Source organism: Colius striatus, chromosome 3 (assembly GCF_028858725.1).
Source record: "Colius striatus isolate bColStr4 chromosome 3, bColStr4.1.hap1, whole genome shotgun sequence".
Taxonomy (NCBI): Eukaryota; Metazoa; Chordata; class Aves; order Coliiformes; family Coliidae; genus Colius; species Colius striatus.
Genome location: NC_084761.1, coordinates 86007535 through 86151713, shown reverse-complemented (window position 1 = coordinate 86151713; position 144179 = coordinate 86007535). Strand labels below are relative to the sequence as shown.

General features: G+C 40.0%; 1 protein-coding gene across 1 annotated transcript; it reads right to left on the bottom strand.

Moving 5' to 3' along the window:
- Positions 1–33614: 33614 nt before the first annotated feature.
- MSX1 (msh homeobox 1) lies at positions 33615–36522 on the bottom strand. Its single transcript, XM_010200053.2, has 2 exons — positions 35996–36522; positions 33615–34581 (listed from the first exon to the last, which is right to left on the bottom strand). Exons 1-2 carry the CDS (start codon positions 36444–36446, stop codon positions 34151–34153), a joined length of 882 nt encoding a protein of 293 aa, XP_010198355.2. The 5' UTR covers positions 36447–36522; the 3' UTR covers positions 33615–34150.
- Between the last annotated feature and the right edge of the window lie 107657 nt (positions 36523–144179).

The following is a 144179-nucleotide window of genomic DNA, read 5'->3' as shown; positions in this document are numbered from 1 at the left end:
AGTTAATCGGATGACTAATTGGATGGCTAATTGATGAAGTATTTGTACATTCGGCTCTGTAGTGTGGAGATGGGAAGCTGGAGGACAGAGAACCAGTTATTATCGCTGTGTCAGACATCTCTCCTCTGGTATAATTCTGATTGCCTTGCATAGCTAGGTTATAATTACTTCAGATAGATACGTTTCTTCTGGTTTTCACTGATTTGTTACCAGCCTCACTTCTAGTTCTTGAACCCACCCCAGTATCTGAGTACCAGCTTTACCCATACAGTCCTCCTCCCTCCAGGTTTAATAAAACCTCTGCTTCTTCCAAACTAGTGCTGGAGACTCTGTCTGTATGTTGCCAAAGTTATTAACAATTTTTCTTTCCTTGTGAAATAACATTCTACAACAGTTTTTAGAATCTGAAAAGTAAAAATTAGATATAGGTTTCACTATTCTCTAATCTTGTGTGTACTCTTCTTGGACTTCTAATCTTAAAAGTATGCTAAACATAATATCTGTATTTTCAGACTTGTAGCAGACACGTCTCACCATTTCCAGACATAGCACACCATTTTCAAATGGAGGATTTTCTACAAATCTCTTGTTTGCTACAGAAAGTCTGCCTTGGATCTTCAAACTTGCTGCAGATAATGACAGTATTTCCTGCAGAAATCTCTCCTGACAATCCCTTATGAGCCTCTGTTTCATACTAAATCTTCTTGGTGTACACACTTTCCTGCAGTGGGTAATGTAGAACTGAGTTTGGAAACATGTCAGGAAATATGTCAGGTGAACACAGAAGACCAGTCCAAATCCCTTAAATTCTATTTCATCCTTCTAAAAGAACACACTTGGGTTGGAAAGAGAGATTCTCAAAAAAAGAAGAGAAGTTAAATGAGGAGTTCAATAGTACCACAGCTCACATTGGTGCAAAATGCTGACATGTCAGTGTCATCTGGGACAATCAGGCCACATTTGCCTGTATTGCCCTAACCATGCAGCACTGCAGTCTGCTAAAGCTCCCCTGACACAGTGCTAGTGTTAAGCAGAAGTTTCACCCTTATGTCCACCTTCAGCCACATGTTTTTGCATGGGATGCATGTTTTTGCACTGCTCTGATCATAAAAGAGTCCTTCCTTCCAGGATTACTTCAATTGAATCACAAGTTGATCTACTCGTGAACCAAAGCAAAGGAAAGAGAAGGAATAAATGGCTGGAGAGGAAGCAGGACTTCCCATCCAGTGGCACAGAAGCTGACTGTCTCTAAAGATGAAGGTATACTTTACATCAAAGAATTGTTATCAGTCTTCTTGGATGGAAAACAGATGTCATAAAAATACATTATTTAGTATCATGGCCTAATTTACCAGGAAGAAAAATCTAAACCAAATGTTCGAGTGAGTATCCCAGTGGAGGGCAGAGCCAGTGTTTACCACTGCAGAGAGATGATTGGCAATCACAAGCTTATTTTAAAATGTATGGAATTTTTTTCTGCCCTAAAATCTTTTTCATTGAAAATTAGGATTTAGGTTGAAAAATTTTAGATGGGGTTTCTGTTTGTCAGAGAATTATTTTTTCTATTGAAGAACCAAATACACAGAAATACTAAGATTTCAATCTGAGATAGTCACAGTGGTTCCCCAGAATTACCATCAGGTCAAGCTGGACCCATCCTCCTCTGTGGATCAAACAGAACTTCTGGTCTTTGTGTATCATGACACTTTTGTGAGAAGGGGTCATTTTGACAAAGTTGTATTCTCCTGCACTGAGGTGCATAGTGGAAAATGAACTCAAAGGATTCGTCCACAGTGAGTAGAGTAAGAAGAAACAATTATATTCAGTTTCCTAGGAGGTCTGAAGTATTCTAGTTTTCATTTAAGATAAAAAATATACTTCTCTGCATAAGAAGTTGGGTGAGTTTCATTTTTGTTAACATTCTCAGCAGAGAAACCTTTGTTCTCATAGCAGTTCTTCTGTACTTCTGAAAAAACAGGCAAAAATATGCAATGATATCAAAAGGATGCAAACAGCACTCCCAAATCTGACACAGTACAAGGCATTATTACTTTTTTAATCCATCAGAGATCATGATTAAGAATTCACTGGTTTCAAAAAAGACAATACTAATACCTCATGGAGCTAAGGTTCCACCTCATTATTGCTGAACTTAAGTTAATCCTACATAATATTTTGCTTGATTTTGGGGCAAAACAGTAACAGAAGGGAAGCAGTCAGGGGCACTGAGCAGGGCAGGGTTTTCCTGTTGCTTTGAGTTATTCAACCAAAAAGACATGCTGACCAATGGAACATGAAGAAGGATAAGTCAGGAAGGAAATGTCAAGGTAGAAGGTTTGTCCCTTACTATGAGACGAGGAATAGAAAAATGAGCTACGATTACAAACGTACTCTAGATTCAGTGGTCACTCACCTGCCTGGTCAAGTATTTTTTATAGAACCAGACATTTAAAAGCTTTCAACATCAATGCTTACCACTTTTTTTCAGAGATCTTTCTCTTCCTTTTTATCTCCATGTTTTGTCATGGGTCTGGGTGACAGAGAGGTGAGGAAATTAGGTTTTCATTCCCTCTCCTTGATGGGAATAGAAGTGAGGGGATTAAGAAGGTCTTTCACCTCCCCTTCATCCAGTTTGGCTAACAGAATTGTTCCACTAGTAAACTGGAGTGATTACAAACACACCCACTCGTTTTCAGATCATCTAACACGTTCATTAGGAAATCAAAGGTCTTTTCTAGCTGGGAAGAGAAGTCTTTACATTAAATACTAAAATAGAAGCACTCTGGCACTCTGCAACCCTCTATAACAGATCATTATGCAGAGGCAGACAGCCTTCCAAGTTTTCTAAAGCATAAGGCTAACAATGTTTTACTGAAGAAAAAAACAAATACAAAGTTCCTGAAACATCTAAATGGGTTCTGTCTTTTCCACAATAAAACATTTCACATATTTTAGAGCTATTTGAAGTTCTGTGACTTTTTTCCTGTGTGCAATGTGATACAATGTGACATTGTTTCTTTTGGGTTTTTTTTTCCAAATTAATCAGATATATGTTTTTTTTTTTCTTCTTCACAAGAGTCCAAGTCACTGTATCTCCACATTTGGGCCCATCTAGCTAAAGATGTTTGAATTTATCCTCTTCTTTTATTGAATTATACTGATGTTTTGGGTTTAGGTATCAACGCTTCTAAGTTAGAGTATGGGGTTACAAACATGCTACAGTTATAAACGCCAAATCCAGATATTGGCAAGTTACTGATTAAGCACACTGTGCATTTATATTGGCCCTATTTCACCTCTTCAAGCGTAATGGGATGGATTTGTCTTGGACTGTCTTGAACTTAAACATATGTTGTAGGAAGGGTCTAAATAACATGGTCAAAGAAAAAATGTAGATAACATGCAATAGGATACAGCACATGACAATACCACTGAGCTACAGCAGCTCCCATGATCCATTTGTTAACATATTTTGTGACTTAAAGTAGGACCAGATGATTGCAGTGCTGTTGGCACATACTGTGACAAGTCCTATTTCAGCTAACAAGATGCATCCAGCCAGAACAATTTTAGATTCTTGATACACCACTGATCAGTGAGACCTTAATCTCAAGATAGATCTCTTCACTATAAATGCACTATATACAAATATACCTGAACAGAACCAATCCCATAAGATAATAGGCACACTAATAATATTTCATGTGACCACACGTATATTTTTGCTATGGAAACTTGAGGGGCAATTTATGTTATTTCCTATCAGCACCTGGCTTTGCATATCCATGATCTCAGATTAATCCTCCTTCTGCTCACTCTCCTGTTCATCACTTTAAACCCTTTGCATATGGATGTATGACTCCATAGTTGCTTGGTTCCATGTGAAACATCCCTCTGATCTCTCAGGCTTCTGAGGTTTCAGACTTGGGAAGAATATTACTTTAGCAGCTGCTCCCATAAAATGACACGTGAGATCAAATTCGTAGACATCTGAGTCTTCCCCTACTTACTCATGAAAATACGAGAACAAAACCAGGCAGATGGATGAATTGCTATCAACTCAGCTGTTTCTTACCACCACAACAGGGGCAAAGAAATCGTGCCTAAAGGTACCTATGGGCATTGTAGGGCAAATCTACTAGGATAAACCATTCCCATGGTTGCTAGACTTTATGTTGAAGTGAGTGGATTTATGCTTTGTCTATGGTACCAATAACTCCTTTTTATGTCCTATTGCAAAGCTTTGTGCTGAGCAGCGTTTCAGACACCAAAGGAGTTACCATATCCCTTCAAAAGGCTACTGGAGGAAAAACAAGTAGCGTACACAATCTCCTTCTCCCTGATATGCTCATGTAAGCCTTGAGGTGTGAGTAGTATACACTTTTTTTTTTTCCCTCTTGGTCTGAGGTTAAGAATCTAACTCAGTGGGGACAGAGCTGTGGGAGTGCACAGTGCCAATTCATACAAACACCCAAGTTCATCTCTCTTCCATGGCAACTCAATGAGTGGGAAAGCAAAGAAAATGCCTTAGCTCATACTTAACTATAAACTGGTTTAGGAGTCATTTAAATTTATCCCTTTGAGTTTCATAGCAAGGACATAGCTAGAAAGTGTTTGCAGAAAATGGCTGCCTGTGGCCCCAGACTGACTGTTTATGGCTCTTTTTTTTTTTTTTTCTAGGTAGCAGCTCTATTCTGCCAACATCCCTCTCATTTTCTTCCAGGTTTTGATAAAAGATCTTTCCTTCTAGCCCAAGCTACATTTTTTCCAGAAAGTCAATGCTGGTAAGAAGGTGTCTGACTTCAATATTTCTTAACAGAATCAGCACTTCTACGTTTACAAGACCCCAAAGGAGAAAAGTCAGGCCTGCAATGAGGGAAAAGCTGCATTTAGTCAGATCAGCTGCTCTTGTAGACAGAATCTATAAGTAGAGCTGTGAAGTCTCACACATTGAGCATAGGATTTACCCCACTGGCTTCTCTGTGAGGTCTCTTGGGTTAGGGCTCTATCCACACAGTGCTCTGTCCCTCCTCTTTCCACTCTCAGTCGCACTGAGCAGAGCAGAGAAGAGCTGAAACCTGCTAACGAGCACTAATTGGCACAGGGTGATGAAGTGAGAAGGCTGAGGCCAGCATGGCTGCCAGGGGCCACATGTTCAAAGGAGCCACGGAGGAGACACGTTCCTCAGCTCCAGTCATGCACTATATCCTTTCCTCAGCACCTGCCCAAATAAAATCCCTTTCCATGATGCTATTCATAGGTCCATCCTAACACGTAGTCTAGTGCTCCAGTCAGATACTGCCCCACATCATTTGACTGATTTAACCCATCTGACTCATAGAAATGTTAAAAACCATGTCAGGGGCTACTTGTAGCTGTTTGTATCACTGATATAATTCTGATGCAAAAATCATTTACACCCAGGAGCATTTGGGTAAATGACTATTTGAGGCTCTTTGAGCACCGAAGCCTGAATTCACTATTTCTGGGGCCACAATACTGGCCCCGACACAGCAACCCCATCCTTTCACAAGGCAAGATGAGGTTTTGCTTTCCATCTCCATCTCTTGCATTGTGACTTCTCTCTTTCTCAGTCCATTGAATAAAGGTTTCCAAAGCTTTTACTGTTCATAAGCATGAAGACTTTTCTCTGATAAAATTAGGAAGATCTCTAATTTGAATGAGTTATATGTTGTGGCAGCAACTTGAAGCTAATGAATTACAGAACAGAGGTTGGCAGCAAAGGCCTTCCATAAGCTGTAGTGTGCCCAATTATACTAACAGGTTGGGTAGCAACGAGTGAATTATTCCAATGGAACATAAACCAGCATAATTGTTTTCCTGCAATTTTTATATCAAATATCAGTTGTTTTAAAAAACACATTTCTTCTGTCTTTACCATAGTCTCCTGTTGAGAAGAAGTTGGATCTGTCCTTGATCAGATTGTTGTACCTCCTGGAAAAAAAGGGCACATATTGCTTGTGGATAGATTAAGCTGTCTCTGTTTCCTCACAGTTTTTCCCCTATGACCTATCTTTAGGAAAGAAGCTAGGAAGGGCATTAACTTCCAATATGAGTAGGTTGCTACAAACCCTGAGCTCTTGGACTCATCTAGATTCTAAAACCCATAGCAGCAACACAGCCTATCGTGAGAAAAAAAAAGAGTTGCCTAATAGCACAGCTCCAGAGCTTCCCCACACAGAGGATCTGCAGTAACACCACCCCATGTCTGCACCAGGGATCATGTTGCACAGCTCTTTCAGTGAGTGTGTATAGGTTACTTTTTATGGTTGGAGGATTTTTTTTTTTGACACTGTTAATGCATACTACATGGCTTGACAAAAAAGAAAAAATCATGGTTGAGACCTGGCCTTTCACTGAGGCTCTTTACTCCAGCTCTGGCCAAGGCTAAGCAATCATTGTATATAAAACATAGCTTACAGCAGTTTTGACTTTTTACAGTGAGGATTTGAACCAGAGCAGCTTTATGATGCCTGATTTCTAATGATGGAGGTCCCCAGCAGAGACAGTCAAGGAAGAAAAATGAATTCACCAGCACTAATTTGTACTTGGATAACATTTAGGGTGCAATTTGAAATAAAAGTCACCAAGGAACACAGGGGTAAAAGGAGTCTTTCAGTTTGCCCTCTTCCAGAGGCAAGGGTTAGAAGGATATGACTGTTGTAGTGGAAAGACTTCCCACATTTCTCACTCCAGCAGCTTGTAAAAATAGTGGACTGGGGTTTATTTCATTTTATTTTATTTCATTTTATTTTATTTTATTTATTGCCTTATTTTCACAGAGTTTGCTGAGCACAGAGCCTTCAAGTGTTCCAGCAGTATGTGATCACTCAAAGAGACCAAGGACTGTGGTCCTTTAGGAGTCCCAGTGATGCAGTTCTGCAGGCCCAAACAGCTCCAGATCATGGCATCTGGCCATGATCTGATCCCTCTAAGCAGCAAGGCCTGACATGAGTAACACCTTCAGCAGCAGGAACACAGAGACCATGCTTGACCTCATCTTGGGACCATGCAGTGCCATGACCTGAGAAAAACACTGCAACACCCTGGGGTTTAGGGAAAATTTTTTCTCCCACATGTAGCAGGGTATTTCCCCACCACCACACTCTCTGTGTGCAACTTCCTTCTCTGGCACGGTAGGAGTTCACTCCAGCATAGAATGGGTGTTTGAGATCTGCAGTTCAGATCCAGGAGCAGAATTTTGTCTGTAATTTATAAGCATATACACAAAAGGAATATATAGACTCTTTTCCTAGTATCAGCATAGGCTTATGCATATCATTTCATTTGGATTGGGTTGGGTTTTCTGCACTTTAAAAATTGCCTTCCTCTCCTACTCAACAACACTGTTCCCACCCTTTTCTTTCTTTTAGTAAATTCAAATGTATGTGCACATGGTTGTGCAAATACATGTAGATGGAGCCTCTGTTCAACCTCACTGGGTTGTGTTGAGTTTCCCAAGCTGTGCTGTGCTGCTCCCAAACTGTGACTGGTAATCCAGTCACAGTCTCAGGAGATGGAGCACTCTTTCTCTTTACAGGAAAGTTACTTCTAAATAAGATTTCCTCCCTCATATGAGAATTGAGCTATTTCTATTACATTCCCTGCAGCACTAGAAGTATCAAGTGAGAAGTGATTTCAGGGATGATGAGAGTAGTAGTTACTGCTGTCTTCATCACACAACAACTTGTAAGAAGTCAAACAATTTTTAAGAGGTAAAACCATTTGACACTAACATCAAATTCAAGCAACATGCTTTTAAAAAGTCCTTAATAGGGAGGCGAAAGCCTTTTTGATTTTCAGTGCATTTTCCCATGTTCTATCATGTCCAAATCTTGGAGACACTGATCCGAATCTACCTTAGAGATATTTGAACACGGAGCTTAAGCAAGCGAAGTAGGTTACCAAGAAATGTAAGAGGTTTTTTACACATTGTTATAAATAATAACGAAAATTGCTATTATGCCTAGCAAACAAACTAGAAATAGAAACAAAACAGCCTATTTTTATAAAATATGGTAAATTGTGAGTTATGTTTTTTTCTATTTTTACTGCAATTAATTGTCTAAGAAGTATAATCTATATGCTTTGCTGTTGTTTTGGTACATTGCATTTTGTTAAACAAGATCTGGTGACTGAGACATGTCCTGCAAGAAACGTAGTGTGGGTAGATTGACCAATGCCATCTGCTTCCAGGACTGGAGGACTCCTAATTTGACTCCCAAAGAATGAAACATGGGCACAGAGAAATGAAGTTCAGCCACAGGACTGAGAGGTCAGTGGTGTAGGGACAACTTGTAAAAGAAAGACCCTGCAAGGGATGAAGTTTCAAGGGTTGAACATGGAAGATGGGGAAAAAAAGGCAGGGAAAAAACTCCAAGGGCAGAAATGAGTAAGAAGAAACATTAAGCAGCCAATTGTGGGAAACTGAGACACAAGAATCAATATACAAAGTATAATCGGAAGTGTATGGCACAAGAGCCTCCAAAAAGAGGCGGAGAGGCTTTACCAAGTTGTTTGTGCAAATGTTGGAAGAAATGTCTGACATTCTGAGCTAGTGTCACTTTCCATTTGTTGTGTATTCTGGACAGTTGAAAACTCCTTGAAGTATTCCAGTGTTTCATAGGAAAAGATTCTGGGCTTTTCCTTGGGGGTGGCAGAGGGAGGAGGAGTTCTTTTCATTTAGCATTTTTAGTATTCAAATTAGAAGACTTTCAGCATCCTGGGGTGAGACTCAAAAGCCTTTCCCTAGGAAGCCTGGGAGCATATCAGAAATCAATGGCATGGAGGATGGAAAAAGTTTCAAAAATGTGAGACTGGCAGGAAATACTGGCACATTGCTGTTTGATATTTACTTTCTTGGCATATAGTAGCTCTTTTAGCGCCAATGGAAAATCCTCTAGTGCCAAGCCACTCTCAGATAAATCTGCACACAAAATACACTTTGAATTGGCATGTAGCTTTTGAGATTAAGGTTTAATCCTTGCCAAAATATGTATTTTTGGATTCTAGCATCTCTTTTAAGTAAATTAGGCAAGTTCATGATACTAAAATGCTACACGTGACTGATTTGAGTTTGATGCATCTGAGCTCAACCAAACCAAATGAATGGGGAAGAATGAGGACACCTGTCACGGAAGGAAAACCAACCAAGACTCTGAATTATGTGCCCATTTTTGAACAGACATCAAAGACATCATAGCCTACAACCTAAATAAACTATACTTAGTCTCTAGGGATGATTGAGTCATACTATAAGAATGGAGGTGATCTTCATGTGAGTGGGGTTGAGGACATGCAAACAAGCCTTATATGTATTCTTGCTAATGGCTTTTATAACCATCTAGGCCTCCTTATTAAATCCATGCTTGTATTATACACTAGCCAAAGATGCAGGCTTTAAAGTTCAGTCTTCAACTGGACAGTCTGTACAATCTTGAAAGAAAAGAAAATCCACCTTACATTATTCCAGTGTTCATGGGTTTCAGCTTAGCCCATTGGCAACCCTATCCCCAAGCTGGCCAGTGACTGAGTGCAGGTTTGCTGTTGTCTCTCTCATTATTAAAGCATTGATGCACCAGAGTCTGAGATTGGCAGTGATCCCTGAAGCAGACTGGGAGCAATTCCTGAAGCTCCAGCTCATGCAGGGATTGAATGCAACTGCATTTCAATACTATAAAGAAGTCCATCTATATGGTAGTTGAATGGCTCTAGAAGATGTCATGGACATCTTGGACATGTACCGTGGCATGGTATATACATCACTATAAGCAGGACCATGGTCATTGAATTAGGTATGATGTAGATCAGGAGCCAAAGTCAGATAGCATGAAGAAAGATCTGCAGAGTAAGACAGTTCTAGATGTTAGACCCTTGAACTGGACCTTTGACACATCCTACCTTCACATTCATATGCATTATGCAGAACGTTTCTTAGGAAGGAAAGATTCCTTTCACCTTGTTTTTTTTCACAACTTTCCAAAACAGCCCACCTCTCTGCTGTTAGTCCCACAATGAGAACCTGTTGTCACCTTCAGCAAGCTGGAGAATGTCTCCCTTTGGTAGCCATTGAGTCAGCTGCGATTCCTGAAATTGCACTCTTTTTTTGTGATTATATGAAGATAATGCAGTCAAATGCAATGAAATTAAGGATATGAGAACAGAGATTAACTCAAGTAGTTCTGCTGTTATTGCTTTTACATAGAGTTTAATTAGTCTGTTTTTAAAAGGCACAAACTCAGCAGGAATCCAAGTTACTTGCATTTCATAATCCCATTATTACATCTCATCACAAAGGAACTATTTAAAATATCTCGTGCCCTAAAACAGTCTTTTTTGGCAACAGTAGAAAAAGAATCTTTAACTTCAGCTGTATTAGCTAAAACAAATCCTAGCTTTGCGAAAAAAATGTAGCTATGCAAAGTCTTGCAGAGGAGGGAAATAGAGTAATATTAAATTTTTACAAAATATGGTAGTCTATTAAATAAGGTGCAATAGACCTTGTTTATGACACTTCTCTCTTCTAGTGTTTCTTTGACTCCAAAGCACTTATGTCAGATTTGTACAGTGAACTTTAATAGTCTCTAGCCACTATTTTTAGATCTAACCAACTCACTGACAATATCAGACTCTAGATTATTCTGAGCGTCCCACTGTAAAATGGCTTGAAATCATGGATTTATGAAAACAGGAATACTAGCTGTCATTCCAGCTTTCCAGCATTTGGCTAATTCGCTTCTACCCTGTCAATAAAAATAGGTTGTTATTAACAGAGAAGGAACTCAAAAGAATTGCTTGAAGCCCATTTCTTAGATACACAATTTCTGGTATTCAAACGAATGAATAAAAATGTGTCAGGGAAAAAAACTTTGGTTTATATATTTTCAGATCAAAGATCTCATTATTTAAAGTACTGTCAGGTTGTCTTTCATCTTCAGAGTTGGCAAGCATAGGAAAACACTTTGGAAATAAAAGCAGCTTTCCAAAGTGTCATACTGGTTATGCATTCACAAGTCAGCTACTTGAGGGTCAGCTAAATGACAAACATCACAAATGCACTATGTGGTTTAACTGTCGTGCTTTGAGAGGCTGGACAATTGCCTTTTCTACATGTATTACAGAGACAGCCGTCTTACAAAAGGCCTACCCAGTAATAATATTTCCTAACCTATAAACTTAAGTTTATGTTAATTTCTTTTAGTGGTTGATAAAAACTGACATCAAGTTGCCATCTTTTTATCACATCACTTAATTCACAGGACATACGTTGACATGTTCTGTAATTCAGTCCATTCTTTTTCCCACTACTTCCCCATACTTTGACAGTGACAACAGTCCATGACCACCTAACTCCAGGGACCAAGAAAAATCATTGTAATAGATGGTTAAAAGCATTTTGCACATACAGGAACTTCTTCAAAGCTGTGAGATCTTCCCCAGTGTGTACTTTTCCAACATTAATGAGGCATTGAGTAATAAAAGAAATGCACATCAAATTGTAACTGATAAAGGACAATGATTTACTTCCACTGACTTTACTAGTTTTTCTCTCTCAGGAAAATATTTAGTGTATATTTTCATTAGTATGATATTCTCAGTAGAGCAGGGAAATTGAGACTATTTAATGTCTCTTGAAGGAATGCTTTCAACTGCTGAGAATAGAGGGGAAAAGCCATGGAAGCAATTTGCTACTGAATTTCTTCATAATTACAGGGTTACGACACATGCAAAAACAATGGGTCTCCTTTTGAAATTTTACATGGGTGAAAGGTGAAGACCAATCTGAATTGGGTCACTTGTTTACTCTGATTATGATGACATGCTTGGATATATAATAATCAAGAGAAGCCAAGAGCCACATTGATATAAATGAAAATTAACACACCCCAAATTGCAGAAAAGCCCAAGATGATTGAGACTCTCTCTTATTCAAAAATAGTTTCTGCAGATTCTGGTAGTAAAAAATTATAACGAAAAAAATACAGCCTTAATTATCACCAATTTTTTAATGTCCATATGTCTTATGCTCATATTAGGGTTCATAATGATAGCATATTGTCTATCTTGGAAATCTGGCAATAAGTTAATCTTTGATTGTATACAATAATTTAAGCTGAGTTAATGTTTGATGGTATAAGAATAAGGTTGTTGAAGAAGCCTTTACAGGGTGTGCAAGTGACTCCTTAATGCACTTATGTTCTTTACTACACACATATAGGACAATTTCGTCTGAAATAAGAATAAATTTTTATGGTGAATGAACTATCATGACCAGTTTAATATCCTGGACAGACCAAAGAGTGTCACAGAAGATGCCCACATATGGATTTCTTTTCAAATGTAAAAATGCTGATAGGATTTCCTCTTGTGAAGAAGGAGAATTATAAACCTTTGTGATATAATCACATGAAAATCATAAACCTTGTGAGCACTGTCCATAACAACTTTTTAATGTGTTTTTAGAGACCAAATATTAGCTTCAGCGTAACTTATTCACTGTAACTTCCACCACTTCCTCTCTTAGCACTCTAATCCTCCATATGTTACCTCTTGTCCAAACACCTCAACTAGATATACCCAACACATTTATCTAGAAATAAATGTGAAGGACAGAAGAACATACCCATTGTCTTAGTCAGATGGACACATTACTAAATCATTGGTTGAAAAACCTGCTTCTATGATGATAAACAAAACAGTGCCAGGGAACAAACTCTTTCATTAGACCGCCAGTTTTCCATGGTACTTAATTGTTAACGTGTTCTCTGTCCATTGTTGTGCCAGCTAACCTTCTCAGGTACAGTGTGAGGCGTAGATGGGACTCTTCCTAGTAGGTATTATGGGCAAAATACACCAGGTTTCCTACATCCTCCCCAGCAGACTTTGCCTCTTAACCACTCTTAAGACACTCTGTGGAAGTGCAACACATATACAGCTTTGTGCTGGAGAAATACTTCTCTAATGGCTGCAGCACATGATTTCAGGCACAGTAAACAGAAAAAAAAATTAAAATGAATACTTGTTTCACTACAAAATTAAATATTTGATCTTACATGGAGTATTATTATTTAAATATGCCCACCTGTTAAGGAATGTTCAAGCAATTGATTGCTACCATCCTCTGTCTGCGGTTTAAATCTCATCATTTTGATATTTTGAAGGCACTAGATATGAGTCTCCCATAAAATATCACAAGTCAGAAAGTTGTTCTGTTTCCTTTGGGAAGATAATCAACATTTATAGTTCCATAAACAAGAACAAAGCTTGGTTGCCTGGGTCTAAAATATATACTGACTTCATATGTTGATATTTTTAGGACATAGGTGGCTTAAATTCACTCTTCTGCTTTTTATTTGATAAAGCATATTCAAGTACAATAAGATAGAAAAGAAACCTATTAATGTTCTTATAGATTTAAATTGTAGGTATCTTCCTCCTTGGGATGAATAAGCAGAGTTTACCAGTTTTATAAAGTCAAGAATTGAAGTGTCCAAATACCCAATGGAGAAATGTCTCTGAATGCCTCTGAGAAGATTCTCTGCGTTTGAATTAATCCCATTGACTCTTTGAGACCCGCCTGGACATGTTCCTATGCGACTTGATCTAGGTGGACCTGCTTCTGCAGGGGATTTGGACTAGATGGTCTCTAAAGGTCCCTTCCAGCCCCTACCATTCTATGATTCTATGATTCAGTGAAGGTCAGTGAAAATTTATTAATGACACTAGAGATGGGTAAATTCAATGAGTGCTTCAGGGTTACATTGAGAGCTTGCAGCCAAACCTAGTGTTAAATGATTCTATGATTCTATGAAATCCAGACCTCTGGGAGCAAAATTATTTCAGTACAAGACCTTCTTCCTTTTTCATCAGCATGAAGACCAGAATCTACACTAAAAGACAATCAAGGTAACATCTATAATGATAATTAGAAGTAAGAATACATCTTGAGAACACCTTCTGGATGATCAAGTCAGATTGAGAAGTTATTGGTGTTACTGAACAGAAAAGAACACCATCTGAGGCTAGAAATCTGTTATGAATCAGTGAATTGGCATTTCCTTCTAGATTAAATATAATGGCAGTACGCCCAGTTTGTCATGGTGCACAAAATTATCTAATAGGCTTCTTTCACCTCTAATTTTTAAAAGCCAATTATCTACTTTAACAAGATGTGTTCTTTCTTTGACAAGAGCCGACAATAATGATGATGGACATATCCTTTTTGCTTACGAGGATTTTTTGTAATTTACATATATAACATTTTTCATGGCATTAACAATATTCAGAAATACATTGAAAAGGAAATTGAAGCAAGTCTAGATCTGTCTCTCATGTAAATATGTGGAGTGCAAATACACATAGGATGATTATTACGTGGTTTTTATCATAGTGGCCTTTAAGTCTTATTTCATGTGCTCTGAGGTTACTTTAAAAAGTCTGCTGTCTAAGAAGACAAACATTTCCTGAGAGATTTTCAGCCATTGGACTAACTACTCACCACCCCAAAAACCCTGCAGCTGTTCTAGCAGAAAATTTAAAGGCCAAGATATTAGAAATATTAGGAATGACAGTGCAATGATTGGATTTAAAATGTATTTGTTTACTTGTTAGGATTCATTACGTTCTCTAAAACATAGTTCTTAAAAACTGTTATAGGAACTCATTTAAGTACCAGCTCAAAAGGCAAAGAACTCAATTCTCTTTTTAATGCAAAATGTGTTTATTTTTCATCTTGTGACATAGAGTATGAATTGCAGTCTGAAGCACAAAGACTTAAACATCAAACCATAACAAAAATGGCACCTTTCCCAAGATATTGTTTCCTGTTTGTTATGATCCCAGTATTCCTTTCTCACAGCACTGCTTCTGTTTCTATGCACAGATGTCTGTATCAGTTATGGGGAAAAAGATTATGGTATAGAATCTTAGAACATTCCTGCTGCAATTTGCCTTATTTATACCTATACTCATCAGTCCTGCAATAGGATGATCAAACATCACGCAAAGAAATCCCTTTTTCCAGAAAACCCAGCCTAGCAGTAATTGTGGGTTTGCGGGAATAACTGTGTCACAAGAATTGACCTAATCAGAGCCTAAAGCAAGGAGCAAACATTCCTTTTGCCTACACGGTTCCGTCTCCTCCAGCTATTCTACACACACCCTTGCACAACTCAGAAGCAATAACGTGTCCTCCCAAAGGCAAATACTATTCATTCACAGACCCACAACTGTCAGTGTGGTGTTCACAACATGAGCAGGCAAAGACAGAAAAAGGAACCAGGAGGAGATCCTGGGAAGTGCTATATCACGAGGTTGAGAAGGTTTCTTGAAATGGGAAATTCATGTAAGGTTTCAGAGTTCAGAATTACATTGAAGTTACTGAAATACAAAGACAGTTTCTAAACTAGTAATGCCTTGAGATGATTTTGATAGTAACTTTTGCATTATGATATCAGTTATTTAGACTAAGACGTGCCCTTCTCAAGATGCAAATCATATGATGAAAACAGCAGATAAAATTAAGTTTTCCACGTTAGTCTGTTTGTGATTTTTGAGAACAGGCTTTCAACTAAGCCTGCCATTTGTCTCGCTAGATGTGAATAACATGATTAAAACTTCAAGGAGTCTATGCTCAGCCAGTATATATTTATGTACAAGACTTGAGGCTTTGGCCTAAACTATTCAAAAACCCATTTGTGTTTTAAAAATTCAAACAATTTTAATATTTTAATATTCCCCCTCGGGTTATTGAGAAAAATCAGATTTAATACTCACCAACCATCTGATTTATATAAATATCTTATAAACTTTAATACTGGTGCCTTTGCGCGCTTAAGAGCCACATGGGATATGAGAACAGGGAAAAATTGCACGGAAAGTCAGTGGGAAAAGATCTGGTTTCTTAGTTATAAAGCAATAAAGGGCATGCATTTAAAATTACATATTTTAATATTTCGCATAACCTATACTGGATGCTGCAGAAAATGAGTAGGTTGGTTGGGAGCTGTGCCTGTGCCTGTTGATCATAAGGAGTCCAGGTGGGGGGCCCTGCTCTCTGCTCAGGCGCTGTGTGGTCAGGCGTGCATGCTGAGGACTGAGGAAAAGTCACCCCCCTGAACTCTAACTCCGTGATTACTCCTGCTTTATTATTCATATCTCTCATTTACATGATCTATCATCAAGGAGGATAACTGGGCCATTGGTAAGATTGATGGCAGTGATGTCATTTGCTCTATGGCACTGGAAAGACATAATTTACTTGAATTCATCACCTGACCTGGGGACAGGGTTAATATGGAGAGAATGTATTGCACAAACTCCAGTTAAATCCCCAAAATAAGCTTTGAGTTGGGGAATGCAGGAGGGAAACAATGGGGGGAGATACAGGAGGAAGCAAAAAGTGGGGCAAGGTGAAAGCATGCCAAGCAGAACCCACTGGCAGATGTCCTGCATGTATCCCTGAAGATGTGATCATTCCTCATGCTCCCTTGGAGTCAGCAAGCTAGGAAGTGTCTAAAGGGCTTTTGGTCAAGCCCAAGGAGAGTCTCTGCAATGGACTGGGCACACAGAAGGAGGACGATGAGCTGACAGGAGAGCTTGCTGCTGGGGAGAGTGACACAGTGGGGACTGAGTAAGTAGCTCAAACCCATATCATCATTTGACATTATCTATTAGTATATCATTTTGTTTTATTTTATTGTAGAAGGGTCTTTTCTCTGGAGTAGACACTGTCATTTTATGCTACGTGAACTGTGGGGAAAATGCAGGGCCCTCTGCTGAAAGCTGCTATTGACCTAAGCGAAAAGGCAAACAGTAGCAAAATGCTGACGGCCAAAGATGTGATGGGAGACAAGTCCCACAGTGGTGGTTTGACCCATGCAAACTGCTGGCTACATTCAGACTCATACTGCACCCTGACATCACTTTGGAAACTAAATGCATTTAAAGCAAGCCAAAAGAAACTCACTCTTATCGCAGAACTAGCGTATCCCCAGACAGCACTGCGGCGATACAGCTCCTCTGGAGCCACGACACAGGAATCACTGGTGAAGCTTTGCTGTGATGACAAGCCCTCAGCTTGACTCTCCCTCTGGAGCACTCACGGCCAGAGAATCATGGAGAGCCGGGGAAGGGGAGGCCCACAGAAGGGCAGGAGTAAGGGGCAGCCTCTGCACCATGTTCTCTATCTCCTTCCACTCATCTAGAGCAATGCCACCACAGCCAGTGAGAACTGTTGGTGCTGTTGGGTGAGAGATGGTAGGCCCCTGGGTCTGCCAGCTCCAAGTGCACCTTCAAGTTGCAGTGTACCCAGAGCAGAGAGGCAGCTGTAGTAACCGCAGTGGTAGCCACTGCTAAAGAGGAAATGGACAAATCACCAACAATGAAAAAGGGCTCAAAAAGTCATTTAATTCACACTTTTCCCCATTCAAAGGCAGGATCAAATTAAAATCTACTCATGAGAGATACTTGCCTACCTGTCCTAAGGAATTTCAAATTATGGACAGTGTGCAGTTTCCTTAGTCATTTATTTCTGTCTTCAGTCTTTACCATTGGAACTTCCCTCCCACCCCTCCGTCAATATCCCACCTAAATTTAGCAATTTAAGCTCATTGTTTCTAATTTTACTCACAGCAGAAATGCTTTTTTTCCCTCTTCCTCACCGAGAAACCTTTGAGTCATTTGAGGCCTCTAGGACGTCTTCGAGAAACCTCTTCTACTTGAGACTAGGAATGGCAGGCAGATGGCAAATGACTTACAGAGAGGCTTAAGTATTGGTCTATTGCATCCAAGTCTGTAAATATAACACAGATATAACATCAGGATAGTCCATCAGGCAGAAGGCCATCTACCCATGCTTGGGTACTAAGAACAATGGTTTTAATGGTAAAATTGAGCAAATGGTAAAAATGAAAAATGTGCTACACAAATGACCTTAATCTACTTTATAGAAGTTGTCTGTTTATTGTTAGTGGAATAGTGATGTATGATCTGTGACTTCTTAACTCAAGCAATAATGTGAATATATTTACCATTTTCATCTTCAATAGCAGTCAGTGATCATTGAATCAAGAGAATCTATTTCAATCTGAACGGCATACCTGGGCATTATGATCATTACTCATCTATCTCAGCTCATCCCCAAATAAAATGGAAATTTATATCAAATTTATTAATAAGCATTTGTAAGGAAAAATACAGCAAAACAACTATAGCATTTTCCATTTTCTCTTGCTTCTAACCATTTTACCCATGCTTTAGTGTCCTTCTTTCATGGTCAATTTCAACTTTCTCTTTAACTCTTATGAACACTCCAAATATATTTTAAAATGACATGGGACAGACTAAAGAACTTGTGCTATATGTACTTTCCCAGACCAACAGTTAAAGAGACAGAGGATGGTGATGCTTATTTCTGAAAGCTATTGCTCCATGTTCACCTTTGTATGTGCCCACTTCGCTAGAGCCAGACTTGAGGAAGAGAGAGGAGGTGATTAACAAAATTGCTAAGCCTTTTGCCCCAAAAGAAAATGTCTAGATGATTCTCAAAAGTGGACAAAATGTTAATTCATTATAGCTTCTTAGGATCTTGGATGTGGTTGGTTATGCCATGCAGAGACCTATATTCTGGCCCACTAACTGAATCGTTAAATCAAGGCTTCCTATACAAGCAGTAGAGAAATATAGAGAAATATACCCTCCAGAGAGTAGCATGAAAATCACTCACTAATTACCCGTTGGCTTAATTGAGGAATTAAAGGCAATTTTATTCCTAACTTTGTCACTTCAGCTATGACAAAGCTCTAATTATGTAGGCTTAAGAGAGGAATTTAAGGAATATGATCCTTTACAGACACCATTGAGGCCCTTACTCTACATACAATGATACCAGCAATCTTTTCTTGCATATCTTGTTTCAATTCCTGGCCATAGCTTTACTGTACTGACTCAAATTGCAGCCTACCAGTTGCACTGATAGGCTCTACCACATATTAATGAACCAATACAAAAATCCAACACTTCTATAGCAGTGCTGACATTTTGAGCAGCAGGAGCAGAAAAACAATTATGAAGCAAAGGAAAATAGAAATCTTTTTTTAAAAAATCCCTCTTTCTAGAAGGAAATGGCCAGAGGAAATGCAGACAGATCAAATATGTAAGTAACAACACATTTTTATAGGTTGTTCATAGGTATAGCTGGGCCTAACAATCCACCTCCAAAGTCTGAGACTGATTTAGTACAAGCAGGAGATTTGTAAGTGAATATGGAGCTTTTCACAGCAAAGTCAACTTGGAAGTAGTCCTCATTGACAGTAACCCAAAGGCATTACCACCTAGCAATCAATTCAGTGACCAGTGCAAAATAAGTGGATGGTCTCAGCTCAGTTTCCAATTTTAAGGTGGCCACAGTGGGGAAATCTCTGATATAATTAACAACAATTGGCAGCTACATCTGTAAAGCCTTGGATGCTTCCCTGAGAGCTAGACAGGAATGGGAAGTGCACTTTCAATGGGGAGTTGAGATGGCCAACTTACACCCAGCTGACTGTGCAGTGTAGTCTTATAGCAGACTAACCAGTAATATCCACACAATTTATTTGCAGATACAAAATTTCAGATGTTACTACAATTTTAATTTCCAGTATTTATTTCTCAGCACCCTATGTGTCTGCACAGACTTTTTACTGAAAAAGGAAAACATCAGCTTTATGAAGAAATCCTCATCTTATGTTATTCTCACCACATAAGGGCAAAAAAGACCAAATTCAATTAGTTATCCAAAAGAAAACGCAGCACAGACTCTCCAATCTGACAGGGAATTTGGCTTGTAAGAACATTACCAAGATAACAAAAGTCTCATTGTTTTTGTGGCTGGGATACTGGTTGCTGCTGTAGAGGCAAACACTGCTTGGACAGCAGATGGTGTCCTGCCGTAACGCTGCACTGCGGCCGCCGCAGGAACCTTAAACCAGATGCTAAAATACCCTCCCCTTCCCATCTAATTACTTTAATTGGCCTTATAGACTACAGAATGAAAGTGATGGATCTGAACTAGGCTGCATTTAAAAGTTTCATGTGTCAAAAACAGTGACTTTGAAACGCAGGTCCCATTTCTGAGAGCGTTGTCTTGTATTCAGAGGAACTCTTGAAAAGCAGGATCATAGCACTCAGGTGCCTGAGTGATCCTTTTCAAATGCACCACGGGCAAACTAGTGTTAAGAATCCCTCTGGGAGCCAAGGGCATCAGATGCCTCACACTTAACTGTGCCTTTGAAAATTTTCTCTTTACAGCATATGTTATCTGCATGTGATAATGAGAAATAAAAACTCAGAGTTGTGCTGGTAAAGGCAACGCAAAAAATTATAAGCTCACATGGAACATAGTTTTTTCTTCTGTGTTGTATAACATCTTGTGTAGTGGACAGCTGGTCCCTGTTGGAGCTCTCACGTACCACTTACTACAGTCAAAAATCCATAGGTATTACATTTATTCCTGATAATGTACAGTTGCTGTGATACTAAATCTAAAAGCAATCATTTAATGCTTTCAGTCTGCATCCAAAGGCATTTTTTCCCTGCATGGTTGGTTTTTTTTCACTGGTCTTTGGGATCTGTAGAAGCTCCCACCACTTTGTGACTAATGAGGTGGACAGGATGGTGAACAGAAATCTGTTACATTAAGAAGCTGCAAGTCTGCTGATGCCACTGGACTTCAGAAAGGAGGTAGGCAAAAGTAAGAGATCCTTACAGGCTTGGAGCCATCAAAGTGTTGCACAGAAAGTGACTCATGACTAAGCCTAGTCTAAAAACATTGCTCCAGTGATTCTCCTTTCACATCACTGACCAAATCACAGCTGTGGCCACTGGGGGTCTGACGTATTTGCCAAGCAGGCTGGTGTGACTCAGCTCAGGGTTATCTAGAGTTTGCAAGTCTAGGTTGTACTTACTGTCATTGGGAGGGCAATATCTGTTGGGAACAGTTTTGTCATTGATACTGGGAGATGATGAAATCTTTGCATGCTGGAGCAGATAAGGATCACCTCGTACAGCCAAACCCAGACTGGGGCAGAAGAGTTGTAAACAGCATGATTCGTGCAATCATCACTGGAGCATTTTTTTCCTTTTCTTTTGTAAATTTCTACTGTCTGCCACATTCCTAAGAAAATAATTGTTCCTCTAGCCTCAAGTCATGAGAGTAGTCTCACAAATTTTGGCGAGGTTCTTCATATGAGAGAGCACTCTTGACCTCATCCCTCAGAGTAGTAGTTTAATAGCAGTCATACGAATGAGATACCTGATTTTCAGAAAATGCTTTTCTTTTCCTCCTCATCTCCATTATGACAGAGGATGCAGAGGTCATTGTTCTCAAAAAACTTTTACATAACCTCTCCAAGAGCAATCAAATGATGAAACCCGGAATCTGCAAATTGTGGTGATTTGTAGTGCTTTGATTTATAGCCCTGTTGGGTTCAGAGTGAATGATTTCTACAGAGACCAGTCCCTCTAATCGGAATTTTACAAGAAACGGATGTGCTAAAAGAAACAGAAAGCTAACAGGGCTTCTGGTTACATTTTCAGCCTGATTTATAGAGCTGTAAAACTCTCTGTATCAGGGAGCTGACACCAATTTCTAGAGAGCTGTGAACATTTGTTTTCATCTGATTTTCCTGCAGGGTTTCTAGGCCCACTTCATTCACAAAAGACCCCAGCAAAATCCATGTCAGATGTTACAGAGTATGGGATGCTGGTGTCACAAGAAATCTGGCAGAGAAAGGAGAACCAATTTTGTAGATAAGCAAAAATAAATTAGTCCTGGGAATGTCTATTTTGGGGATAGAAGTGTACCTTTAAGGATTCAGGAATGGACATGGAGCTGAGATGGAGCAGGCATTACCGGAGCTGAAATGGCTAAGGAAGGTCTGGTCCAGCATGGCAAGGGATGTTGTAAAACTTGAGAGCTGAAGGCAAGCAAATAAAGATGGAAAGCCATATTTGGGGCTGCAGCAGCCACACCACTGCAGCATGAACACAGGCAATGCATCTGCTAACAGAGGCAAATGCCACTGCTATGTGGACACATTCTGACAGTGAAGGAGCAAGACTGAGAAGAGGAACACCTGGAGAGAAAGAATGGGAAATGAACTGGGAGTAGGTGGTGCAGACTGATCAAGGCTGAAGCTTTGTTTAGTGCCCATGACACAGCATGGAGACAGGGTAAGTCTGGCCCAACCGGCAGAGGAGCATCTGGGAGCCTTAAGCAGTGAGAGAGTGGCTGATGTGCCATGGCCAGTCTCTCCTGGAGAGCCCACTGCAGAAGGGCACATGCACATAGAAGCAGAGCCTATGGCTGCCCATGACAGCAAAATTCCCCACGGAGAATCAAACCAAACCAGTACATCCACCAAGCTAAGTGTTATGCTCAAGGTGGAGGAGAGACAATGGAAAGGAGCAGGACAAGGCATGGGTCAAGCTCAAAGATCAGGAAAAGAGAGATGTGAGGAAGCTTGGGTCAAGAGTAGATCAGGGTCCTCCACTTGAAGAGTGAGTTGTGATTTGCAGTAAAATCTCCATCTGCCTGTGTGAGGATGCTAAATGATTTGACCTACAGTTAGGAAGAGCTCCATGGCTTGGATCTTGACAGTTCTGCTTCTTCTTATAGCTAGAAATTTGTAGAGATGTTTGGCTTGTATTTTCAGGAACAAAATGAAGATGATGTGACACACAGAACAAAATAATCTGAGGCCTCTTTGGAGAGGGTAAGCTGTTCCCTTACAGAAAACAAATCATGTCTTAGTCACAAGTTATTACACGTTCTTGAACCAGTATCACATCCAAGAGAACTGCAGGAGATTCTAGTGGAAAGAAAGTTGAAAATTACTTTTAACCAGCACATTTAAGCCTAGCAGATATTCAGATCTAAGGCCCTGATCATTCTATGTTCTAAGGACACTTAGGTTCCAGGACACTTAGCAAGGCTGCAGGCAAGCACTACCATATCCATTTGGCAAAAGTTTTAGGATCAAAGCCTGAGGTATTTATATGTTGGCTAACAGGCTAGCATAAAATAGCAGCTTCTGCTGACATAGCATTCAAGAAAATGTTCTTACCTTGTTATGTTGTTGAAGGAAACCCTATCGGTTACTTTATTATATCAAGTTATTAAATACTAAATATGTTATTTTATAAAGTGGATTAGTAGTGTGGCCATGTTATTTTGTTTCTAGAATATCAAATTAAAAAACAGTTATTAATTAATAAACCAAGGTGTATTTTATTGAACTAATAAGTACAGCTCTAAAAGTTTATTACCACTTTCCAAAGATTTACTTCCTTTATTTAAAAAAAAAAATGTATTGGTGTGTTAAATTAATTATAGAGATCAAACTTACATGGAAAGGCCCTGATCCAGCAAATACATATGCTTATGAGTAATTGAACTGCATGAGTAACTTCATAGAATTCAGTGGGTGAGAGAGAAGCTGTGATCCGTGGAGCTCCTAATGTGGGTAAAGTTATTCATGGGCACAACTGTTTGCAGGACTGGAGCCAAATATAACACATATACAAATTCCCATCTAGAAGAAAAGGCAAATGAATACATAGTAAAAAGCAGTTAAATGTTATTGAATGTTCTAACAACTTTATATTCAATAAGAAGTGCATGAACACAAATATAGGTTCAAAGATGCACAGGGCCTACTTGTAATTAACAGACGATATATGGAGAAGTAGAATGGAAAAGAAAAGTGAAGAAAACACGGTGTAATCTTCTTAGTGTCCAAGTTTCTCTCTAATGGAGTTGTTTCTTAGATGCAATAAGTATATATAGGAAATATGCAAAGAAATAGAAAATGAGATTGCACCCAACCACCATATTTGGACACCAAATGTAGGTTTCATGCTGTCTAAAGAGCACTTGTTTTGGTCTCTTGGGATGTTTGAAGCTGCTGAGATGACCAGAGTGAGATGTAGACACCTTTCAGGATTAAATTTTTAAAAGCCATGTGCCACACTCAGGACCCTGCCACAGAAACTACCTGTGCATTTTATATCAGATAACTACTATCTAGAACGTTAAGACACAGACATGTTTCTCCTGTTGCTTGTCCTTTCTGTGATCGCATTGTCTGTGTACCATGTGCTGCAGAAGGACATGGCACTCACTGAGCAAAACAGGACAGTGCTTCACACCAGGGCAGAGGAAGAGGACACTGCCCTGGGAGGTGGATATGTTGGCTTTGAACTTTTCAGAAGAGCATGAAGAGAAACTCTGTTTGCTCTGAGCTAGGCCGCTATATTCTGTTCCAACTGTAGTTTGTTAAAAGAGTGATGCTGGCTGACCTGCCTGATGCTTAATTCAGAACCTCCCAGGGACTGAGTGCAGGTTGGGTGCCTCCATATCCTCACTTTGTGCTGAGTCTCCTTGGAAGTGGGTTGTGCTTAATTTCTGACTTCTAGGAGATGTCCAGGTGTCCCTGCTCCAACAGAGGACCACTGACTGGTTCTAGATGGTTCTAAAGTGTGACAAATTGCTGTTTGAGATTTACACACCTGTAGCTTACCTGTGCTCCAGGACAAGCAGAATCCAAGTGACCAACAGCTCTCCTGCATGCTAAAACGCTTCAGCTAGGAGAGACTAGATAATTCCCTTTCTGGCCTGTCCTTCTTATTAAAATGTGTGAATACCTCATCCCCCCTGGGCTGGGCTGTGGAAGCATTAAGCACTCTGCAAGTTCTCCTGATGAGTTGCCAGTAGACAGTTTCCAAATGTTTGCGTTTCTGCACTTATTTTACCCCCATGAAATAAATGCTGCTGCCAGGCACAATACAATGCACCCAGTGTCTTCTGCAGCATTTTTGCTGCTGTTCACTGTAAACTGCATCTTTAGGGATGTGTTTCTACCTCTTCACCTTCCCGCTCCCCACCTGTACTTTGGCAGCCTCTAGAAGAAAGATGCTGTGATTGCGTTGGTCACCCACAAGATATGCACTCCAGTTCCACTGCATGCTACATGGCTCTTTGTCCATTGCTTTCATTTATTTTTCTCCAGAGCTGTTTCTCCAAGATCACTCTCCCCTCTGGATGTGCCAGCTGCCATATCTCCTGCTCATCTCCTGGAAGTACTTCTACTCTGAATGCTACCACAGGATGGTAGGAATATTACAAAAGGCGCAATTGTTTTGACAGGCCTTTCTTCCTGGTGCATGTTCGGGATGCACACTGCTGATAACTTGGACTTTTGTTCATATCCATAATAGATGAAGTATGAAAATACTTGCTTTCTGTTTATGCAGGAGGAAAAGAACGTGATTAAGCCTTATTTCCCACTTGCAATTAGCCTTAAAAGATCCTATTCATATCAACAGAGAGTTTTGCTAAAGGGCAAGTGTCAATCTTTTCTTGGTGGCATTGCTATAGCATAAGCTGCCATAGCTTTCTTACCACCCTTGCCTTGCAACCTCCATTTTGCCACTGCAACCATTAGCAGAGTCTTAGCTACAAATCTCATTGAGCAACTGATCCAGTAAATGTACAATGCTGTAAAACATTTTTGTGACACATAGCCAAGAGGGCCTTCTGTCACATAAGGGGAGAAATGAGGAATGGAGATATTGAGCAGATACGCCAGTATCACCTTGAAATGCCTCAAAATGTGAAGCCACATGATCAGGCATGATACAACCATTTCACAGGTTAATGAGCTGCTCCTCACGGACCTGAATGTGAGCATAGCCATGTAAGCAGTGGTCCTGCTGTCACTGAGTTGGTATTCAGGCTAAACACTGAGGGAGGATGCAGTGAGCTCCGTCTGAAGGAAGCAGTCAGTAGAGATAAGAGTTAATCATAGCTGAAAGAGAGAGGAGCTGTATTACATTCTACTATATCCAAAATAGTGCTCCTTCTGGTTTTTTTCCCTGCTTTGTGCAAGGATTGCCTTGCTTTTTTTTGAATGTGAGCTAACTTTGCTTATCAGTACCCAAAAAGCAAGTCCCTGCAGGGTCCCCTCTGACGAATGCTGCCAGCTAGTCATGCCCTTTTCTCTGCTCTGAATGTGGCAATTAGAGAGATGCAATTTTCCAGTAGTGCTTGACAGCCTACATCAAAGGCACAGAAACTGTTTCTGGACATTGAAAAGATAAAATTCTAATACTAACTGATGCCTCTTTCAGCTTTTATTGCAGTTCAATGTAAACAGATGCTGCTGGTTTTGAAACTATATGTTCAGATTTGTCAGAGTATATATATTGCAGCAGTGATATCTACTGTAGCAAATGCTGAAAGTTACCATCGTGTGTATGCACTTGATTCAATCATCTCTATGACATTAGCTGTATGTGTGCTTACACATTCACAGATGTCTGTCTTTACATGTACATGCATACAAACACAAACACATGCATATGAATTAAATGGAAACTGTAACCCAATCTTAACCAGGGTTTTAAATTAGTCATAATACATACACACACTTACAAACACTAGGCTATATTTAACTTTCACATAAGCAGTGCAGAACTATTATCTGCTGTGGAGCTCTACAGTTTATGAGTCAGGCCCAAAGCCTGTTAGTTAGCTGGTGGAAAGATGCCACTAACTTTATTGGGCTTTGGACCAGACCTGAAGCCAACGGTTAATTGTCTCGTATAATGTAACTTTCCCTTCCAGCAAACTTAGAAATAAACTTAGATTCTAACTCCAACAACTCACTATAATTTTTTCCAAACAAATTTTTTATGGAATGGAAATGCCCATTCTCGTTCTGGGCATTTTTCAATGCTTTTGCGTTTCTTTGTTTTGAAAAATGATTCAGTCACGTTAAACATTATGCAAGCTTGAAAAAGATCACAGTCTCCAACTATCCAAAGTGAAATTCCCACCCATACACAGCTCAGAAATAAATGTCATTAGGAACTTCAAACTTGGCTGGTATTAAAGCCATCTTTGAGAAAGGGAAAACAATTCACATTTGAAGAAATTCAGCCTAGTGTTTTAGAAAGTAAAAATAGTTTAGGATTACATGTCCATCTCAGCTTTCTCATTTTATTATATGCCCTCTACAACTTTCTATTTTCTTTCCAAGTTTTTTGACTTGGATTGATTTTGAGTATGTACTTGAAAGATACAATTATTCAGAGGGAAAATTAACATGGCTGCACCAAGCTTCTTGAATTAAAGAGAGAGCTGTCTAATCTGCATTTGAACACCAAGCTAATAAGGCTGTTAAATTCATCCTAGTTTAGGTATCACAGCCACAGAAAAGTAGTTATAAGATATTTCCATTTTAAGGAATTATTCTTGAAGAGTCTTCTGCTAAAGATGCTAACAGTCCCCCTTTGAATAGTATCTAAATTAAAAATCTGAATTAAAAGTTCATGCCTAATCTTTCTGCATGTAGATATTAGATTTGTAGTTAATATCTAGGTTGTCTACAAAAAGGATATGCCTGAAGTATTTTAGCTGTGCCTATCACTGAAGAAAGTTTGCATTTGGATTGCTGTTTATATCGATTCAGTTGTTATCTGATACAATCAGTGTAGCAGAGACATTATGCTCCCTTCTGGCGCTACAGGCTCTCTGCTGCTGGGGGAGTCTCTCAGAGTACTCGAGTTTGGGTTCCCAGCTAAACAGCAACAGGGAACATATTTGTTCAGTTACCTACAGTCTCTGCATGGTCAGGTAAAGTGCCTCAGAGGTGACAATCAATTCAAGACAATTAATGCCTAAAGTGTTAAAGTGCTTTAAAAAACACTGACTCTATTTGTTCCAGTCTCACATATATTGTACTTTGCAACCCTGCTTTTTCTTTTGTTTTATAAATAGAATTTAGTGTGTATTGTTTATGTAGCCTCCTACCCAAAGAGAAGATTGACATTGTCACAGAAAGAAAACTCTTTAGTTAGGCTGATAACATCTACCACATCCCACTGTCTCTTCTTGTGGTATACCACGGACTGCTTTCACAGTAAGTCCAAAGCTCATTACAAGGTTTTGAAAAGCATTTACAGATTTCACTGAGTAGAGTGTGAGAAGCAGATGCTCCCCAGGACTAATGAACACAAGCTTGTCATAATGTGAGGGCAGGTCTCAGAGCCCCAGAAAAATCTCTGACAGTCCTTTGCTGATGTAAATGGAAACAGGTCCACTGGCTTACATCTAAATGCATTTACAGTGTCAGACAATCACCTCTTGAGTTCTAAAGAATCCCATCCTTACTTCTGTGTTTGTGTTAGCTGATATTTGCATAATAATGCCCAATGCACACAAAACATCGCATCAAAAGCAAGTTGTTCCTTGCCTCCAGCTTGTCTTTTGGAAATAATTCTCTTTCCCTCCATTCCCCGAGCTTCACAGTTAACACAACTTTGTCATGCTTTGCTACCAGAGCTCTTTCCCTCCCACTGCCACTTCCTTTCTCTCTGGCATTCGAAGGGAGCCTGAGTCATAGTGAAACCTCTAAATGCCACCTCCTCTGGGTGCTCTTTCTACCTCTACATCAGGCAACGACAGTGATGGTCAAAGCATCTTAAATGTGTTTATTGTTGTACATATTGGTACCTCTTCAAGGCACATCGAGTGCACTTCCCACTCTGCCTTGTGTTTGATATGTAATGCCTACAACAAAAGTGTTTCTCGGTTTCACTGAAAAAAAAAAAGCATTTTGTTTAGACTGCATCTTTTTATGCCTTGGTTCCCGGATTTCAGTCCTGCCTGATGATAATCACTCTGACCCCATCACCCTATTGTTTGCCCCAGCTTCGATGGGAGTTGGCCATAGATACAGAATCCCTGTTAGATTTTGAACATTGCTCCTACAAAACTCCCTCCCCAGTTTGTTATACAGCTCACTCACAAGGCCTGAGTCTGTACTATTTAATTGTGTAGCTCTGATCATTGTGTGACTGTACACAAGAGGTTTGCGTCTCTTCCACCGGGCTAAGTGAAAAGAAATGCTGAGTGTTGTTTACACCGTCATGGGAGTCAGTCGTTGGCTGAGGGGACCCGGTCCCATGCCAGGTTGCAGCACAGAGGTGAGTTGCTTGCAGGGACTCACCTCCCTGGGAGGAGTTTTGCTCCATGCTGCGGTGGGGTCCTCAGCTGCAGCCACTTCCCGACATGAAAAGGACAGCTTTGCACGGTGGATTTATTGCACGTTCCTGGTCACACGAGGGAGACTGTGTCCAGGTATCTGCCTCTTTTGCTCTCCCTTTAATCACTGCAGGGTGGGAACCGGATCCAGTCTGGAGCAATAAAAGATCTCTGAGATGAAGAAGTACAATGGAGTGGAGTTAATGTCAACCGGTTTACTGTTGTAAGCAAATCACTACCACATCTCTCTGTGCAGCATGTTACAATTTACTACTCCTAGTTAAATGAGTCAGAGCTGTTGCTTCTGGTTCTGCCTCCAGCTTCTCCTGCCGAAGAGCTGGACAGACAATGGGTCCGTGTTGTAGAGGGGCCTCGGGCTGGCCCCAAGGAGCTGTGTGTTGCAATGCCCATTATCGCAATGCCTCATTTTTAGGCGCCCTGCTGCGGAACAGATTGCTCAGGCCAGGGACAGACACCGCTGTGCTTCACACAAGGTGTAGCGAGAGTTAAAAGCTAATGAAAGGAAATTTCAGGAATCTGCATATTCCTTGAGTTAGAATATACACATATTCTATGTGAGTACACATATATATATACACACACACACAATATATATACAGCATTGTGATAGGCGTGAAGGTGTCTCTTTCTGCTACAAACTCCCACAACAGTTAAGTGCCCAAGGCACATCAGGCTGCTTTTATGGAAAACCCGGGAGGGAGAGAAACACCTCATCGCATCCAACAACACTCCTTGGGTACAGCGTATTTTATCTCAAGCAGTGCAAGACTTACTTGCCAGTCACCACTCTGCTGGATTTCATTTGGATGGCCCTACATCCCTGAGGAGTGCCCTGGCCATGAGGCTTTTCAAGCAGCTGCTCTCTTCCACTCTCTGGACACCTCAGTATCTAATATAAAATTCATTGTCTCCGTGGGAGAGATGAGAAGCAATAATCTTAAAGTTTTTAATTAAGTTGGTGATTGGGATTTTCACTTTACGTACAAAATAGTTTAATTCAGCTATTTATCAAAAATCTAGCAGTAACAAGGAGTTAGTGCTAAGTAATCTATTTCTCCATGAAGGTGTCCAGCCACTTTGTTCAACAGATCTTTCACTTCCCAGAGCTTTAGGAAGATGTGATGTGATTTGGGAAACTTGATGCAAAAGATGAACCTGGATTTACACGTAGGAATACTACTGAGAGGCAAGCTCATCCCTCCCCTTTGCCTGGCCTTTACAGTGGGTTAGTTAGGCAGTTTCATTGCTTTGCCTCCGATTCCTGGAGGCTGTGTTCCCAGACGCAATCCCTAGCTGCAGGAGGCTGCGGCTGCTGCCCCAGTTCACTTGCTCACTTTAGCCTGCCCTCAAATTTGAAAACAGGCTTTTAGCTCCTAACTTGAGCACTACTGAAAATGTTAGAGAAAACCTTCAATGGGCCACCGATTAGTGTTATGTGTTAACGAGAGAGAATTCGGAAAGAAAACCTGAAAATACCAGTAATTCAGAGCAGGCAACAAATCCACGGTTTAACCAAAGATTTGCCCAGCAGGTTTCCCCGGTAGCCTTCTTCTCTGGAGCTAAAATTGAAGGAGAGCCTTTCCTGACTCTTTAACTGCTAAGACCCCCGCTGCCTAGCTCTCTACCCCAGCCCGAAGCCGGGCTAGAGACGGGGCCGGGCGCGATGCAGCGGCGCTTGTGAGCTCGCACGCCTGCGAGCCCGGGGGGCTGCCTTCGTGCACCCGTAACGGAGCCGTTCCCCTCGGTGATGGGAATAAAAGGAGAAAAATTGCTTCCCTTTTACTTCGTGTATTTCTGTGGGGGGGGTGCTCCCTCTCCGTGCGTTGGCTACTGTGTGCTTTTTTTTTTCCTCCCTTCCGTGGAAAGTGTCGCGCCAAGGGGCTGCCGCTTTCCCAAGCAAAGGATCGCCGGGCAGCCCTGTCTGCCAGTCCGTTGCGGTACGGGGATGTGCTCGGGGCCCCTCTGCTTTCTCTCATATGTCTGCCGAAGTTTTCTACGAGTGTGTGTGGAGACATGCACAGAGCGGGGAGGCGGGGGAGGGAGAGGGGTACAGGGGAGGGGTGGCGGGGGAGAGGGGAGTTATTAGGAAACTTTGCTTTGGCTACTCTCTATCCTTGGGGCTGCGTGGCGCCAGCACCCTCAAGTTGAAAGGAAAACAGCCATTCTCACTTCCAACTGCCCACTGAGATCCTTAAGGCGACAAAGACACAAAAGTGAGTTTTATTTGCTGGTAAGCCAGAGGCAAGAAAAAAGAAAAGCCAATTCCCCCTTAAAAAGAGCCGACAAATCCTTTTTGCTCTTTTGTGTGAGCTTTTCCTATTCACATGGAGCGTTCATCCGTGTGATTCCCAACTTATTGTCATTACTTAGTTATTAATTGTTCTCATCTGGGTTTAATTGAGCAACCAAGGACTTTAGCCCAAGGGTCAGGGGGAAAACTTAAAGTAAAGACGTGTTCAATAGGAATCCTGTGCTTCGAATATCCATCCCGAGCTGACATAATGTAAAAAAAAAAACAAAAAAACACCCTCACAACACCCCCCCCCCCAAAAAAAAAAACAAACCACCACAGACAAAGCGGAGAGATGAAAGGGTCCTTTAGCCCCGCGCCGCAGCGCCCAAAGGTGCCGGCGGAGGGAGCGGAGCCTGAGGGAGCCAGCTCAAAGCGGTTCTTGCTGTTTAGCATGTCTCTCGGTATTTTAAGGGCTTCTTTACAGGATAAACCTAGCCTCCTGCGCGATTAGATCTTTCCCCCCAGACCCGCGGTCTAATCGCGCAGAGGCGAAGTTTATCTCCAGCCTTTTTCTGCCAGACGCACAATGTGGGAAAGAAGCCGGCACCGCGCTCTCCCGGTCCGGCGCGGAGTTGGGCGCGGGGGTCAGGATCACAGACGCTGCCAGTCGCACAGAGAAAAGAAATCATCGGAAAAGAAAGACAGACCAACACAAACAACAAAAAAGCGCACAAAAATACCAAACCAACAAAAAAAATCAAACAAATAATAAAAAAAAAAAACCACAAAAAAACCCCTCATCGAAACCTACAAAAAACCCAAACCACAAAAGCCCCAAACTCACTCCAGCCCAGAGAGGACTGGGCGGCTAGAGCGGAGCAAGAGATGAGAGGAGGAGGATTAGAGCAGCAAGCTGTGGAGAAAGTGACTGGGTTCAGGTATGTTGTTTCGTTGAGTTATTGAAAGCGTCGTTGATGTTTAGATGATAAAAGTCCCGCCTCGCCCCCAGCTACAGTCTCGCTGGAGCCACAGTGCCTGCAGAAGATTGCCTAGCCTCATTACAGCAATTATTTTCCTTCTAACTTTGCTTCAGACTTAACGTTTTCAAATTGCTGGAAATGAAAGCAGAGTGAAAAAAAAAAGACCGAAAAATATAAAGAGTCCCAATTCTGAGCGCCCATTCCTCGACGGCAAAGATAAAGTAAAATATTTTAACATAAACAAATACATAAGTAAATGAAAAGGGGAAACTAATGTTCTCCCTTACCCGAGCGAACCGCAAAATGCAATGGGGCAGAGCGGGACACTGCAGGGCCGGGGCTGGGAGCGGCGGGGGACGTGCGTGGTGGCGGCAGGCGCGGAGCGGCGTGGCCCGGGCTCCGCCGCCCTCCTCCGCAGGGTCCTCAGCCGTCGCCGACGGTTTCCACAGGGCCGCGGCTATCGGGATGAGTTTCCAGCGGGTCCGGCCGCTGAGGGCTGCGGGGAGCGCGGAGCCACGGGGATGGGCAGGGGACGGTGCCGAGTCGTCCCGACCGTCAGTGCCGTGGATCCCACCGGCTGCCTGCCGCGGCCCCACGGCCCATCCCTACCCTGACACCCCCGACCCTATAATCCGACCTCTCGGCTCTGGCGCTGCCTCTACTCCACTCTTAGTGCGCGTTTTGCTCTTCTTCCGCACCATCTCCTCTCCGCTACCCCAATCCCCGCAGTGCTCCTTTCCCCTAAGTAAGGCCGGCTGCGGAAAGGAGCTGCATGGGAAGCCCTTGGTCAGTCTCTAAGCTCAGCTCCGAGGTAGAGGACAAGTCATACTGTCCCCCAAGCCTTCGGCAGCCGTCAGAGATTGCAGCTGGGAGGTTGCTGGCAAAGGTCACTGTCAAGGAACGGCTTTGCTCCAGCCCAGAGCTGGGAAAAGATGACAAGGCTGTGCCAAGCCTGCAGCTCTGCTCCTCCGGGAGCTGCTGGGGATACCAGGCACCTGCACCCTCGGGGGAAGGGATGTACTGGGAGATGTTGTTGAGAACTAAGGGAGGGAGGGCAATGAAGAAACTGCAGACAGCAGGGAGGATGAAGCAGCTCTGGGACACACAGTGAAAAATGAAAACGTAGCTGAGGCCTCACTGAGGCCAAAATCTCCTGGGGAGGAGGAAAACTGGCTGGTACAGTCAGTCCCTCTCTCCCATCTGCCTGACACACAGATAAATTTAGTCTTCTGTAAACTCTAGCAGGGCAAGGAGCAAACAAACTGCAGCAACAGTAGCTTAAAATTAATTTATTTAACAAATATAGCTATAATATAAATGATAATAAAATTTCAAATATACAGTATATTACATAGTACACAAAGCCCCTTCTCCAAAGGAGCTGGTGGAGGAATAAACACAGGTAACAGACAGTGCTGCTACACATGGACAGGAAAGGCTGCCCTACACTTTTGCTTCTTGACCTCCGCTTCCAGAAAGGAAGAGAAACATCACATCTTGCAGCCCCCTCTTCGCCATTTCTCTTCCACAGTTCTTTCCCCCATGGCAGGGAGCTGTCCTAGGCTGCCAGCCGGACCTGGGAAAGAGGGACAGTGCCAGGAAGGAGCTGGGGCAGGTCTGCCAGCTGGAGAACCAAACAGGACTGCTGAGAAGAGTAAGCAGTGGCTGAGCAGAGCCAGACTGGAGAAGTCTCTGTCACAGGGCCCATGGGAGAAAGTCCACAGCGAGCAGCCAGAGGATCAGGGAGGGAGTGCGTGCAGAGCCGGCAGGAGCAGACAGCTGTCAGGCTGGGCTCCGTGGAGCTCAGCTCTATGTGAGGTGGTACATGCTGTATCCCACGTGTGCTGTGTACAGTCCCACAGGAGCTACAGGCAGCCCTGCCCGCTGGAAAGGGCTGGAGGCACCGTACAGAGAGGCACCCGCCACAGCCGGGCCGCCCAGCGGGAAGGAGATGCCAAAAGCAGCAGGCGGGAGCATGGGCTTGGCTGCCATCTTCAGCTTCTCCAGCTCGGCCTCCTGGAGTCGCTTGGCCTTGGCGCGGCGGTTCTGGAACCAGATCTTCACCTGGGTCTCGGTGAGGCTGAGCGAGCTGGAGAACTCTGCGCGCTCAGCGATGGACAGGTACTGCTTCTGACGAAACTTCCTCTCGAGGGCCAGCAGCTGAGCCGTGGTGAAGGGCGTCCGAGGCTTCCTGTTCGTCTTGTGCTTGCGCAGGGTGCAGGCTGGGGGGCTCAGCCGTCCTGCGCCAACGAGCACCCAGAGGAGAAGGGGAAGCAGAGAGAGACCTGGGTTAGCAGTGCCCAAACCCGCATGCCCTGCCGAGCCCTCACCTTGCCGCAGTTGTGGTGGGGAGAAAGGGTACTTTCGTACGGTCCCAGCTAAAAGTGAAGTGGCCCAAAGACTCCAGGGCTGCCCACCGGGGCATATTTCAAACTGAAGTCTCCCATTACAGTCAAAAAAATGGGTGCTTTGCTAAGGAATTAGTTTTTTCAAGACACTCTGGCCCAAAGTTACTCACAGTACTTCATAGCAAGAACTTTCCTGACTCCATGGAAAAAAACTCGACAAAAGACATGTTGCCCACATACTCCTGCCTTCACAGCTCCTGGCTCGTACAGAGAAGACCCTCCAAAAAATATCTGTCCTGTCCTTTTTATTGGATTAAGGAAAATAAAAAAGACAAAACAAAACGGACTGGCTTCTCAGGCTCACACCCTCTTCATTAGTCCCCTGGGAACCGGATTAAGCATGTAATTAATCATGAGCTTTGAATTCACACTCAGCCTCTATCTACCCCTCTTCACCCGTCTGCTCCTCTCCTCTTATTTAACATTTCTAAGGGTCCTCAAGCTCGATCTGTCCCAGGTTTACTTAACTTCTACTTTGCAATTTAAATAAATTAAACCACTTCGGTACCCTACACAAGTCCTGTCTGGAAACTTGCCTTTATCCAAGGGAGAGAGAACAGCTCTGTTTACAGCTCTACTAAGAGTACCCCAAACACTTGAGAGAGCCTCAGCCCATACTCGTCCCTTTCCATGGGAGTCTGGACTCATCAGGTCAGCCGTTGAAGAGGATTAACGAGCTTCTCTGATCTCAGCCCTCCCGCTGCTATTTTTTATTTTAAGATCCCTCTGTAGAAAAGCAGGAAAATATCAGTGACTGCAGCTTCTCAGAGTTGGGAGATGCACCATTTGAGAAACCTATAGAGTCCCGAGGCTGGAGGCTGGGAGCCCGGTCTGTGCGGAGCCTTATTGACACCGTTGGAGCCGCTTTCAGAAAAAATATTGCCGAGGCCGAGTTAGGCTTTGCATGGCAGTTCGAGGCCCTGGTTAAGCCGGGCTGCTTTTTCTTGCCCCCACCCCGTTAACATTTGGCAGAAGATCTGGCACCGGTGAGGCCACCCTGCCTTCGCAGCCATCCTCCGGCTTCGCGCACACTTGATCCGGTTCACTATTTTGAAAAGGCCAAGGCGGCCAAGCTCAGAGTGTGAACGGCATGGAAAAACGTGCCAGGAAGGGCCGGGCAGGGCTAAAGTGAGAGGAAATCCCCGTCAGCCTCCGCAGTGTTGCCCCCGCTGCGCCCCACCCCGCGAGAAGGGCGCAGACAGCCCGGGGGAAGCTCACGGCCCGCCCGCTCCCGGATGCTACTTACTCGGGGGAGGCGGTGAGAACCGCGGGCTTTGCATCCAGGGGCTCCGCTCCTGCTTCTCGGGGCTTTCCGCCTTCACGAGCGTGTCTTCGGGCAGCTTGACGAGCCCTCCGACGGAGAAGTGCCCGCCGAGGGGCAGCGGGGACGCGGGCGCCTCCGCCGTCAGCGCGCCCAGGCGGGGGCTGAGGCTGGCGCGGGCGGCCGCCCCGGAGCCCGGAGGGGGCCCGGCGCCCTCGGGGCCCTCCCTGGCGCCCGGCTTCCTGTGGTCGGCCATGAGCGCCTCCACGCTGAACGGCAAGAGGGACGGGGAAACCTTGGGCTTGTCGCTCTCCTCCTCCCCGCCCATCGCCGCCACGACGGGGAGGCCGCCACCGGGCTTGCTGAAGGCGGATGCGGGCAGCTCGTCGCTGCGGATCCCGGTGGGCGCGGCGGTCATATCCACAGCCGGGGCCATGCAGAGGCGGCCCGACGTCGCCACCGCAGCGCCGGGCGGGAGTCAGCGCCGCCGCTCATGGGGCCTGGGCTGTTCGTCGGGCGCGGGCAGCCGTCGGCGCGCTCCAACGCCGCGGCGGCCGGCGCAGCCTGATAAAGCGGCGCGGCGGAAGGCGCCGCCCAACCAGCGCGCGGGAGGCGGGGCGGCGGCGCCCCATTGGCTGCGGCGCGGCGGTGGCGGCGCCCCCCGGGAGCGGGCGGGCGCGGGGGCCGAGTCGGGCTCGCCGTCGGGGCGTCCCGCCCCGCCCCGCTGCGCGCCCCGGCCCGGCCTGGCCGCGCTCCGCGCCCCAGCACGCTTCGCGGGCCGGCCTGAGGAAGGTCGGGGCTGCCGGAGCAGCGCTGCGCAGTGGGGACAGGCCTGGGGACGGGAAGGCTTAAAAACAGGGGGAAAACTGTATTAACGTCGGAGAAAAGCCGTCCTTTCTGTCTGCGAAGCGCGAGCAAGTGGACCCAAGCAGTTTTCTTTTGCAAGACCAACAAATATCGAGCCGTCCTGAGTGTGACTCGCGTGTCGCACAGTCTTGAAAAAGAGGTTTAGGAGGAATTTGATTGGTTTGTAGCTTGGCTATTTTGGTTTTAATTATTTTTAATTTTTCTTAAATAAACGCCGGCCGTGCGATGTTTTCGACGTGTCTGAGGAGATCCACGCTTATATACACACACAGACATAAATTGTGCTGCATTTCCCGGCACAGGCGTGTGCGTGTCTCCACACAATGAAAGGTTCGTTCACGTAAAAAGGAAGATACAAGCCTCAGACCCATTAAAGTCCCGGCTGTTTTGTTTTGTAAATTCGTTTTACGATCGCTTATCCCCGCGCCCAGGACGGATGTGCAGTAAAACTCGGCTGCTCTCTAATACCGGGATTGGCCACTCGCTGAGAAAAGTTTATTGATGGCTGCGGGGCTCTAATCTCCTCGGAACACAAGAGGCTCTTGGAGTCGTTTAAGGGCAATTATCTAAACGGGGAGAGACAGTGAATTCCCTTTGCTTTTAGCTGGACCCGATAAAGATGGTAGATTAGGAGCGTATAGATTTTGAAATGCATTGATATAATAGACATTCTATTAACCGATAAGCAGCAGGATCGGATTGAAGGGAACTGTCCCGCATGCAGATACACACACGCGTCTTACGCATGCATGCAAGCCCTTGCAATGTGTTTACTGTGGATACTGTCCTTCACGTACACATTCATACCCCCCTCCCCCACCCCCTGCACACATTGTGCTGTGCTCATATAGGATCCCTCTACGTGAAGATGATTTGTAGGTGACTTGCGAGCTACTTCCGTGAGCTCCTGTACCTTGGGGTGACCGTACATCGCACAAATCTATTCGCCGACGTACACCTTCAATAGATTCACCCAATTCCCCTCCTGGTTCGTGCCGTCCTGGTGAACGCTCCTGCCAGGCGGGGAGCGGCGGTTCCGCCGCCCGGCCCGGCTCCGCGCCCAGCCGATGCTGGTGCCGCTGCCGGTGCCCGCAGCCTGCCTCGCGCCCCGTCGGGCCGGAGGCCGGGCCGGATCGGATCGGGCCGGGAGTGAGGGCGACGGGAGCGGGGAGTGCTCGGAAAAGCGGCTGCATTGCTAATTGCGAGAATAAACAATCTGTCACGATTAGTCAGTGCCTCTAATAGGCAGACAAGTGATGTTGTTTTTAGGCGCCAGCAGCGGTCTGATCAAAGGCTTAGGCTGGAGGGGGACCATTGAGGACGTTAACCCGCATCAAGGGAGCAAGGCGCCTTAGCCCTGGGACATCGGCACATTCAGCCTGACAAAATTAGTTTGCTCTACCAATCACATGACATTTTCCCAAAGTCCGGTACTTGACGAGAAGATGCACCCCCACCCCACCCCCTCACTCAAAACAATATCTATGCATCGTGTTTCACACTGTCCCCTCCACCCGATCCTACAGGTAGGATCTTTTTTTTTGTTTCTTTTTTTATTCTTTTTTTTCCCCCATCACAAACTCACCCACGCAAAATACAAAAAGTGACTTGTTTATTAGAGCTCCAGGCAGCCTCTGGGCTGCTTTCGATCTTATTGTTTTAATGGAAATACGAACAAAAAATAGAGCTGCTGTATTTCTTTCCCCTCACTGTTCTTTTGCAGAATGAACACCGAGATGTTGCCGAGGGTGAAGGAGATGAGTGTGCGTCCCATACTGAGAGTGAGACCCCTCTCTCATTGAGAGCTGACAGAATAAGATAATTAGCTCTTTATTTATCTCCCAGCAATGAACGCTTTGTGTTTACGTTTCTGTCATACTCGGTGGCATTTTAATCACTGTACCATAGCGAGAACTTGACTTTAATTCGCATGCTGGCAAAGCTCTTGGGCTGAAAAAGAGGAGCCGGTAAAGTTTTTTTTCGTTTCTTTGTGCCTTTCTTTCCTTTAATTGTTAATGAAATCTACGTTAGGAATGGAGAAATCAAATTTACGAAACGAAATCTGCCCCGAGATGTTTGTCATTGTTTAGCAGGAAATTTTAGTATCCAAACTGTTCTTCCCTTGCTCTCTGCGCTCTAGTGACCAAAACACCACAGGATTTTAGAAACTTTTCTTTGTGATATTGATTCCATTGCGCTGATACTCAGACGTGGCTTTTAAATGACTTTCTGTTATTTTCCTGCCTGGTCTGTAAAGAGAACCGAAGTGAAAGGGCAGGGGTGAGGGGGTGAGGAGGAATAGGTGACTTTATTGGTTCTTGTTCCAGTCCAGTGTTTTTATTGGGAACCGTGGCGCGTCCCTGAAGGCACTTGTGCTAGATAACAATATTGGGCAATTAGCATCCTCAACAGTCCCGTTTCAATATAACGAATGTGCTAGGCAAAGCCATTACCCATAGTATTTTATTTCGGTGAGAATATAACAACAAGGGCTGGGAGGAGTGCGTGGGGGATGGGAAGGGAAAACAGGAGGCAGCGCTAAGCCAATTCAAGGCATTGTCTGCCTTTTGTAAACGTTATCTTTGACTTAAAGACAGAGCTCAAAAAGGCGAGAGGTGTTGTTGTCTCCTAAGAGCCTTGTTTCTATTCCCCCCAAGACACCAGATCTTAGGAGTCCTAGACAGCCCCTTTTGGGACCGGCGGCTCCGGGGCAGCTCTGCCGCGCCGGGCATCGCGTGCGCGCTCCCTGCGCGCTCCCTCCGCGCCCTTCAGCCAGCCTTGCTCCAGCCCTCAGTGGCACATTCCTGTGAGGCCAAGAGTCAGATCTATAGCCGGTGGTAAGAAATGTCCTGCGGGCTTTACAAGCCCTCAAAGCCCTTCAAGTCTCAACCCTTCCTCCTCCCGCCGCTGCTCCTGCTCTGCCGAGGGTCGGAAAACGCGAAAAGACTTCAGTCCTTTTCTTGTTTCTTTTCTTCCCGCCCCCCCCTTTTCCCTCCTCTCCCTCTTCTCTTTTCCCTAACTGCTCGGATTAAACATAACCTGAACTACTTTTAAGGCACCAGGCATCTGGGCTGAACCTCGGGAGGTTACCAGGAGTGTTGATTTGATGGCCAAACTCCAGCCGCCGAGGCGTCCCTGGCTCTTTGAGGGCCGGAGGATCTGGGCTGAAAGGAAGACACTATTTCAAGCGGCCCAAATTAATTTGATCACGACATTATGATGCACTTGGAAAAGATGAAAGAAAAGGCTGGCCGTCTCCTCCAAGATCTCTATAATTATAGATAATATATCCTATTTCAAAGCAATTAGCTCAATCAGGCGTAACGAGGCACTTTGCTGCCAGGGAGTAACAATGCCTTACGGTTATTTAAGCTTCAAGATGTCAAGCAGACTTCGAGACTCTCTGCTCTGCCCAAAAGGGAACTTGGCTGTCTTGGTGAAAGCCCCATGGCTAAGGCAGTGGTTTTCCTTCAGTAACAACACATCTATTTATTTTTTTAAAGTTATTTTTTTCCAAGTTCTTGAAAAGGTCCCGTCTCTCTTGGGGGAAAAGCACTGCTCTCCCAGGCGTCTTTGGGGCCGGCGTCTGTGTGCCGTCATCTCTGCTCCTGCCCGCCAGCACCGACCTGCTTCTCCTCGCCTGCTCACTCCGTGATGCTTTCCGAGCCTTCTCCCTGCTCGGCTAGCTCCGTGCCTTTCTTTTCTTCCTTTTTTCATGGGTCATTCCGACCATTCCTCATAGGGAGTTGCAGGAGAAGCCGTTGACGGGGCTTATGTGCGCGGCTCCCAGCCTCGACACAGATTTCCCTGCAGAGACAGCCGCCTCTTTCCAACCCCGAAAGATTTACTTTGCCCTCGCTTCATTTTTTTTTTGCCTGAAATGCTTGCAGATGGCAAAGGTCCCGAGAGCAAAGAGAGCATCCGACCGCCGGCTGCAGAAAGAGCGAGCCGGCGGGTTTATGTGCCTGCCCGTGTGTGGAGAGGGCTCTGCGATAACATCTAGAAGGGGAACAGGGTCTCAGGTGCCGAGATCACCTCGCCCTGACCCACATATACAGAAGGGATGCCCAGAGCGAGCTGTCCCCCCGTGTCCAGGGGCCGTGGGTGCAGGTTTAGGCCAAAAGGCAGGAAAACACCTTTTCCCCTTTCCCTGGTGCGGCTGCAAGCCGACGCCCAGAGCTACCTCTCCTGTTTCCCGGCCCGCAGCCGCGCCGGGACCCGGGCTGCCCGGGGGTCACCGTCGCTGCGCCGGGGCACGAACACCTCGGAACGGCACGACCTGGTAAGGCCCGGCCCGGCATGGCAAGAGGACAGACCATGGAAGTAAAGTCACACTCGAATTAAACGCTGTCGTAGGAAAAAGAATAACTGTACCATTAACCTGTCAGATTTCCTTCCAGGGATTTTTATTGCCGGGGGTAACCGAAGCAGAGATTAGGGGGAGGGGTAGTAAAAAAAAAAAACCACCCAAACTAGAAAAGCGCATCTCCCGATGGGTTTGTCGTTTGAATTGGACAGTTCAAGGGAAACAGGAGGCCAGGGGCATGAATGCGAACTAAACCAAGTTTAATCACCCCTCCTTCTTCTCCCCATGTGCAAAATGGAAACCTTATTACATGATTCACAGTGAATCACTAGATTGAATGCGATCATTATGAGTAAATGATAGTCGAGGCTCCGCTGGTCTTTTCTTTCCTAGAGGCAAAACTATAAAATATGAAGGGTATAAATGATCTTCTCTCTGCGCTCTCATAAAGGATATTCATTCAAAGACGCACTCTTGTTTCTCTCCCAGCTCCTTTGGTCCCCTTGAATTCCACAAAGATCAAGGTAGATTATAGCGAGTCCCGGTTTATTTTTCTTCACGTGCCTGTTTATTGGTGAAAAGTCACGAAATTTTATATGTCCCAAATTCTTTAACATGAGAAAATACTTTGTGGTTGAAGGAATCCACATTAGTACCACCAAGGCATCCGGGATGCTCGGAGCAAGTTCATTATCATGCTATTTTACGGCATTTCCATGTTTACTCCTCATTTCTCAGGAGCCTTTCACATATCGTTGCATAAGAAAAGGGTTTCACCAGCTCCAGTTATGAGATTTGCTAGATTTTTTACAGGCGGAGCCAGTTTACAAAAGTCGTATTGTTTGACTGTGGTCTGGGTTTCCATTTGGGGTTATTATTGTATTTCCAGTATCCTTCTAATCATTTGCTCACAAGGACACGGGTTTGGGGTTTTTTCCCTTGTGTTTTGAAGAAGATGAAATACTCCAAGCTTGCAAGACCATTGGAATAGTTCCCCCCCTCCGTCCTGCCCCTCCCTTCTTTGCCTATTGTGTAAAGCTATTCCTTACATCTCTAAATTGTTGAGAACCAAAGGGTTATGATGGAAAGGATGGTAAGAAAATATAGAGAGCAAAAGAAAAGCATGTCATCACGTTTTAAAAAAACCTTGCAAGCTGCAAAAGTCTCAATCAAAGTCTGTTCCCAATAGAGAGGTCCAGGCAATTGGGGGCGGGGGGGTGGGGGGGAATCAAACACAAAGCAAATCCACTATTCAGAAGGAAATATGTTTCAGCGAGATAATAATCAACTCCTGAGGAAAGTGTATAAAAGGAAAAATCGAGGGAAAGCAAACGTCTCTGTGCAGCAGGGCTGTGTCTGTGAAGAAGGGTTTCTCCTCCAGCTGCTCCCACCAGCTGCACAGCTGGAAGAGGGTTGGGAACCACAGTCCTGCTGCAGACAGCGGCTCAACCTGTGGGCACTGGAGTCGAACTTGGCAGGCCTTCTCTTTCCAGCACCCCTTTTTGGAACTTCCTACTGTTGTCCAACAGCTTCTCAAGGCAAGACTGCCTTCCATAATTTTTAATTTGCATCTGTAAAAATTGAGTCCCCAAAATATCCCCCTAAACTCACAACAAACAGGACTCGAGCAAATACTTATTTTCTTCCTCGGTTAAGATGGTTCAATAGCAATTGCCTTAATCAAAAACCTGCCAGTTATGAAAACATATATTTCTGTGTATACATATAGAAAGGTTTTAATTTTCCTGTGCAAAGGAAAGCTACAGTTGAACAGCAGAACAACTGGCATTAGGTATCTTCCAGATGCTATCTATGGAAAACCAAAACAACACCACACTCCTGCAGCTATCAAAGCCATCCACAAGTATTTCAAACGTCCTGATGATATGTAACTTCTTGATTAGAAACTCCAGAGCCTTATTATTTTGGTGATGGGATCTCACCACATCCTTTTACTGAGTGGCAGACGATGGCTAGATCTGATACTGGGAATTACATCATTCTAATAAATCAGTGCAACTAAATAATTTCTCTGCTAGAGGAGGAGGTGAAAAAATCCCAAATATTTTGTAGGGAAACTGAATTTGTTTCTTAAAAAACTTATGTTCCTCTCAGACTTTCCATCAACTGCAAGCATAGACATAATCTAAAATGTTCCTGGCTTGCCTGCTGCTGGACTCATTAGCTTTTGGAACAGAAGAGATAACATTTCTAGACATCGGTCAGCCTCGCGCTGCCTTCATGTTATTCCCTGCATATGTGGTTTTGACATTATTTATGTAGCAAGTGTGGGCTGTCTATTGGTGTTGGGTCACTTTGCTTTTCAACAGCTGTTTGGGGTTTTTTTATGTCACTCAAAGTACAACTTATTTCAGCCTTTCAAACAGTATCAGGCTGCTGTCCATCTCCCTCCTTCCACATCAACAGCGTGGACCATGCTGCAGAGCAGGATGTGGTCCTGCCATCAGGTCTCAGTACTGCTTTGGGATGGTACCAGGTTCTGTCTGCTAATGGTCCTATTATACTTGGGATAAATTTGGGTCAATTTGAGTTTTGCTTCTGGGACAACCTAAAAGATAGCAACAAAATGTTCCTACTTTCTTTCTTTTTTCTTTGAAATCACAGGAAAGATAGTGAGCTAAAGGTGCCACATTGATAACACAGAGACTCAAAGCAGAGGCTCTGATATCAGGCAAAGCAGCGGTGCATTCAGCACATAGAGTTATCTCCCTTAAGTTTGCTGATGGTCATTTCACTTCTTTTCCACAGAAGTGTTCCATCAAAGACCAGCCCTCACTACTTGCTACTGCAGCTACAAGGCCAGGCAGCAGGTGACATCTGCACACTGACACACACACACTTCATGTCCTGACTCCCACACTGTGGTCACTGGCACCAGGATGTGGAGGCAAATCACCACCTGCTTCACCCAGCAGTACCTGTTTATAGGGAAAAATCCTGTGCAGTAGCCTCACAAGTAAATTCAGGTTCCCTTCACTTGCCAACACAAGTAGCTAAATGCCAGTGAAGTATAAAAGTAGTGACAGAAATATAACTGCCAGGGGAGTGTACATGGAGCTGACAAGTGAGAGGAGCAGTAGGTTCACTGACAGCAACAGGGAATGCCTCTATTCCTGCTGGGATTTTGAAAAATAAGGAGAGAGAGGGAATGAGAAGGAAAAAAAAGGAGAATGGAGCACGATGAGCATCTTGGAAAGTCACCGGAAACTTGTACTTAGGAGTAAATCTGACTTCTTGTGATCCCTTTCAGCAAGGCTGGCTAGGAGCCAGCCAGGTCCCCTGGAGCCCTCCTGGCCTTTTTGTCTGGAGCCTGGGAATCTGTCTAGAGCACAAGGTTGGGGGGACCAGGCTTGGGTTTACAGCATGGATTGGCTTAGGCAGTGGCCATGTAAGGAAGTGAGTTTGCAGTCTTCAGACCTTTGGGAGTTCTGCACTGCAGCCAATGGGTGAGCAGGGAAGCTTCTCCCCAACTTTAAGGGCAAGATGAATGAGGGCAAGCTGGAGGGAGATGAGAGGAGATAGAATAAGAGCAGGCTGTCTGTCCTCAGGCCTGAGAAACAATAGCAAAGGGGATAGGATGGAGGGGATGGAAAAGAGCTCTCTGACCCTTACCCCACCAGCTGGGGTGAGTTGTCCCAGGATACCCCATCTTCTCCAAGGTATTCTTGCAAAAGCAAACACCAAATAAAATGAAAAATTACTAGCAAACAGAATAAAAACAATCTCAAAGCTTTAAATGGAGCCATGGTGCATTACATTTCCCTTGCCCCTCTAGTCCTGCCTTCCCTCAAACCTTTCTGGGGTGATGAAAGCGTGGGCTCTTAAAGCTCTCTGTCAGATCCAGAGAGAGTAATTTGCATCTTCCCAAAACTTATGGGTTTTCACAACTAATTGAGCCCTTTCCAAAGATTTTTTTTTTTCCCTTACTCTTTCATTTTTCTACCCTTTTTGTATATTCCCCCTTGCCCCCCATTATGACCTTTAAGGAAAAAATTCAATTTATTTGGCTACTTTGCAGACAAAATCTAAAGCCTGCCTTAATTTGTAGTTTACTAGCCCTCTGATGTGAGACTACATAGAGAGTCCCTATCTGATCAAACGACCGGTACCTTGACACAGCCCAATTATGTGAAAATATATCCTTGCTTATCATTTCCAGCATCATGCAAGCAGAAACTGAAGTCGCTCTCTGTCTGTTTGATTTTCCTGTTCTGACACACTTGTTTAAACAGGCACCGTGAGACTTTTCTGTAATCTTACTCGGAGGAGTTCAAAAAGTGTTTTCACCTTGAAAGCCCTGTGCTGAGCAGAGGTGGCCACCCTCAGCCTGCTCTTGGCTGAGTGAGGTGAGTAAGGGGTGAGGGGGATATATCTCCAACAGTTGAGCTCAGCCAAATGCCCGTGAAACATACCTACAGACAGATTTCCTTCCTGCAGCTCTGCTTGACCCTGGTGCCGAGCTGGTACCCTCCCAGCTGCACAGAAATCCTTTTCTCATCCCAGGCTCACTGAATCCCCCTTCCTTGCCCAGCCTCACAGCCTCTCTCCACCTGGTGCTCTTGCATCTGCTTTACTAGTCCAATTCCACGGCCAGTCTCTTCCTGTGCTGGCCCTGCTGCACCCCCTTTCTGGCTCCTGCTGCAACTTTCTTCTAAGTCCAGCCCTGCTGCATTTCCCTTCCCAACCTGGCTCTGCTTCATCCCCCTTCTTATTCAGGCTCCACTGCATTTACCTTCCCAACCCTTCTTGACCCTGTAAGTTCTGGTCACCTCAGAAGTGATATCCACTAGACAAGGAAGTCATTAAAGCAGCCAGTCCTCAAATGCTCATCATCCAGCCCATGTTTACAGCACATTGGACAGCCAAGCAAAAGCTGTCTTGGAGATCTGCAATCCCAGTTTTCCCCATTGAGACCTCCACTGCAAGGCCATACATTTCCAGGGAGAGGAGGGATGGTTTGAGGTCTTACCCCACTAGTCCCCTTGCTTTTCTTCACAACCCTGGTGTGTCTGACTCAGAGCACCAACTACATCCCAGCACAAAGGGGCCATCTGAATCCACCCAATAGAGCAAAGGGTACCACCTCTCCCTGCTGTTCTAGCCTGGGCCAGTATAAACCTATCTAGCTGATAAAGGACGGTAGGATCAGTAGGCACTGTGTTCATTTTTCCTAAAACAGCTATGTGGACTGCAAGGGGCAAAAGCAAAACCATTTGCCAGCTTAAGGTGAGATACAGAAGACAGACTAGCTGTAGAAATCAGTAGAAAAGGAGACCAATCAAAATAACATGCTATTCCAATCACTTATCTGAAATGCAGTGATCCAAGCCCCTTGCAGACCAGGACAGTGACTTCCCTTCCCTTTCCTGCCTCAGGTTTCAGATGGGTCCCTGAGAGCCTGTAAAGGACTTTTTCAGCTTTCTGACAATTTCATGAGAGTAGGTCTCACTAAAATCCACAGAAACACTGAAAGTGGAGTATAAAAAATAGGCTTTAGGAATTTAAAGTACTCTCTTTCTTTCTTTTTCTAAGAATCTGCAATAATTTTACCTTTAGGGGCTAGACAAAATTGCTAAAGCATATGTAGAACTGGTAAGACATGGAGAAAACAAAATTAAGTACAATAAACAGTCACTGCTTTTGAAAGATGATATTTTCTACTAATTTTTTACCTTTTTTAACCCATTTTAACCTCACAGCCACAAAGATGAAACAAACTCTTTTCCTGCATTAAAACTATGATTATCAATTCAGTTTAATACAGAAGATGTCCTCCTTTTCTTTTGATCTGTTTTTATTTGTATTTTGTGTCATGCTTTGGAAGACTGATATAAAGTGCTAAGTCTTCCTTGCTGCTTCTCTGTTATTCCTTAAACCATGTCTGAAAGGAACTAATATATGAACATTTAAAGTGTTCAGTCTTTTAGTTATCAGTGCTATCAGTTTACTGGGTTGCATAGAAAAGGATGAAGTTGTGAACATGCTGAAGCAGGCTGAGGAGGCAGAAATACTAATAACAGAATCAGTTGGAGGCTTCTCCAGATGCAAGGATTTAGGAACCAGCTGGGATGCAACCTTCTGCTTGACATTGTAAGGGCAGCATGTTAAATATTAGCTTTTCCAGGTCTTTTTATGGGAGTTGGTGAAACCATGCTACTCAGTTACTGAAGTATGAAATACAAACCAAACCAATTCAAAGCAAAAATTATCCTGCAGGGTGCAATATTTAAACACAGAGTGCTCTGAGTTCCTACCCAGATCAGTGGGAACCAAACAACTGAGAGTACTCACAACTCTCTCCATCTGGAGCCAAAGGCTTGTTCCAAACCAGATCCCAGCTCAGTTTAAAAGAGGGTCGAGCTGGCAAAGGGCCAGGGCTCAAGGGCTGCTCTTGATTTGCATATAAGAGACCAGCCTGCAGACGATGCTATCTTGCAGAAGGCAGTGAAACCATGCAATGGTCAGGCTTGATCACAGAGTCTCGGTCGCATTGCTTGAAATGGAGGATTTCACTCTGTGAGTTGCAGTCTCCAAATCTATCATCACCCTGAGAAGTTTCTGGGTTCATTTATAACGTCTAAGGACTGATGGGAACATTAGATTGCTTAATGTGACTTCCTATATACATTACAGACCATTTAATTTCATCCAGTTACAACCGTATTGAGTTCAAAACAGTATGTGCTTGGATAAAAGATAGCTTCCAAAAAGGTAGCTGTTCTTAAGCTGGAAATACTAAAACATGAAGAAGTCATCACTGAAATGCAGAGATTGTTTTAGTAGTTAATTACCCGTGCAGTAAGAAGCTTGTTTTAGCTCCAGTGTAACTTTCCATTCTCAGTTTCTGGATGTTGTTCCCTGTGACCATCCCCACTAAATTAAGTGATGCATGATTTTTCTTCCTGTAAGGAGCTGAAAACCTCTTTCAGGCTTCCTTTTAGGACATGTAATCACCTGGAGATGTTTCTCCAGTTGTCTGCCCTCTCTAGACCCATCTGTGTAGGTCTTGTTGACATTCACACCAATGTTGTTGTATTTTTCATAAAATATAGACATGAGACCTGGGTTTGCTATTACAGTGTGAACCTCACATGGACAATGTTCAATGATGCTGTTTGAACCTGTTCCTACCCCATGCTTATGCTCTCTATGTCTCAACATCAGTAAACTTCAGGTCTATTACTGAGCAGTGCACTGCACTTATGAATTATTTAGCTATTCTTACGGTTTACTCAAGAGGTGGGCTTGCAGGGCTTCCTGCAGCCCTTTCCGTGGCTTGAGAGGTGGAGAAGCATGCTAGTTCTCCTCAGATGGGCCTTTCCTCTGCCCTTGACACCAGCCTTGAAGGGGAGCACCTTGAAGCCACATCCGCCACATTTGGTTATGGAATCACTTTTGCTCCTTCTATATGTCTAAAAAAAGGCACAGAATGCACCATAGCTGGTAGATATATGAAAGGACTTTTTCTTTGTAGATGTCTGAGTTAAAGTCAACAGGTTATCTATTATGCTCTGTTTCACATTCTGCACTGATTTATCCAGCACTTTTCCTCCTTCTTTTAACATGTCTGTGCAGTTTGTGTGCTTAGTGTACCTGACAACTGGGTTGTCAGTAATCATTAAATAGGTTGCAATACCAGAGATTCTGATTAAAATTCACACAACATGCAATACACGTAGTATCCACTTCTGTGGAAACATATGTATATTTAGCACAGGCCTCATCTGCTTTTTGTTTTATTTTGTCCATCCTTCCAGCATTTGAGACCACCAGCTTGCTTGGAGGCATATGTCCTGGGGCAGCAGTGGACCACGTTCTTGCCCTGTCTCCACAGTCTCCCTTTCTGGGTGCTTGGTCCCAGACAGGCACAAAGAAGCCATGATGGGATGCTGCAAACACACATGCTGCCATACCCCAGGGTCAGGGTGAGTGTGCAGTATGGAAACAGAACTGGGGTTTGGTGCCTGAAATCTGGAATTGATTGCCCTTCCTGATGGTCCTTGTTTCTTTTCATCTCAGAAAGCAATCTGAAGAAGGACCAGGAGAAAAGGTGAGGACTCCCTGGGGGGAAGAGGATGGCCATAACCAGCAGTAGCAGACCCTGGCTTCCAATGTCATGGGGAAAGTCTTGTTAATTTTTTCTCCTTGATGTGGTCAGAAATCTGTCAAACATGGACTGTCACAACAGCCAGATGCGCTGACAGCAGCATGGGCAAAAATGAGCACATACTTAGCTTCACTGAGATTTTACTCATTTCAATGGGCAGGTACATCACTGAAAGAATAGGCTAGAATCAGTGAAAGGCAGTAGCTTCTACTCTGGAGTATGTAGTGAAAGGTAAACTCAGGGATTTACTCACTTCATCCTGGAATACAAACAGGCAGTTCCCTATTTTTTTGTTTTGTTTGTTTAGCTTGGTTTGTTTTATTTCACTTTCTGTCATACCATTCCTACCATTCTTAGATTGAAAGAGGTAAATGGACCTTAACACAGGATTCAGTTTTGGGGTATAAAAATCTTTTTTCTAAGTACTGAAGTCCATTGATCCCTACAAGAGGCTTGTTTTGGTCCTGTTCACTGTGATAGCAAAACCTCTCTGAAATTAGTAAATGCCAGCCTGGAGCAAAAATCAGCTCAGAACAGAGGAAATCATTTTATCTGAGTGGTAGTTGATATGGGCTTCAGTAACAGTTAAAGTAAAAATATGGTAACACTTAAGAGTTCAACAACAAACAAGAGCAAGTCATTGACTTGTTGCAGTTAATGTAGCCCCCTTGAAGTCTACAAGAGGAGTGCATGGGAGCTAAGAATCTGGTTCTCTATCCTATGGGCAGCCTTGGATCAGATAACACAGATGTGTTAGATTAAGGACAGAACCTTACAAAATAAAACACTGGCTGCACCGGGAAACTCCTTTTAAAAAATCCATTCATTAAAACATTAAAAAACCAACAAGGAAAAACGCACAAGGCAGAGCAGAGAGGTAAGTAAAAAAAAAAAAGTTGATGTATTCCTCTAGATTTACACTCCTTAGACTTTTTTTTTTTGGTCTCATGCACCCAACTGGTTTAAGGGTCTATTCTCTTTGTGGTACATGCATGCACATAACTACCATTGATGTGGAGTCTCCAGGTGATTGGATGTGCATTCCACATAAGGCATGGTGTCAAGTATATGATCCCCACACAAAAGAGCTGCCTGAGAACCACTCTTTGGGATTTTTTTCTTTTTTTTTTTAGATTCCTTTGCTCCACATCTAGATTTTAGCAGATCAGAGTGCCTAACCAAGCAGTGTAACTACCACTGCTACTCTTTCCTCAGCTTTGATCTATGTATATTTGGGGGGAGGGAAGCTGATGGAAAGAAAGTTTGCAAATACGGATGCAGTCTTGCAAAATGCCGAATATTTCATCATAGAATCCTAGGAAAGAGGTAAAGGGACTGAGAATTTTTAGCAAATCAAAAGATGTATATTTTTTGAAGTACTCGGAATCTTTTCACTTCATTCTATCATCTTTAGTTAAACGGTTTTAGGTCTATAATGTGAGTCATTCTGGCTGCCAGGTCTACAGAAAGACTGCTCTCCACTGGATACAGCAAAAATGGCTATATAGGCAATTGCAATTAGTACAAGACACAGAGGTTTAGTAAAAATAGCAGATGGACATAACTATGCCCAGCAGCTCATTTCATGTAGGTGTCACAACACTGTAAGCCAGGATGCACCAAAGCTTGCTTTAAGGGTGGCCTGGAACTTTCTTTTCTGGTTTGGTGTGTCTCTCCATGGGAAATGCAATTATTTGAGGGGGCAAGTGGTAGGATTTTTGTGCAGCAAAATTATTAGGGAGCTATTCAGATAAATCTTAAACCCAGTGTTTCATGTTTTCAATGTTAGACTTTCCTATGTTTCAGAGAGAAAAATCAATTATCTTAATTGCTCCAGATTTCATTTTTCTTGCTCACATACATGCACACACACACACACACATTCCACATCTCAAGTGTGAGGCAGTTTGAATTCTGATAGGAAAACTTCTAAACTAGTGTTAATGTCACTATGTCAGCAAAATCATCCAATTTTAAACCAAAGGAAAGTTTAGCCTTTTTGGAGGAGCTTGTATGTATAAGTTGTTTCAAATTATCCCAGCTTGCCTTGCTGTTTGCACCTCTTCTGCTTTCTCAAATGTTCTATTTGAACAGAGAAGCAGGGTGGCTAGAAGGAGGGATGAAGAGTTTGGAGAAAATTGGGGTGCAGGATTTGCACAGGATGGGCTGAGCAGAACTTTTGAAAGAAAAAATGAGGGGTTTAATACAGGTGAATTGTAGGTTTGGTTCCATGAGGGAAGAGGAAAAGGGAAATGTAGATTGCATAGATTTATTTTTTTATACAGAAACTGATCTGGAAAAAATTGCACATATGGTAATAGTCCTCCGGGTAGATGTAGCTGCTGTCTGAAGGACTTTTTCACTTAAAAATGTACACCTGGATCAGTCAAAATCAAATGCTATCAAATTTGCTTCATTATTTGAAGCCAAACTCCTCTATAATTCAGAAGATATCAGATTTTTTTTGTAATATAGAATATGACTTTTAGTTTAACACTGATTGCTCTTTTATAATGTGAAAAATTGAAAACACAATCTCAATTTGTGTTTTAATAAATTGCAGATTTAAATCTTTTCTGTATGCCAAGAGAAATTTTAAATTACCATTTCTCCTTCTCTGAATTTTTGCAGGCAAAACATCGACCATTTTCACAACAGCCTAGACGCTTCCTCCCGCAGCCTAACTTCCATTTCTGCACATATCTTTCATCATTCAAATAATTTAGGGACACAATGTGTTGTTGCCATCTCTATAAGAAAATCCCAAACACATGCCATTAAGGTGGTTGCTCTACTACAGATCACACGGACACTGGTTTCAGATGCTGACACAGAAAACATACTTCAAAGCCACTGTTTACTACCTCACCCCATACCTTAAGAGGTCTTAGAAAGGCAAAACTGCAAGCTGTGTTATCCATAAACACTGGCAGAGGTCGAGGGGCTCCTCTGTCTGTGGGGGATGAAGGTGTTGAGATGTGGCTGTGGGAGGGGACCAGGAGATGGCAAAGACTGGGAAGAGGAAATGCTGAGAGGAAAGTAGAGAGAGCTGAATTACCAAAACCTTTATTACCGTCACCTCCATCTCCTGTTGCAGGATAGCCCTGCAGTGGGGTAAGCTTAATACAAGCAAATAAAGAAGCAAAGAGAGAAAAACCATTTGTAGATTCTGATCTAGCTATGTAATGATTTAAAGAATGCATGTGGATATGAGGTACAGCATTTCTGTAAATATATTTCAAGTTGTAACTTTCCTATGTAAAGCACTAGCACAGTACCTCCTCAGCCTGAGGACCAGTTTCCTTTACACAGATTACTGTCATGACTTTAATAATCCAACAAAGGTACATCTATATTGTATATTGCAGTTCTGAGACTCTTTTTTACTGACACAAAGCCCTATCACACACTCACAGAAGGATCAGTAACAGATATTATTTCACAGATGCAAGTGCAGTGTAGAAGGATCTATCTCTACATATCCCTAAGGACTACATTTTGCTTTTATTGTTTCAGTTTATCAAAACCAGAAAATACACAGAAATGACATTTCAATTAGCCAAGGAATTTTTTATTTGCTGGTGTGAGTTGCACCCACACTGAGGCAACATTAGCCATTTTAAAAAACAAACATCTAATTTTAAAAATCAGAAGTATCATCAGAAATATTTTACCGAGAGGAAAATAAATTCAAAATAACATCTTTCTGTTTAGTTTTAATACAAACCACTATTTTTTTTTTAAATGCAAAGACATGCTACAGCAATAGTGAATGTTTTAGATCACCATTGTCTTACATCCATACTGGTAACTTCTTTCTCTGCTTGCTTCCTTTTTCTATCCTGACAGTGCAGACAGATGAAAAACTGTAGGTATGCAAGTCAGTGGCAGGGCCCTGACTGTGGTGGGGAATGAGTCAAGCTCGTGAAGCAGTTTAACAAATGTTAAGAGATTTGTCCAATGTATCTCTGTGCAAGTGTATCTACAGTTGTGAGGCTTGGAAAATAGACACTATTTTGCCTTTCAATTGCCCTGAAGGTGGAAGGAGATGAGCTTTTCCATGTGAAACGAGATATACCTATTTTGCTGCAAATCAGTGTAGAGGGGAAGAATCCAGACATAAATAATCTGTCAGCCCAGTTGCCTGGTATGAATTCAGACAAATATGGTTAACCAAACATGGATACTTCAGAGGGTGTTCTTGTGGTTACTCCAACTGCTTTCATTATACTTTTATATTAACAGTGTCTGCTCACCATGTGCAATAAAACAATTTCTGAGGCTCAGCCTCAGAACATGGGGCTCATTCACTGTCTTGGATAATAGCATTGCTTGTTTGCACTGTTCTTATTGAACTTTCTAAATATATGTCATTTTCCCTTTCATTCTAGGAGTGATTGTACATTGCAGCAATTACAGACAAACCCTTCCAGACAGTTTGAAGACCAAAACTTTCTTTGTATGGAAGTCCAAAGGCAATTATTGGCATTACAGTTCAAGAGGAGCATTCCATCTCCCTGATGCAACAGCAGTAGCTTTCTGTGGCATTTTAAATAAAGCAATTTGCCCTGTAGGAGACTAATGCATGCAGAGCTGTGATGAAAAAAAAAATAAATCATACAGCTACTCTGAAAGAAATAGTAACCTCCTCTTCAAAAAGATACAAAACTCATTCTGGCACTGTTTTAACCAAAAAAACACCAAGCATCTTTAACCTTTGCCTTTCCCTCCTTGACATTTCATTTATTGCTTCAAGATTGAGACTCCATAAAGACACAGGCGTGCTAATTATCAGTCAAATAGTTGTGTTTTAACCAAAAACAGTTGATAAAAATGGAATATGACAGTGCTTTCATAACACATGCCAGAATATAGAAGTCAATTCAAGCCAAGTTTTTGTTCTCATAGCAGTTCCCATTTGGAGAAAAGAAGGAAATTGGTAGAACTGAAGCTAGGAATATAAAGACTTGACCTCAAAAGGTCTGATATATTTTCCTATTTTGGGAAGTCATAAATGTTAAGCAAATAATAAAAAACATATTATTCCCTCCCTTCAGATATGCTATTGAAGGTATTTAAAGAATTATTTTATTCATCTAACATAACTGCATATTATTTGTCTAGCTCCGAAACCTGTGTAACAACAGGTGTGATCACACATTCTTAGACTTGAATATCTCAGAAAAAGTTGGAATATTTCTTCAATCAACATTTTTCCAGCACTTCGACATCCTCAGGTTAGAAGCATTAGGGACTTGATCATAGAATCATAGAATTGTAGGGTTGGAAGGGACCTTCAGAGATCATCTAGTCCAACCCCCTGCAGAAGCAGGTTCACCTAGATCAGGTTGTATAGGAACATGTCCAGCTGAGTCTTGAAGACCTTAGAGACTCTACATCCTCCCTGTACAGTCTGTTTCAGTACTCCCTCACTCTCACAGTAAAATAGTTTTTTCTTATGTTTAAATTGAACTTTTTGTGTTCCAGTTTCATCCAAAAAGCTGGATCTAAACCTTGATCTTAAAAGCTTAGCTGCTCACCCCAAATGTTTTTACATCAGTCGAGAAATAGTCTGGAATAACAATCATGAGAAAATGAAGAGGACACTATTCTTAAAGCAATAAATGTTCAGTATGTAATTGTCAGGTGACAGTAAAAACAAACATGTATTCAGGATAATGTATATAATCAAAATAAATGGATCAACCATTACAGCAGCTCATTGGCATCTGTAAATGGAATCGTAATAATTTTTTTTTCTTGATAAATTTCTACTCGAGAAGACAGAGAAAGCTCTGACCAGAATGGAAAAGAATTGCTTTAACAACTGTATTATAGTAATGAAAAGTAACAATAGCTGATTTCACCAGCCGTCGCACTGATTGCTTTTTTGAATGGTGACTGTTACAAGGTTTGCTAAATAGACAACACCAATTTTTCTGAGATGGATCCAGGTTTACTAGGATAGGCCCAGAACACGGGGAAATTTCCCCTTTTTAAGAACAAATTAAGCCACTTAATTTCCCCTGCCATCACAGTGAATGCTGGTCTAAATTTGATGGAAAAGCTGAACTAGGCAAACAGGATAGTTAGAGGGGAAGGAAAGGTAGAAAAGACTGGCCAGTCTGAAGGAAAGGAAACCTTCAAGCATCAAGTGGTAAAGCAAAGAGCAGCCTTTCCATAAACCTTTGGCATGCAAAACCACAGGCTTGCTTATACTGCATGGATGCACTGAAAATGGAAAATTATTTGAGGATGATTTATTAAAGTTGGGTGATTATTCATTTGGGATTTCGTGTGTCACATGTACAATGGAAGGGATCAGTTTGTGCCATCAGTCTGAGCCTCACATGAAGCTTGATTATACACAGCATCAGCTGACTGGCAAACCAATTCCACCAGTTGCATGGACAGATTAAACTGATTAGCAGTGAACACTGATAAAGTACTCTTCAACTAGTCCCCCAGAACTGCACTGTGAAAACCTTTCATCATCTACTGTTGAGCTTTTTGTATATGGTCTGAGTTTAGATACAATGGTGAATCTTCAGAAAGCAAAAGAGTAGTCAAAGAAAAAGTTTTACTGAAGTTGGAAGAAACAGCCTGGCTATTGTTTATCCTTTAACCACACAAATATCTTGTGGCAATTATGCCTTTTAAAACTGTAGCTCTGTCTCCTTACATCTGAACTACTCTGTAATAACAAATAACAAACAAAAAAAACCTCACAACAAAATGTCAGCTTTCATTTGGAGTTGAGAGGAATTATAACACTGAGCCATAAAGTAATAAAATCGGTGAATCAGACAGAAACTCTCTCATTGTGTGTGTTAGTCCAAGCTGCTCGCACCATGGTTCTATGTATCTGGTGAGGACCTTTCACAGTAGCGCAGTAAACACTCTGTAGTATGTCCCTGCCCATGGCACAGGGCTTGGATTAGATGGTCTTTAAAGGTCCCTTCCAACCCAAACCATTCTGATTCTATGACAAAAAGTCACAGAATGGTTTGGGTTGGAAGGGACCTTAAAGATCATATAGTCCACCTTCCACTAGACCAGGTTGCTGTAAGTCCCATCCAACCTGCCCTTGAACACTTCCAGGGATGAGGAATCCACAGTGTCTCTGGGCAGCCTGTTCCAGTGTCTCATCACAGGGAAGAACTTCTTCCTTATATCTAATCTAAATCTACCCCCTTTCAGCTTAAAAACATTACGTCTTGTCTTATCACTACATATCCTTGTTAAAAGCCCCTCTCTGGCTTTCTTGTAGGCCCCTTTAGGTACCGAAAAGCTATTATAAAGTCTCTCTGAAGACTTCTCTTCTCCAGAGTGAACAAACCCAACTCCCCAAGCCTCTGACCATCTTTGCAGCCTCCTCTGGACTCACTGCAACAGGCCTATGTCCTTCTTCTATTGGGGGCCCCAGAGCTGGATGCTGGTGGGGTCCTACAAGAACAGAGTAGAGGGAATCACCTCCTTTGATCTGCTGGTCACTCTTTTGATGTAGCCCAGGACACAGTTGGCTCTCTGAGCTGCAAAACCACATTGCCAAGTCGTTATTTAGATTCTCATCAGCCATCAACCCCAAGTCCTTCTCTGCACAGCTGCTCTCAATCTCCATCAAATCTGTATTTGTGCTTTGGATTGCCATGACCTGTGTGACAGACCTTGCACTTGATCATGTTGAACTTCATGCAGTTCACATGGGTCCACCTCTCAAGCCTGTCAAGATCCTTTTGGATGGCATATCCCATCTCTCCTGTGCATTGACCACACAGGTCAGTGTCATCAGCAAACTTGCTGAGGCTACACTCAATCCCACTGTTCATGTTACTGACAAAGACGTAAAAAAACCTGGTCCCAGTACCAACCCCTGAAGAGCACTATACCCTCCACTGCTCTCCACTTGGACATCAAGTAGTTTTCATTTTCAGAAGTGTGGAAATACATCAGATCCCACACTCAAAAGCAACTTGTTTGAAGAACATGAGCAAAAAGGGAGGAAAATTGCTACCAAACAACTTCCGCCAAAGAAGTCAGTCATGCCTTTTTCCATCCTGAACACTTTAAAAAAATGCAAAGAACTGAAATATGTGGGGTTTGAGACCATTTTGCAACATAATTAAAAATAGGTCAGGAGGAAAACAAAAGCTTACTCTGTTCAACACATGATCATAATTAATCAGCAAGAATAGAGCCTGACTCCTTAATAGCTGTGTGGGAATTATCCTCCTTTCTGGGAGCAGACTCGCAGATGTTAACAGAACAGCTCCCGATGTTTACGGGTTTGCTGCCCTGAGAAATGGTTGCAAGATCCAGTCTTCTGTGGTTTAACATGATCCATCAGCTGATCGCTTGTTCTGCTGAAAGGCAGATCATTGACACCATTACAATTTCATCCGTTGCCTCAAAGCCAATTTCCCTGCATATAAGCACTTCATTCAGAGCATTGAAAAAATACGTTAGCGAAACAATATAGCGTACTGTACAACAAGGATTTTTCCTGCACTGTAACTACAGCTCACCAGGCAAAAAACACTTCTTTTTATTCTAGTTCCCCAGGGTGCTACATGGAGACACCAATCCTGAGACGGATTAACTGTGGCGCTTTCATCAAGAGGAACTTGTCTTCACTCTGACTTTGGAATAGAAAGGACGTGCTATTACCCTTCGACTTTGAATGAGAAAAGCTTTCTACCTACATTCCTCACTGCTTCCAGAGTTCAGCTCATAGGGATTAGAATTTGCTAGATATAAGATAAGCCCCTTTCAAAATATGCATTTAGGGAAAGACAGAGAGCGCTTTTAGGTATCTTTACTGGATGTTTATTTGTCCTAAAAATAGAGCTAAATCAGAGTTAAAGGATGAGCAGAACATTAATTCTTCACATGAGATACATGGGAGTAGTCAGGGAAAAAGTCTCTTCTTTTGCCCCTCTCTCTGTGTGGCTTTTATATAAGATTTGCTGTTTGCTATTCAAACCCATCTTTTTTCCCTAATTCATAGATTAATTTTGGGAGTACTTTGATCTATACTAATATGAATAAAGTTTCCGGCAGCAGGTGCTTAATATCTCCTGATCATCATGATTTCTGTAAAGTATTTCAATACTCAGCCCTGCTGCAGTGTGTGGAAAGCGTCAGTAACTACCTGTCTCATGCCAGCATTCCAGCTCTACACAGGAATAAGTGAGTATTTGGGCCAATGGCTTCAAAGGAGGCTGCAAGTGCTAAATATTGAGTCAGAACTAGTATCACATAATGATTTTGTAACTATCAGGTTTGTGAACTCTGCATGAGATCAGAGAAGAGAAGCAAGGCTCTTTGTGGGTTTGATTTGGATTTCATCTATATTTGTTTTAAACCCTGAACTGATTTTAGTTGATTTCACTGCCAGTGAATAAGTCAGCACTACAAAACATCGTGCACAGAATCCTTGCCCTAGGCAAGGTCGAACAAAGCCTAGTTGGTTGGCTTTCAAACTAGTGTAATTGGTCACAGAAACACTGGCCTGTATGTGAAATAAATAGCAGGCTGATTTGAGAAAGTATATTGTTTACCATAGGCAATATTGCTTCTGAAACTGATGATTTCGGTTTAAACAAAACAGGCTTTTTAGTAAGTCAGCAGTGTGTGGAGGACAGTCAGACAGTGGCTTTGCTTGTGCTGTTGCATGAGTTAGGTAAGCTGGCCCTCTGATGCTCCTGCTGCTCATCCCACATGGGAAGGACAGTGGCTCACCATGGGAAGGGCCATCCCATGAGCCAGGCTATTCTCAATGATGTCCAATGATAGAACAAGGGACAATGGGTACAAGCTGGAACATGAGAGGTTCCAAAGAACTATAAGGAAAAGCTTCACTGTGAGGGTGCTGGAGCACTGGAACAGGCTGCCCAGATGGGTTGTGGAGTCTCCTTCTCTGGAGACATTCAAAAGCCACCTGGATGAGTTCCTGTGTGACCTACTCTAGGTGGTCCTGCTCTGGCAGGGGTGTTGGACTAGATAATCTTTTGAGGTCTCTTCCAATCCTTAAGATTCTGTGATTCTGTGAAATAGGTGGTCCATTTTGGCACAGGAACACTCTTCACACATTGCAGCTCCTCCCGACGTCTGATGGTGACAGACCAAATGCCTCAAATGCTACAGGAGAGCAAAACTAAAGCATTATACCAATGTTCTGAGTCTTTGCAAAAGAAGGGAATCTGTGCCAATACTATATGACACCGTCAGTAGGCAGTACCTTCACTTTTTAAATAATCCCCATAATTTATATTTTACACAGTGGGATGTGTACCGGTAGGGAACAGCAGGCAGACACCTAACATTTTATCACCTTCCATGTGCTGCCCACCCTGCTGTTGGGGAAAAGGCTTGTGCAGCTCTACCAGGAAGAGATTTAGAGTAGCTGGCCTAGGAGAGAGAGATCCCACAGGATAAGGGGGTATTTTTCATCCTGGTGTTAACCAGCCTGCTTCTCCCCTTGCCTGCAAGGCTGGTGGAGCACGCCCATGCATGGGAGAGTGGGAGCTAGAAATGCTTAGATGGGGAAGAAAGAGAGCACAAGAGGTGGATGGCTTTCCTAAGTGTTGATACAAATGCTTATCAGATGACAGCGTCAGTCCCACAAGCGTATCTCCAGTGGTACAAAGCACTCAGGGCAGAAGCTGTTGGCTCACTTACCTCACTGTCCCGCAGCCACCCAAGCACAGCTCTCTGTGACTGTCTGACCAACCGGATCAGGGAATCGATCTGTTCAGAAAAAAAAATATATTAAAACACCCTGCAAAAAGCAATATGTTTGTGTTTCCAGCCAGGATCACTTCTCCCATCTGTTAGCCACACAGCTGCAGAAACAGCTGCTCCAGCACAGCAGCGTCGGGGCTGCCTGGGAGTGAGGGCTGCATGGGCTGGTGCACGCAGCACTGCCAGAAAGGGGCAGCCCCTGCCTGAGTCACCACCACACAGAGGTCTCCCGTGAGGGCACTTCAGGCGGCCATGGGTATTTGGCTGTCCTGCTGTCCCCTGCACATGGAAGGTGAAGGATGAGGAGCCTGGCTGTGGATAGAAGACGGCTGCTCTGTCTTATCAGGAAGCACGGCTGCTTATGTTGGTTTTCTCCCCTGTTCTCCTCTCTCCCTATCTCTGGTCTGGTCTCTGGCTCAGAGTGAGGAGGATGTTCATTCTGGGTAACAGCCAGGAGCAATGTGCACAGCTCCAGCTCTGGAATTGAGGGAGAATACAGTTAAAAAGTTCCAGCTGAAATTTGAGGAACATCTTGGATGGAGGAAGAGTTGGAAATTGTAACCAAAGTCTGGTTTTCTAAGAAAAATAAAAGTCCTTGAGATCATTAATAATTTTCCCGTCCCAGGTGAACGTGGCTTTTGTGCATGCCAGAACCACTGGATGGTGGCTGGGGTGTTTCTTCAACAACTAGTTGAGAAGATAGTCAAGTACTGAGTTATTTGTGTCACTACACTATGAATATGGAGCAGTTGCTTGATTAACTCATCACCTAATCGATTCAGTATTTGAACCTGGACAAAAGCAAATCAAAGCTAAAGGTACAATTTAGATCACAATAACCACTGGCAGACTAACACAGTGTTGTCAATCTAAAGCATGGGGAGGTCAGTCAGCAAGGATTTCTTCATGTGAAGTTCATGAGATACTGTGTCTGAAGCTTTAAGTTGCACCTGTGTCATATTACTTCATATTTATTAGGAGTGTTCAAAATAAAACAAGATTGAGTTTCCCATGCCATCTATCAATAGTAATATGAGGTTTAAAAAAACTTCAAGGTACAAACACCAAGTTTGCAAGTGTGTCAGTCAGGGAAAGAAAAAAACAGTTCCATTTTCAGATGCTGAATACTGGAACTTATGTTTTTGACAATCTTTTTCTTTCTTTCATAAATCTTTCTTCACATGTCTAAAGATGAAGAACTCCACAGAGAGATATTTATCAGTTTTACTCAAGTAGTACAAATTCCCTTACCAAAGTTGTAACTTTATATACATTCAAGTATGTAAAAGCTATACTACTACGAGAATAATATATCTCGTAATTTAAATAGTAAGATTCCTGAAGGCACCGTGTACCAGAATTGCTGACAGGTTCGGTATGATCATAGAATCACAGAATGGTAGGGGTTGGAAGGGACCTTTAGAGATCATCTAGTCCAACCCTCCTGCAGAAGCAGGTTCACCTAGATCAGGTCACACAGGAACACACCCATGTTTTTTCCTTGTGTTTAAATGGAACTTTTTGTGTTCCAGCTTCTTTCCATTACCCCTTATCCTGTCATTAGATACAACAGAAAAAAGGGATGTCCCAGCCTCCTGACACCCACCATTTAGATACTTATAAATATTAATGAGATCCTCCCTCAGTCTCCTCTTCTCTAGACTAAACAGCCCCAGTTGCCACAGCCTTTCCTTGTAAAGAAGATGTTCCAATCCTCTGGTCATCTTGGTGGCCCTGCACTGGACTCTCTCCAGAAGCTCCCTGTCCTTCTTGAGCTGAGAAGCCCAGAACTGGACACAGGACTCCAGATGAGGCCTCACTAAGGCAGAGTAGAGGGGAAGAAGAACCCCTCTCGATCTGACGTATCCCAGGATGCCATTGTCCTTCTTTGCCAAGAGGGTACATTGCTGGCAAAGCAATTTACTTTTAGTTCAGTTTACTTTTTTTCATTGTTGTTATATTATTTCTGCCCAAGAGCATTTTATTAGTAACATAATGACTAAAAACAAGGGACTCAAACAGACTTTGACACAAATTGCGTATGTTTGTGCATATGTGGGTATATGCATGCACTAAAAATAGTGGCTTAATTTTTCCTATATCCAGAAAGCAATTCTGAATATACAGCTTTATGTAGCAATTTTAAAGGGTATTATCCCTATAAGACTATGCATTCAACCAAGCAAGGAGTAAAATGTCACATTTTTTCTGCAAAGGAAATTTTCTGTCTTCAGTCATCTCATTGAGATTTTCACTAGTCCAACGAGAAATACGTTTGAATAATTGACAAGATAATTAATACAAAATCAGTTGCTGTTTAACAGAACATTTCTTTGAATTGTATTACTACTGTTATTAAACATTTACATTGTGGCGCCATGTACAGAACATAACAATAAAGAACCAGCACCCACAGATAATTTTTCCCTGCATTACAGTTTTGGGCCTTTATTAACTGTATGAGTAGAAATAACATTATATTAAGTCCAATTGCCAAGTAGAGGATATTAGAATAAATATATAAGTTATCCCATTGTTTGAATATGTTCCCAAATGTCATTTCTCTCATGCATAACTCTGGATCATTGACACCTTCCTTTCATTGTTTTGGAGAGGATCATTTCATTTGGTCTGTGCTGACACTATTTTTACAACAAAAAAATGAAAGCTTGCTCTAGAAACTGGACTTTTTCTTAAACTCTCCAACTAGTTACCTAAGTGGATTATTTTCAGATAATCCTAAACAATTTAAAGGAACAAATGTATTTAAGAATCATTTATTTGTTTATTCTTCCATTTATCCAAGGCAACAAACTCTAAATTAAAACCATTTCTAAAGTAGCATACTTAAGAGTTTCATTGTGATAGCCAGAAAACTACTTGCAATATATCTAGAAAATCAGTTGTCTAAAATGTGAAATAAAAAGTATAGAAGCATATCTGTGACTCACAATACATAATTTTCTCGATAACGATATAGATTTTACAAGAGTATGCTTTGGGGTTTTTTGGGGTTTGATTTTTTTTTGTCTAGTAATTCAGGATGCAGAAACATTGCAATAACAAAATGGAAATCCTTGGAGCCAATTTATCTGCTCGGAAGCCTACACGTCTTAAAACATGGGCATGGCAGAGCATCAAGGGGAACTTGTTTACTTTCTCAACTGGAAATTCATTGAACTGTGTCTGAAGAGTCAGGAATAAATCCAGTCTTTTAAATGCACAGGTGCATAACTGAGATCATTCACTTTACAACAGCAGAATGAAGATGAGAATCTGGCCCTGGAGCCAGCAGGAATGCCATATGATATCTGAATAGTAATTTTCTCTGTATGTGCCACAGTAATGCCTCAGACTTGACCTTTGGCTTTGTTGTCACCAAGTATTATCATATGTATAATTTGACCTTTCTCAGTTGTATGAATGCTTGGCCTTGAACTCCATCTAACCTTCTAGGAGCTGTAAAGATAATTTCTATACATTTGCAATAGGGTCTCTGATTTGACCTATGACTCAAATGAACAATAATTTCTTAATATTCCCCTTCCTCCTAAGACTATTTCCCATAATAGTATAATAATAAGGCAATAAAATGTCCTTCAATGTGAACTCTAGTTATTCTAAATTTTGAAGGTCTGGGCTTCAGGGCATTCACAGTTCATTACATTTCTGTGTTGTCAAAAGATACTATCAGGACATCAAAAGTTTCTAGAATTTAAATCAAAATGAATGAAAAGACAAAAGTGACATTATTTACTTGTGTCTATATGCAGAGAAAATTAGATTCTATAATAAGCTTTATTTAGAGACAGTAAAATAAAAGTGTATTTTCAATAGCAGAAAATCATTATTAATCTTGCCATTTTTATTTAGCAATTTCAAAGCAGAAAAGTAAGAAGTATGTAAAAAACACTAAAGTTCTGCCTTTTGAAGAAAAAAATCACGTGTTCTATCATTATGCAACAAAACAGTCAGTAAATAATCAAACATCACAGTATTCTGCAGAAAAAAAAATGGTAATTGTGATCTTTATTTATTTTGAGATGTCGTATTGATTTTTTGAAATGTCAAAACACAAGAAAAATTCAAACTATTAGGAGTGTGCAAAGGAGTTGTGAGTGTTTTTAAAATGAATTCAGCCTGGTGTCATACAGTATGTGTGATACATAAGCACCTTTTTCAGCTGTGTGAGACTGCAAGATCATCCTTCCAAATACATTATTTACCTTCAGCACCTAAAGCTGTATTTCAAGCCAAATTTCCCTCAGAAATGGGTCATTACATTTGGTGACTGGACCCAGTACAGAAGTTTTCACTTTCCATGCCAAAACTTGAATGCATTCAAACACTGACTGAAAATAGGAAGCTCTGATTTAAAGGTGAATAATTCAGGAACTTGATCCTGTACAAGTAGAACATAAACCATACATAATTAGATTGCAAACTCACAGGTAAGATACATACTACAGCCAATAAAGAGTGTCCAAAATCAGTAAACAGCAGCTGAAAAAACAGCTGCTAGCCATTGCTCAGATTTTGCTGATGTGAAGGCAGAGTAGAGTTTTGGGAAGGATGAAGTGACTTTGGCAAAGCGAACTGCAACCAGGATACTTATGAAAGGGGATGTGCAGCGATAGACCTGCACACACTTTAGTGCCACAACCTGGATCAACAGTCCTCTTAACCATCCACAAAACCTATTGCTACATCTGCTATGTTGATTTTTTCATGCACTCTTGCAGAGGGGTTTTTTTAATCTTTTTTTTTTTTCTTGAAACCATATCTCTTGGAAATTACTTTGCATGGCTTTTACTCTCTACAGCTATTCAAGCTAAGGCTCTTTTGTGAAAATGAGTCTTTTCTACTTGGAGCTGAAGTGTCCTTATTACTGGTAGTAATGCTATGACATGATCAATGCAGTTCTCCTCCTTATACAAATTGCTCCTTCCAAGCTATCTGTCTTGCTATCTTGGTTTTTTTCCATACTGCAAAGGCTGATGACACAAGACTAGCTCAGACACATCACTTGAGATTAATCAGAAGCTTCAGAGTACAGAGAACAATACGAGAAAGAATGGCCAAATTATTAGTAGCATATGCAAATGGAGATTCAATTCAAAACCTTTACACTGCTCTACTCTTTTGCTTTCAATTAGAGAGTTTTATATTCCAATCTTGGTGGCAAGGCCACCCTCTGTGGTCACTTGGAGGTCAGACACCATAGGACAGAACAGAGGGTTGAAATCTGAATGAGGAAGGTGCCTGTAGCTAATCAGATCCCTCCTAAATATAAAGCATTTAGTTGGCAACAAGTAAATACTTTGGGTTCTTTAAGATTAGGGAGATATAGTATGACTGGCCAAAAATAACACAATGTTCAGAGAAGTCTGGCTCCGAAGTGTATCTCTATCTTGAATAAGCAGATCAAGAATCACTTATTCTAAAACGTTTTCCCAACAAGAGTGAGCTTTGAACGTTTGCCTTGCTACAGATGTACTGGTCAAGAGAAACTAAAAGAACAAAACTTCAAGGACTGAAGCTTTTAAATTCATGTTTTGTCAGCCCAGGTCTTCTAGAAAAATGCAAAATTGACACTGTTCTCCCATCTAAGCACTGAGACTTTTGCTAACTTCACAAATCCTTCCAGAAATATCTGTTAGCCTCCTCTCCTCACTTCAAATCCTCTCATTGTGTCCAAAGGACTGGGGAAGGGAAGCAGAGGTTGAAGTGTCTTAGTGACACAAAAGGATCCAGCATTGTGGGGAAGCATCTTGTTGGGGCACAGGACACAGTCCCTCAGCTCTTTCCACTGAGCCTCAGAGAACCTGTTTCCTTGCAGAAGGACTGCTGGTGAATTCAACTCCTTGCCCTGCTATGTTATGCTAGTGTGACAAAAGCAGTGTATCCCATGTCCAGCCCCAGTAAATTGTTTTTCAGATTGTGAAACTCTCCCAACTTCTAGCACCTGTAATACTGGGAAGATGAGGGGTTGTGCTGGCTTCCTCTCTCTCCACTGCCTAAATGCATTCTGCCAGCAGCCTCTGTACCAAAGGGGTCAGGTACCTTATATTCACCACACAACACTGTGGGGTGAAAGTATCTACTGGGGCACAGAAGTGTTAGAAGTTAAATGAGGAGAAAGCAGAAAACAGTGAGAACCCTAAGGCTTCAGATAAGGCTAGCAGTATGTGCCAGGCCAAAAAGCCTGCACAGCCACAGAAGGTGAAGGAGATCCCTAAGCACGAGCTGTGCTTCAATGGATTTTGGGCCTAACGCTGTCTCTCTGCTGAGGGTGAGCAGTCCCTTTGGCTGTCAGATCACTGAAAGTAATCTGTTTTCCACTCACTGTATGTGAGAAATTTCTGCTTCATTTCACCCACCGAGAAGTCCCTTTGGCTCAGGACTCATAACTCAGCAATATTAAGTGCACCATCACAAGCAAAAAGGCATCTGAACATCTTTATCCTGACACTGAGAAGAAGTGAGGATAAAGACATTAGTTACTGCTGAGGCTGTTACTAATATTTTTTAATTAATATTATTTTACTAATAATTTGTTACTATTTGATGCTATCACTCAAGGGCAGGTAGTTTTCAAAGGCAGAGGTCACACCAGCCTCTACAGATTTTTATGGGCAGTTTGGTATCTATCTGACAATGTTATAACAGTGTTATAACTCTCCACTAATAATAAGGAGAACAATTCACTTAAAGCATAAAAAGGTTATTTTTACATTCAAAGAAAAAAAAAAAGAAATGAGAAAGGAAGGGGAAGGGGAGGTGGAAGGGATGGGAGAATGGGATGGAGAAGAGGAAGGGAAATGAAGAGGGAAAAAAGGAAAAGGAAGAAAATAAAAGTTGCGCTGAGACATTTCCAAAATCCAAACAACCTTTGTTCCTACTCCCTGCAAACTGTTTTTTTGTGTCCAGTGGATTATAAAGTTTTCAAGGCTGGATCAGAGGCTGCCATAAAACAGTGTGGCTGACACAGAACCACATTTGAATTAGCAATGCCATAAACTGCACTGTGAGGAAGGGCCTGCTCATAATTCAAGTACATTGTCTTTTGTATAATTTTTCCACTATCATAAATTTCTGCCCAAGCTCCTAGGAGAACAGGAGTACTCCAAAATATATTGAATGGGTGTCTTTTGTAAAATGTTATACATGGAACAGAATTATAGTATGCAGATCACATTTATTTAATATTAGCTTAATTTATATGTATGGAGCTCAACAGCATGACTTAAGTTTTAGATGCAAGCTTATGTTTTACTTTTCTGAGACCTCTGTGTTTAACTGGAGGCTATTTACTGTGATTGAGGTATTTTTCTAAACAGGGAGGTGGATTATTTAAACCCTTTTGGTATGGAAAACCCACAGTTTGTCTACCTCTGACAATCTCTTCTCTCCTCCAGTTGTCACAGCAACAACTTCAGCATTTGAAAGGAATCTGCTTCAATAATCTAAGCCTCTGATCTTTGATAGGCTTATAATGAAGGAACAGTTTGTTAATGCTGACATAAACATTTTGAAAACTTAGAGGTACAATTATTTCACGTTGTTTAGGAAGTCAGCACTACATGGTCAAGAGAACAGAATTCTGCAAAAAATATTTACTCATACAATTTCCTAGTGAGAAAAGCAACTGCTGACTGCACAGCTCAACTGAGATTCCAGCCTTGTGGTTAAAGCAACAAGAATTTTTCTTTGTCTCCTGCCCATTTACAGGTCATTTTTCCATCATGTAATCTCATGACTATTTTTGAGATGATTCTAGGATTTCTCAGCCTGATCTCTTCTTATTTTAAAATGACAAAACTACAGACCCAGTCCGAGTGAGACACAATTCCAATGGATCCCCTGGCTATACTGCTTGTAGTCCAGAGCCAGAACTGTGTCTCAGCCAGGCAGCTGTGATGGAAGTTGTTTGCCTGTTTAGCAAACAAAACTGTTATTTTTGCTGAGAGGACAACAGAAAGCTGACATAACGACAAAGTTCCCCACATCACTCTCAGTGAAGCAGCCCCTGGGCTTTCCAAGCAAAGCAAAAGCCAGAGCAGGTGACGGACGCTGGGCTGCACTTTGGAGTCAAAGCTCCAGTTGCACCAGGGAAACCATCACTCTTGGAGCAATTTTCTACAGTAGCGCGAGGGCTCCAGCAGTCCTCGGGGGTGAAATTCATCATGCTGCATGCTGCACTCCATCAAGCGGGGTTCCGAGAAAGGGTCAAGTGGTCCGCTGCCATGCTGTTTGAGCTCATCAGAGACATATTTAATTTAATTAAGGTTGTCAGCACTATTGATTTTGGCAGTTTCAATTACCGTGCTGTTATGGCTTCTGGATCTACTGATCTGTGATGAGCCCTATCAGCACTGGCACACATTGAGGAAAAAGCCCTTTGTCTCCTTTAAAACCTGACACATCCTGCCATAGGCCATAACTTATTGCTTTTATCCAGCCCAGCTCCTCTTCTGTTCCTCATAATTAATTTCTCATTAGACAGCTCTTTATTGTTTAATTTGTGCAGTTTATAATCAAATTGGGCACATTAATTGTAGCTGAATTTAAGGCTAATGAAAAATAAAGGTTTTCAATAACTTACTCTTCAATTATTTCAGACAAGATAAAATAAAACACTTTAAGAGTTGTCAGCTTTTTAAATTATAAATTAGGTTGTTTAAAGAGCATGGGCATTTAGGAAGCAGTTATCACACATTTAGTAATTATAAATCCTATGCTGCAATACAATTATTAGGATATATTTACAATTCCTCTTGGGTTTTTTCTACCCTATTGTTAGTTAACTGCATAACATCTAATTGTTGGTGGTTAAAAAAAAGCATAATCCAAAGTCTCTGGACCTGATTCCTCTTCTTCCACAGACTAAACAGTAAATCAGAAGCACATCTGAGAAAGTTCATGTTCGTAATGCTGGAACAGAGGTGTCTGAGTATGAGGAAGGTGATCCCATTTGTTAAAGATTTTCTAAAGTACTGATTCTTCTTCCAGGCAGCATTGTAGGATTCAGCCCCTTTCCTTTCAGGAAACTTTAATACATTACTTACATTTTATATACTTTAGGATGAGGACACTAGCTAGCAAAAACCAAAAAATTCCTCTGGATATAGACTACAGTTTGTCTTCTTTTTAGTAATGAGGAAACCAAGGCAGTTTGTTTGAGAGGGTACATCAGAGCTGAGGCCAGACTTCTGGAGCAGGGTTTGTTTGTTTTCTTTTTTTCAGTTTACAATGAACAGGGAGTGAGAGGGGGAACAAGAAACAAGATGGAATGAAAAATTTAGATGGCACCTACCTTCTTCCTTGCCAAGGTGAAAAATGGGAAAACTGAGTTTCCTTCTTTGCTAAATGTATGCTCTCAACATGCAGCAATTCAGGGGTGAGCAAGAAAAGCAAAGGTATGATGGGTGAATTTCATAATACCACTGAGGGGAAATTTGGGGTGCTGTAGGTATATAGTTTGGATGTGAGGGAAATACAGTTCTTGCCTGCTCTAAGACATCTCCCTGCCCAAATGCATAGGATCCTGCTGAGACCTCATCTGCAGTACTGTGTCCAGTTTTGGGCTCCTCAACTCAAGAGGGAACTTCTGGAGAGAGTCCAGTGCAGGGCCACCAAGATGATCAGGGGACTGGAACATCTTCCTTATGAGGAAAGGCTGTGGGAACTGGGGCTGTTTAGTCTAGAGAAGAGGACATTGAGGTGGGATCTCATTACTATTTACAAATATCTAAATGGTGGATGTCAGGAGGTTGTGGCATCACTTTTTTCTACTAATGACAAGACAAGGGGTAATGGGATGAAGCTGGAACACAAAAAGTTCCATTTAAACATAAGGAAAAAGTATTTTACCATTCAGGTAAGGGAGCCCCAGCACAGGCTGCCCAGGGAGGGTGTAGAGTCTACTTCCCCAGATGCTCTTCAAAACCTGCCTGGACACATTCCTGTGTGACCTGATCTTGGTGGACCTGCTTCTGCAGGAGGCTGGACTAGATGATCTCTAAAGGCCTCTTCCAATCCCTACCATTCTATGATTCTATGACACTGCAGCCAAGGATCCTACACTGCATTAGAGTATGAACTTAACCTGAAATCTGAGAAGAGACTGGGTATCCTAGTTCCTATAAAAGTATCCTCATTGCCTTGCAAGAGAATTATCCACCCTCTCTTTCTTAAACAAGTAGGATAACTGCAGTCAGGTAGGGAGAGCTAATTTGTACTTTGAGTCTGAAACCTTGTTTCAAATATCCATCCTTAATGAGGGCTGGCAATGCTCTGAAATCAGTACTCCACCCCTCAACTGAGCAGTTTAGTCCTGCATATTCTACTTGATATAAACCAACCACAGAGAAATTGAGAGCAGGTCTCCAGCCAGTGGTTAGCATGCCTAACTGGCAGACTGAGTGACCAGCATCTGCTTGTGCCCAGTCCAGGGCATCCAGTTGAGGTACCTTTGGATACAGAGTGTGTACTATACGTGTACAAGTTGTTTCACATCCACTGCCTGAGCAACTGAATATTCACCTCTGCTCCTGCCCAGCAGTCAGGCAGTGCCTGAAGACATACTTGTGACAGGGAAGGCTGAAGGCATGCCCAGCAGCTATGTACCAGTAAATGTACAGACTGAAATCCTATATAGAAAATGGTTACATCCACTGCTGCCAAAGTGCAAGGCTGCTGCTTTGATGTCCAGTCACTGGATACTTGGTTTCTTTTCAATTAAAAAAAAAAAACCTTGTGCTTTTCAAAGAGGATAAAATGTACCCACATCCTCACCAGGCTTGTTTACTACCCAAATCTTGTATGCAAGGCAATGTCAGAGATTTTTTTTGTGTACCTCAGTTCAAACTGAGATAATTTTCTATTTCAGCACGGAACGTTTGTCCAAAATTCCTTGGTGGGGACCCTGCCTTTGTGGATTTCTAGGAAGTTTATTTACATGTCACTTCCTGTCAATACTACTCAACATTTTGGCACCATGTATATTCTCTAGCTCAGAATTAATAGGAGAAAGTGAGGAGATACTGTATTCCCAAATGTACACTTTACATCTGTCACCAATTGAATATGACAGTCTCCTCCTGCCCAGCTTTTTTGGAAAGGGGAAGGGAGCACAACTTCCTTTAATAAGAGTATGGGAAATGCTGGAGGCAGAGGCCTTGTCAGAGGCAGGAGCAGGGAACCAGGATGCCCTCTCCCAGAGCTGGGCCACAGTGGGAGGAGAGGAAACCAGTGTTCTGGCGGGAGAAAAGAGCTGCTGGAAAATCAGCGTCTGATAAGGATATGTGGGAACAGCAGGGAAAAACAGATCAGCAAAACCCGAGGAGTGTGTGATAAGAAGGCAGGACACACGTTGTCCTCAGACCCACTTGATCTCACCCCTTCAGTGAAAGTATAAGTGCACCTGGTGAGCACCACATACAAAGGTTACACTCTTCAAGCTGCTTTAAGTTACTCTCCTCCAGCAACTTTGTGTAAAACTCAGTTCTGAGAGGGAAAACTTACTGTTGTGCTCTTCCTTCACTTGACCTTAAATTCCTGGGTATACTTATTTGTAAAAACCTTTCCTTAAGGTCCATACCTTTGCCAGGAGTCAGCGTCATCCAAGTAGACAAGACCAACAAGCCTTGCTTGCAGTTTATCACCACTCCTTTCTTCCACTGACAGCAACTCATTTTGTTTTGTGCTATGTCACCCGCAGGACAATCAGATCTCCCAATTTCTATCTGGCATATAGCTTTAAACAGAGCCAACAAACCTGGTCATATATGCACCGAGTAGGCATCTGAACCCTGTAAACCTCTCTCTCTTTTAATTTAAAAATAACAGAAAGATTTTTAAAAGGAAATTTATATTAAAGAAATATTAATAATAATTGTTCCCAGATAAAGTCTCTTTGGGCCAAGTTTCGGCTCTTAGGAAACTTTTATTAGCCAAGAAATGAACTCATGAAAAGAGAGGTTTACAATGGAAACAGTGAGAGAGTGCAGCAGCACTGCTAACAGGTGCCACTGTTACAGTAGTGATGGAGTGAATAAGACTTTTAAAGATGCAATTGCTAGAGCTGCGCCCACCCAAGCAGCTAAAGATCTGTCAAGATTTCTGGTATGAACCTCTGTTTTAAGGTTTTGATACTTTAGTTATAAAAGCAGACCTCAGACTAAGAGTGAGAAAATAGAGACTCAGCACTCCAGGGCAGTTGAAAATTCCTTTAAAAATGAAATAAAATCCATATAGTTGTTTTGAAAGATCTCTTTGGGATTTTGTAATTAAAATAACCACACTTCTTTTACAATCAAATTCGGCAGATTATCGGTCAATAGCATTAACAGAGGAGGGTTCTTTTTCAGTTTGCTGCATTTTAATTTAGAGTCCTTAAAAAGCCTGTGGCATTTTTTAAGCTTAAAAAAAAAATCTTACAGCTCAATTAAGGGATAACAGAAATAAACCAGGATTACCTGTCTGTAATTACACAAAGTTAAGTCCAAGAAAACAATACACTATCACAACCCTCTTGGGTAATTTGAGTAGTCTCCATAGGATCTCCAGAGGCAAGAAAAGGAAGGTTGAAACTACAGCTTATATCTGAGCATTTACTGCAAGATAGCAAAAGACTGTGAAGTCCAGAAGACCCCAGAAGTAGATGGAAAGACATTTCTGGTCTTTTGATCACTTTTAAATAGTCTTAGAAGATATGTTACAATACTAAGCAAACCCTGGACTGGGACACAAATTGGATTAAACTCTCAACTCTGTTCCTCAGACTTTCTTTCTGCTTCTGACCATCCTGCTCCCAACATTTTCCTCATCTCTGCCAATAAGCAATACTGCCACTCAGTCTGAGCTTAATTGCATATACCTGGCTGACAGTAACTCAAATCAGCTCAGTGTACCCTTATCTGAAGGCAGAAACTATTATTTAATACTCCTTCACCAAGGAGAAGCACAGGTTTTCTATATATGTCAAATTAACCTTCAAATTATTCTATGATTCTGCTATAAGATGTGAAGACATTTTGATTGTAACTATTTGAAAAATATCAAAGTAAAAAAAATACCCTGTCACACTCCTGAAAGAATGAGTAAGAATAGCAGAAGAGTTAGCTGGAGAGGAAAATAGTTCAGTCCTTCTTCCTCTATTCTGAGTGGGACTATCTAAAATCAGGGTCCTTTTTGACTAACAATACCAATAACCCCAGAGACATCCTAGCTGAACTTAGTTCTTCATGTTTGGACATTGCATAGCTGGCTCAAGTTGAATTTGTTTAGGTTTAATGGTTTTATTTCTGAATCATTTACTTGAGCTTCAGTATTTTCAGTGTAATACGTGTATACGCACAGTAGGGAAAAATGGGAACCCACACCTTGACTACTTAAGAAAACTGGCAATAAAACCAGTGCAAATCACTTTCTTCCATCAAGAACTTCCAAAGGAAAGAGGTTGACTCCGTCTGCAATTACAATATTAATTTCACTTTAACCATCCCAATCTGGATTTAAGCATGTGAGTAGCAACACAGCATACATAGTATACATAGTACTGGTACATACCATTTTAGTAACTCAAAACATATGTCATGTGTTTCTTAAAAGCATTCAGGTAGAGTGTAACTACCCTCTTATCACCAACAGAGTTCCCTACCTGCACCAAGCCTACATATTTATTGGTCTTAGATATGAAGTGGGGCTGCACCCAGCTGTGTTTGGTTAAACTTGGTATAAATGGTACCTTTCAATGCTGAAGTCCTTTACTAGCCTGGTGATAAGACATCCATTCCTCAGTATATTTTAGCAATATATTACAGCCTGTGAGCTAGGTTAATTTACACCAGCTGAACTAGTCCTGTATGAATGGGACAGACACAACACTACGACCCTGGGAGACTCCTTGCGTGTTACTGAGATCCCTGGCCTCCCCTTTAGAACAACCTTTCTACCCTTAGCACTGTGGAGATAGTACAAAGCATCTGAAGCTCAGGATATAACCTTTTATCTTTGAAGTTTTCATATTTATTTTTCTATGTCTGAACTATTTGCTTATAAAACTAATATGACCACCAGAATAAAAATGAGCAGTGACTCTTAGCTTTGTCTTTTGGACTCTGTTCAACATGACATGTTCCATACCCACAGACAAGGAGCATCAAAGGTGAGAGTTTTGAAACTGAACACAAATGCCAGAACCTATTTTCAGACCAGTGAGAGACGATGTATATTTATTTTATTTTACTGCTTAATTTTAAGATACTTATTGCCATTTCCCTGGCAGTAGGGTGTTGGAGAGGATGAGATTGCAAACTCAAAGGAATTACCCTTTCCATTCCATCTGCCCTTATTTAGAAGCAATGGCCTCCACTTCTTTTTTTTTTTAGTAGAAAAAAACCTTCTTTATTCTGTCCTTCAGGCAAGTTCACTGAGTCCACTGTATTTCAACAGGAGCTAAAGACATGGTTCTACTTACCCTCCCCCAAAAGGTCTCTATTAATTGTTTTCAAATGTTGGCAGTCCTGTGAAACCCTGCCTAGCAAGTCTGGCTCCTTATATGATTTTTATTAAAATTCACTTTGCACACAAGGCACATGAGATTTATGACTGAAACTAATAGGTTGGTTCTCACTAAGACATAAATCCATGGGCTGTTTATTGAGGCTCATGGACATTGAGAACGCAGGTAATTGTTACTGGGAGTGTTCAGCTTAAAAATAGTCAATCATGTCTCTAAGGAAATTTGTTTAACTAAACACGCCACATACGCTTCTGAAAAATTACTTTATCTGTGATGGTGAATGGAAGGACTGTGCAGGGTGACTTCTGTATATCATCTGTACATTTTAATTTCACTTATAACACTTTTCAAATTTTCCTCTTACATGGTGTCTTACACTATAAAGGGCAAATGTAAAAAAGATCCCATTCATTTTCTTTCCACATGCCTGTTTTAGCCATTCTCGGTTTCTACATCAGGATTTCCACTTTTTTGCTACTGACCCTTATGAGCATCAGTTGAGTTTTTGCAACTAAATTTCCTCCTGACTCACTCACTGTCACAATTTGCCCTGTGAATTCAGTGAAGGATTTTGATGGCAATGCACATGGTGGAGCATAGCCTGGACTGATGTTTTCCTTTTAGGGTATGACCACATTGCCATATGCAAACAATTGCCAGCTAGACTCACTGGTGAGCCAGCTGTACTCTGGAAGCCATTTAGATGTGTTAGCACAGTACTGTGCCCAAGCAAATAAGGCCTCCTTCTCAACATTATGTTACCTTTCAGCAAGACTCAAACTTGTCTAAATGGCTTCCAGCTCACATCTGGTGTGCAGCATGTCAGCTCACAGGAGAGAGAGAGATAGCTCATACCACCTGAGTGGATCTTGTGCTCTCGGTTGTGCTGACAATATGATACTGAAGAGAACATATAGACTCTCTTCTTGCCCCAGTGATCAGGTTACCCAAAATGGGCTCTTCATACCATCTGAGATGACATACAGCATCTCTTCTGGTCTTTAGTCACTCTTCCAGAAGGATGTGGGTTTTACACAGGTTCCATGTTATATTTTCCAGTTTCATATGAATGTCTCAAGTATCCTAGGATGTCTCACATACCTCTTGACACCATTATATATACACAGTTAATCTCAGTAAAAAATATCAGATGGATCCTAAAACACAAATAACAAGCTGTCACTGCTTTTCTATCAGTTTTTTACTATACTGAGCTTTTGAGATCATATATATTTGTTATCATGGTTATATCAAAACCATCCCAAATGGGTGAACATTTCATTACCTGTTTCATAAACACATTAGAAGGCACAGATGCTGAGGTTAATAGTCTCAAAGAGGGTTTATGGTATGCATAAGTGCCATACCAAAACACAGTGCAGCCACATCAGTGGTATTTTGGATTCAAAATAGCTAACCATTCTGACAAATGGAGCTTGGTAGGCTGGCACAGTGCTATACTATTACAAATATACTGCTTTAGTGGTCTAAGATGGTACTTCTGCATAACATCTGCTTCAAAGTAGACTTTTGCATCATGGTGCGAAATGCAAAGTAAATCAGCTCTATCAAGTAAGGATAAAAGGGTGGGAGAGTGCCTACAGTGCAACTGACTATATTTTTAGGTTAATATCTCATTCATTTTAAAATGGTATGTAAATAGTGAAACCACACAGACAGCTAAAGAAATACCTGAAATTCCATAAATTCTTTAGCTGATGAAGAATTAACATGAATACAGACCTCACCAATTTGCAGGAGTTTTGGTATCTTTATGTCAATGGTGTTTTCTGTGAGTTTCTTACACATTCTGGTACCATTGTTTAGACACAGAAGTAGACAATTTCTGAACAATTTCTTTCCTTCTTCACCCCAGGTTTTAGTTCTTGACAAGCTGCTTCTCCTTCACTTGTTTTTTTACAGCATTTGCTTAGTAGTCTATCAGTTATCTAAATCTGTTAGGTTGTTGTTTGCTGATGAAGTCTCAACACTCTTGTCTGATCTAGTGACTGGGTCAGCAAGGTTGTGTGTCCTAGGGACTTGGGGAACTGTATGGAGATGACCTCGGACACTCATCAAAGGCTCCACAGCACTGTTTGGTTCCTATCAGTTTAATCAGCTGGCTTATTCTTGCTCCTTCACCATTCACAGCATTGCTTGTATCCCTCACTGCCTGCCTTTCAGATCATATAGCCCACACTGCTCCTTCACACCAAGCTTAGGTCCTCTGCGTGGGCCTCATACAAAGTACCGTTCGTTCTCTACATTTTAAGAAAATGTCCTTCACACAGAAAGGAAACAAATAGGAAATTTTATTTTATTTCAGTCATGGAGATCAATATTATTCCTGAAACTTTTGTGGCAGCTTAAGGTGATGCTTAAACTGTAAAGTCCATGTCTCAGTTACCTGCTTTGTAAGAATCAGATGTGTTTTCAAATAAACCCCTAAAGCCACATAGTGTTTCCATGAAACAGATAGAAATTGCTACTGAAATCTTTTCACACTTATCTATTGAAAATAATAGCAAAGAAAAAATTTATCAAAGTGTTACTTAACTCACAAAAAATATAAGACCCCATAAAATATTTTTCCAATATTCTCAGAAGCTGTCCCAGGTCCATCACTGCTCCCTAGTTATCTCCAGATATGAGAATATGTACTCTGAGTTACTTGATGTAGAATCTATGAAACCTGGCTTTGGAGCTTCTGCACATACATTGCAGCTGCATCTGGATCTGTCAGTGGAGAGTAACAACTTCAAAGAAATGAAGGCTGCACAGAAATTTGAAATGTGACAACACTACCCCTTAAAGTCTACTAGGGGCTTTGTACAGGAAAACTTCTCCTCTGTGTTTCTTCAGCTAAATTACAACATAAAGACAGCCTCACATCATGGATTACTTCATTTTATCCAGCTGTAAATCTTCTCCCCAAAACAATCAGAATCTAAAGACTGATTGAGAAAACAGGCTATACACGAACAGTGCAGCCTTCTGATGAAGCAACTTGTTTTTCTGTTAGATAAAGGACAAGTATTGTGTTCTTCTGTATTTCAGTCATGCAAGTGAGGAACAGCTTGGAAGCAGAATAACATTCCAAGTGAATTTAGATTAGCAAGTAGCCAGGGCAAGCACTGCTCCTTCAGATGACAAGAGGTATCCCACAGTATATCGTAAAAACTATCCACAACACAATGAACTCCAAACAATGCCAGTAAGGCTCAGACACCTTGTCTGCAATGAAGAGATTATAGTATAATGCTGTGTGGAAATCGACACAACAGCATGAATGCATTTAATTGGAGCAATATCAACTCAACTAAAGCAATGTAAGCTATGCTGACAATACTTCTCTGTGCAAAGAAATGTTTAAATAGTCTTAGCTGAATGCATTTTTTTGCCACACAAGAGAGGCAGAAGATTATATAAATTACAGCAGTTAATAGCCTTTTGATTCATTGCTGAGTCTCACAAAAAGAGAGTCTGATGTGATTCCTGAGGTGGATAAATTCTGTTGTATAATGTGAGGATCAGTCTTGTAATTCTTGCTAAATCAACAGTTCTTTGCTCTCATTGAGCTCAAAAGCTATCCTAGGAGGACAAGAAGAAAAGCAGTCTTTCACCACAAAAAACAAAACTACTTCTAAATACTTGTTACTTTTTTTCCATAAATATCGTTCACTAAGAAATCTTCATTTTCTATGATATATTTCAGAGATATTTTTTGTTCCCCTAACCTTTACTATTCACTCTGTATTCTAAAGTAGAAAGATAGACTTAATTGTTAGACTTAGCAATTGCATTTATCTATACTGATATGCCAGGCAATGACCTGTTAATATTTACTGTTGAGTGTCCTACTGTTTACCGAATACTTTTAGCTACTTGGCCTTCACACCATACATTATTTATAGTACATGGCTTTATGTTTCTTTTAGAACTATGATAAAGTATATAGAAGGTAAATATGAGGAAGTGGTAGTTTAAATCTTTATTTGATGCTTTAGCAAACTATCAAATTGTAAAATACACACTGCAATGATGTTAACAGATAGATTTTTTAAACTTATACTTCTGAAGTGTCAGTTCTTCAGCTGTTGTAGATTATGTAGCTTCTCATCAAGATATGAACAAGAGTCTGTCATATCCCAGATTTTAGTTCCATCCTCTGGTTCATGCTATCTTAGGAAAGCAGGGAATGCTTCTTTAATTCTGTTGTATATTTTAATTTCATAATAGATACTGAATCGTTTCACTGTGATCATAGCAAATTCCTTTAAAGCTGCCATTTATCCATTTTTCTGTATTACTTTCCTAGAAGTAGGTGAGTGGGAATTGCTAGCTTTGTGCACCTGCAATTCTATGGAAATGAAAGGGGCTCATAGTCTTAGATCTGTGCAGAGCAGGTACACAGAACAGCAGCAGAGTGCAGAGAAGAAAAAGAAAAACAAGACTACCACAAACAGCAAGTGTGCAGCTCATATATCTGACCCATTTTTTCCACGAGTAAAGGGCTGGAAGCCCACTCTATGCTACCTTTTTCACTTTTAGTAAACCTTTAAAAGACGGATGGAAATCCGCTACCTTGTCTACCTCTTTTATCAGGAGGAAAAGGCTCCTCCACCTGCATAATAGGCTAGCCTCAGAATCATAGAATCATAGAATAGTAGAGTTGGAAGGGACCTCTAGAGATCATCCAGTCCAACCCTCCCTGCAGAAGCAGGTCAATCTAGATCAGGTCACACAGAAACATGTCCAGGAGGGTCTTGAAGACTTCCAAGGAAGGAGACTCCACAATCCCTCTTAACTTGTTTAGTTAATTACCACAAAAAAGTTGCCTGATACAAATACACATGCTTCAGTTAGTATTGTATGTTACACAAAAAGAAATATACTTTTATAGCTCAATTACAGTCATATGTAAATACTTCAGCTCTACCATCCATAGTTTATCTTTCTAATGGATATAAATTTCAATGGATTCTTCTAGAAAATTGCAAACTCTTAAAAAAGAGGAAAGGTTTTAAATTTTAATATTATTTTGTGCTGGTTTTATGACTTTCTCATTTGTGTGGAGATTTTGGTTTTGTTTCTTTTAATACACACAGCAGAAATGAACAGAATGCTGAAAACTAAAGACTTTTCAAAAGACACTTGTCCTTTTGTTTTTATTGGGGATTGATGGAGGCTGCAATCAGGCATAGTGTGCTTTTTTAAAAGGATTTCAAATTAAAGAGATGATTCAGTAATATAATAATTACTTTTCATGTCCACACCACTACTGCTTCTCTGTTTATTAGAACACAACCTATATGTCAAAAAGTTACATTTTGTACCAATGCTACAATGATTAAGACTTCACAGAAAGTGCCCTTTGATCCAAATTATATGCCCTTTGTATATTAAAACAATTAACACTGGTGTACATTATGAAGTATGTGAGAAGTTATAGTTGTATAGAGTGTCAGAGACACTAAGTCATTAAATGGTGCTGTACACCCTGCATAGAGTCAGAAGCAAATTAATAATTTAGGAAATATCTCAGAATCTCATAAGTATGAATTCTAGGAGTTGATGACTAGTTCATTCAAACATAAAGGAATAGTAAACACTAGTTGTTATTTTTGTTTAGTGACCAAATGAAGCTCCTGGGACACAGTATGGATAGGTGGTTTTATTAATGTACTGATAAGGCATTGATGGCGGTGATATTAATGTGCTGTAAGTATTCACATGGATTCAGTGGCACAGAGGCTACCGTAATGCCTTCTCAGAAGCCAATTAGTTTGACCATAGCTTGATAAGGCTCAGTATTACAGTAACTGTGCTATGCAAGAGATCTTCTTTAAGAACAACGACTAAAACCAAAATGGCATGTTAAACAAGGAGAAACAGCTTTATTTGGCACCTTTCTGTGGATGCTGCACAAGCCATTATTTAGAAAAACCTTGTCCCCATGTCCAGATAAAAAAAAAACCAAACCTGTGAAAGCAGCTTTAAGGGGAGTCTGCTTAGAAACGGTCCAGAGCCACTGATTGTGTAAAGCACTTGCCTACAGTAGTTATGGGCTTAGTCTTTTCAGAGAAATGGGACAAAATGTAGTGATATCTGGAACACTCTTGTTTCAAGGAGGTACAGTGGAAGTTAGGAAGCTAAGGTAGAGATTCAGAGCCCTCCATCACAAGCTTTCCTTCATTCATCAGACTGGAGAGTTATCTACTTCCCAAAGGAAACTCTTCTTGGTTACCATCTAAAAGCAGTACCACATAGAACTTGGAGGTTGTTTTCAACCTAATGTAACATATTCTTTACAAGCAGGTATGCAGTATGTTCTGTCCATCAAGGGCTAAACAGGGAATCGTCTCATTTCACAGAGACTCTGTGTGGCATTTACTATACTGGCAATATTTTGAAGTAAATATCAGCCATGTTACCTAACAGCCGTGACAAATACTGATGTTTGGGACACAAGGGAAGAAAGAGAAGGGGGGAGAGAATAAGAGAATGTTAAAGTCGTCTAATTAAATTTCTAATCCAGGTTTACATAATTAAGCAATAATGACCTTGAGGAAGGGCATTTCCTGGCAGTTAATGACCGGCTGGAGGATTTGAGGGCTTGAGGTAAAGCCAAGTCTTCTTAACACTGTCAGTCATTAATTGCCAGGAAATGCCCAACTCAGGAGGTTATTACTGTTGTTATAAAACAAGAATAGAAAAATATAAAGAAAAAAGACAGTAATTACCTTTTTAAAGTGTTGAAAGCTGAGCACTGAACTGCCTGTCACTATGGAGACAGAGTTTTATTTATAGCATCAGTACTTTGCTAGCATTTAAAGACTGCCCTAGTACCCAAAGGAGGGTAGGACTTAGCTCTGAAGGCTCTATTAGGTATATAATTGGTAATTCAGAACATCAGCTTTGTGCCATGGGCCACATAACATCTGCAGACATCAAGAGTATCACAAAACTTTACAACACTGATTACAAAATACTGGCAGCCACTCAAAACATTTTATAGTTACACATACCTTCAGAAAGCATTTCCAGTAGTTCCTGCTTTGATCTGCAGTGTGTGTCTCTAAATAGGATCCTTGTAATGTCACATTGTGCCGTTTCCTAGAAATTAGGTACTTAGGGACCAGATATTTAAAACTGATTAATGCCATAGGTATACTCACCCAGCCTGTGATCACTAACCAATTTTACAGTTGTGTAAGTATTGATTTCATTGGAACAGCTCCTGATTTACACCTGATTTACAGTATAAAGAAGGAATTCAACCCATAGTGTGTAACAAATGCAAAGCCCAAAACCTCATTCTTACTTTCTTCCAGGCCTCTGAAAGAAATTATTCAACAGTTGATTCCTAAAGCAGCTAAAAATGAAAGGTTGGTTTTTTTTTTTTTCCTTTTAACGTTCATTGCCTGAAAGATTCTGTTGCTCTTTACGGGATACAGTATTTGATCAATGCTTCAATGAACATAGTCTTCCAAATGAATTGGTCAAAAACTTAATTGCTACCACTTGACTAATTTGGAACAATTTTTTTTTAAGGCCCAATAAAGGACTTAGGTACCTAAATCAGGATAGAAGCCGGACTGAGGTGCCTGACAACAAAGTTGTAATAAAAGAAAATTATTGCTTCCTTTCAACATCCTGCTAAATTCACTGATTGTCAGATTTATACATTCTGGTTCTTTGCATAAGTAGGGCCTGATTTCTTAGATATTCTCTCAGCAGAGGAACCACACATCCACAGAATAATTTCATTTTAAAACAAAGTGGCATTAGGATAGGTGGCTTCTGCCCCCACTTCTCCTCCACTTTGTTCAGCAACCTAGTAGTATGAGTACTCAGACAAGAATACAAATACTATACAGCATCAGACACTGAACTCAGATCTCTCTAATCCCTGCTGAGTGCCCAAAACATTATTACAGCATGAGGATTCCTTTTGTGCTTGATTTCCAGCCCCATTAATCCTGCATCCTTTGCTGATTGCAGCAGAAATCAACAGAGGGGTAATTGTGTTTCTTTATTTGGCCACATTTTAAAACAGGAGTCTGGGCCTTCTTCTACACCAAAACAAACTCTTATCTCAGGACTGATTTCTGAAGTCTGGATCTTTAATTACCTCTCTGTAGATGCAAGCATAGAATTTTATACTTAGTAAAATTAATATATACTTACACTCATACAAGGGTGAAAATAGTACCTCCCTTTCTGCCTTCTTCATCTCATAATTTTCCTATACTGTATCATCCATTCGGGAGGTTGAGCCACACGACTGGCTGTAAGCAGATGTGATCTTGCTTTGCCTGTTCCTTGAGACAGCTGGGTGTAATCCAGACGCTATCTAGAAGCTATATTAGTTCATGCACTGTGTCATGCTATGACTTTGCAGGTCCTGGATTGAAGTGATACCTATCAGCCAGGCTCAACTAACCGCAGAGAGAACATATCTTGTTCGATGACTAAAGTATGAGTGGCCTACCTCTCCCCGAAGGCTTTACAGACAGTTTACATGCTGAGTACGTGAAATCCAGACTACATCCTGGACACCAAACACGTAAAATTTAGAGGCTACAAAGGTTTATTTGGCATCTTAGATTACATTAGATGCCAGCAAAATCTCCCATACTATTCAAACTACTCTTCAACCTCTTATTCAAGATAGATGCTGCAGCATCTTCACTGCAGGCTTCAGTCCACCAGAAGCTGGGCAGGTCTTCCCAATTCCTGAGTTTCCTCAGCCTTCTGAAAGAAGTAATTTCACCCAGAGATAACATTTCTTCTGTTCTGGTGCATGAGCCAACGATGTACTGGATGATGTATCAATACTCGTCAGAGCTGATGCAAGGACACAGCAGAGGCCTTAGCGATGTGCTGGAGTGAAGAGTGGTTCAAGATGGGGTTCCGTTTTGAACATGATGCTGCAGCTTCTCTCCTGATCAGTGATCTCATACAGTAGACACAGCTGACTGGCAGATGTATCCAGACAACCTTATCTTGTATAAGAAATCATGAAGTAGTGAAGAGGCTGTGGTGTTGCCCTGTGAATGCATAAGGCACAGGCCTAGCTGGTGAAGAGAGCAAGGTGAAGACAGGAGCCGTTGGCCTTATCCCAGGAGGATCAGTATGTCTGCATTTGCAGGAGGAGGGAAAGGAAGGGTGTTTTGTTTCCTTAGGTCAGTGTAAACTCTTGGCCTTTGAGTCATAGTGTCAAGTTTTTCTTTTACATTCTTAAATCATGATAGCTTCCAGATTTCTTGCAGAAGTATAATCCATATAATTTTTTTTTTTCTCTTACAGAGCATATAACAGAACTACAACATTCCATAGCATAGTTTTATCTCCAATAGTTCAATAGTTATTTCTTTTCCTCTTGACTAGAAAGGTCTATCCTACACCTAAACATTGAAAATTCTTCAGTAAAGACCATTTTCCTGGCAGTTACTTTGACTGGTTCACTCTCAATTCTTTCACTCTCCCCTTCTTCACTGTTTCATAAAATACAGGAAGTGAAATATAGCTAAAATATTGGAATAGACTCATATTCTTGCAAGCATTGTTACACAATCTTCTTTGTAGACTTACTTAGGAACATGGCATTGCTGTAGAGCTCGTTGCTCAGAAGCAAGAGAACTACCCAGCGTGTTCACCAAAGCCCTTAGACTGCAATGTGGTTTTACCTTATTCTAATGACCAAATACAATTGTGAATACTATAAAACATTTGAGGAGCTCATTTTCAAAAGCAGTATGGTTGCAGCCTCATGTATTCTTTCATGAGAAACAGGAAGGAAATACTGGACTTTGTGTTTTCCCGCTTGAATCAGGAATGTCTGATTGTCAGCAACGATCCCACACTCTTTGCAGATTCCAGACTTCCTAGCACACACAAAGCAGTCTGTTTCATGTCCCTTCGGAAAAATTCTGCAGAATGACAGTGGTATTATTAGTTTTTGTGCATAGATTAGTTTAGCTCCACTGCTTGGATTGGAGACGCAATTGTACTGCTATTTTCAAGGATATAAGGCATATGTAATGGACAAAGGAAAGCTTTTAAGGAGCCTTCAAGAGAAGATGGTTATATACAGAAACAACTAGAATGTTGAATTGGGCTCTTCCTTGCTTTGCAGGCGTGGCAAATGGCAATACATGGCTCCTCTGCATTCAAGTTTTGAACAAGTAAGAGTTTAGATATATGGTGGAGTTGACTCAGTATGACTATTAGATTTGCTATGAACCCTGGAAATCATTACAGATTCTTTATTTTTCTAGTAAATATTTTAAAAGTAATAAATTATAGGAAACTGAAAATATCAGCTTAAGAAATAGATGTTGCAAATGGGATTGTGGCATGTTTCATAGCAGGAATAGTACTCCTTTACTGCAAAATCAGATTAATATAAGATCTACTATATACGATTAGACCATATAATTCAATAGCCTGGAGATTAGCATGTTTCTCACTGTTTAAGATAAGGATTAACATTTTATACCTAGTTAGGTGTCCTTCACGAACTCTCAGGGAAAAGATAAGCCTGATAGCAACCATAACTGCACAGAGAAGTAGAAATTCTCTTCAAGTTTGGCTCAATAGGTAGAACTATGCTTTTTCTCTAAAGCTATGATAAGTTAATTACTTATAAAAGAAAGAACATTTAACTTTCTAAACCTTCTTATCTTAACGAGCTTTTTCATTAGAGATTCTTTACATGTCTAGATCCCTAAATATATTCATTGCAGGCAGAGTGAATGGAGATATATCAATAGTTCTGGTAGCCTGTATGTTATCAATTATGAAACTGAAATACAACCTCCACACTAGCCTGGTTGCATATGCAAGCTTTGGTGGACATCTGAGCTTTGTGTTAGTCAGAAAAGATAAATATTAGAACGGAAATGAAGTTAGAAATTTTATTTCACAAGATTTTCAGTCCATTTGCTTCATGATTGGTCAGAAAATTGTCCACATTGATACAAAAGGCATAAAAGAAAATACTCAAAAATTTACAATGGTCAAAACTGTAATTTAAAAGTCAGTAATTCTGTTCTTGACTTTTTCAATTTTGACTTTTCAAATATGTAGTATCCAGTACTAAGAGAGAAAGTACTTTCATTATTAAAGCATCTAATCTTGGCTCAAGAACTGTCAAAATAGTACATTTCTGTATTTTCAGACTTTCATAATTTTCTTTTCTCAAAATAAATGTTAAATAAATAATTTTGTAAAAGTTTCATTTTGTCAACTATGTTATATATAAACATGAATTAACATTTTAATTTAAAACTACTTAAGCTCTTTGAAAAAAAAAAAAATTTTTTTCTTCCAATAGACGTCTTTTTTCACAGAGGAAACACTTTTGTACTGGATATACTTCTTTCCTTCCTTTGCTCTTTCATCAATGAAAGACAAAAACCCAAAAATCTTTGTAATGATTTTTTTTCCACCAAAGGGAACCTCTTTCAGAATACGTTTGAGTCCAAAACACATAAAATATTTTCCTGAACAATGCAATTTAAAGAAAAATTTTATGTGGTGGAAAAGACATCTATTTTAAAACAAAAATTAAAAATACATTATGTATTTTTAATTACCACATTATGTATCAATGCTACATTAAAGAATATAAACGATATTGATTTGTGTGTGTGTGTGTGATGAAAGCATAGACTTAAAAGCAAGATTTTACTTGGAATTCCTAAAACATACTTTGGGGAGAACATTGACTCATCAGTTGATTATTAGACACCAGGAAACTAACTTTAGAATGACTGAGTGAAAGAGTGGATATCTCTTATTATTTTCTGGTAGTATAATGCACAAATTATGCAAAGCCAATACTCTGACTCTAGATTGGATTTTTTTATGTTTAGATCTTGCTATAATCCATTTATGGGGGAGTACTATCATACTACAAAGTCAAATGGGCCTCAACACAAAAAGAAAGATTGATCATCACAGATCAACATAAACCTGCAAAGGAGTCTGCTGGTTAAGACGTGATTGGTAACATGCACCACACAATCTATTTACAATAAGATGAGGACACAAACCCATTCCTCAGGCTAAAAAGCTTGAAGAAGTTTTCTACTGGAATTCAGTATAAGAAATTCTGCTGATGCTGAAGTCCAAGTACAGTAAATCCAAAGGCCACTGAAAGAATGCAATGGGTCTTGGAACCTGTCTCCAAAACCCAAACGGAGCTCATTACTTCTTGCACATCTCACATTCAGTTTGACAACACTGGTTAGTTGTGTTCTGTCTTCTGCTTGGGCTGCTTAATACTGCACAAGGCTCATGTTTGACAGCAAAGGCTTCAATGGAGCTCAGCAAAATTGTCAGACCTTTCGAGAAAGGTCTGCCTTGCTTGTGATGGGATGTCCTACAATACGGCACAGCTGCTTCTTCTTAGTCTCAGTGTTCCTCTATACATCTCGCTGCTGGATCTCTGCTTTGTGTCTCAACCTACAAGTTCAATAGCCTGAGAAAGGAAGTCCCAATTGAAAAAGAGAATTTGGAAATATACCTTTTTGCTGTGAGAGCAGGAAAATGTACACAGGGCCAAAATATGGACTGACGTGATATATCCAGCAGAAAATGGATAGGAAGTGCTCATGTTTGTGTTTAATTGGAAACATCCAGCATACAGAGGTTCTTCTAACATAAAAAAAAATAAATTACTCTTTCGGGTATATCATGAAGTATAATAATGTAAGTTGTAGTCAGTGACTCACAAAAATCTCCTTAGCAGATAATTTCTACCAGTATTCTTGGACACATTACTAAATGATCAACAACAGGCAGCATTTTGTTAGTATTAATTGAAAATTCTCAGAGAACAACTTCAGTAAGAATTATTCGTCTCTTTAGCACAAATGGCTGATTTTAATGACTTTGTGTTTTCATCATATGGTAATCAATCTCCAATCAGATGTTGTTTGATATTCCAAATACCTGTTGAAATTTATCCCTTCTCATACCCTCAAATGAAACAGAGAAACCAACTAAAAAAAAAAAAAAACAACAACAACAAAACAAATTAGAAGATAGGCATTGATTCCTGGCACTTATCAATTCTGGATGCTGCCTATGAATAGATACTATCTGTTGCTTTTCTGCACCTTTCCTGTGGAGGCTTCTTGCTCTTAGATTCTGCAACTCTTAAAGCTGAGGTTTTCAAGCCATAGCATGTAGGTCCATGACAGGAAGACTGCTGCTCACACAGCCAAATGCTTCCTTCTGAACACACGTGCATCCAGTGCAGAGCCAAAAGGAGATGCCATTGTCAATACTAAAGCAGCTCCAGTACACTGTGAAACTAAGGTGAAACTCATGAGGAAACACAGGCTACCACTTCAGACACATGAATCTGGTGAAAGCCAGATTGCTACTAACACTGCTATTCTCACTGTGGAGCATCTGCTTTCCCCTGCCTTGGCAGGCCATTTCCATGCCTCTGTCATTGCCTCCATAGTGCCAGCACAAGAGTTTGTACAGCTGAACAGTGACTCAGAGTGAGGAACGCATCCAACTGAAAATTAATTTTTATCCTTTTTATTTTTTTTCTCTGGCTGTGTTACTTCTACCTTCTCTCAAGTCTGGTTCACCACAAGAAAACTTGTCCCATCGAAAAGAAAGGCTCAGCAAAAAAGAAGAAACAAGTACTGCTACACTGGAAGTGCTGGATTATATTAACTGAAAATGATCCTATGGACCTATGAAAGTAAAGACTCCCTCAGTTACAAAACTAGCTTGCTGTATGGTATCAGGCTAGTTGCCCAAAGTGTCTCTTCCCAATTTCAGTCTATTTAGACTATGTGTTCTTCAAAGCACACTGTTTTGCTTATTATGTACTCATGTAATTAATTTCTAGTGTGGGTTAGGGAACTGTGGTAATAAAAAGAAATAAAACTAATGATTTCTGAGGGCAAAAGCAGGTTACCTAAGGGATCCACATTAAGTAATGGAAATGCAAGGCAATCATCACCTCATGTGGTACTGCCCCATACTGAAAACCGCAGAACATGATATTCTGTTTATCAGTGAGATTAAATTGCATCATGAAGTCGAAAAACTCACGTGGAAGACATCTGCCTAATAAAGAGATTTGCAGTGTATACAATTCTTTCAAATTAAGATTATATTTGGCATTTGAAATGCTACAGTTTTTTTCTTTCTCAGAAGCTAAAATCATCTAAGCATTTTTATATGGATTTCAATTTTTTTGCCTATCTGGGCAAACATTCACTCATAAAATTCTGAAAGCTGTTGTTTGGTATGATTTGGAGGGAGGAAAATAGAGATATAATTTTTAGATTATTTTTATAACTTTTATATCAGTGTATGAGAGCAGTGTAAATGGGTTATAACTGAGCCAAGGAAGTTATTCCACACATGAAGAAGTTTTAACAAGGGATTCCTAGGACCTCCTGCAGATGTACTCTGGCACTTCATTACCTTAGAGACCAGTTAGAGCTCTAGGCTTCACTTCTGCACCAAGACTTTTCCCTAGGTCTATGTTTCTGTTTCCCTTTGCTACAAACAAGACAGATGGAGCAACACTCTGATAGTTAATTTTCCCCTTGAAAATGTGCAACGTTATCTATTTTAGCTTTTCTCCACACTTTTCTGGTTACTGGTGTACATTTCATTAAAGGGAGGATCTCTGCATATTAACAGATGGTTACCTTGGTGATGGAGACACTGTTCAACCAGCACCCCTACCCTCACAACTGCTGATGGAGTTAAGCAGAGATGGCATTAGTAAAAAATATTGCTATAGGACAAACCAAGGAGAGAACACTATTCTCTTCCTTTCCCTGATTTAAATTAGTAGTAACAGTGTAAAGTATGATGTAAGTTCCTTAAGCAAGAGAAGATTTCTTTCTTCGGGGACCCTGCAGGTTATATACTTTTCATGCTATATCCATGTGCTGATGCTGTTTAGAAATCATTTTTGCTTTGCTACTGTCCCAGTAGGAGTTTAAGAAGTCAGTTGCAGCCAATTGTACTTTCTCCCTTCTCTCAAAAGGGGATAAAGCTTTCAAACGATTTGAATAAACTGTGATTACATCTTCATTTGTCAGTAATGGGATTACCACGCTGATAAAAGAGACTTCAGACAAACATACATGTTTAAGATTGGTGTAAATTACCCAAGAGGGTCGGGAAAATCCTTTGGGCTCCTTAGGGCCCACCCCTCCCTCTTTGAAAGCTGGCTGGCACCAAAAGCCCTGAATAGGCTGGGACCAGCTGACCATTCCCTGCTGGGGGTTGTGGCGGTTTTCCTGCGCACATGCTCACTGAACTGGAAAATACAATTATACACATCCAAGCTCACAGTTAGCTTTTTTAGTATAGCTAAAGGTTTTTCAACTAATTGATTTTATCTCTGGATGAAGATGATGTCATAAATCTGAGTCTGCTAATAACGATTAAGAGATAAAGACAACCTGAGAAAAATATAAGTGCTGTTGTTGCTAAATGCCGATGGACTCCATGGTGAGATAATCTTTTTAACATAGCGACCCATCCCACATACAAAATGTTTGTCCAAAGATCCATTTGTGAAGGAGAACAAATGGGGAAATCTGAAAGCAAGCAGGAAAGATGGGAGTGAGAAATGAAACGCAAATTCAAATCCTGTTAGGGCTAAAGAAAAGAAAGGCTTGAAAATAATCCCACTTTGAGTCTCTATAATGAATTGCATATTGCAATACAGAGGGATTGCTCAGGAGGATTTTAAACCTCTGTAGAGAGTAAGCATAGGGATTAGTTAACTCTATAGTTATCTTCAACTTTATGAGGTCTTGATTCTGCCATCCATATATCTTTTCTGTGGATTTTACTTGTATTGGCATCAGTGGGATCCCTTGTTCACCTAAATATTACACAGAAATGTATGGGCTGCAAAGTGAGGTATTTATATTGGAAACTGAGAAATATCATTTGAGTGTGGGGGTTAATCCAGCGGGAAAAAATATCACTGAAGTTGATTGAATTACATCAGAATTACATAAGCAAAACTCAGGAAAAGAAAAAGGAAAGAAAAAGTATGGTTTGGGCAATTGCTATACATAATAGATAGTTTTGAGTAACCAGCTAAAACATGTGGTAAAACTGATCAAAGATTTGCTGATGGCACTTTTTACATGACCTCTCTTCTTGAATACATTACAATTCTTTGTGAGAACCGATCAAAATAGTAAAAAAATACCACTAGAATGAAACAGAGCTTTTGTTTTGCTGTTATCATGTTGCAAGATGTAATAAACTTATGATTAAGTTGCCATATTTAAAGAAAGAATGTTTCATTCTGGAGAAAAGAAAGTCTGGGATGAATTTCTCTTGAAGTTTCAGTGGAGAATGAATTTTTATTACTTTTACCTCATATCTGCAAGCACTATATATCTGTAAATGAATAAACTAAATGTGTAAGAACTAAAGCTAGATTTTGCTGATTAGGAAAAGTCATCCCTTTCTAAAGGTTTAATTCAAGGATTGTACTACATGCACACACAAGAAACAAAAACAACAACATTCATTATCTCTTTCTCCAAAGAACACTGTAAAGATTTTAGAGTTAGAACCTCAATTTGAGTATTAGTTTGGATTTGCCATAATTTAAACCCTGTTGTGGCTGAACATTCTTCATTTCCAATGAAGTGAATGACTTTGGAGCAGTTTATTTACAATCCCGATGGAGTCCATATTTTAAGGGAAAAAGGAGTGTTGATATTACAACCATTTCTGTGTTTATTATTCAGGGAGAGGATACCCTTGCCAAGGTGCAACCAAAACTAAATAAATGAAAAACCTTGTGCCAAAGATCTCAATATCTATCAACTCAAGATTCAACAACTAAGGTAGAGTAACTAATGAGGTATGGCATGAGTAAAATAAATCTCGTAAGTCTTTCCTGAGGATTTCTTAAGTTACCACTCCTCAGTTTCCCTATGATCCTGTCAGAAGTTTTGAGGAATCAGTGGCCTTATAGAGCAGTTCAACATGCTCTGTGCATAAATGATGCTATAAAAGAAAAGCAGCACATACAATACTGAGAGGGAGCTGAGTTGTCAACAGTGCTGATCATGAACTGAATAAAGTTGCATTTAACACACTGAAGGAGAAGAAGGGTTCAGAGAGAGTGACAAAATGATCAGAATGTCGTGGTAAATATATTTACAATCATGAAGAAACTGTCTGGACAGATATGTGAGCATGATGTAGACAACAAGGAAGACATAGATGAGATTACAGTTGTCAGGTTCTGTTTGAAGAAGAAAATTCAAGAATTCAGAGACAGAAAAATAGCAAGGCTTTTGATACAGAAAAGATGAAAAATTTAAGTCAAGAACAGCTTTGCAGAAAGGAAGTGAAATCACAACTGACATCCATTTTTATAATGACAGCTATAATACAGTAATCATCACCTATGACAAAAAAAAAACCCACACCAGACTTTACTGGAAAAGCACAGACTTTAAAATTTGAGAGCTGATAGAGATCATAGCAAGTAGTAGCTGCATACTTTGTGTTAAATGACACTTAATAACCAGACACTGTAACAGCTGTAATTTCTTAGTAATTTGAAAGTGTAACATCACAGCATCAAACATAATGTGCATTGTGGAGTGGGAAGTATTGAAAAGAAAAGGTAACAAATATCTTATGAAGTTTATCAGTTGGGAAAACCTACGTTACCTCTCCAAAAGCAGTAGAATATCTCACAAACATTTTTCAATGGAAATTGCAAATAGAAGGTATGGCCATTGAATGAAGGACAGCAACATAAACTTTGCTGTTCCGCTCGACTATTTCTCACAGTATAAAGGACTACTCAGACTTCACCAGTGCTCTGTGGGGAATGTAATGTCATCCCTGAAGATGTAAAACACAGAGTTTCTTCTTCACTTTCACACATTTTCAGTGACATCTACTAAAACTGCTGGGATGATTCCCTGTTATTGCAATTTGCAAGAACACTAAATTTGCCTATTTAAAAATCATGGTACACCAGGAATCAGTATCCAAGCTTCCAAATCAAAGGCAATTGTTTTAACCCCATGAAACTTAACTCTTTTTACAAGAGCAAATTACAAGAAGGATGCATGCACGTTTTCTACCAGATGGTTGGATACATGTCCATTAAATAGTGCATGTGTCTCTGATATTACTGCACAACTGTTTATGCTGTCAAATGAACACATCTGTCCCTGTCACCATGCCACAGCAGAGACATACCTGTATATCAAGTGATGCCATCACTTGTCATATGCTTCCCTAAGATGATCAAAATGCAAACTATTGTAACTGAGCACATCTGTATTATTCAGGCACTCCTCAGGTCATGTCGAACCACTGCACATACAAAGATTACTGTGTGACTTGATCTGAACTCAACATACAATGGCGTGACTTCAGTTTGTCAGATTAGCATACTTGCCAGGTTTGTAAGACATGGTCACAAAAATCTGTCAGGAAGAAAACATTTTTAACATTTCATCACAACCACTTACTCTATGACTGCGTAAGAGGCCTTCAGGAAAGAAGATAGTAAGGAATACACAACACCTGCCCCACAGGTTGCTGGATGGCCGTATCTGCACTAATCATTGAAACACCAATGTTTCTCTCAGTTTGGTGAAATTTCTCTTAACTGATATACATTAACATAAAACAGAATTAAGATCTCTATGACAGAAGGACTTTCACAAACCTTCAGCTTTTGATACAAACACAAATTTTAGAAGTAGCTGTGTGGCTTTACCAGAACTACCACCATGTGTTTTTACACAGCATGAATTGGTTCAGGCTTAATGGGATCTAAACCAAGAATCTAGTTCAGGTTTTTAATTTCAAATGGCATTAAGCTTTGAATTCATAACAAAGAACTTCGCAGAACTCAGTTGTGACCATCAAACAATTTGTTAATAAGTGTTTCATCATAAAGCCAATGACTGGAAAATCTTCAAGGGAAGTGACTTTCCAGTTAGAATTAGACAACATGCTAGTGATTGGATGACAGGACAGATATTCAGAAGAAAAGGTTTCAGAATGAGATGACTATAGTTAGAGTTGAAAAACCTGTGCACACTTCTCTCAGAAGAGAAGAACAAAAACCCCAACAGGAGACAGCTAGCTACCAGCTAGTTAGAGGAGTGACACGCAGTACATACACAACAGGAATGTAGCCAAGACTTCTTTTGAGTGTCTATTAAAAAACATATATGTATTAGTCTATTAGAATTCTTTGTTCCACATCCTTTGTCCCCTAATTATATATACCATATCACTAGATTTTTTTTCTCATCTATAAACATCAAGGTCACTCTGAGGTCAAGACTAGATGGTCTATAAGATGTAAATTTGCTTTGGCTAAGAGAATACTTGTGGCTGGGTCATGTGATACTGCCCTTTCCTTTTATTTGGAATCTTTCGGATTAAAGACCAATGGCCTTAAAAACTCACACAATACTCTGCAAATTAGTCCATCTATCAGTCATTCAATTGCTTCTGCAGCCCACTGTGGTAATTCTGAAAAAGATAGTAGTCCCTGGGGTGACCTTCAATGAGGAGTTTGTGAAATAAGCCTTTTCATAGAATGTTTGAAATAAATCAGTATTTTTCTAAATTTCTTTCCTTCAATTTATGACAAAACTTTTTTAAAAGGATTCTGTTTCTTTTAAAAATATCCTTGCATCTGTATATGCACAAGTACTGTATAACCATGACTACATGAGTGGGTTAACATTTCTAATCCTATTACATATGAATCTATATATTTCTCTGGAAGCATATTAAGGTTTGTACAAGGAAAGGCAGATCCAAATCCACAAACTATTTATACAAGGACAAGCTGAACAACTGTGGTCAAATTAAATATAAAAAAATATTACAGTTAGAAATTATTTCTGAGAAATAAATCATGGGATTGGAAGAAAGTTTAACTTCAAATGTTTTGGTTTTGTTGACCAGCTCTACAATGTGGAATGTTTCAACACACTCCTAAAACTATCCCTTCACAATGGGGGTAGAACACATTGATTTGCATCTTTTGGATCCAGATCGGCTTGTTGTTTCAAAATATGTTTTCCCACCCTCATATGACTCTCTGTTGTAAAATGTTATGCCACTGGAAGGAAAATAAAAACAGAATGGGAATCAGAGTTCACATTTTGGACATTGAGTAATGGTGATTAAACTTATCTAGACTCAGTTACTGACTCAAGAAATAATATTTCAAATGCCATTCAAACCTTTTTTAGAGTTATATGCAAAAGTCAGGATAAAGTTTTTAAACTACAGGGGGAAACACAGGCTTTAGAATTTAGAAAAGTGGCCTGAAACTAATCAGGCACCTGCAGATAAGATCACTTCAGATATCTTGGCTAGGCCTTAGAAGCCTTCCCCGCACATCCCTTGCCAACAGTCATCACTAATCTTCTTGCACAAAGCTAGTAATTGTTCCATAATATTAAAAAGCTGTCATTGTTTACCTGTATTATATTTTGATAGGTACAGAATTTAACCTTGATGAAGTTTAGAGTGCCAAATTCCCTTCATTTTAAACTTCTGAAGAAAGTCCTTAAGCCCATTTTTAGAAGCAAGGAGTTTGCTATCTGTACCTTAAGCATAAAGATAGATCAAAGGCAAGGCAAAGATGTTTGTAAGCACGTGTGGGAGAAATAATGTAATATGGAGATATGGAGATACATTGAAAAGGTGTGAGGCTCACAGCAAACTGGCCAGAGAAGATAAGAGAAAAGGCAAGAAAAGATACCAGATGTAACCACAGTAGTGCAAAAATATGAGAAAACTTTTTATCCAGAGGCTAGATTAAAGGGGTTTGGAGCTATCTGTGAAGAATTTCTCTCCTCTTTGATTTCTTCTGTGCTTAGGGAAACAGGGCTTTGTAAATTGTAAATGAGCAGGATTGCAAGAGAGATGCCAAACTCAATTATCACTCGTTCTAATGAAAACAATTTGTGAAGCTCTGCACTTTGGCTAACTGCTCTGTTTAAAGAACAGTAATAATACTGATGCCAACTTGATGCTATGTTGTATTCTTTATCCAGGAGAGGAATTACAAATAATGTGATGTGGCAGATGGATGTACTAAAAATACCAGCAGGGACAAAATCCTGACTGCATGCTACATTAGAGGTTTGATAAAATACGGGAAGCACGCCTTCTGATTTTTCTGTAAATGTGGATTTCCACAGCATGTAAATCATACATGTTAACACGAGGAAATGAACAGAATCCCTGTGATTTCAGCATGTTGACGCTTGGAATTTCTCCCCACATAGGAGTAAAATTTTAGCTAATGCATGAACCGAGAGTAATGTTTCTGAGCTGAGCACAGCTGTAGGAACTTGACAAACATAAAGAATAAGTGGGATTTTCCAGTCGCTGAGGTGGTCTGCTACTGGTATCACTGATGATCACTGGATTGGGGTATGTCTCTACCAAAGAAGAAGATAGTGACACATTGTTTATATTTCTACAGAGGATCACTCTACAGTTAACTAAGATCACAGGCCTCTGAAATAATAAACAAGAGATTCTATCAGCTTGAAGTAAGAGGCAATCTTCATACTCACAACAGAAATTGCTGTTTTCTGGAGCTAGGGTCTTATACGTGGAAGAAGAAAAAAGCCATAGATTAGGCACTAAATTAAATATATTCCTATTCATAAATCCCTGTGTGTCAATGGTATTGTTCTACCTGCAAATAAATCATAATGTAGTTCTTCAATAGTGGAAGCTCACTGCTACATATAATCACCAAGTAGATATGGTTTGGAACTTGACACTGACTTGCTGGACCTCAGCAGAGCCTCAGACCCAAGTTTCTTGGAGAGTTGTTTTGTAATCAAAAGCACTTTTATAACAATAGCTTGAGAAGCCAATATAAAGGTAGAATGCTAATCATCCTTTAATCCAATATATTACTGAGGTAATGTATTACTAAATCCACCACAGTCTGAACCTTACTTTTAACCACTAATTTTAGTAAACAGTTTTTGAAAAAAATGTTATGTCATTGACGACTGATTAACATGTTGGTTGATAAATAATAAGTAAACCCACAGATAGCCTTCAATTAAACAACCTGTAACTACACACACCTAGTATTGTTATTCTTTTTGTAACTTAAGTAAAAACCTCAAGAGCAGCTCATCGGATTACCAAGATATGGATCTTGGAAATTCTCTTGAGCTATTCAAGTTTAACAGCCGGTGCCAGATAAAATGCAAATCATGCATTTGACATCAGTCTGTGCTGTAAAACGTACTTTATAAACGTTGATTCCATACTAGCTAAAAAGCTGTCATGTAGCAGTGGATTACACAGTACTTCACAAAACCTGACAGGAGGCAACACTACTTGACACAGAATCATAGAATCATTATGGTTGCAAAAGACCTTTAAGATCATCAAGTCCAACCACTAACCTCACACTGCCAGGCCCATCACTAAACTAAGCCCTGTCTCTCAGCACTTCATTTATGCGTCTTTTGAATATCTCTTTGGATAATGACTCCACCACCTCCCTGAGCAGTCTGTTCCAATGCTTAATAAACCTCTTGGTGAAAAAGTTCTTCCTCATGTCCTTATAGACTGTGGTATGTGAACTCTGTCCTAGATTTAAGGACGTGAATTAGGTGGCCAGCCAGTCTGACAGACTTGATGGATAAAAGATGTATAAATCATCCCCATGAGTCTGGATGATTGGTTGTGCATTTCTTGGAAAGTATAGGAGAGACTCCTGTTTACCTATTCTGTAATACCCTTACAGTCAGATAGCTTTGTCAGGAAACAGGTAACATGAGTAAAAAGATACAGCTAAGCCTATATTAAGTATAACATTAAGTGAACATTTGGGATGAAACCACCTTCTACTTCTTCCTGGTGAAGGTGTGAACTAAGCAGAAAGGTATATAAAATATATGAGCACAAACAGAGTTCTGTAGTGTGTGAGCATACTGAAAAACTGTGAATACTTGGTTTTGGGTGTTTTGCACTATTTTCTAACCATCAGGAGGCAGTGAAACAATAAAACATGTTTGAACCAAAGACAGGCTGAGAATGGTCAAAGTCTCGAGGATTTCAGTTATGAAGAAGTTCCAAACCATTGAGTTGTTACATAAAGGTGGAGATCAGCATGCACCTCATCCCAGTGCCTTTGAATAAAAATTGTCGCTGTTGTGCTCTGGACAGCTTTGTATTTAACATACACTCTTTGAGCACATTTATCAGAGCAAACACTTCAGGATCTACTGTCAGGCTTCTTAATTCATGACTTTCACTGACATGAAGCAGGAAATGGCTGAGCTAACTATCTTAACATTTAAAACATACTTATAGCCACAATTCCCTAGGAACTAAAGCAAAACATTGCTTAAGAGGCATCTGTGCCTCATAGTTAATGTCTGAGCTTTCCACCTAGATACGTTTAAACTCACTGAAAATGAGGCAGCCCTGGTCTGAATCCATTTCAGTTCTGTATTGTACCTAACCCATAGACCCTAGAATTAAAGAGGCTTAAAGAAGATCATCTTTTCCCAAATGGCTTTGCTTTTCTGTATAGAATAGTATAAATTTAGTAAACCAGCAAAGCCAGAGTTACACTAGAAGCTTAGATTCATCAAATGTTGCTCAACTGTTATAAAACAAAGAAGCAAGTAAACTCATTTGTGTCTGGAGGAAAGATACACCTCTTATCATTTCATGATATTTGGAGGCCAATGTCTGTTCTAAATATTCCCCATACAGAGTCCAAGGCTGACACAATCATGTGCTTTTAACTTAGGCACTTGAGACATGATGCTATTTTGCTGTTATTGATAAGAAACAAACAGTAGAAGAGTGGGGCCAAGGATAGCTGAAGTAGAGATGATAGGCCAAGCTACCATCCTTCTCTAAATAATATTTCTTGGCAAATATGAGATGTTTCTGCAAATAGAACATGTCAGAAAATAGTTTGCCCACTCAAGTTAATGTCATAAAGCTTTTCTGTAGCTCTGTCCTGTACAGCCATCTAAGGAATTAAGCTTCTTTCCCCTGAGGACTCTGTCTACATTATTGTCCCCAGAACAATGGCCAAACGAATACAGCAAATAAAGAGGGGACAAAACACTGATTCAGATTTGTCCAGCCTTCCAACCAAAAAAACACCTCTTAGGAAACTGATTCTGCAAAGAAGCAGCAAGAGATTATGGTCCTCTCTTATGTTTTCTACCTCCTTCCCATTTCTAACAACAAGGTGTTGATCAGGGATGAAATAGTGACCACATTAACTGTAGTTTGGTGAAAGGGATATGGTTGCAAAGAGAATCAACCTTCCTCACACATACATTTTCTGTCAGGAATAATCTAATTGATAGTACTTACCTGACTGAGAACCACAACGCAAATTGACTCCAAGTTAGCTTTTTCTGTACCTGTAATGACCAATTTATTTGTCCTAGTAAGTGTTCTTAATCACATGAAATACAATTGCTGACAGAAATTATGGGTTAACCACAGTGTTGAGAAGATACTGGTGCAAGCTTGCGTTTGTGTGGAATACCATGGGGAAGCAGTGTGGGGACGGATGGAGTTTAGGTTCCAGTTCATCACCACAGTGAGTTGGAGCTTGAAGGAAGGGACAGATATCATCTCTACTGCAGTCTCTGAGAATTCACACTTTCTCAAGTTTTGGGGGTGAGGATAACTTTCATAAAGAGACTGTAATGCTGTCAAGCAATGGTTATCTAACCCAAAATTTTTCTTCACGGGCTTTCTGCAAATAAGCATTTGTTCAATAAGGGATTTTTGTTGTTGTTGAAACATGACAGCTATTTCAAATTTTTTGTCAACACCCCAGAAAATGTGGAATATTTGCCTATGTGGTTGTCTGTATTCTGCTAGGGAGTCTGTCCTACTGCTAACCGAGCGGGCACAGCACAATATCATGACATGCACAGTACCAAGACATAGCTTGAAAGATTCACGTAGCCATGCTAGCAATATTAGCCACATTAACACCTAAGTCAGTGAATATTTTTCACAACAAGACAATTTTCTCTCTAACTTTATGATTTCAGCCAATAGGCTAGCTCAGCCAGAACTTGATTAGAAGAAAGAAGTGAAAGGGAGGACAAGATGAAAGCAGCATCTTATTCCTGCACCAGGCTTCACAGTAGAGCATGCACAGACTAAGAAGACTGACTCCATCACTTTCATCCATCACATTTCACTACATTCTTGTACAACATTGTATTGAGATGAGGAGCAACTAAGAATAAAAATCTCTGTAGTCTTCAGTTCATAGATCCGAGCTGTAGAAGTTTGTGCCCTAAGAAAGCAATCCAACTTTAGCTATTGGAAGTCTAATTGTGATGGAAATGGCACATTAAATTCTCCAAGGCAATGAATGTGTAAACAGAATATAGTGCCTCCCACAACCGAAATATTTGGATTTAAACCAGAAGGTTAAGATTGCCTGAGCACGTAGTTCAAACATTCCAGAAAAGAATACTTAAGTCCCAAGACAAAGGAGAAAATTACAGGTTTATAGTCCTGGTAGAAGTTATTTTAAATTACCAGAATAAGTTAAATAACAGCAGCTGCCACGATGAAGATATGATAGGAAATCTGTGTTTCTCAAAACTCTTATTTTGGACAAATACTTGTGATATTAGACCATTAGACAAAAAATATGTTAAAGCTACCAAAAAAAATCCAGAGGCCAAATACATACTTACAACTAGAATGCCAATAAATAAGGAATATTTTAAAACCACTTACACTACCTGAGATCTTACAGGAACCGGACTTAAATATATAAAAAAACAACAATAAATATTTTCTAATGATTTTGTTCTCAAGGCTAGAAACTTGCATATCTCTTTAATCTACATCTTGATTGATGTCTTTAGGCATTTTTGAAATAAACATGACCATGGAAATGTATTTAAAAGATGGTTTGCTGTGAATAGTCTCTAAAGTTTAGTATATTAGCTCCCTAAAATTTCTCTCATCCTCTTTGTGCATAATAAAACCTTCCTGAACTACAGAAACTTACCACATCTCCCTGTGTTACCAACAGACGTGTTAGCAGAATCAAACGCTTAACAAATGTATGTCAACATGGTAATAATAGATTCCAGTCATGCACAGACTTATGCATGTGCTTAATATCAAGCACATGAGTAACTCCAGGCTAGAACCTGAGCATACAAAAGAGCATAGTCCAACTCATTGAACTCCTGCGTACTCTTTGACAGGTATCCTTTTGTTCATCACCTCCACCCCACTCCCCAAAACACAAGCTTCCCTTTTATTAGTTTACTAAACATAGATTTTTCCATCACTTAGTGCCTTTAAGGTCTCAGAACAAAGAAAATATCTAAAAATCCTTAGAATATGTGAGACAAATGCAAAAATTATCAAGGACAATAAGAGAGAAATAAACATATACCCTGACCACCTACATTAATCATGTAGGAAAAGCATCAGTTTGAGGAAACAAAATCAAAGCAAGGTAAATTAAACAAGTCATTTTCAGATGATGAAATTCAGCAGGAATTCTGCCAACTAAAGGACAGTTTTTGACAATTGCATAAGTAGTGTTTAAATCTCATCTCAAATTCACCTTGCTCTTCTTTGGCATGGTTTCAACATTTACCTCCAAAGTGACTTGAGAGAGTAGATGATTATATTCAGCATTTGAGGTGCTATGTTGAGCATTACAAAGTGAGGTGGGAACAGTTTCAGTCTGACTTCCTGGCTTCTGCAGGCTTGTCAATAATCTGTCAGGTTGCTTGGGGGTTTTTTTCCATCTATAAATAGAGTACTGCAGTAACTGAAGCAAGGAAAAGTATTTATCATCTCTTTTTATTTAAACAGACTAAGTTTTACCTTGTCACAGTATTACTCGCAAACAGTTTTGAGTTATATCTTAAACATAGAAATGGCTGCATAGACCTGAATTTAACTTTCAATGGATACCAGAAAAATCTCTTTTTAAGTAAAGTGCTTTGGCTTCTTGATTCCCAGCTGCAACAAATTTTTATGTCATTCTTTTTTTTTTTCTTTAAAAAAAATTAAACATTATCTACTATAGAGTTTATTTTACTGTTTCATGCCCTCTAAACACTATTTTCACGCTTGTTGTCTTTTCCTGAGCTAGTAGCCTGGACTGAATCCTGACCTTTACTTTGGTGCCAGAGTAAAAGTAAACCATTTTGCAACATCAAAGAGTAAAGCTGGTCTGGATTGGATTGTCAACATTTAAAACCAAGCCGGCATGAATGCTTACCTGTCTACAGGCACATGTAGCTCCTACTCAATTAAAGTTTGGATACCAAATTGTAAAATGCAATTGTTTCTAAGTAATTTATTGAAAGATGAGAAACTCCCTTTGCTTTCATTCAGATGTTTGCCAAGGACACCACATCCATCAGACCCAGCGCCACTGGTATAATATGCATGCTCCTGGCCATCAGACATGGTCACCTTGCATATGGTTGGACAACTTTGCCCACTTGTACCTCCAACTAATGCTGGTCATCAATGTTGTTCAATGTCTGCCAGGACTGGGCTCCAGTGATTCGTTTAGATGAGGTTTTCTCCCTATTATCAAAGATAATAAGTAGTCTGAATCAGCACAAAGAATCGCTGCCATTAGGAAGTTTGAATGGACAGTACCAAGGGAAGAATCCTTTTTGTGTAAACTATTTCAGTTGTTACTGTTATTCATTTAAAAAAATACCCCAAAACAAGCTATATCAACTGATCTTCTCTCATTGTCAAGCAAATAATATTCTGTGGCCTAAAAGGTGACTCCAAAACCTCATCCCAAAAGCCTATTTGTTTCTTTGATAAATCTCAGTTTGTAACAAAATTAAGTTACCTTTGCAAATTTTTTTATTGTGGCTAGTTTAAAAAAAAAAACAAACCTGCTATTGTAGGAAGTATAATATAAGGATCTACTTTAACAAGTGCGACCTTGTCCTTTGCTCTCATAACATGATCATAGGACAGAGGGCAGGTTAAGTGATTCAAAAAAGCCCTGTACAGAGTCAGCTGGCTAGAGACAGCTAGGAGTTTTAGGGAACTGCTTAGCCCTATCTCTGGCCATTTTACAGGAGTGACCAGTAGAAGATAATTAACTGTTGTCCCCAGAGAATGAGCAGATGATTACAACCCAAGATCTAGGCTGTCTGATAGTGAAATTGGATGGTCTGAACTGCTGTAACCAAGTGCTCATTTAGCCACTTATGCAAATGATACATAAATCACAGCAAACAATAACATGTCTGGGGAAATCCAGGCAATGAAATCAAATAGTCTTTTTCCCCCTTGTGTCCCTCAGCTCCTTACCAGCACATCCAGTGCACCCAGTGAGGCCTCTGCCAGTATAACCATTGTGTGGCATACCACTTCTGTCTCTCCTGGGGTCTCTAACTCCTTCCTCATGCAGCAGGTGCCAAGTGAGTGCTGCAGAGGGGAGGCAGAGCCATCCCACTTCTGACAGGATGCAGTACCTGTAGGGATGGCCGTCATTTAGAAATCCTGCTGTTTCCTGCCCTTAGAAATCAGCCCCCGTGACAGAGGCCAGTGGCTAGCATCTGTTACAGCAGCTTCAATTGGTTGCCAGTCCCCACAGAGGGGAAATGCAAGAAAAACAGCCAATCAGAGAGTTTTTCAGCAAACTTTCCTAGGCAGCCTGTGCCCTGTTAAGAAAGGGCCTGAGAAGGTGATGGCCAGGGAGTTGGACAAGGTCTTCATACAAATACAGGTACAGATCTTTATGTTCTTAGAAAGAGAATAGCTGAGCCTGACTGTATCTATGAATAGCAACACACAATCTGCCACCTTGACATGGCAACCCTCAGCTCACCTGAGCATCTATAATTAGCCCATTTTTACCAACTCCTCTGGCTTTACAGGCTGCCACAGTCAGGCCTGGTGGAAGCGATGGGAGTGTCAGAGGTGAGGAGTCACTGTAGACAGACCTCTGCATATGGCAGCGGTACTGAGGCTCAGCGTGAGGGCCAGCAGCATAGAGGGGAAGAGGTCTCCCTTGCTGCATTGCCAAACACAGCCAACAATGGGAGAAATAAGAGATATTTAGGAGTATGCAGACAGGGGGAAATAACAAAGAGTTTAATGCTTTAGTACTTGCTCCTGGACTACCACCTCTTTCCAGGGTAATTCAGGAATGGGTATCTTTGCTCTGCACTAGAGGTAGATGTCTGATGGTAGGCAACTGTAATCATAGTCTTTTATTTCCATGACAATCCAACAATGAAAAGTTTCCCTGCTGCCTCCCCATGAAATAAAGCAGAGAGACAAAGAGAAGTGGTCAGGCAGAGAAGTGAAAGAGCCTCTCCGGAGCCAGTGTCATTTAACAATGATTACTTTGCAGCTCCTTGCCCAGTAGAAATGAGATGGAGGTGCATTAGGGTAAGAAAGTGATTACACTGCCTCCCTTTCAAGCTCTAGACCAGTGCTGTGACTTGATACGGTTTTTATCAGAGACTGCAATGCTGCATTACCAAGTAAGCAGTAAATTATGTCAAAATCAATTATACTACCCCAAGCAGAGATTCTGAGTAGAAAATGAATGGGTCTGGGAGTGGAAGGAACAGACACTGCTTATGCATTTTGATTAGATAGCTAGCTATCATCCTCTGCAAAAAACGAACAGCCGGCAAGTCATGAGATCAGGAATATTTGGTTGACTTTATCACACCTTATATTTTATGTATGTTTTACTGCAGCAGCAAAAGGAAATCATGGACCTTACTAGGAGTCCTCTAGTATGATGGAAGCTTTTTTGGTTTTAAGGGCTTTAATCCAGCTTCTAAAGAAACATGTCATATGATCTATATGTATAGATAAACAGAGAAGATATGCACTGTGACCATTTCTGCCTAGAGAGTGTGTAAATCATTGAATCTTTATTTCTAAGAGGCAGGGTGATCAGAAGAACAGAGTCATGTTGAAAAAAAGAAATTGTTGTACATTATAGTCACACTTTCTTGAAAATGACCAGACAAAAATCCCTCCTGAAGTCGTAATGAATTAAAAGATTCTTATTACAGTAGATTGCTATACACAAAATACCTGAGGATATACTGTCAGTCTGCTAAACAGAGCAGGAGAAAAGTAACACAGATTGACATCACATCTGTTCTAAAGTATCCCTGGAAACCTGCTTATTCAGGAAACCTAGATTTGAAGTTTCATTTGAAACTGGATTTCGGGTAAAGAAAATGAGGTTCTATATCTAACTCATGGTTCTCTCTAGCAAACAAGAACCTTGCTTTAATATCTTCCGTGATGCAATGCAGAACGAGTAATTTTCATGCTTGAACCATTGCCTTTATGGATGACACTATTTTAATTGCTGTGTGCTTCAGTTTCTCCACTTGTACAATGAGTAGGGTTTACAGAGCAGACTAGAGTTTGTACGTTCCATAGCCCAGCTTTTTGACTGCATCACAAGGATGTAGGATGTCTTCATGGTGTCTTCTCAACATTTACAGGCTATCTTAGTGTGCTGATACCTACAGCCACAATCTTTGTTGTTGGCACTTGATGTCATGGCCCAAGCCAACTTGTCTGGCAACAGCTACAGGGTGGTGCCACAAAAGGAAGTGTGACTCATGGTACCTGTCCCTCCACATTACAGGTATGCACATGGGCATAGCATGGGCTCTGTTCCAAGACAATGATGTTAATGCAGACAAGCATAGCCTTAAGCACAGGTTAAAGCTGTGCTTAAGTTGTCTAACATATCCAAAGTTCCCAGCTACCTAATGTGAAAATAGGGGCATTTATGCATATGCTAGCATGACTCTGCTGTGATATTTCTCTAAATCATATGATCTTGAACAATGAAAAAAAATGTCCATCTCACTCCTGAGGATGAAGTTCAGCAGTAGCATGTAGGAGTTCCTAGATGCCCTACGTGAGATAAGAGTTCCCACATCAGAGTCTTGAACCATGTGCCCCTTTCTGAAAGTAGATGGGATAAGTATTTTCTCCTTTGTCATCACTTACAACTGGGGAAATTGAGGACATTATAAAGTGCCATGAGTCCTCTCAAGTCTCTGTCCTGCCACTGACTTAAACTTTATGTATCATGGATGAAGGGATGTAGGGCCTGATGCCTGAGTGTAAGTTGTGACTCTGCACATCTGTGAGACAGTGGCTGCACAGTATGAAGTAGAGACTTGCTTTCTACAGAAGAAATTCCCTCTGCCACCTTATTCAAACCTGGGTTACTCTCCACGTGCCATCCCTGTTATCCAACTTGTGTCTGTTCTGTCAAGTTGTCAGATAACCTGATCCTTTTTTCTATTCCTGAATCTAAACTACAGCTGGGCTAGACACAGATTATTTCAATGATATGCATAGGACATAGAAGTGTTTATCTGCTCACCAGCCTGGTCCCAAAGGCAGTTAGAATGAGAACCTCCTTGTATGCCAGATGGAAATGAGAGATTAGAAAGTCTGATATTTTCAACATCTATAGCAGCTACAATAACCTCTCTCTTTGGGATTATGATGGGTAGTTGTGGGTGTACATCAATGCATAGGGAGAAACGTGTGATTGAACCTCCCACTGAGAGTAACTTCATCCTTTAAAAACAACAGAGTTCCTCCCTTTTGAAAGGAGGTACCTGGGTGCAGAAACATTATTGTTATTGCTGTTAGATAAAACTTTCAAGGACATTTCAAGGGTTTTGGAACCCAGATCTGAATGACAGTTGTGGGGACCCAGGCTCTCAAGCAACTTCATTGCTTCTGAAAATGTTATGTATTTTACACGTTTATACTTTCCTACAGAGAGTTTCTCTGTCATGCTTTGATACCTGTTTGTTGCAGTATATTTTACAGTATAATTTAGAAAATTTTGTCAGTTTCTACATTTTTAAATGGTTTTTGTCTTACTCCTTGCTTCCTTGCATCTTTAAAATTTCTGCATATCAAAAAAACCTTTTCATCCCTTCAATACACAAACTCAAAGTTTAAAAGAAAAAAAAAAAAAAGCAACAAAGAAAGTCTCTCCTCCCTTTACAGGCAAGTTTCCTCTAGTGTTTCAGAGCTTTAGGGGAAAACAGAGCACTTGAACATAATGGCAGACAATTCCATGCTCAAACGTAAAGGCACTATCAGTGTAGTGTATACAAAGTGATAGTGTAGTGTCTGTTCCCTGAGGGAGAGTAGATAAAGTAATCTACCAACACAAATGGACTTCAAACAGTAGTTTTTAGCTAACAAAAACAAACATCACAACCCCAATTTTTTTTTTTTTTAAAGAAAAAAAATCTTTGCACTTCTCGTCTTTCCCCCAGGAATATTCTTCCTTCCTCTGAGTTCCATGTTGTCATGGAGAGTGCTGCGTTAAGGTTGGTGAAACTGGCAGGCTGCTTGATTTCCATGTTTTAATTCACAACTGACATCCACTAAGAAAAAGGAAGCCTTGTTTTCTGCTGTAGTAGCAGTTATTTTACAGTGCTGAACTGGCTGCAGAGTAGGAAATGTAAACATCTTTCCCTATAGAGTGCAAATATTTGCTCAGGTGCTTGAATTAAGTATTTTACTGTAAACTCCTGGGTTTAAACACTTGATTACTGTGGATTATCCAAACAGGGGATTTTAATCAATTAATTCTGGATTAAATTACTAAAGAGGACAACCTGTAAAATTTGTATCTGTATTTGACTTCTTCCATGAGCCAAATGTTTGGAATATTCAAACGGGGAGTTTGATTTGCTGATTGCTTCCAACTTAAAATTTCAAATCCATCTTCATGGAAAAGCCAGAAGGCTCTTTCTCATAAAAGATCTGAAAATGTGAAAATGAAAAATCAAGTCAACACTGAAAAGTTGAGGAACAATTTAGTTGACACTAAGATGGCAGACAAGATATTGGAAAGAATTAATAGTAGAAATTAACAAGGAAACCAAGAAAGTTGCCTACAGCTACAGAATATCACCTAATTTTTAGAGAGATTGCTCACAGGAAAGGTTACAAAGTAACTACCAATACTTTGAGACAAATCTTGGTGTATTATCAAATTCAATTATAATTTGCTTTCTTTGCTGTAATATGTATATGCTATTTGTGTCCCAAATTTTATGATGATGGGAGTATCTGAAGAGACAAAGTCTTATGAAAAGAGCATTTCATATGTTTAATAATTTAACAAAGGGAAAACTTCTCTGTTATCCCATATGAGCAACATTGGATACTTCAATAAAAAAAATATATGATTATAGAATGAAAAATATAAAGAATACATCTGTACAGCCTTTAATGAGAACTACAGAGTATCTTATTTGAATATACAACTGAAAAAGTTAGCACTGTATACATGTAAGGAGGCAGCATAAATTAGATGTTGATATAGATTCCTTCAGTCCTCAGTGTAAACACATGGAGTCTATATATATATTTTTTTAAGGAAATACTAAAAATAACTTAATTGTATATTTGTAGGATCAAATCTTCAAATCTGATGTCCCAGCTCTTCATTGATGTTATCAAAGAGTTTGTAGAAACTAGAAGAATACTATTCCCCAAGTATTTAGTTTAAAAGTTGTCTTCTCCCTTTCACATGGTATAATCAGTGCTTTTGATACATGAAGATAATAAAATTCACATCAGACACATTACAGCATATCTGAGAGGAAAAATTATTTATACAAAAGGATGAAGGTAAAAATGAAACACTTTATTGACAATATTTGTATTAAAAACAATGGCAATGCACATCACTCTTCTCAAACACTGTAGGTGGGCAGAAAGGCACATTTTATGCTAGATTTACTGAATATATCCTCATTGTTTACTAACTTAAGATTTTATTCCTGGACTTGGGTAAAGAGGACTGATTACATTGTTTCAATTGCTGCATTTTTTGCAAAATTTATTACCATGTGCAGATTCTAACACATAAACAGTTCTGCCTGAGTTTTGAGGACTTGTGCATCCTGTAACTTTTCATGTCACCATGTCACTTAAGTCCCTGCTATTTCATTTCTATTCCTTCTGGTTCTCATAATTTCTTGTCATTTTAGTCTTCAAAATGAGTAGTGAATGAATCTCCAGAAACTTTTTCTCTGATGATACTTGGCTAGTGATAGAATAAAATAGTACTCTGAACTGTGAAAGGATTGCTTCTCTTTGTTCCTCAACTTCATTTCAATCAAAGGGAAATTCTTTCTATTAACAGGGACTACGTTTTAGTAGGAGATTGAGTAATGTATATATATCCTTCTCTTTGATGAAACTACATCAATAAAATAATTTTTACTGTCACAGTGTTTCGATAATAAGTAATCTGTGCTGTGCTTTCTGTACAAGTTGTTACACTTTAGAAGTATTTTGGGATAAGAATGTACTCCAAAAGCAATAGCTACACATCTTTTAAGTAGCTGAAAACAAGCAAACATTTAGTTGGTTATTTCTTCCCTGGGAAGCAATCAAGCTAAATTTTACCCAGAAACCATTAGGTCAGTAGTTGGTCAACACAGGTCTAAAAATAGATAAAACGAAATAAAATTCTACATAGAAACTTCAGAATACTCCAAAATAATTTTTCTCCATTCCTCTGCATGATTTGAGGAGAAAAAAAGAGGCTGTAAAAGCTTTTGAAGTTCAGAGAAAGCTATTCGATCCAAATAGAACTTATTTACTTGATAGAAAACCAATTTGCTGAAAGAACAAGCAATACATATCATCAGTGCAGTGATTGAGCCCATCCTGGTACATCGTTGGTGGCATCTAGCCACTGTGCATAAGTCAAAAGTGTTAATCAGAGAATTTACAATACTTTTTGTACATGCTACACATTTGAAAGATCCATCTGTCTTATTGAGTCTTATTTGCTGATGCATATTTTCCTAGGTTGCCTTTTAAATGTGGAGTAAGAACAAATGAGATACTGAAGTACTATAAAGTATTTTCAAGGCTAAAAAGGCAGAAATGCTGACGTACAGCCCCTTTGCATTAGTTCACAGGGGATGGGACTGAACGCTTGGACTACTGAAGTGTTTGATTCATTCGAAGGGATTTTGGTTGTTTTTTTTTTTTTTCCCCATGCATGGAAATGTAACTACCTTGAGTCAATGTCTGACTTCATAAGGCAGATGATATTTATATGCATTTCTTCCTTTGTAAATCCAAGCACTATTCTGTTCGGTCAGTGTAAGTGATGGAAGAAAATGCCATAAAATAAGAGCAAGTTGGCCAGCATATTCAGTGTGGCTGGGTAATGTAATGCTAGGATTGGCAGAGCTTTGGAGGATGGCCAGACAGTAACAGCAGAGAGTCTTGACAGTGAAATTAAGTGAGGATGGTAGCAAAACATAAAACCAGAGGCAGTTACAGAGAACTGTACAAGAGAGCACTATCACTAAAATAAAATATGTAAAAAGTTATTAGTAATTAGTACTAAGTACAAACATTCTGATCAGTTCCCACCACAGAGCCTGATACGAAGTTGGGAAAAGTGCACATGCACTGGTATGACTATCTTTTCCCTTTGCTGGACATGACTTACTGATTAAGAATTCCCAAGATTTGATTTCTTGCACCTCACTCCGCCCATATTTCGTTCATGAACTGTACTTTTTAAAAAGAAATTAAAAAATCCCTTCTTTCTTTTATCTTAATAGGGGAATTGTGTAACCTCTAGAGAAGGATCTCATTCATGTTTGGCTTCATAGCTGTATTTTCCAATAGTTAATTTTGATGTGATAAAATAGCTATCTCTTCTCTTGAGCCCTGAAGAATCTTAAAAAGTAGATTATGCAAAAAAAATAACAATGTGTATCAATTTTTTGGCCTAGGAATTTTAACATTGTTCTTTTAAGCTACTTCATAGATAACTACTGAGCTATATCAATTGAGTATAGGAACAGTCTCTGCATGTCAGAATGATACATGTCTCACACAGAGTATCGTTGCTTACAAACTGTGGTACAAGATACTTTTGCAATAAAAATGTAAGCTGTAGATATTTCCTGTGTCATAAGAAATACTATCATTTTGATGCACAAAATGTAAGGACTGATACTGTAGAATCTTCATGCCCTCATGGTAGACTAGAGGTAGGAGAAATAAAAAGATGCTTGTATGCAATCTTTTCAGTCTTCGGGGGATAAAGCAAATAAGAAAATCAAAACTCTTTTGTTTATACTTGAGGGTAATTCAATTTCATCCCATTTGGAACATGACAGAAAGATGAAAACTAAAATGGAAACAGCTTGTGAATTAAAGACAATCTTTTCAAATCAATCAACATTAAAGAAGAAAGGAATTGGAACAATAAGTGAATGACATGCGCTATTGCTTGGAAACTTTTGAAATCTTAGCTTTGTAAACAAAAGAAAATCTTCTATATTTGTGTATTGATGGGACTAATTTCATCACTTACATTCCCTGAAACCATAATACACAGAGTGACTCCAGTTATATTCTATTCATAAAGCTGCTTGAAATTTACTCCTTCTTTAAATATTTAGCTGGTCTTTATACACCTAAATATTCTGTTCTCTTAACAGAGAATATCTGTCTGACACAGAAAGCATAAGCAGCTCTGTTTATCCCTTTTCTGTTCAACGAGCACTAACCTATGAGTGTTGCAGAAATATCTTGGTAGTTTTGTGGGAGAGAGTTTTCAGCATGGACAGAGCCCAGTAAATCTTTAGAATTAATTTCTGCACGACATCTCAATCTAATAATCCAATCCTTAGTAGAAATTTGGGGATATAAAGACCATTTTATATACTTCCATCTAATTTTATGGTATCTATTAAGGAGCGTTAGAAATAAACTATGAACTATTCTGTTCTCCACCGTATTTCCCCTAGGAATGCATTAAATTAAGTGACAATAAGGTGAATTTATAGGCTTTGCACACACTTTGTTTTCTTACACTTGTTTGCATAGTAGAGTGAGTTAAAATAGGACTAATTTGAAATGCATGAACTGAGTGGTTTGTACTCCGTTATTTCTTTCACACAACATGTCCAAGTGCAGTTCAAGTACGTGTCTGTGGTATGGCCAGTCCCAAGAATATTCATATAAACATACAAAATGGGGCATCTGAAAAGTTCATCTGAAAAGACCCATTGAATTGAAATGTTGATCAGTATGGCTATCTGTGTTGCTCAGATGTTTTAGCACAAAAGATTTCAAAGCCACCTTTTAATTTTATAAGATCCTCTCTCTCCTTTTTCTGCCTATCAACTCTCATCTCAAGCTTTCCTCATGCTGTCGGCTTCAGCTGACATCTTTTCTAGTTGCTCATAAATGTCTCTGCAGCCTTTGTGATTTTTCTTGCGCTACTCCTAAAGCTAGGAATTTCTTGCCTGAAGTAAATATTGCTTCTCTTTCATGTGTTTCTTCTATGGTTCTACCACAAAACAGACAAAACTTAGCTAACTTTAGTGGCTAATTGAGAGTCTTTTGGTGCCTGAGAAACTACTGGAGAAAAAACTACTTTCATACATTTAGTCAAAACTTGATTAAAGTAGATATGAATACAAAAGGTTTTATGTTAATTACTTGCTTTTTTCCTGACTTATTAGCTTTTGTTTCTAAGATTCTTTGTGGAAGTGGACATATTTATCTTCTGTAATGCATCATCTGGTACAACAGGTCAGTTCTTATTGGAATTTCTGAGCTTTGCCATAGTGGAACTGTAAGATCAAACAGTAAGAATAAAGTTCTCTTCAGTGCTACACAGGCATCTTAGGCTAGTTCTTAGGGCACCAGAAGTCAGTAAGGTAAAATTTGAACTTTAATAAAATGGGTCACAAAGTGCCATTGATTTTCTTTTTTCTTAAAAAAAAAAAAAAAAAAAAAGAAAAAGAAAAAAAAATCATCCTTGAAGTTTTATCACTGATCTCAGTGGTACAGTCAAGTACTTTATGTTATTTCACCTCAGACACCTGAGTATCATGCTCAGCCAAGTAAACCTGACATCTAATCTGCAATGTAATCTTAACACAATATTTAAAAAAAAGTGAGAAATTCAACAATCACTTTTTTGTGACTGAAGAGCTTTGTTTGAATCTCTGCATTTCTCCATTTTCTTTATACCTAGAGTACACTGAGGAATATTTTTTCGAGTTCTAAGCACAACTTGAAACTGTACATCTGTCATTGAGCAGTAGCTCTAATGCTTAACAACCATGCTCCATCCAGGAAATATCCATTATTCATTTTCAGTGTACCTTCTGGCTGATGTACTGAATCTACCTTCTCTTGGAAAATTTTCTTCTAGATTAAATCAGTCTTTATGTGGCAGCACCCGAGTACCGCGGTTTTTTAATTTCAGCTTTCGCCATGCTCCATCTCTGTAACTCTACTTGACATCAGCCTAAGTCTTGGGAATTTCCAACAGGAAATGCAACCCCTGGTATGATCAGACATACTCTTGTTGTCTGCAGTTGGTGTTTTATTTTGAACACCAAGCATTCTTCCCTTCATATATCTGAGAGTATTTCAGTTCTGTGATTAAGGCTGGTATTAGATGACCTTTACTCTTCTTTCCCTTACTTTCCTCTTAAGAGTTAAATGAAAGCCTTCCGTTCCTCTACAGAGTACTTAGAACTAAGGCACTATGGCGCTAGCAGCAGGTTGGTTTCATTACATTGATAGGATACATGTGCTGTTTTTTATCTCTAGCATTTTCTCAGTAATTCAGCACTTTAAAGTCTCAGCTGTCTACCGATCTGCAGACAATTGTTTGGTGTAATACTATCCGGAAAAAGCTGATAAAACACAGATGTGACTAGGTCTCTGAAATTTGTGGTTTGCTAAGTAGGGGTTTTTTTCCTTTTTTTTTTCTTTTTTTTTTGCCATTCTTGCCCATGGCAAGTTAGCTTCCCTACTAGGCATGAAGGCACAGACTTTTTTATTAAAATGTTGCAACAAGAAGGTAATTGCTAAAAGTTAAGGAAGTCAGTTGAAATATAAAGCAGAAACATTATAACTCTTACCGCTATTTTTCATCATAACCCTTGGCAGCCATCTCTCCATATTTTGCCCGATGCACATCCGTAATAGCTTTCTTTTTCTAAGCATTCACACTGAAGTGTGGATTTCTGGCAATCCTATACAGATCTGTTTTAAGCAAAATGTTTTCTAGGCTGTTTTATGCATTAAGAGCCAAGAGCTTGATTTTTTAAATAGGCTGAGATTTTCTTGTGCTTGAACAAGATTGGAAGCAATCTAGTTAGATGGCAGGATGTTACCATCTCTTAGTGGTTAGTGTTTAGACAAGGACAAATTATATCCACCATAGCATCAGCTGAACACAATTTTTCCTGGTTTCCATTGACCTCTAACTTGTGACTGGCCTCCCATCCTCTCAGTTATCACAATTCCATTCAAACACAACCACATTTTGTAATGTAGACGATGCTAACTGACAGCACAAGAAAGTTGCATGTGCTCAGTTCTTTTACAAACTGGCCCACATCATCTTAGACTTCTCTGCTTGAGGGTGTTGCTTAGACAGTGCATGTACTGTAGGTGTTTCTTTGCATTATAGGCTTTCCTTCTGGTTGTCTGAATTATGTTTCTAACTCTGGTTGTTAGTTTATGATTATTTTTTAATTTTTAATTTGATATAACTGGACTAAAACTACTTTGAATGCAGTTCGTTAGTACAGTGGTACTTTGTTTAGAGTTGCCAGTAACAGAGTAGTACAGCTCTTTCATCCCTCTCAAAGACACTTTGTCTCAGAGTTGTAGTAACCATTTTCACTTGGAAGAGACTGACTTTTCAGTAGGGTTTAGCTTCCAAAGTACGATGCCAATTTCTGAAGACTCTAAATAGGTGAACACCTCCAAAAGAAAAACAGACTGTGCTATAATATTCCTATTTAGCTGCAGAGTGTGGGGGAGGGAGAGAAATCTGTAAAAGGATACTGATTGACATCTGTATGTCTGTATGATAACTACACACAGCTTTAGTGATTTATGTGCTAGACAGGTTTTCCATTCCAATTCAAATGAAAGGCCATCTTGCAATTAAAGGCTCAGTTTGCAGTTCCTGATTTCTGAAGGAAGAGGGCGTTTCTATTTATTCCAGAAACATTTAGTGGTTACATGCATGGCTGGCAGCAATTTCCCACAATGTGTAAATTAGTCAATCCCAAAGTCAGTAAACTTTTGCTTTGAAGTGAACATTAATGAAGTGCACCATTAGAGCCTAATGATTGTTCACATTTGTATTTTAGGGGCCCCTCTTGCTTTTGATGTCTTAGTGCCTTGGTTTCTTGACTTTAGTTATCTAAATGCCAGGACTGCTAAACTCCTAAGAGAACTCAAAAAAAATTTAATGAAAAAAGTTAGTACTGGTCTGACTGATGTTGGCACTTCAAAGCTGGAACAGACTAAATTGCTGTAGACTGCTTAATTCAAAAGTGCTCCCTTGTGGATGACAGTGCATGGTGACAAAGTTCAATTGGCAACAGGAGACAGGCAAGATCAAAGACCCTCTATTGTAATAGTTTTGTTCCATGAAGAATTGCTTATTGTCAGTAGTTTTTCAAGCCTTTCCTGGCTCCAGCTTCATATCAGGATTCCCTGGTTCAGAATCAACTTAAATAAATAATTGTAATTACATCCTTCTGATAATACATTGCAGTTCTAAATGCTGCATGTTGTGTCTCTCCAAGGTCAAAAAAAGAAGTGTTTTTAGGAACTGGGACTTGGGGGAGAAACTTCATTTTTTGGAACTTTCTTTGTTCAGAGGCATCCAAAATACAAAGTATGGCAGAAAGTTAATGCCATGTTAGCAGCGATTGAGACTAGCTCCACACAAAGCCACACTGTCCTTCCTGTCAGAAGCAAAAAAAAAGAGGCCTTATCTGAAATGATCCTCTTACACTGGAAATCATGTTCATTTTTACTATTTTTGCTGTTGCCTTTTTCTTCCTAATAGCATTCACCATGTGTAAGGAACTGTTGAAAGACAAGAAAGGCAGCATCACTCAGTAACAGTGTTCAGGGATGTTGTCTCGTAAAATGTACATGGCATTGTCAGAATTGCTTGTCTTGAAGTAATTATGAAAACATGTTCGGTGACAATTAAGGAAGCCACTGCGTGATCATTTTCATGTATCTTATTGACAGAAGTTACTTTTATTTTTAAATAATCACAAATTACAACATTTTTCACAGAAAATTTCATCATATTTAGCAAAAGATGAGTAAGTAGAAAGTAGGGATGAGCAAGTATGCTTAGAAACGAGGCAACAAAAAGAAATGCACTGCAACTGAATGACATATGCAACAGACTTGGATCTGTTGTTCTGGTTCTGTTGATAATTTTAGTCCAAATAAACAAGAAGACAGCATGCTGTTCCAATCCTTTCTTAAAACTAATTTATGAAGAGCATCAGAAGTGTGGTTGGGTTATTTCTTTCTTCTGTTTTTGGTGGGGTTTTTTCTTGGCAAGGTCTGAAAAAGCATTCTAAACAGGATTAGAAATGTACTATGCCTATGCAATTTAGCTCTAGTAACTTCACGGTTGTAAATTATGATGGAACACATCATTAGCTGCAGACTTGTATGTTCTCCCTTAATCATGCCGAAATACACATAAGCCCCAGCTGAGCAATTATGAATAATTAAATCAATTAGAGACAGTCTAACACCAGGTCTTGTGGCTAAACTGGTGTCAGTATCCATAATATTTTAACAGTAAATGCAAATGTGTGCATTTGGGTGGAGGGAAGGAGGTGGACAAAGGCTTATACAAATGCCGAAGCATGTTGCTTAGTGATGGCTTTACAATAATATCATGAAGATTATAAGCTGCCTTCCCAAGGAAAACAATGGTAATGAAATTCCAATAAAATATTTTTGTACAAGATTTAAAGCTTAGAAATGAGTTAATTAAAAAAGGATAAAATGCAAGACCTAAAAATTATGCTGCATAATTAAAGACTTTGCATTCACTCAAAATACTTTGCTCCCTGAATTTTGCCCAGTCTCTTTTCTGTTGGTACAATAGTTTTCTGTAATCCAGTGCCAAAAGCAAATAAAGAAATTAATATGCCTCCCTTAGAACTTTATCAGGGAAAAAAAAAACCCTTTTTTGTCTGCATTTTGTAGAGAGAAAAAACTGAAGAAAAAATGAAGATTTTGTGCATCAACTAGAGAGTAACAACACTATTTCATATCCTGTAGAGTACGACCAATGTGTTTTCTATAGAAAGATGGGGTTTAGACCTCTCTGCACTTTCTAAGATGAAGAAACTATGAAAGAGTCCCTTTATTCTCTTGCCACAATATGCCAAACCACTGCTGTGCAATGATCTGCTCTTCTATGCCAGACACCAGATGTAGTGCTTGTTCTGCCACTGCATCATTACCATGTCTGGTACTGAGTGCTTCTCCTACTGCCCCTTTCCTCCTCAGTGAGGAGGAGAGAGTAATTTTGTCTCTCTCCCACCTTGTCTCCTCATGCAGGGAAATGATATATTTCATCTCTTTCTAGATCAACTTCAACCAATGAACTAACTCAGAATTAGCATCTATTTAGAAAGATGACCTCTTGAGTATATGTTTAACATTTCTATTCACTGAGGTTCAAAGCAGCTCCTTACACTCTTTTAAGTGCTCTCCTGACCTAGAACACAGTTATGTACAACAGTAAAAAGAAGTTTTGTTGAAGACTTAGTATCTCCACTCAATCACAGAAGTGAATAAAGCCTGAAAGGAATAGTTAGTGTTTTCTTCTACAATTTATTTATTTTATTAGCAAAATTGCTTGCAAGTAGTATTTGCTGTAACTGATCACACTATTGTACAAATAGTGAATCTACTGCTGTTATTAGTTGATTACATGATGGGAGAATTTGAAGATTCATTATAATCTCCCTTGCACAAACATAAATGAACCAACTATCTTGGCTTTTAGAGGGCTCAAGGTATCTTGAAACATGTGCCAGCTATTACAGGATGCAATTTAATAGGAAAGTGTGTAGTGATTGTAGACATGGAAAGATGATCAGAATTTAAAATATTTAATATCGATTGTCTTTAAAAACTGCTGAACATACAAATTGTATATATACACTCAACTTGTTTTAAAAGATAGTTATTTGCATCCCACGAGGTCTTTGAGTATGTTACAAAAGTGATTATTGTAAGGGTTACCCCAAAGACTATGCAGCAAGTCAGTGAGGGAGAACCTGTTTCTACAGTGTCAGTCTAACACTCCATCTGCCAGGAAGCTCAGCTCCCTTACCCATGTGCAACTTGATCGTCACGGAGTAACTCCCATATTTCGTGGTGTCCTTTGTAAGAAACAAAGCTTCACACACATGCACCACCTAACTCAGAAGATCATGGTATATATGGAAAGATTTTTCCTTCTTCTTACTTGTGGAGAATACTTCAAGATTTCTATTAAAAGCACAACATCTTGGACACTGTTTTCATTTTGACTAGGACTTCAATGTATTTACTGTATAAAGATACACATAGTTGCACCCCTATCTTGCTATAAGATCTGCTAAGAAAGCATTTAATACTGGAATCAATCTATAAACAAGAAAAAATGTCAAACTCTTTAAAGACAGTATTTCTCTTCATATAACATTTTGAGCTTGCTCCTGTGGTTCCACTGATCAGCATTTTTAGTGAACTTTCTTTTCTGGAATAAGGGGGTTTATTCTAGAATGATGACTCTTATTTTTAAAAGTAGTGATTATCCCAGGATTAAATATCTTTTTTTTTCTTTTTCTTTTTTTTTTTTGCTACAGTAGCCTACCCCATAGCAGCCATTCTACCATAACTATTCCAGTGTTTTTCCTAGGCCTTGATGGAGTTCAGGAGACTGGAGAGGTTCCAGAGCAGAAGCAAAGAACAGGAATGTCTGACAGGAAGGTTGCGACTGCAATGACACGAGGCTTTTCCAAAAAAAAGCCCTTGCAAAATTTCTTCCTCTGCCTCTTTACCCTTTGAGAACTAATTAATCTAATTTGTCTAAACTCACAGTCTTCTGAAGACCTTCATAAGCTGCTGCAAGGACTTAATGCCTCATTTCATGGATATGGTAGCATTTTATTCTTTTTACTTCTGCAGAAATTCAGATGAGAGGAGAGTGTGATTCAGAAGGCCATACAGTCCTGTCAAAGAGTAGGACTACTTAAATATTTGAATACTTATGCTACTTCAGTCTGACCACAAGGGAATGCAGAGGTGCCAGAGGTGAGTCTCTGACAGCTAACCTGAGCATTGGAAAGAGTAGTGCGTATATTGCACTGATACCTGTGCTGTTTCTCCATAAGCCACCTCAGGTAGAAAAACAATCTTACCTAATTTGCCAGGCACTTTGCTAAGGAGAATAATCTTTGGCGTATACATCAGCAACACCCTGCACTGGGTAGTCCTTTTCACAAGCAAGTACTTCCAGGTTCTTTTCACTCTTCTCCCTTATGTGATATAGATATATTTTGCACAAATAAACTGGCAAAAACTTCTGTCATGATTACAAGCATTTGAATTTGCAGATCTTACATACATAATCCTAATCATTCAAATAATTGGACATGAAATGCTTCCATGGAACTGGTTTGATGAGGCAGGATTGCTTTCTATAGGACTGGCAGATTGATTTTCTATAAAAGAAAGCAAAGAAACAACTTCTGTGGTTAGTGGTCAATGCAGAACCTGATCCAGTGTTTGCAATTTATTATTTTCATTATATATATGTATAAAACAAAAGATTATGCTAACTTGAATAAACAGTTTGAATACCAGCTCATTTTTCTGCTGATCTTGATAGAAGGTAAAAACTAATATGATGTGATATTAAATAATATAATATTCATGTAATTAACTAAAAATTCCTATATCAGGGAAATAAATCCTACAATATATCTATATTAAAACTGTCCAGCTATGGGGAAAAGAGATCTACCTAATTTTGTTTTTCTACATTGCCTGTAATGAAAAGTTAATACTGGAAAGAGATGTGAGTGCATCTGTTACCAAAATCCCAAGAAAGTTTCATGTTTTGAAGAATCATTCTTTCTTTCTCCTTTCTCTTCTGTTGCTACTAGGAAAAAACTGTATTTCCTTATTGCTCAGTGCAGTATATTTTCTTTCGCTCTTTCAAGTGCACTGAAAAAGTGGTGAGCCAATGTTCTTTTCTGTTTTCTCCTTGGCTGCATGTTCCTTGGGCAAGAAATATCGGATATTGTGATCTAGGACCTGCTTGCAGCTAGTTCAGTTTTATATTTCTGGCAACGGTTTTAATAGAAGAACCTGGTTTTTTTTTCAAAACGCAGTAAGGTAAAAATCTTCTTATCTTTAATGTAAGACATGTAGATATGAGTGCCTTTTGATGGCTGATGGATCCATTAGCTTCTCAGGTGTCACGTTCTAACATTAGACTTTTTTGATCAATCCTCTCTTACTTCACCTGTATAATGCTATTTGCTTCCAGTTGAGAGTTCCTGTAAGCATTCAGTGGCAAGCAGAGTTTACAAAAAGGAAAATGTTTGTATTTACTACTTACTCATTAGTCTTATTTTGACTTCCTGTAGCCTGCTTCATCCTAGTGCACTTCACAACTGTTTTGCAATATTCCTTGGAGTCAACTATCAAGTGTAGATACACAGCCATCCCACCCAAGATAAATCACTGCATCGAAGGATAAATCAGAATATCTTACATTTGTTTCAATTCTATTTTGGAATGTTTACTCTAAATCAATTTTCTTATTGAAAACTAGAATTAGTCCAAAAACATTCTCACTGCACATCACAAGTGCACTCAGAGTGTCAAGCACTGTATAGAGGAAATAGACATGAGAATAAGACAAAGGCATTACTGTACTTGTTTAGGCATTTTTTACAGGTGAAGCTAGAACCTGGGGAAGAAGCAATAGTGCATATTGATCTGTGTTCAAAATAAATTTAGACTATGATCTTTAGCATCAAATATAGGTCATCTCTACATGAAGCAGGCTCTCAGAAGATGCTGGGTGTGTAAGATATCCCTCAACATAGCACAGTACTGCAGTGGTCTCTGCAGCAGAAATATCTTTTCTTGTTTCTGAAGTGTTTAGTGTCCAGAGAAAGGAGTCATCTACTTCAGGAAGCTAAGTGAACTTATAGCAAACACAAAAATAAAACCAGGATAGCAGTTTTCAGATAGGAAAGTAGGAACTTTAAACAAAGAGATATGAAGAAGAAAAAAAATCTAGGACTCTTGGCTATCACTGTAAATTAGTTTACTTAACAACTTAATGATATGCAAAGTAATGACAAGAATCAGATGGTATCTTTATTTCCAAGTGACATTCCAATTTTTTACAGACATTTTTAATGTAGCATGATTAGCTGGCCTGGAGGGGAAAATTGAGGATAAATTGTATGGTTATCAACTGCAGGTTTATTGGTCTGAGACTTCCACCACAGGGAGTGGCTGCTGTATGGAATTGATAAACGTAGAGATTTATAAGGTCAAGTTTTATGAGTCTACAGATTCCTTGAGGTGTATTACCACATCCTTATTACAAGCCCCTGCTGCTGTCCAGCTAAGCCACCAGAGGTAATATATTACACTTGCTTGTCTGTTCTTTGGGGTTTTTTTGTTTTTTTTTTTTTCCAGAGGGAAAGAGGAACAGGTCAAAATAAAATACAGCTTTCCGGGATTGTATTTGCAGCTTTCTGCGGGCTTTGGAAACTTAAGGGCAGACTGTCAGGAACTAGGGAGTAAGTCTTGAAAAGGTGTGAAAAAGTGATTGCTTCTGACATTGGGAGAAACGTAAAGTAAAAATCTTGAGGGGGTAATGATTTTGTTTTAAGATAAAGAGTAGTAATGTTAAATAGTGATATCTTTAGCAGAAATAGACTCAGTGGCTTGAGTACAGTCAGATAAGTAAGCATAAGGTTCTTGCACTCAGCAGCTGATGTCTTGCAAAATGGTCATTTCTAATAATTAGATAATTTGGGAAAATATTAAAAGTTTGCAAACTATCTGACCATTCTAAGGTGTTGGTACATCTAGCTTCAATATACTATCTGTAGGACCGTTCTATTAAAGGATTAACTTAAATGTCTGTACCACAACACCATACAAATGAAAGTGTACTTTTATTTTATCTTTTTCTTAAATGTTTCCTCTCTGTCATATGAATGAAGAGCTATTGTATGTGCTGTTGATGATATTGATTGAAACACACTGATCTCATAGACAATTGATGTGTGATACATCAATTAATGGAAATACTACTGTCCATTTATTTCACAATTGTGTGATATGTCACAAGAAGGGACAAGAGTAAGAGACGTTCTATATAGGTACTTCAGCAATTATTTATATTAGACTGATACCTCCATGCTTTAGATGGGCAACACTGATGCCAATATAATCATTCTGCTTAATCCTTAATTAATACAAAAATGTTTCTGTTATGAAACCATAAACTTCAAAGTTATTCAGGATTCAGTGTCACTCCATATTGTTTAAAAAAATATCACAGTGTGGAGTGCCCAAATAAAGGGACAGCTAGATGGAATGATAGTATATCCTCTTCTTAATTCACACAATATATAATTATGCCACTTGATTTATTCATAGAAGACACAGGAGAGAAATGATACCTCTAAAACTCCAGTTATTCAGTTGTAATATTGTTGACATTCATTTATCTTAACAAGCTGTGCTCTGTCCCTAGAATCTGATGCAAACTTGTACAGGACATTAAGGCCTAACAAGAAAAGGGTATTTAAACTTTCTAAGCATTCAGCATATAACACTTGTGATGTAATTGTGGGCGTCCTTCATTGTGTTGGGCCTTACATACAATTAACAATATTGTAGATTGGATGCATCCCTTATCTTCAGCCTTTAATCAGTTGCTGAAGTCATTTATTGCTTCAAGTAGTACAAAGTAACAGAAACATGACTTGAATGACCAAATTCCTGTCCATATAATAAGCCTCAGACTGGACTATGGAAATCCTTGGTGTTCACAGTGTAAAAATTTTTTCTTCCCACCACTTCGGAAAATCAGACTAACATCACAATCAGAATAACATTACATAGATTGGAATAAATTGCATTATATACAATTCCAGTCTTCAGGCAAATATGATTACCCAGTGGAAATGGTTCATTTACAGTAAAATTTAACAGGGTTTCATCCAAGGCACAAGAAGTGGTTTTGAAAGAAGGCATTGTTTTTCAGGAGTGGTGACAGTGGCAAAGTATTTCATTAGTCAGGATCAACTGCTTTTCAATATAAAATTATACAAAATATCAGAAAGGTAAAAATTGGAAGACGTATGAAGTATCAGTGCTGCATATCAATTGCTTTCAGGATTCTTCTATTCTAAGAATTCCACTTAAAATTCTTCAATTTTCAAGTTGACTCAGCAAATGACCTTGCTTGTGTCCATGAGAATAGTCTGCCTTCTTTCAGCAAAAACAACAGTAACAAAAGGAATCAAGTGATGGGTTTCTTCTTTATTATCCCTACTTTATGTTACAACTTGCGCACAGATGTACTCTGAAACTCATTTGGCTCTAATGCTCAACACATAAAAACTCATGCTGCAGCATTTAACAAAAGGAACAAGTCCATGGTCTATGAATAGAATTATACATATATTAAAAACACAGTAGCTTCAGTCACAATAGCAGGCAGATAACAGGTTGTAAAAGTCATTTACGATCAGAAATGGAGTTTTTCTTAGTGACTGTCAAAGTCAAATTACTATAAAGATATTTCATCTGATGTCTGAGCTATTTGCTGAGGGTGTTGGAGAAAATGGAATAGAAAAGCATTGATGGGGAGAGAAATGGTTTTTTTAAACATTTAAAAGGGACATCCCTTTTTTCTACAGTAGCTAGTAACAGGACAAGGGGTAATGGGATGAAGCTGGAACACAAAAAGTTCCACTTAAACATAAGAAAAAACTATTTCACCGTGAGGGTGAGGGAGCAGTGGCACAGGCTGCCCAGAGGGGTTGTGGAGTCTCCTTCCTTGGAGGTCTTCAAGACCCACCTGGACATGTTCCTATGCGACCTGATCTAGGTGACCCTGCTTCTGCAGGGGAATTGGACTAGATGATCTCTAAAGGTCCCTTCCAACCCCTACCATTCTGTGATTCTACGAAAACATAAGGTGTTGATAAGAAAAGAGAAAGAGGGATATAAAACTTGAAATCTTGAGTGTAAACTAAAAATAGTTGAAAATAAGGGAATATAAATAAAAATATATGTGGCAAAGAGCAGCAATGATTCAAATTACTCAGCTATTTTGGAAAGTAAACATGAGAATAAACCTCTCTGTCTCTGAGTTTTTATCCTACCTCTGAATCTAAAAATTTTTCAAATGATAGTGTTCTGTGGCTGCTGGCATGACTGTCAAGAGATAACAGAGGCTTGGAGATGAGGTGATTCTTTAGATGGCAGCCTGTGAATTAAATCTCTGCTGTCTTTTTTTTGTAGATATGATAAAAAATTGGAAAATATCCTCTCTCACAAGAAAACAACACTTTTCCCTTTGGTAACTTTGGATTCAAGGAGCAAGTGTTTAGAACACTGGATGTGCCTGTTTGAAGGCATTTATGCAAAATTAGCAATAATGAATTAAAAAAAAAAAAAGAGATTACACTAGAGAAAAAGAGGAGCTAACATTAAATAATGCAACTAGAAAACAAAGAGAGAAGCTAATAGTGAAAGCAAGGAAATTATAAAGTTTTTTCATTCTCTTGAATTTTGCCCTCGTTCTTTCAGTCTTCCTGCTCTTTTCTACTTCTCTTCACTTCCTCTTTTTAACTCTCACTCCTCACAGGTCTTCTTTTTCCTGCATTTACTATCAAGTAGGATTGATGTTTAAAATGAAATTTTCTTCTACCTTCACACTCAAAAAAGACATTAAAAGAGATCTCTGTATGAGAGAGAAGAGAACGGAGGACTGCTTTTTATGTCATACAATATTGGTTCAATACTGAAAGAGAAAAATTCTCTAATACTGTTTAATACATGTTTCCTGACCCATGGGACTTGTCAAATCCTCAAACAGTTCCACTTGATTAAGAAGTAGTTAGAGCAATTGGAAAGTGCTTTGACCTGTTGGCACATCTTGAAGAGCCTCAGAGATTCTTTTATACTTAAACTCAGCATCGAAACAACATTAAACCACTGAAATTTCTAGCTCTTTTTGTTTGTTATTCTCTTCTCCAAGTCTTAAGAGAAAAAAAAAAAAGGTTTATTTGTTCCTGTAATTGTTGCCAGCTTTAGGCATTATTCCATATTTTAGCCTATTTATTGAGATCAAACCAGGTCAACACCAATTTTAAAAACTATTGTCTATATTTTTGAACTCCAAGCTTTACAGTAAAAGTCACTAAGTAAGATGATGATAAATTTGATACAAAAAGGGGACATCAATCATAAATATAAATATAATGACTCTATTCATGCAACTTTCAGTTTATAAAGCCTGGAAAGGTGAGCAAATACCTGGATCTTAAAACTGCAAGGAAAGTATAAACCTTTGGTCTCTTATTTGGAAGGGTAGCTTGATTTCTATTCCATAACACCAGATGGTGTTAGGAATGTACGAGACAGATAAAAGGAGATATTATAGTTACAATTGCTCTCATATACAATTTCATCCTCTGGTTTCTTGGTAAAGAGACAGGAAATGTCCACAGAAAGTGTGAATTTGTTTTGTACAGATATATTAAGCAGAGCATTGCTTTCAATACCCTCCCAGATGCAATGGAGCAGAATATGGCCGACTACTACAAAAACGTTGGCAACTCTAAGAAACCAAACTGATGTCATTATCCAAGAAACTAGGAGCTTGACCCAAAGTTCAGTGGATTCAGAGAAAAAGTTTGCATGTATTTCAATGAGATTTGGATCAGATCCCATTTCTTAATTCCTTTTCGCTTCCACAAGGTTTTGTACTCATGCATTTCCATTTTACTTCAAGTGAAATTACTCCTGATGTATCATTATAACTGAAGACATCCAACTCTGTAACACATTCTTCCTGATTCTCCTACCTTGTACCTGGTAATAAAATTTGAAGGCACACAGTGATTTTGAAGTCATCAGAGACATTGTCTTTGACAGAACTTTCTATTTATACCAATATATGATCTGCCTATCATTTCTATTATAATTATGGTTATAATTCTGTCTATTAGTAATCAAGAACTATTTAAAACTAGGACTTACCATTACTTAAGTATTTGGTACTTACTTCTGATAATCCTCTAATCAATGGGAAGAGCTGAGCATTTCCAGAAGATAATTCATTCTATCTATTTTAAGAAGGAATGAATCATTGTCTAAAGTTACCTCCTCCTTTTTACTAGCTGGACAAGGAACTTAAACAAATTATCCATGTAATTTTTAGACAGGTACCAAGTCAGAGGAAACAAGTGAAAGTGTAAATTTCTTTAAAATCAGTTTTCTGTGTTCTCTACTTCCTTTACATAACACTGCATGACAGATGATTATACCATAATGACAGAGCAATGAGATAGACTTGGCTATTTCTTCTGGGGAACTAAAAGCTATTTGGGAATAGTATACATGAAATTCCCAGCTATACTTTGCAGCCTGTAAATTCTAATTGAAAACAAAAGGAAGAACAGAGTTAAATAATGTAAACATACTGATACGGGAAAACTTTAAGCCTTAAAACACCCTGAGTTGTCCTCTATAGGTTCAAAGAAAATTATCAATTGTAATTAGAAAGTAATTTTTCTATTTTTCATTTTCTGAATCTTCTTCTCTCCCTAGCTATGTTATTTTGATGACATTGGGGACCAGCATGGTCTGAGAGGCAGTGTTTGGCTTTAAATTTCTCATTAATAGTGTTTGACTATAAATTTCTCATGACTGAGGATGCAGAGAAAGCCGAAGTACTGAATGCCATCTTTGGTTCTGTCTTTACAGCCAAGGCTGGCCCTTGGGAAGACCAGTCCGGCAAGGATAACAGGATGGCCAGGACAGCAGAGGACTTGCCCTGAGTGGAAGAGGAAGAGGTTAAAGACTTGTTCGACAAGCTTAAGGCTCATAAGTCAATGGATCTTGATGGGATGCATCCTAGAGAGCTGAGAGAGCTGGCTGATGTGATTGCTAAGTCTCTCTCTATCATTTTTGAACAATCATGGAGGACAGGCGAGGTGCCTGAGGACTGGAGAAAGGCCAATGTCACACCAGTCTTCAAAAAGGGCAGGAAGGACAACCCAGGAAACTACAGGCCGGTCAGCCTCACCTCCATCCCTGGAAAGGTGATGGAACAACTCATCCTAAATGTTGTCACTGAACATATGAAGGATAAGATGGTTATCAGGGGGAGTCAACATGGATTCACCAAGGGGAAATCCTGTTTGACCAACCTGATATCCCTGTATGAGTGCATAACCAGCTGGCTAGATGAAGGGAGAGCAGCAGTTGTCATCTACCTTGACTTCAGTAGGGCTTTTGACACTGTCTCCCGCAACATCCTCATTAGAAAGCTCAGACAGTGTAGCTTGGATGAGTGAACAGTGAGGTGGATCAAGAGCTGGCTGAATGACAGAGCCCAGAGGGTGGTGATCAATGGCACAGAGTCGAGTTGGAGGCCTGTGGCCAGTGGAGTTCCACAGGGATTGGTTCTGGGGCCAGTCTTGTTCAACATCTTCATCAGTGACCTGGATAAGGGCACAGAGTGTACCCTCAGCAAGTTGGCTGATGACACCAAGCTGAGAGGACTGGCTGATTCCCCAGAAGGCTGTGCTGCCATTCAGCAGGATCTTGACTGGCTTGAGAGTTGGGCAGAGAGGAACCTCATGAGGTTCAACAAGGACAAGTGCAGAGTCCTGCATCTGGGAAGGAACAACCCCCTGCACCAGTACAGGCTGGGGGTCGAACTGCTGAAGAGCAGCTCTCCAGAGAGAGACCTGGGAGTCCTGGTTGGTAATTAACTAAGCGTGAGCCAGCAATGTGCCCTCATGGCCAAGAAGGCCAATGGCATCCTGGGATGCATCAAGAAGAGTGTGGCCAGCAGGTCAAGGGAAATTCTTCTCCCCCTCTCCTCTGCCCTGCTGAGGCCTCATCTGGAGTCCTGTGTCCAGTTCTGGACTCCTCAGCTCAAGCGGGACAGAGAACTTCTGGAGAGAGTCCAGCGCAGGGTCACCAAGACGATCAGGGGACCGGAACATCTTTCATACATGGAAAGGCTGTGGGAACTGGGGCTGTTTAGTCTGGAGAAGAGGAGATTGAGGGGAGATCTTATTAACATTTACAAATCTCTAAAGGGTGGATGTCAGGAGGTTGGGACATCCCTCTTTTTTCTATAGTAGCTAGCAACAGGACAAGGGGTAATGGGATGAAGCTGGAACACAAAAAACTCCACTTAAATATAAGAAAAAATTATTTTCCTGTGAGGATGAGGCTGCCCAGGGAAGGTGTGGAGTCTCCTTCCTTGGAGGTCTTCAAGACCCGCCTGGACATGTTCCTATGAGACCTGATCTAGGTGAATCTACTTCTACAGGAGGATTTGGACTAGATGATCTCTAAAGGTCCCTTCCAACTCCTACCATTCTATGATTCTATGATTAAGTCTTTTTGTTTCTCATGATCTCATTCTTTTTTACTCAAAGACTATTTCTAATGTTTCAAGTTCAGATTCGTGTTTTTATAAAGCCCACTTATCAAAGATACTTCACATTTGAAAGACCTGAAAAATAATCACAAATAAAAATTAAAGACCTAACATTTTTCAATGGAAAGGAAAATGCAAGATTCATTTGTGTGTTTGAATCTTTTCCTTCACAGGTCTTGTCTCTTAATGTTTGACAAGAATTGTCATCTAAATGTGGGAAGAGTACAACTATGTGTGGATAGATACATATGCAGGAACTATTTCCTCATTTTCCTCCTGGAGACCAAGCATTTCAAAGGCCTCTCTTCTGTTAGTCCCTCCATCTTAGGATATAGGTGAGTGAATTCTGGTTTGCATGTCAGCTACTCCTACCTGGAAATTACTAGTTCATTTTCCATAATGCTGCCTGAAATTGTTTGTGATGATTTTAGGATCAATTAAGGTTAAAAGGTAAACAACTGGCAGGAGAAGAGATGAAGGTGTTTCAGGAAATTGATGGTTTGGCTTGGAAATTAAAGTTTTGATTTTGCTCAGGAGTATTATTACTGAATTCCTTTTGTATAAGATCAGGCCTTAAATATTTCTCAGATGGTGGAATACTTACCTAGCCCCAAAACTCCAGGGAAAAAGGCATAGCAAAACTCTGTAAAAGCTTTTGCTCTTAGATTTACTTCTCAAGCTGAATGCCTGTTCATGCTTCACAAAGTGGACCCATAGCAGCAAAAATATGTCCTTTCCTATTGTCTCAGACATAGTGAAAACTAGTGAGTCATCTGGTTTTGGGGTTTTTTTTTAGTGATCTGCCATCAGTATCTAGTTCCAATGGCTGAATTTCACAATATACTCAAAGAAATGTCTGAGTTTTACGTTTTACTCAAAGAAATACAATTTAATTCCCAAGTTGTGTTGTAGTAGTAGGACAAAGACTGGACCTTATAGAAATCTATTCAGAATAAGAAGTTTCGATGATTTTAACTAGTAACCTTTACAGTAGTTTAAAGCATAGGAACTATGCTTTTATGAAATCATATCTGAAGACTGAGTCAACCATTGTTAAACTTTTATCTGTAGCATATGTCCTTCCTTGAAGCATTCCTTGAACCTAGATGAGAAATATATTAAACTGCATTAAGAAGGATTAAAACAGTTAAGAAATCCCATAAAGATTCTTCTAGAGTTTTAATTTAGCCACTTACATATGTGAATTTAATTAAATGATTACTTTTCATTTTCTAAAGTGATGACTGAACCAGCATTTAGTCTCCTTGCCCATGTCCCGTGTCTCTGTCCATTTGAACATCATAACCTTTGCTGGGCATGGCCACTCTGTATAGCTTCAAGCCACTTCTCCCCATCATGCCTAGGCAACAACATGAAAAAGCAACCTTCTTTCAAATGAACTTCCAGTGCACAGGATCATTGCTGTCTGGGACTGACCAAGAAGGATTGCAGAGAAAAATCGTAGAATTATAGAATCGTTTTAGTTGGAAAAGACCTTTAAGATCATCATGTTCTACCACTAACCTAACACTCTCAGGCCCATCCCTAAACCAAGTCCCCCAGTACTTTATCTATGTGTCTTTTAAATATCTCCAGGGACAATGACTCCATTACCTTCCTGGGCAGCTCTTTCCAGTGCTTAATAGGCTTATCGGTGAAAAATTTCTTCCTCATCTCTAATCTAAACCTTCCCTGGCACAACTTGAGGCCTTTTCTTCTGGTCCCATCATTCATCACTTAGGAGAAGAGACTAACCTCCACCTCGCTTCAACCTCCTTTTGTAGTCATAGAGAGTGATCATATCTCCCCTCAGCCTCCTCTTCTGTGAGGGAATACTTTCAATTCTTTCAGCTACTCCTCATCAGATTTGTTCTCCAGAGTTTTCATCAGCTTCGTTGCCCATCTCTGGACACTTTTTTGTAGTGACAAGCCCAAAACTGAAGACAATATTTGAGGTGCAGCCTCATCAGCACTGAGTACAAGGGGACAATCACTTCCCTGGTCCTGCTGTTCACACTATTTTTTGCCAGCATGCCATTGGCCTTCTTGGCCACCTGAACACACTGCTGACTCATATTCAGCCAGCTGTTGATTAATACCCCCAAGTCTTTTTATGATGGACAGCTTTCCAGCCATTATTCTTCAAGCCGGTAGTGTCGCCTGGGATTGTTGTGGCCCAAGTGCAGGCCTGACACTTGGCCTTATCGGACTCATACAATTGTCCTCGACCCATCACTCCAGACTGTCCAGGTCTCTCTGAAGATCCTTCCTGTCCTCAAGCAGGCCTCAACACTGAGGCCTGGGGAACACCACTGGTGACCAGCCACCAACTGGATTTAGCTCCATTCATCATTGCTCTCTGTACCCCGCCATCCAGCCAGTTTTCCACCCAACCTAAATTACAGGAAGAATTTTGTTTGAATGTTACACTACCAAATATTGAGCAACTAAAGTTAGGCTTCTATAATATGAAATATTACACTTCTTAACAGTGAGAGGTATCATGAGTTTACTTCTATTATGTGCTTGCATTGTGGTAGAGGAAACTCATCTCGATCTATCACTATTTTCTGTTGGAGAGATGCAAACATAGAGTTAAAAAACAGGTCCTGCTTCCTAAAAACTATGTTATAGTCCCCTAGTATTATAATTTAACCTAGATCTTTATTCTGAAATAGAGAATTCTTTAAATTTTGCAGCTCATCTGTGATTACAGCTTTCACTGTTAAAGTCTAGTTGCTGCTATGGCCATACATATATAGCTATATATATATATGCATGCAGACAGCAGTGATCACTCTCCAGAAGGCAAACATTAAATGTTGAGGAGCTGCTATCAGCACATCAACACAACTTCTAGTTACTTTTGTTGTTAGAGTTGTAAATTCAAACCATATTGTCAAAGACAGAGCAGACCTACTGCAAGTCAAAATTTGCACCTGAGAAGTGTAATGCCTAATTGAAGCCACTTCACTAGCTCAAGTTGAAGTTCACATGGCCTTACATGGTACAGAGGAGGTTGGCACTAACAGACCAGCGGTCATGACTAGCCCCAGATGGATATGACTAGGAAAACCTCCTATGCAGGAAAAGATGTATGTTTCTCTCATTGCATATATCCCCATGTGATAACAATAATGCTGATCAGACAGATCCGTAAAATATTAGCTGCTCCCTCCCTCAGTACATTTAACACGAAGTAATGATGTCATTTGCCAAAAGCAAAGGTGAGAGAGAGCAAATGTTGTGTGAATCCTCAGCGGTTGGTGTCTGCTCCTGACTATTTTGTTTCCTTTTTCCATGATGGCTTTACTCAGTGTCATTCTGCCCAGAGATTACAATTTTGACAGTCTGACTAAGCCAATGGTTGTGTTCTGGGAGACTTGAGCTTTTCTGAATAACACATGCACTACAGCTGCAGTTGAAATCTGTTTCATATTTAGTGTAACAAATTATGCAAAGTACACCAAATAAGACCCATTTCAAATTCCAGTGGGCCTTTCTGAAAACATTTTAGAGAAATGTTTTCTTTGCTGTTTCCCTTCTGCTCTCGTTAAAAAAGGTGAATCACTAAAAGTAATTGTGTAACAAAACAAAATGACAATCAGTTCAGAAAACAGAATGACAGGCCCCAGGATTCCCAAAGAAAACTCTTCATGTCTTTATATTAATGAGAGTTTAACTGCATAATCCAGAATGGATATTTGCCTTAGAAAGTGCATATTCCTAGCCAGTAAGGAAAGTTTCAAATATTTCCTACCAGAAAATATTTTAAACCCCCCTTCTTAACATTTTTCTGTACTAGACACTTTTTATTTACATGGAAAATACCATGAAACATAACAAGATTGAGACATTCTGAGGACTGTTTAAAGAAGTAAATAACTTAAATAGAACAGATAATTAGAAATATTTTGAGAAGGGAGGAAAGGTAAAAGAAAAAACTGGAAGTAAATAGCTGTTCCTGGTTCAGATCAAAACTCAGCTAGTGGTTACCGAAAAAGTTACAGCAATTTATTTTGGTTCCTTGGAGGACACATTTTGTTGTTTGTTTGGTTTTTTAACACAACATTAACTTCATATTGCTAACCCCAGATGTTAAAGTCATGTTGGGCCACAGGAATAATGATGCTTAAAAAACTAAGAAATATGGAGGCTTTCTATTTGTTGTTTTGGTTTATGGCTTTTTCCTTTAAAAAACAAAAAAAAAAAAAAACAAAAACAATCCCAAACTTAAGGTCTGGAAACTTTCTGTCTGATGTAATCACATGGCTCCAAAACAGGGGCTTTGCAGAGAAGTATCAAATACCACGACCACGATAAAAATCCAAGAACAGGGAATACTCCTGATTAGTGTTTGGTGACAGGATGAGGGAGAATGAAATCTGACTAATGGTCTTGCCTTTGGAAGTTATAGAGACATCCCTGTCCTGGTTGAGGCATAAATGTCTATAGTGCTTTATTTATGTGTCCTGTATCATACTGGTAATTATTTATAAGTATCTGTGGTGTCAAGATGCAGGCCTCTATGAGGTCATTTGGCTCAGCATCCCAAACTGCTAACTGGCTGATATCATAATACTGATCTTTATTGGTAAGTCTATACAGCCATGTTAGTTTATGGCTCAAGCTAGCATGCAAGACTAAATTCCCCAGCCATCTATACTACTTCTATAACTTTGGCTCAGGTCTGGAGCAAGGAAGCATATTTGCCAAACAGAGAAAATCAGGGGTGGATTAAGCAGTATAGACACTACTTCCTTACAGGGTAATGAATAAAAATCTGTACTTGGACACAGCTAATACAGATCAGGCACACTTTTTGAGATTGCCTTAGTGACTTGAACTGCCTACTGTCATGTAAAGGCCCTTACCCCAGGAAGTGCTGGAAAAAGCTTCCAGCCCAATAACATCTTGGGATAACTGCTATTGCACATGGTGTTTTCTGCCTTTTTGCTCAAGTCACCAGACAAAAGGAAGGCAACAAGCAGAAACAATCATGGGAAACTTGAACTTATTCAAACTCAGGAGGTAAATATGAAGGAATTCCATTTTTTATTTCAGCATCAGAAAAAGGAACTAATTGTTTGTTCTTGATTTAATTCCATCTTTTGCCTTGTCTTTGTAGCTTATCATAAGCATGATATTCTCCAGAATGCTTTTACTATTTCTTCATTCCAAGGGATTTTTTTTTTTAAACTGAATTAGCATGTTATGGTGGCTTGTTAGGTAAAAACCACAAATTGGCAACCAAAATACATTGTTAAATAGTCTTTTCACAATCATTTCTGTAAGATGTCCAAGCCAGGACATGCCAGTATAAAAGAAAAGAAATTGACCTTTTAGCATGTTCAAGTTTGTATTCTGTAAAATGTAGCCTAGATGGCATTATGTGGGTTGTCATTCTGCTTTTCTTTGTGATTTATGGAGCTTATGGATCCTTTTGGCAATGCAGCATTACAAAGTTTTGTAGTCCTATAACCTTATGGAGTTTTGTGTCTGTATTCTCTGTCAAATATATTTTTGTTTCTCAGTAAACCCTGAGAGCTTAACGTTGAATTTCATTATTTCTTTTTTGCTGACACATTGCCTTAGAAAATCAGATGTAATGTCCAGTGTGCTAAGTATTATTTCTAACCATAACCCCAGCACAACTACTTTCAAAGCTGTTTTTTTCAAATTGTATTCAGGATGAACTTCTAATCAAGATAAGGATTAAGTATGCTTATATTACTGGATGGTAAAATCACATTGTCCTGGTAAATCTGTTTTGCTTCTATTTCTAGCCTTTCAGTCTCCAACACAATACACTTCTTAGATACTGGCATCACTTTGTTATTAAGTGCTGACAGGATAGTTGGTGCTGTGCAAAACATTAAGGCAGAACAGTGTTAAAGTGTTGTCCATTTCTATGTGTGAATAAATTTCAAGACAGTTAGCTAGCTTCCTAAATGTCACCATTCTCCTCTGGCCAGACCACCATATGCCTTATTCTGTGTATGGATAAACTCCCTGTCTCACTTGGATACAGTCATTGAGCAGTCAGTGGAGCACTGCTGCTGTCTTTGCCAAACTGAACTAATGGGAAGTATCCATGAGGAACCCGACTGACCAGTCTACCAAGACCCCAGTATCCTCCCTCACTTTTCTCATCCTCTACTAATTTTGTTATGCTTCCCATAAAGGAAAGAAAACAAAACAAATAAACAACTCATCTGGCAAGAATTACTCTTCACCAGGCAATTGTGGTTGATGGTTCAATTATCCTCTGAGGGGGAAATTTTCAAAAGCATTCAGCACTGTCCTAATCAAAATTCTGTCAAATTTGGTGTTAGTTTTACCATTAGCTTTACTGTTAGCAAAGTTTGGTTAATGTTGACAGTTTTAGTGTCACCCTAATTCATTCCTCTGTATGTTTTCTTTCTTATTTTTAAGAATTAATTTAAAAATCACAGTAGTTCGATTTTTTATGTTTTTTTCTTATTAATACCTGACCAAGGAAACCAAGTTTCATAGCTAATATGGGGAAGATCACCATCAGTCCCTGTGCATTTAGAAAAAAAACCACACTTTTGTAAAAGTGAAGTATTTTCTTCTGGATCTCTCTAAGACGAAAATTTTGTTTCCCTATCTGTAAGTTTAGCTTGGAGAAGAAAAGACTGAGGGGTAATCTCATTAATGTTTACAAATATGTAAAGAGTGAGTATCAGGATGATGGAGCCAGGCTCTTCTTACTGATAGCCAATGATAGGACAAGGGGCAATGGGTATAAGCTGGAACATAAGAGGTTCCAAAGAAATACAAGGAAGAATTTCTTCACTGTGAGGATGATAGAGCACTGGAATAGGCTGCCTAGATGGGTTGTGGAGTCTCTTTCTCTGGAGACATTCAAAACTCACCTGGAGGAGTTTCTATGTGACCTATTCTAGGTGGTCCTGCTCTGGCAGGGGAATTGGACTAGATGATCTTTCGAGGTCCCTTCCAACCCTTGAGAGTCTGTGATTCTGATGGACTGCATTTATTTCTACTCTTTCCCTCTTCTCCTTATCATCATCCATATTCATCTCTATCCAACACTGACCTTAGCTATTTATTATTTTCAAATTCTTCATTTTCATGAAGAGTGCAATTTGTTGCAGTTTACAGTGGCTCAGATCTTATACATACTCGTCTGTTCAGATTTAATCATATTTGTAACTATCTTGACATTCAAATTGTTTTGGCTTTGGCTGTGGCTAGTTGGCTCTGGGTACTTGGATAAATTGGTGCAAAAGTAGTACACAAGAGGTATGCAGCACTTACTAGGGATACACAGAGTACTCAGTTTTCAGATGTCTTCAATTTTTACAGCTATTGCTGATTATAATCAGCTTTACATTCAACTTTATATATTATATCCCACTTATATTGTCATGTTATAGCAGTGAGCTTGTTTTTAGTTATGACACTAAGGACTCGTCTTTCTGTTGATTTCTTTCTTATAGTTGGATTTAGATTTCACTTCACAATCCACTAGTCAGAATTTCCAACATGCCTCCAAAGCCATAATCATTGTCAGATGCTGTATCATTCCTCTTGATTATTTAACATATTCCTCAAATATATATACAGACATTGAGGTAATTAAACTCATGTATCTTTACTATTCTCTTGTTTCAGTAAACCCTATCTTCCCCTTTACTTTGCAAGCAATGACATCTAAGATAACAGAGCTCTATTCAGTTGCTCTGATTTGAAATATATTCAATACATCTTCATGTTTATCAGTGCTGCTCCTACTGCAATGAAAATTGTTTTACCTAAACACTCTATTACTCTATTGAGTCATCCTGAGAACTAAAAACCTGCCTGTTTCTACTGCCATGATGAAAATCACACACTCTGGTTGTGTTTCATCCGTTTAGCTAGGACCTGTTCTTTTATCTGAAAATTCATCCAAACTAGTGCCCAAACCATGGTCTTCTGGATGCTAAAACTTCATAGCATAGATTAAGCTTGCCTAACTGCAAATGATTTTTCTGTGATGAGAGAAAATGGATGACATATTCTACCAGTTCTCTGATGAAAAAGCTGAATGTAGGACAACTGCAAAAATATTTCTGATTATTAAAACAAGGCAGATCAGTAAAGACTAGTTGAAATTATCTGTAATCTGAAATTATGTATAGTAGACATCTGTAGGTAAAACTATAAAAGATATGGGGCAACATGTTAATCAAGTTGTCTAGATTGCTGAAAGTCCTGTTTATTATGTAAAGGTGAGTACAGGAAAAGTCATATTGCTCAAGCATGTTTTCTGAACACGAGTCCATCTGGTGATTTGATAAAAGTATTTAGTTTCTCAAGGCAATCGGAGTGTATGCTCCCTAGGCGCCACCATTTATAGCTTAAATATGACTTGCATGTGGATTCGGCATTACAAATAGGAAACAGCAGCCCTTAGACTTGTACTCTAATGTAGTCCTTTCATCACCCAGTTACCCTTAAGCATCTCCTTTCCTATTATAATTTGGGCTAAATGCAAAGCATTAGTCCTATCAATAAAAACTAATGGTTCTACTTAGAAAGAAAGAGGTATATTTAAACTAAAGGAGATAGATAGCTTGCTTTTCCTTGTATCCAGGAAGTGAACTGAATACTGGCCTGCAGCTATCCACTCTGGACACAGCACTATTGAAGCAGTACCATTGTCATGAATGATCAGCCTCCACCTGCATCCTTAAAAGCAGTTTGCCAGGCAGACAGCCCAAAGCAGGGACCGGCTTTATTTTTCCACCAATGGTTTTACTGAAACAAATATTGCAGTCCTAGTGAATGTGAGAAAACATAATTGAAGAAATAGGCAACAAAGGTGCAGCACCAGGAATTTTTACAATTTTTTGCCACTGTTAGAAAAATGTAACCCTAACTTTCCTTCTTGTTTTAGGTTATATGACGTGGTAGCAAATGTTCTTTTCAGTGTTGATGATTTAGTTAACATATTCAAGTCAGAATCAAGAGATCATTTTTACAAACATACACATGAAATATTTAAAATGCTATATTCCAGTAAATCAAGGCAAAAGTCACGTTTGCCACTGTGGCTGAGGTATATAATTGTAAAGTTAAAAGAAGTGCTTTTAACTTCTACTAGCTGAAGATTTTGCACAATTTCTGCTGTTAGCATTAAGAAGTTTGAAAAGGGGAATTTACACGATTCTTGGATATATAAAAAGAGAACCTGGGCTTTAAGCATGAGAGAGATATTTAGACAACCTGCAACTACAAAATTCAATGTGCTGGTTTGTTCAGGAAAGCAACGCTGAATCTCTGCATCTTCACTCAAGAGAAAAAGTTTCTTCGTGGAACCCATAATGATGTCAAGCAGAAGTGTAACAAGTTCTGTGCAACATTTTTGTTAAGAAGTTTCCCTACAGTGGAGAAATTACTGAATGTGGTCTACATCTTGCCTCAGTAGTCCAATAATTTGTCATGGGAAGTCAGCCTGTTCTTAAGTTTTGGCGTCTCTTCCAACCCTTGAGATTCTGTGGTTCTGTGATTCTGTGGTAGCTGCAGATTGACAAAGGTAGCTGCAAGAACCATGTTTCGTGGATAAAACTAAACCATCAGTCTTTCAAATAGTAAAGTCTTTTGTGACCCAGACAATGTCCTCTGTGCAGTGTGGAGTTCCAAGCACAGCAAGGGATGTTAGCAAACAGTTTCTCATCCTCCCTTTCCAAGGAATCGTTTTCCTCAACCCCCCTGTTGACTCACCCTGTTTTCCCCCAGCAGCCGGACAGATTCTACTTCCGTTAGCCTCTTTGTTTCACAAAGGACACATGCTTTTGTTTGCTTCATGCTTCTTATCCCTGCACAATGATTCTCCTTTTTTCAGATCTCTCTCCAAAGCCCTTAGCTTCCAGTTAGGCACCCAGTGCTAAGAACATCACTCTTTGTTCCAGTCTTTCCATTTCAGTCTGTAACAAATGGTCAAGTTTCATCTGTAACAGTAAGTATATTTGTGACCTTTCAATCTTGCAATAATTCTTGTCATCTCACCCTTTTCCTAAACACTTGCACCTTTTTTTAATAGTTACTGGTTTAGTTAATTGGGCTATGGCCTTTTTTTAAACTGCCTGTTACGCTCCATAGATACCTGGGGCACTGGATACATAAATAATAATTAGTAAAAAACAATGAGATTGAGGCTTCTATTAAATTGTTTCATAGTAACTTTCACATAGTGAACTCACATCCGGCAACAGGAAAATCAGACACTTTGTAAGCAGTATTAAAGTGGGGTTTGAGGTAATTAATAAAAGATACACAGTTAAGACATCTGAGGACATGAAAAATACCAGCTGAGGGTCTTTGATTAATGGATATATTTAGGTTCTTGAAACTGATGAAGCATTTGCTAGATTCCAAATAGTTATGGAAGATAAAAGATGAACACTTATAATCAATTTAATGTACTAGGTCAGAGTGAAAACCTACTCATTCATAAATCAGATTGTAACTCTTACAGGATAGGGCAGTTTTAGCAGCAACATACCAAGAAGCTCCTAAATGTGTATCTTCATGATGTTCAGAAAGAAGTAGCTGAATAAGGAGATTTGGCTTAAAATCAGGGGGAAAAAAATAGAGTTTATGGTCTTTGGAAGAAGAGGCAGACAACTCACAATGAATACAAGAATATTGTTAGGTTATGCAGGGAGATAATTAGAAGGTCAAAAGCCCAGCTAGAAGTCAAACTGGCCTTAGAGGTAAAGGGTAATAAGAAAAGTTAACACTAACAATAAAAGAAAGACCAGAGAGAACCTCCATGCCCTATTAGATCCAGAAGGAAATTTGGTAATAAAAGATGAAGATCAGGTTGAGGTTCTTAATGGTTTCTTTGAATCATAGAATCATAGAATGGTAGGGGTCGGAAGAGACCTTTAGAGTTCATCTACACCAACCCCCCTGCAGAAGCAGGTCCACCTTAGATCAGGTCGCAGAGGAACGTGTCCAGATGGGTCTTGAAGACCTCCAGAGAAGGAGACTTCACAACCCCTCCCTGGGCAGCCTGTTCCAATGCCTCAGTCTCTAGTAACAGCAGTATTTCCACTGGGGAAAGTCAGCCTTCCAAGTCAAGAGACAGAGGCAAGGAGCAAAATGTGCCCCCTACATTTCAGGAGGAGATGCTCAGTGACCTGCTGCTCTACATTGATGTACACAAATCTATGGGGCCGGATGGGGTACTTCCTAGAGTGCTGAGGGAACTGGCAGAGGTGCTCACCAAGCCACTGTCCATCATTTATCAGCAGTCCTGGCTGACTGGGGAGGTCTCATCTGATCGGAAGCGATATCACCCATATATAAGAAGGGATGGAAGGATAACCTGGGAAATTACAGGCCTGTCATTTGACTTCAGTGCCTGGAAAGCTGATGAAGCAAATCATCCAAGTTCTATTATGCAGTATATGCAGGACAATCAGGTGGTCAGGCCCAGTCAGCATGGGTTTATGAAGGGCAGGTCCTGTTTAACACACTTGGTCTCCTTCTATGACAAAGTGACACACTTGTTGGATGAAGAAAAGGCTGTGGATGTTGTCTACCTTGACTTCAGTAAAGCATTTGACAGTTTCCCACAGTGTTCTTTTAGAGAAATTGACTGTTCTGGGCTTGGATGGGCATACACTTTCCTGGGTGAAAAACTGGTTAGATGGTTGAGTCTAAAGAGTCGTGGTCAATGAAGTTAAATCCAGTTGGTGACCAGTCACAAGTGGTGTCCCCCGGCACCCAGTACTGGGGCCACTTCTGTTTAACATCTTTATTAATGATCTGGATGAGGGGATCGAGTGCACCCTTAGTAAGTTTGCAGATGACACCAAGCTGGGTGGAAGTGTTGATCTGCTTGAGGGTAGAGAAGCTTTACAGAGAGATCTTGATAGGCTGGACGGCTGGGTCAAGGCCAATGCCATGAGTTTCAAGAAGGTCAAGTGCCGGGTCCTGCACTTGGGCCACAACAACCCCCAGCGGTGCTACAGGCTTGGGAAGGAGTGGCTGGAAAGCTGCCAGGCAGAGAGGGATCTGGGAGTGTTGGTTGACAGTGGCTGAAAGGAAGTTGTAGCGAGGTGAGGGTCAGTCTGTTCTCCCTAGTAACAAGCAATAGAACAAGAGGAAACAGCCTCAAGTTGCACCAGGAGAGGTTCAGGCTGGATAGGAGGAGGAATTTCTTTCCTGAAAGGGCTTGTCAGGCACTGGAAAGGGCTGCTCAGGGAAGTACTGGAGTCACCATCCCTGGGGGTGTTTAAGAGACAGGTGGATGTTGCATTTAGGGAAAGGGTCTAGTGGTTGATAGGGCTTGGACAAAGGCTGGAGTTGAGGGTCTTAAAGGTCTCTTCCAACTAAAATGATTCTATGATTCCATAATTCTATTAGGAAGAATCTTTTCACTGTGAGGGTTGTCTGACACTGGCACAAGCTGCCCAAGGAGGGGATGGAGTCACCATTTCAGTAGATATCTAAAAGACACATCAATGAGGTGCTGAGGGACATGGTTTAGTGATGGGCCTAGCAATTTGAGGTTAGTGGTTGGACTTGGTGATCTTAAAAATCTTTTCCAATCTAGAAAATTCTATTATTCTAAGTAGTTCAGTGACAAATGTCAAGAGGAACATTAACTATTCCAGTCCCTCCAAATTCTGTTTTAACTGTTCATATTTAGGCAGTAGTGCAATTTTAGATATCATTTCAATCAGTTACTGTTTTGATTTTTAACCTCTAACATCTCAGTGATGTATAGCATAATAATTGTCCTAACTTTAGATATGAAAAATGGCTATACAAAATAGAGAATCACCACTAGATGGATCTAAGCATCATGATGTCATCTAATGCTGTACCTAACCTTTGCTACCTACTGCAACCCATAGACATAAGTGTTTCAATCCTGTTTACATTCCACTGAGAGATCAGGAGGCTGAAATCACAGTCTGGTTTGAATATTCATTCAGAGACAGGAAACCTGTGTGGAGTTGTCTACCTTCTAGAAAGAATCTATATTCTTCCAGAGAATGACCTCCTTGGGTGGTTTATACACAGAGCCTTGATAAGGGGATGAGATGGATGTAATATGTGGATCTTCTGTTTGTCTATTTCTTCTGCTGGTATTGTTCCTATTTGTTTGGCATAATTGCAATGTCACTGAACCAGAAAGAGATGAGAAGATACAGAGAAAGCATATATAAAGAAAAGACAACATAACCATGTAGGTTAAGAAGCATGCTGTGATGGGGAAGGTGGACACCCACATAATCTCACAATTAATTCAGAATTTGAAATAGCAATTTGCAGGAATAAAACTTTATTTTCTGTCTCCTCAATGAACACACTGACTCAGAAGGTTATTTAATGACACTAACATTCTGCTTCCCATTATTCTTACTGATCAGCAATTTTAAAAGAAGCACAGTGAGTCTTCATCTTCATCTAAACCTTTGCAATTCAAGTACTCAAGTAGCAGAAAGCAAAGTCTCAGATTGTTTCATAACAAAAAAGAAACCAAGTTTAACACACCAATGTCACCACTAATCTTTGGATTGTGCTTCCTGCTGAGTGTTGTGGGTTTCCATGATGATATAATTACAAGATCCAGTACAGAATCAATAAGTTAAGTTTTCCCAAAGTTATATTGGCTCCATAGAGATCCTGCTCAGGAAAATATCCATTGCTCCTTCAGAAGTGAGAGATCTTTAGAAGCAGCACAATTCACAGACATCTTAGTGTCTCTGTAGAATTAGTGTGTCTGTGGAGCCTCTGGTGTCTATGGAGCTTAACAAGCAGTTTAAAAAATTTAGTTCAGCCAATATATTTGGGTTTTGCCATAGCTGGAAGGGGAGATGAGGTGGCAATGTGAGGACTCAAGAGACACCAGTAGCCTGGTGCAACAGAAAGAGGAGTGAAGGGACAGTACCTGAAGGCCCCTCATCCAGGGAAGAGGAAGATGAGGTCAAGAGAGTCAAAGAATGCAGGAGGAAGTCAGGGGGAGGATTGCCCAAGTGCAGAGGCTATCATTTTTTTTTTTTTTAATCAGTATTAGTTTACAACATTTCAGAAACTGCTGAATTAGATGGGAGAGAAATTCATTTTCTCCCGCTACCAGTTATAATTTGGCTGATGGATCAAGCCCTGCAAATGGGATGGACAGTCCATCCACCATACAAGAATTCTACCATACTTGAGCAGTTTTGGGCATTACTGGGAGCATGATATCTAGAGAGCTTTCAATTTCTTTATTTTTTTTCAATTTATCTTTATTTTTAATTTCAATTTACATAAGTCAAACTTTCATTGCAAAATGTAAAATTTCACCAAGACATGAGAAGTCATCCACAATCAAAAGAGAGTGAAATTGCTCAGTGTTCTAGAAAAGCACTCATAAAAGACTTTCCTATTTTTCACTGGCAGTTTTCATGAATGTTTAAAAGTTCAAATTTACTCCCAGTGTCTGTATTTTCAGAATATGGCTTTGAGACTACGAAATATGTGTATAAGTGTGTAAGCTGCAAGCATGAGTGTGTCTCTGTGTGTATGTTTGTGTCTGTGTAACAGAAGTACAAAGGTGTTGCAATGGTTGCACAAAAAAAAAGGCTTTAATTTTACCCATGATACTCCTATAGGGATAAAACTCTGAGCTATAAAGATAGCCTGTAAACATGTTTTTCCTACTTGTTCTTTTTTTGGTTTTGTCTTCTACTTGTTACTGAAAGGAATGATGAGAAGGGAGGTGATAGACATCAGTGAACCCATAAAACGTGTTCAACTTATTAATAAGATTTTAGAAAAAGATGAAACCCAGCAGCCTGTAGGCATGAGTAAGTTCTACAACAGTCTGGTTACCAATCATTCTAAGAGCCAGCTAACAGCTGTCTGACCATTGGATATGGCTATTTGCATGGCTAACAATTGGATGTCTATCTACTATGTGAATGGCTTGCAACAAGCTGTTTGTTTGGAGACTATTCATAATGGCACAGTCAAAAGTCTCCTGAAAGGCATACTCGTTTCCATTTCTGTTCTTTACCCTTCTAAAATTGGCAATTTATTACATCAAAAAATAGCAGTCAACCCAGAAAAGGACAAAATTGACACAGTTCCCTTTTGATCTTTCAGTTTTGAATAGGCACCCACCAATGAACTTCCCAATGAATATTCATTGGATGCAAAAGAAGTACCCAGTATTTTTTTAAATAGATAATTTACTCTAAATATTTAATAAAAGAGATTATTGTTGATACTTTAAGTAGCACAAATGTATTTTCAAGTACCTTTATAAAACAGAGAGTTAAGCTCCTTGCATGCATTTGCTATTATATTTTTCCTTTTCTTTATATATATATATATACATATATGGGGGTTTTTTCCTGTATTTCCCCATATATCTGCCCTTGTGGTAGATTATTCTATACCTCTTCTTTATACACTTTCTTTTACCTTTCTTTAAAGCAACTGTTAGTGCTGCTTCAACATAAGCAATTTACACCACTAGTATGCCAAATGCTGTCTCTCTTTGCGATCTGTAGAATGACCAAGGAATTTACATCGCAGACCAAGGAAACTATTGGAGTTTCCTTTTACTGAAAAAAGGTAATGGGCCAAAATACACTTTGTATATGTCAAATTTCATTCATTGAAGCTTCTCTGATTTCAAGGAGGTAACTCAAAATTTCCACCAGTGTAATCAAGTGTGGAAGTTGGTCCAGCACTACCAGAAGAGGTTTTAGTGATTTGTTACATATTACTACACAGTATAAGCTAATTCATTTATGGTATGCAAACTCAGCAGAAGGGCTTTTTTTCACTCTAGCAGAGGATAGCTGGATTTCATATATGAGACATGCATTACATTTTAGTCAATATTGTCCTTTCTATTAGACTAATAAGACAACAACTAAG

Bases quoted from the DNA above. Each gene is read 5' to 3' on its own strand.
- MSX1 (XM_010200053.2), bottom strand. From the start codon at position 36,446: ATGGCCCCGGCTGTGGATATGACCGCCGCGCCCACCGGGATCCGCAGC. The intron at 34,582-35,995 runs GTAAGTAGCATC...TCGTTGGCGCAG, and splicing joins GTTCTCACCGCCTCCCCCGA to GACGGCTGAGCCCCCCAGCC.